This window comes from Talpa occidentalis, unplaced genomic scaffold (genome assembly GCF_014898055.3).
Source record: "Talpa occidentalis isolate TD23 unplaced genomic scaffold, MPIMG_talOcc4v2.1, whole genome shotgun sequence".
Lineage (NCBI taxonomy): Eukaryota > Metazoa > Chordata > Mammalia > Eulipotyphla > Talpidae > Talpa > Talpa occidentalis.
The window spans coordinates 153,768,345-153,908,012 of NW_026555331.1; the positions used below are offsets into that span (position 1 = coordinate 153,768,345).

Below are 139,668 nucleotides of genomic sequence, written 5' to 3' on the forward strand. Positions count from 1 at the left end.
CGAGCGCTTTCTGCATGGCTTCAAAGGCTTTTCGGAGCCACACAGTTACTAAGCCCCGATGCAGCACGTGAAGTCTTTCGGTTCTTGGTTAGTGGCCAATGATTCTGGGCAGCTTAAGGTCAAATCCTTGGTTAAGAGATTTTAAGTAGATTAAACATACATCTCTTTACAGGTCAACAGCAAAACAGGTACAAAGATCAGTTATAAAACAACTGGTGAATAAATTCTGCAAATCTGCAGATTACACACAAATGTTACAAGGAAGATTCTTGAACTAGATTCCCCACGAATATGTGTAGTAATGAAATCAGTTTCACCGATTTTATGAAGATTTACTGTATAATCATAAGATCAAAAATCATATTCAAACACTGTTCTATAAAGGGGACATAATCCTTTTAACTTTATTCGAAGTCACTCTAAGCTCATGTTTCTATGAACTGTTAAATTATAAGCTTGTCGAATAAAATTATTGAGTACGACAACATATATATGTATATATGTGTGTACACACACACACACACACACACACACACAAAACAGCCTCTATAGTTTTGGCACTTGACAAGTTAAACTCAATCAGAAAATCTGGATAGATTGGCCTTGATAGTTTCTCTCACAAATAGAATGCTGTAAGGGGTTTGGTAACAGATTGTTGGAGTGAGTTTACAAATCTAAGGATCTTTCAAAATAAGGAAAAGAAAGAAAAGCCAAAAAATACATCATCTTGGTACCAATTTACTAATTGTATGACAAACAGGTTGAATTTTCAGATTACAGTTATAGTGCTGAAGTGGTAACGAACCGGTACACGGCACTAAAATTACTATGCAAAAAGCAATTTACATCCACAGCAAGACACAGACTCCTGAAACCTGTAAACCCTTTACTAATTCAGCATGAGCTTCCTAATAACAACTGTTGATAAACTACTATTATTGATAAAAAATCCTCACAATCCCTGTATTGTATCTACTATTGCTCCACTGAGTATGCACCTGACCATTTTCACAGCTATAGGATCTCTGATAGTTTTAAGTAAACATTTTTATTAGTGTCTGAATATGCTGTTTTTAAGGTTTTTATAAATGTAATTTTCAAATATAGACCATGTACCACAAACCCAAGTTTTTAATACCAGTTTCATTCCACACAACTTAATACTATCTTTTGTCTACATGTTTAACAGAAATGTATCTTTAATGGATTGCCTGGATATTTCTTGCTAAAAAGATTATGCTCTACAAGAATTACTAAAGGGGGCCTCCCTGGTAGCGCAATGGGTTAAGACGCAACCTATGAAGCTAGCCGCAGCCGCTGCAGCACGAGTTTGATCCCCCGCCAGCCAGGAAGCAACCCACATGGTGCGGCAGACCTCTCCTGACTCGCCCGCTGCTCCCCTCAGCAGTGTATTTCAGTAGATCTGCCTGTTCTGCTCCCCACTCTGTCTCTGGTGAATCCTCTCACCCCACTCCCACACCTCTGGCCTATACCCCAGCTCTTATACGCATAAATAAATAAATCTTCATAATAATATAAAAAAAGAATTACTAAAGGGAGTTCTCTAGGCTGAATAAAAGGACAGAAGACAGTAATTAATCCAACTGAGTCAATACAGGACACAGTAAATGTAAATACTCAGGTCAATATAAAAGACAGTATCCAAGTGTTTTATATTTGTGACTCTTCACCTCCATAAGTAGCACTTAGGTTATTTAGTAATTTATTTAATAATTTCAGATGTGCTTATGGGCAAACATTGTACGACGATGTGATTTGAAATAGCACAAAGGAATCAAGAGGGAATGGAGCTTTCTAGTAGCAAACTTTCTATGAAATATTGAAATTAAGATATTAATCCAAACTAGACTGTTAATTAATATGTTAACAACAATCCTTGGAGCAACCATTAAGAAAATAATTTTAAAAAAATAAAGGAAAAACAATGACAGGAAATTAAAATGGTATACTAGCAAACACCTACCTAACAGAAAAGACAATAAGAGTAATAAAAGACATAAAACACATATTAAACAGCAAAAGAGAAGTCATAAATCCTATCTTATTGGTAATTCACTAACTATAAATGGATCAAATCACCCAAACAAAAACGGAGACTAGCAGAATGGACTAAGAATGCTCCAGCTACAGGCTGTCTGCCAGGGACACACTGTACATTCAAGTCACATGTGGGCTGATAATGAAGGACAGAAGTATGCAAACAGTAACCAAAGAGAGCTGGAGTGGCTACACACCTGAAAACAAACATTGTGATTAGAGAAAAGAACATCTTGGGTTATGTTGTGGTAAAAGATATATAATACAAAATTCACCATCTTAACCATGAGTGCACTGGGGCTAAGAATATTTGCATTCTGCAGAACACCTGTCCAGAGCTTTTCACTCTGCAAAACTGAAACTCTGCACCCATTAAGACAACGCCCCTTCTCATCTCTCCCCACGATTCCTCCTAACCACCATTCTACTTTCTGTTTCTATGAATTTGACTACTTTAGATAATTCATATAAGATATTCATTGAGTATCTCTCTCTGGGCGACTGGCTTATCTCATTTAGCATGTTCTCAAGGTTCAGCCACACTGTAGCATATAACGGAATTTCCTTTTTAAGGAATATACACTCCTAATAATAATAATAATGAACAATATCCCATGTTATGTGTAGACCATCTATTCATCCATTCAACTGTAGATAAACATCAGATTTGCTTCCATCTTAGTTATGATTAATAGTGCAACTGTGAACAAAAACAGGTTTGCAAATATTTCTATACCCTGCTTTTAATTCTTCTGAACATATATCAATAACAGAATTATTGGATTAGATGGTAGTTCTAGCTTTAATTTTTTTGAGAAACTTTCACACTGTTTTCCATAGTGCCTGCACATTTTATAATCCCATCATTAGTGTACAAGGATTCCAAGCTCTCCACATCCTCACCAGTACCTGCTATTTTGTACCCCAACCCCCATAGGAAACAATCCTAATGGCTGGGAGGTGACAGAAAGGGTATTTTATAATGAAATTTGGATCAACCCATCAAGATATAATAATAAACTCATATGTGGCCAAAAGTACATGAAGCCCCAAAATACACAAAGCAAAAACTAACAGAACTAAAGGGAGAAATAGATAACTCAACAATTCAGTATCAATAGTGCAATAGTGTACAGAACAACCAGCAGGTAAGCCAGGAAATAAAGGACTTGAATAACACCAGACCCAACTAGAACTAAAAGCTCAGTAAGAGATCAGTGACCCAACTATAGAGGAACATACATTCTCCTCAAGTGTACAGGGAACATTTTCCAGGATACATTGTAGTTCAGCCATCAAATAAGTCCCGATAAATTAAAAAATATGTAAACAACACAAGTATATCTTTTGATCAGGACAGAATGAAAATGAAAATCAATAACTAAAAAAGTCATAAATCTTGACCTTTGATTAGCTGATAGCTTCTTAGACCTGAAAGCAAAAGCATGAGCAATGACAGAACAGTAGATAAATCGAACTTCACCAAAATTAATAATTTTGTGCTGCAATGGACACCAGCAAGATCATGAAAAGACAACCCAAAGACTTGGAGAAACTATCTGGAAATGACCTATTTGATAAAGACTTGTATGAAGAATATATAAAGGACTCTTACAATGCAGTAATAAAATAAACCATTTAAAAGAGTGCAAAAGATCTGACATTTCTCCAAATAGCATATACCTGTTGCTAATAAACACATGCAAAGATGCTTAGCCTCATCAGTCATCAAGGAATTTAAATCCAAACCACAATGAGTGTCACACTTAGTAGGAGCTATCATAAAAAAGACAGGTAATAACAACTATTTGCAGGATGTGGAAAAATCAGTACCGTCACCCTTCACTGCTGGTGCCAAGAAAAATGTACAGGTGCTTTGGAAGACAGCCTGGCAGTTCTCCCAAAGGTTAACATAGTTACTTAGAAGCTGGCAATTCCTTTCTTGGTTATTACCCCAAAGAACTAAAAACATATATGCGAGCAAAACTGTACACAAATAATTAATAGAAACATTATTTGTAACAGTCAAAAGGTAGGAATAACCCTGATTCCGTCAACTGATCAATGGACAAAAACATACAGTAGACCAGACAAGAGAACATTCTTCACTGTGAAGAAGACGTGAACCCGGGCCACACCCACAATGTGACGTCCCCGAAGACCTACCAGCTAGACCAGCCAGCCACGCCAGGCCTCATCCCTCAGGACTCTGACCGTGTGATGTGTCAGAAGAGGCAAATCCAGTCAGAAAGCAGCTCTGCGGTCACTTAGGGCTGCGGGTGGGTATCTTTGGGGGGGAAAGGGGGGTGGATGAAAATGCTCTAAGATGGGCTGTGGTGATGGTTACACAGCTGCATCAAACTGAACTAAACCGTACACTTGGAGTGTTGGATTACTTCTCTATAAAGCTGCTGCATTAAAAAAGAAAGACCCACCAAGTCACACAATCTTCTCTGTAAGCCTCCTTAGTGGAATGGCTGCCAGACCAAGCGGGTGTGCCCCGCTGCGGAAACAGTAACACGAGGGGTACCTAAGGGCTTCCCCGTCATTCCCACGCTTCTATCGAGAAAAGAGAAAATAAGCTCTAAGAACAAAACTCCCACAAATATCATGTGTTCGGATAAGAGATTGTTTTAAAATCCAGAATCTACCACAGATAGGCCAAACTTCACCTTATCCGACAGACAAGGAAGGCTTACGAGTTGTCAGGAACTGTTTCTCATTTTTAAATTTTGCAGACTAAGCGACAGGCGTCTGCGTGTGCACGAACACATGTGAAAAGCCCTGTTATTAAAACCTAATTCATGGCACGACATTTTGGTGTGAGGTTGTGTTTTTACCATGCATAGGTGAATCTTCATCAGCAAACAGATACGGTTCTATTTCTTTCAAGGACCTTCTTCCTCCAAGTCGGGCAAGGAGCTGGAAGAGGAATAATACAGCAATCATACACATATCCGCCGGCAGACATTTCAGGCAACTCAGATGTGTTCCAGGAACTGAACAGAGCCGGGAACATACAGCTGTGGCAGTTCTGTCTCAACGAAGGTTAAAAAAATTACAATAAAGCATTGCGGATGCTATCATAGAAATACACATGGGGTGTTGTAAAGACACTCAAAAAGAGGGTCAGGGCCTCCCCGGTGGCGCAAGTGCTGTGAAGCTGCCCGCAGCCTCCGCAACACAGGTTCGATCCTGATGACCGGGGAGAAACCCACATGGCACAGCAGACCTCTCCTGTCTCCCCGCTGCTCCCCTCAGCAGAGTGTTTCAGTCAGTCTGCCTGTTCTGTTCCCCACTCTGTCTCTGGTGAATCCTCTCACCCTCCCGTATCTCTGACCTGTACCCCGGTTCTTGTATGCATGAATAAATAAACCTTTAAAAAGGGGGGAAAAAGAGCAGTCAACTCTAATGTGAAAAGCAGGGACCTTTAATTCCAAAGAAGAGGGTGGCTCGAGGGCTCGAGGGCTGCCAGGTACCTGCAGACCACAATGGTGATGCAACGCTTGCTTCGCCTGCGAAGCCCTTCCCCATGTCCTCAGTGAAGTGCCCCAAGGCCTAGACCACTGAACAAATGAAACTCTACACACTCCTCGAGCCCAGCTCCCGCCACGAGACCGTTCTACTCAGGAGCATTACTTCCGGCCTGCCTCCCTTACATGGATGCAAAAGCGCAAAAGGACGGGGGTCTACCTTAGCTCACCGCCGATCCCAAAATGCTCTCTGCTCGGCAGGGACTTGGCTGCCGTTAAGCTGAAGCTAAACAGGGCATGACAGGCAGAACTGAGGGGAAGGGTAGAAAGAGCCTCCGGCCTCAGGCTGTCATGCCTGGACAGTCTACCAGACTTGCCCTCCACCACCGCTGTGGCCATTCTCCTGCTCTCTTCAGAGCTGCTGACATCCACTGCCGGCGTCTGCTCTGGGGCAGGCCTTCTGGGCCTGTCAGGTACAGTAACGGCAACGGCTGTTGTAAACGTCATCCAGCTACGGGAGAGCTCGTGCTGGAGCAGGAAGGAGAGTTTAAAGCTCATGCTCAGCAGAATGAAGGACACGAAGGCCGCTCTGTGCCCGCTGGGCTCGTCCCCGCCGAGCTCGGGGGAGCCGCGCGTCTGCAGATGGAGCCCAGCAGCGAGGGCGCGACCGAGTCGTGCAAAAGGCTACCCCGGAAGCCGGGGCAGGCCTGGACACACACCCTCAAAGGGATGCCACTACTGACACATGTTAGAAGCTCCCTGCGGGCAGACGGCGCGGTTACAGCGCAGGGGGAGGCGCGCGCTGGACACGCAGGAAGGCAGAGTTGCTGTGAATATGTGCCACAGCGCGAAATGCGGCCCTTATCGTGGTAGTCCCCCGGGTTACAGGCCTAACTCTTTCTCACGTCTGAAATCTGCCTGCTCTGCCACTGCGGCAAGGGTCTAGCTCTCAATAAAGCTTTCGTCTCAGTTATGTGGAAACAACCACTACCACCCACGACCACGCCGTTACAAGCCGTGCCTCTGAGGGGATTCCCCGAAGGGCTGCTGCTTTTATAGTTAATGTTTTTAAAGTAAATCATCCCATGCAAAGAAAAATATATAAAAAGTCAAGCAGAAATTACTACGCATATCTGACCGCTTAAACATGAATTTCTAGCAGACTTTGCAAGGACTGAGTTTTAAGCTTATGACATTATAAATTGGTAACTCCACTAAATGCACTCGAGACTTCATCAGCCAGTGACATCAGACTGTGCTTCAGAATGTCATTTAGACAGAAAATCAACTACATGCAAAATCCCAGAATCAAAAGGCAGGAGCCCAGTGTCCCCCTCCTGGGCGGGGCGCACTCTGCCAGAGAAGCACTTCCGGTGTCCCCCCCCGCACCCCCAGGGGAGGGAGGGATTTCCAGTGGCCAATCTGGAGGGAGGAACTGGACTTGTGCTACTCAGCCGGTCTCCAGACGGCCTGCTGGCAGGAGGCACACGCGGCTGTCTGCTGTTTTCATCAGGCCCCGCCTTAGAACGGGCCCCAGAGAGGCCTGAAGGGAGAAAACGCATTCAGGAGACACGTGACTCCTGCAGGCCGCAAGCCGCACTCGGCTGCCACCTGACGGGGCACCAGCTGAGGCGCAGAAGGCGGGTCCCAGGGCCCCAAGGAGCGGTGGGCAACAGCAGGCAGCTGCAAGGGTGTGGGGACGGGGCTGGGGACGGGATGTGATAGCTAGGAAGGGGCTTTGCATTTTGATTTCATTGTCTTGTGTCCAAATACCGATGCAAAGACTGTCAGGTAAGAATAAGACTAAAGGTGCAGAACACAGAGCAAAATGAGGTCAGGGTGGGAACAGCTACAGGGTGGACTCCTGCCCTTTCTGAGGAGTGCAGACGCTTACTGTATTCCACAGGAAGGCACGCACAAAGCAGCACCACACGAGGACTGGCAGTATATACTGGAGGGGAAAGCAGGACTTGCTGTATTGACAGTCACAGGAGCTTCAGAACAAAGGAACTTACTGGAGACAGAGAGGGATGTGACAGGATAAGAGGCTCAGCCCACCAGGAGACACCAGTGCCCTGCGGGGCCACGCCCCACACCTGATGCACCTAAGGCGGCCCAGAGCAGAAAGCAGCGCAACCAGGAGGGCCTTCAACACCCACTCCTCAGCCAGGACGGCGCCCCGGACAGAAGGGCGCCGGAGGCAAGGCAGAGCTGGCAGCGCAACCAGGGACTGGGTCCACACCTGGAGAACAGTCCTCCCAACGGCTGGTGGCCGGACATGCTTTTCGAGTGCCCGTGAACCCTCAAGGCAGATCACACTCGGGCCATGAGACAAACCTCAACACACGTAGAGCTGACACCCCCCCAGAGCACATTCCTGACTAGGAGCCAACCAGGAGCCAACCAGGAGTGGGGGAACGTCAGGAACAAGGCCAAATCTCTGGTTTCCCGGCGACACCTGGGGCAAGGTAGGAGCAGGGGAGGGCAGAGGAGGCAGCCCCGAAACTCACCCGCCAGTGTGAGCGTCTACTGGGCTAATGTTCCAGATGTGAGGCCGAAGGAGAAACCTCAACTGACAACACCCTGTTCCCTGAGCACAAAGAGGCGGTGGGGAGACAGCGCAGGCTGGAAATGCCTGGGCGGCAGAAAGGGAGACCCCCGAAAGGGATCAAGGCTGAGGAGGGAGCGCCTGGGTCCCTCCAGACTAAACGCTGAGGAGGACTAAGGGCTGAGAACGGGTGGATGAGGGGCAGCTCCTCCTCGTGTTGGTGCGTGAGCAGCACCTGAGCGAGGGGGTGATGCAGAGTCCCTGGGGACAGCAGCCAGGCAGCGTGGGCAGGAGGGGCGAGGCTCTGAGGTGGAAGCATACTTGGCACATGCAGGGAGCAGCACGGAAGACCGAGGCAGAAGGGGAAGGGACCAGGTCAGGGTGGGGCTGCGGCACTCCAGGTGGGTGGGGCCCAGAGCCCGCTCGGTGCGGGGAATGAGCTTCCACGCTGCACTATAAACGAGGCAGGGGCTTCTCGAATCCGGCCCAGCCTGGACACGACACATGAACTCTGCCCCGGGGAGGAAAGTGCAGACAGACGAGGAGTGGAGGGGTGACCGGGAGGAGGGGTGGCTGCCGGAAAGGTGGAAAGTGGCTGGATTCGGGGCTCGCAGGCAGGCGCTGCAGACAGAACTTGCCAGTGAATGGAATGTGGGCTGATATGAAAGGAGAGTGAAGGAGCATCCAGAGCGAGCCCAGGTTTGGCCTGAAGAGTGGAGCTGCTACCTGCCACGCGGGGAAGGCTGTGGCAGCCAGCAGGTGGGCTGTGGGTACAGAGGTGTGGCGGGAAACTTTGGGACACATTAAAGTTTCCCCCAATTTTTTTTTTTTAATTTTTTTTTAGAGGCATTTTTTTTTTAATTTATTTGTTTGTTTGTTTGTTTTGTTTATACAAGCACTGGGTACAGTCAGAAGCGCGGGAGGGTGAGAGAACCCACCAGAGCCAGAGCGGGGAGCAGAGCAGGCAGAAGGACCGAAGGACACTGCTGAGGGGAGCAGCGGGCGGCAGGAGAGGTCTGCGCACCATGGGGGACCCTCCTCTGGTGGCCGGGGAGCAGCCGGGGATCGAACTGGCACCGCAGAGGCCGCGGGCAGCTTCGCAGCCCAGCGCTCAACCGCTGTGCCACCGGGGAGGCCCCCAATTTTTTAATTTAAAAAAATGTCAAACCTACAGGGAAACGTAACATTTGGCCAAATGTGCTTTAGCTTTTTTCTTTGGTGAAAGCACTTCGCCTCAAATACTTTCCATACCTCCTGAGAAGTAAAGGACATCGGCGCAGGCGCACTGGAGCGCGGGCACCAACCAACTCCGCGCCGACACCCACGACAGCCCTTCCCCTCGTGTCCCCGGCCTGCTCCCCTGGGGCCAGGACGCAGTCGAGGAGGAGCTGCGGGACCCACGCAGCCTCCACCTGCCTTGTCAGTAACAGAACAGGTGTGGGGTCTGGGGTGAGGCTGGAATGGAGGACCGAGGTCTTCTACAGTGAGAGTGGACCAATTACCAGGGAACCTCCTTTTGAGGCCGGCAGTTACAAACTGAAAATGAAATCCGTCTACTTGTGATTTTCTCCAGTAATGTTCAGTTGAGGGGTAGAGACACAGCCCAAGCAGCCAGCTGGGTTAGCTATGGCCGGGAAAGCAGGTCGGAGGCTGAGCAAGGCAGAGAAGTGGACGTATTAGCAAGGCAGCACCGTGAGGCTTCTGGGGAGAAGCAGCCAGCACTGTGACCACGCAAAGCCAAGCCATTTAATAACCCTCAGTCTCATGTAACACTTGCTTCTGCTAGAAAGGCCACCTTGTACTTTTTCCCTAGGGAAAGAAAACCTGCCGTGATCAACACAAAGTACTGACCAAGTGCTTGCCACGCGGAGAACACCGTGCTCAGTGAAAGGGGACAAAGAACCCAGGCCCAGGGGTGGGGGCTACAAGGGACCCCAGGAAGCCCATCCTCCATCCTCGCTGTGGTTCCTGTTTCTGAGCTCACAAAGCTGGTCCTTGGGGGAGCCAAGAGCCGGACAAGAGCTTGGAACTCCCAGTCTAGCTTCCTCCACCTCAGCTTCCAGAATGACATTAGAAAATCTCTCAAAGAACGTAGGGGGAAAAAAATGACCTTGGGACCTGTTTATAGGAATGGGGAAATGTCCTCCTTATTTCAGCACTAGCAGAATTTCCTATCATGAGATGTTATTATTTTAATAAGTAGGATAAATTAAAGAAAAACATTATGTTGCGTCTGGCAACTCAGAGTGGGCACTTCCAACTTTTTCCCATCGATTATTTTTATTTTTTTATGCATACAAGAACTGGGGTACAGGCTAGAGGTGTGGGGGTGAGAGGACTCACCAGAGACAGAGCGGGGAGCAGAACAGGCAGACTGACTGAAAAACACAGATGAGGGGAGCAGTGGGGAGACAGGAGAGGTCTGCTGAGCCATGTGGGTCACCTCCCTGGCTGGGGAATGGAACTCAGGGCACAGTGGCTGGTGACAGCTTGATAGCGTGAGACTTTAACCCCTGGAGGGAGACCCTCCATCGATTATTTTTAAATTCAAGTCAAATTAGCCTTTCGAGAATGTGTACAACCCACCAATTATCTAACTGTGCCATGGAGCTACCTGGTGGATGACACTAAACATGGGCCAAATCACTGCGACTCCAACCGGCTGAGAAGGAAAGACTGGACACGTGGCTCGTGTGCAGAGGCAAGCGTGGGGGGCTGGGGGCTTCAAAGGCCTCCTCCGCACAAAGCCCCCAGGAGAATCCATGAAGCAAACTAAGGTGCAGAGGAAGAAACTGCTTCCAAACCACTGCAGCGCTGGCCAGAGAGCGCCCAAAGCACTTAAGGGAAGAGGCTCGCTCGGCTGCTTCTGCCAACAAGGAGAAAGGATGAAAGGGCATGGTCGGCTCCCAGTTCTTCCCCTTCACCCCACTCTCCACAGCAACACAAGCTAAGCCATCCGGCTGAGGCTCGCCAGGCAGATGGGGCAGGCACAGGGGATGGTGGTGAATCCTTGGCTCAGTGATCTGACCGTGTGGGCTCTCATTTGGGGGATGCTAAGCTTATGCTGACGTGGGAGTCATAGGAGTTCAACCTGCGTTCTGAATGATGTCCGAGTGTTATTCCACTGAAATGCAGTTGTCGTCACACTCACAGGAGCAGGGGCTAGCGGACTGCGGCCAGGGGCCAAATCCAAGTGTAAAAACAAGGGCCGCTGGAACACGGGAAGGCACCTGCTTGCTCGCCTGTGGCTGCAGCAGAGTCTGACAGACACCGCGAGGCCTGCACGGCCTAGAGATGTACTGCCTGGCCCCCCGGAAAAAGCCTGCTGGCCATCCTGGGGGGCCGCTCCGGCCTCTGAGACGGCCTAGGTAACAGGAACGGGCAGGACGGGGTGTCCGGAGTCCTGTGTGCGCAGGTGGACTCGATCGTGGACTGGCGAGTCCTGTGCTGGCAGCTTGGCCCCCACACCGCCCATGGGGCGCCACGACGGACACCAGCCTCAGATCCTGCCTCGAGATTATCCCACAATCTCCTGCAGGGAGGAGGCCAGGGGCTCCGGCCGGCGGCTGCTCCCCGCCTCCCTGCCCGGCGGACCTGCCCCTCAAACGTCTCCTCCCTGCTCCCCCTCCCTCTGCCCGGCGCTCGGGGCGGCGGTGACTGGGGGGCCCCGCAGGAGCAGAGTCCGCTCAACCCAGAGGCGGCGGGGCGCCGGGACCGGCTGCTCGCCCGCGCGGCCCGAGGTCACCTCAGGAAGGAAACGAAAAGGGGGAAATAAGCAGCACACCAGGTTGTTCTTTTCCCAAACCCCACTTCAGTCGGGGGGCGCCCTCCTCCCGCCCAGCCCGCGGGGAGCCCGGGGCGAGGGGGCGGCGGGCGCCGGGGTCGCGGCTCCGGGGAGCTCCAGGCCGGGCACGACCGGGACGGGGGCACCGCAGCCGGGCGCGGGGGGCGGCGGGGCGCGGGGGGCGCGGCGGGGCGCGGGGGGCGGCGCCCAGGCCCTGTCCGAGTGCATTTCAACAACTGCATTTCAGTGGAATAACACTCGGACAGCGGGGAGCCCCGGCCCTGCCCACAGACAGCGCCCCGCGGACCGCCGGCCCCGCGACCCCCCAGCTCCTGGACTCTCAGTCCGCGAGCCGGCCCCGAGGAGCCCGGCCCTGGGGACCCCGGGTCGCGCAGTCGCGGTCGGGGAACCCTGCGGCTGGCACCCCGCGCCCCGCGCCCCCCAACACCGCCAAGCCCCGGCGCGCGAACTCGCGGCCCGCGAACCCCGACTCGAGCAGCCCCGCCCCGCCCGCGGCGGCCGCGCCTCGAGCCCCGGCTCCAGCGCGCGGCCCTCACCTCCGTGCCGGACTCCGCGCGGTGCGAGTCACTGCACATCGCGCTCCCGCGCCGCCGCGCGCCTCGACTTTCCCGCCACCGGCGCCATTCGCCGCCCCGGCGTGCGCACGCGCAGTGCGCGCCCCGCCCCGGCCGGCCCCGGCGGCGGGCATGCGCAGTGGGGCTGCGGCGCCCCTCGGTGACGTCGGGCGCCGTCTCCTAGGAGACCGCGGGCGCGCGGCGCTTTCCTCCGCGCCACTTCCGGCTCTTCTCCCGGGAAGCCGGGCGCGCGCGCCGTTCCCCTAGCTGGCCCCGAACGTTCACTCAGCGGACGGCCTGTCTGCCGGTTCTCGGGTGGAAGCCCCTGCCCGTGCGGCCGTTGCTGCTCCACACCGAAAAAAAGAAAGTTATGCGCTGAACGGAAGAGAACGTTGAGCAGCTCCGAGCCCGCGGGCGCCCGGCGGCGTTTGGGGCGTCGACGCCCCGCCCTCGCCCGCAAACGGTGGGCCGCGGGCAGGCCGCCCGCAGAGAACGCGGGGCGCTCTGGCGGGGCCCCCCACGCCCCCTGCGGCGTCCCTGGAGCGATTATTTTTTTGAAAACTCACTTTCCAACAGCTGTGTCTTTACTTGGCAAAATGGGGAGGCTGGGGCTCCCTTGTCCTTCTCCTTGCGCTGGCAGCTGTGAAATGAAGAGATAATGAGCCGGTTCCTCGGCGCCGCCCGGGGTGCTTTAGTCTCACATCTGCTCCTCAGTCCCGAGAGGTGCTGCTCGCCCATTTTGCAGGTGAGGGAACTGAGGCCCGGGTTGGGCCCACATGACCTTATTGACCCAACTGCAGTGTGTTGACACATTCATGGAAATAGGAAGCAGAGGCCGTGAAGACAGACAGTCCTTCAAAGAAACCTGACTGCCAAGGACGAGTTAGTATGTAGAGGTGTGTGGGACTGAGGAAGTCCTATAAGCCGGCAAAGCCTGGGGCGTGCGTAAATGCTGGTGGGAAAGAGCTGGAGAGAGGATACTCGGTGGATCAGAACCTGAAGAGAAAGTGTGACCAGAAGACCGGAGTTTGGGCCACTTGTCACCACCCAATGCCAATGAAGCAGAGACGGGAATTGAACCTTTAAAGTGTGCTTTAATCAGACATCTGGTAATATGGAAAATGGGGGTTAACACCCTAAAGAAACTGCCTTAACCTTTCATTTCTAGCTGCCTTTTTGTAGTGAGTTGAACAAAGAGTTCAGCAGTGAGCAGGCCTTCACTGCTGCCAGGAGATTGTGATGTCCCGCCCCCAAGCTCCTTATCGCCCTCCTGGACACCTGGCCTCAGGCTGGTCCCAGCGTGCCGAGGCCGGTCTTCAGATAGCACTGGCGCCCCACACTCCTCCAGATGTGTCCTTGGGCTGGAATATTAACTCAGAGCAGAGAGCCCATAAACAGTATGTGTGTGCAGAGTCCCTACTACACCGGTTTAGTGTCTCACCTGCTCTCCTCACCCACCCTAGTCCCTAGCACAAGGAGGGAATCATAAGAATCTACTTAGGAGGGATGGTGGGGTGTCTGCATTGTGAGCAGAGTGGAGGAGTCTGGTGTGGTACAGAGGTGCATAAATGTGCGGGTGGGGGAAGTTCCATTATGAGGGCTTGTGTTTTTCCCCCAAAGTAGTAAGCAATGTGGTAGAGGCCTCCCTGGTGGTGCAAGGGGTTAAAACGCAGCACTATGAGCTACCCACAGTCACTGCAGCACAAGTTTGACCCCCAGCCAGGGAGCTACCCACATGGCGCAGCAGACCTCTCCTGACTTGCCCGCTGCTCCCCTCCACGGTGGATTACAGTCCATCTGCCTGTTCTGCTCCCCACCCTGTCTCTGGTGAATTCTCTCACCACCCACACCGCTGGCCTGTACCCCAGTTCTTGTATGCATAAGTAAATAAATCTTTAAAAAAAATTCTCTGATCACACTTAATATGCAACATATATTAGTACTGTTCTTTCATAGCACACAGCTTATCTCCCTGACTTATGATTTTCTTGAATTCCAACATGAATCACCATGGATTTTGATGTCAGGAACTCCTAGAATTTTAAATCTTATTAAACGTCCGTTACTACCAGGATACAAGCTGCTCTGGTGTTGTGACTGATGGCTAAATGGAACACTACTTCAAACAGCCAGCACCACCCTCCAGTCCTTGTTAGAGCATCACTTAACTTCATACCAGAGATGGTAAATGCCCTGTGTCTCCTGCCCACCAGGCCGACACTCACCAGGCCCAGGAGAGAGATGATGTTGTCTGTGGTCATTCAGGTGGTCCTAGAAAGAGTGTGAGATTGTCTCTCCCCAGGGAAATAGCACAGAAATATGACATGGACAAAAGTTGTTATTGCAACTCTTGTCAAGGAGCATACCCCATGGGTTTGGTTAGAAAACACCCCTGGAAAGAGGATGACAGTCCCAGAGAAGAAGGGTGAGCGCCACAGTGGACAGCGTGCCCTGTGGGGGGTTGGTGGGCTGGGAATGAGGGCAAGGGAGTCGTCACCACCAACACGCCACTCCTCTGCCTTTTCCACCCACTCCTGCACATAGAAGCAGGATTCTGGGTCTAGAAGTGGAGGAACTTTTTAAATGTATCCTTCAGAAGATGTGCCTGTTATTTGCTCTTGCAGGTCAGTTCTCAAATGTTGAGCTCATTCTGGTGGGAATGCTGACGATGATGATTTGAGCTAATAGAACACTTTTTGACCTGTGGTCCTGGATTTCCTGTTTTTTGTTTTTATTTTTTAATTTTTATTTATTTTAAAAAGATTTATTTATTTATGCGTACAAGAACTGGGGTACAGGCCAGAGGTGCAGGGGTGTGTGTGTGAGAGAGAAAGAGAGAGAGAGAGGATTCCCCAGAGACAGAGCGGGGAGAAGAACAGGCAGACTGACTGAAATACACTGCTGAGGGGAGCAGCGGGGAGACAGGAGGGGTCTGCTGTGCCCTATGGGTAGCTCCCTGGCCGGTGACCAGACTCAGCTGGGAAGCTGCGGATAGCTTCATGGAGCTGTGCTTAACCCTTTGTGCCACCAGGGAGGCCCTGGTTTTGTTTTGGTTTTTTTTTAAATGAAATCTATTTTTTTTTTTTAAATTCTATAAGCAGAACCTCCCTGGTGGCATAGAGGTTAAGTTTCAGCGCTCTCATCTCAAGGGCCTGAGTTTGATCCCCACCCAGGAAGCTGACCCACAGGGTGCAGCAGACCTCTCCTGTGTCCCGGCTGCTCCCCTCAGCAGTGGATTTCAGTAGATCCGCCTGTTCTGCTCCCCACTCTGCTTCTGGTGAATCTTCTCACCCCCCCTACCTCTGGCCTACACCCCAGTTCTTGTATGCATAAATAAATCTTTACAAAAAAACTATAAACTATATATAAGACATTTGTATAGTGAACAGCCAGGGGAGGGAGCAAAGTCATGCTGACTGCCCTTCCCAAAGCTGGAGTCCCTCTCCTCACTGACCCCACATAACCCACATTCTCTTGTCCCATGGCCCTGCAGTCACTGGGGCTCTGGCATCTGGCTGCTGCAGTTGCTATGAGGAATAAATTCCGTCTTCTGTGACTGGGGTGCTTCTGTCTCCTATCAGCACCCATAAACTTTGTGGGTCAACTCATTAGCTTACAGAAAGAATAAAATCTCAGTGAGCAAAGCGGCACAGAGAAGCTGGCACGTCATCACAATGGTCATCATTGCAGTGTGTGGTGCAGGGCATGCAGGGCAGGCGCAATGGATTAACTTGCCTTTCATTCTGACCTAAAGACATCTTCTGCCTTGTTAAACCTCTGTGATGGAGTATTGGACCTAATGTTTGGGAACTAGAGGAACTAGAATTCAAGACTTGGAAACAGTGATCCTTATTTTGGGATTGTAGACGGTAGCACCAACCATTAAGATCAAGGGGTGAATTAGTTTTCTGAGATGAAGAAAGCTTCATGGAAAGATATTTTTCTTGCATCTATTCTTTTAAAAACCTCGAGAATAACATGTGTTTGTGAAATATTTTTGTAGTTAATACTGAACTTGCTCATTGCATAAATTGAGTTTTTGCCTGCAAGTCACAGAAACACCCAGTATCTACTGATTTAAATAATAAATGGGATTTATTGGGTCACGCAGCTGGAAGTCCAGAGACAAGACAGGCTTCAAGGTCAGCTCAATTAAGAGGCTCCTTCAGGCAGACAAGTGCCCACTTTCTCCTTTCCATTGTCAGATGCATGTGCTTTACCTTGGGGTGCTGTGCCCACACCTGAGACATTCACACCGTCAGAGAATCAGATGACGCCAGTTAGGTGAGGTCCAGCCCGCGCTTCACCCTGAGATCCAGAGGACAGGTGGATTCTTTCAAAGTACACAGCTCTGTGAAGGGGGAAGAGTGACAAGAGGATGTATAGGCACTGGAGCACGTGCAGAGGGGCCAGGGCGAGGCTTCCCTTCACTGACTATCGACCTGTAGTTCTACTAGGCGGACTCTGGCACACGCCTCTAGGACACTTGTTCTGACCCATATTTTTCCTTTTTTTAAAAAAAAAGATTTATTTATGCATACAAGAACTGGGGTGCAGGCTAGTAGTGCAGAGAGGTGAGAGACCGAGTGGGGAGCAGAACAGGTGGATCCACTGAAATCCACGGCTGAGGGGAACAGCAAGGAGACAGGAGAGGTCTGCTGTGCCCTGTGGGTCAGCTTCCTGGCCGGGGAGCAAACTCAAGCCTTCATGGTGGCACTGAGACTTTAACCCCTTGGCCACCAGGGAGGCCCCTAGAGCCCATTTCTGGGTGAGGATGCTGAGACCCAGGAAGCCTTGGCCCGGGTCTGTTCCAGCTGGGAGGAAGCCAGGTCTGCCTGACTGTAACACAGTACGTTGCTTCCAGAAGATTCAAAGGATCTAAGGCCTTTTACAACTCTCTGATTCTGTAGAAGAAGGAAGAGGGTGGGTGGAGGGGAAATTGGCCATCTGCCAAGCACTAATCAGTCCTAACCTAAAGGAACATTCTCTGTTCCTGTGGGAATTAAACAGTGGCTACATGAGTATCCCATTCCCTGACCCTGAAGTCATTCTCACTCCAACCTTGTCACATTTTCCTGTCCCTCGGGTTAGCTGATGGTGCCTCTCGGTTCGTCATCATCTGTCTTCTGAGAGTCCCTGCTCTGGTTTCATTTGTTTACTCCCCTTTATTCCCATTTTTTTAAAAAAGATTCATTTATTCAAGCGTACAAGAACTGGGGTACAGGCCAGAGGTGGGGAGGGTGAGAGGATTCAGCAGAGACAGAGTGGGGAACAGAACAGGCGGACTGACTGAAACACACTGCTGAGGGGAGCAGCGGGGAGACAGGAGAGGTCTGCTGTGCCATGTGGGTTTCTCCCTGGCTGGGGATGGAACTCGTGCCATGGTGGCTATGGATAGCTTCATAGGTTGTGCCTTAACCCCTTGCACCATCATGGAGGCCCCCCCTAGTCCCAATTCTTATGTGACCTTCATGCCTGCAAGGAAATCACCCTCAGGTATTTTCTGTATAGACCTGAGCATGTGGCTCCTCATGAAATAAGCAGTTGTGTGTTGAATGTGGGTGCGTCTGAATTTACAAGGGTAACCCGTTCATTCTGTGTGTGTCGACTTACAGATCCACATTTTATTCTGCTCTCCTTTGTATCACAGGGAACTTTGGGCACAGTGGGGTGGGGTGGACTTTGCAAACTGCATTTCCAGGATCCCTGGTCAGCTTCTGAATGCATTTAGCCTGTGAGAGGCACCCTTGGGAGACTGGAGGACAGAAGGAGGGAGGGAGAAGCCGGGCTCCCTCCTCTGTTTATGATCTCCTGCGGCAGCTATATCTTCTCTCAGGTCCAGCCTCCACTGTAGGGGTGCAGGGGGAAATCCACTCCCCCTCCAGATTCTTCTCTGGCTGGGCGAGTCATCAAAAGCAGCATTAGAAGGATTAACGGGAAATAACCCCAGTTGAAGGAGCTATGATTTAAGTCATCGTCAGCCGCGATGACTATGCACACCTTGTCACCTGCTAGGGAGAAAGGGGGTGTGGACATAGAGCCCAGAGACCCCAGGTGCCTGGAGAGGGCAGGGGAGGATTTCATCTCGACACATGATAAGGAAGGAAACTGACTTCATCTTTCTTTGGAGAGTGAAGATGGCATTCTCGGAGCAGACATGCTTTAGAGATTAACCTATGCTGGATTCTTCTAGGTCATAAAAAGGGAGCAGCGATTGCTTCTCTGATTAAGAAAAGGGCAGAGGCTTAGGACGTGACGATCTCTTCTTGATTAGGGAAGGGTGAAGGCCTTATGCAAGGACGGGACCTTCTCCTCAGCCCCAAGGGACTTCATTGCTCTTTGCTCCAAATCCTCTGCATGCCAGAGCAGGCCTTCTTGCGGAGACCAGTTCTGAGAGTCTGGGGGTGTTCTGACGTGGACACTGGCACCACTCAACAGCCCAGCCAGAGTTCCAGCTCTGCCGGCTCACCTCAGTCCGTGGAGGAGGTCACAGCGCCTCCTTCCTGTCCCTCCAGCCCAGAGGTGGGGATGATGACCACCTGCTACAGGTGCCACCAGGCTGCACTGCCGGTGTTTGGTTTCTCAGATGTTTCACCTGTGCAACCAATTCCCCGTGTTAAATTCCCTCTGTTTAAAACACTTGAAGTGTTTTCTGTTTTCCTGGTCCTCCCCAGGATTCCCCCAGCCTTTAATGTAACCCTGTATTTTTAAGGTCTATAGCTGTTTTTTTTTAACTCCTTGCTGCTGCATAGTCATCCACACTGTGTGGCCACCACATTTTACTGGCCTGTGTCCTCTACAATAGACTGTCTCCAACTCCCCCACCACCAGCTTGATGAACATTTTCATAATTATCCACTCACAGATCTTTGGTGAGAATTTTTTTTTAAAGATTTATTTATTTTTACACAAGAACTGGGGTACAGCTCAGAGGCTTGGGAGAGTAAAAGAATTCACCAGAGACAGAGCAGGGAATAGAACAGGCAGATGGAATGAAATATACTGCTGAGGGGAACAGCAGGTGCGACAGGAGAGGTGCTATGCAGGAATTTCCCTGCCAGCCGGGAATTGAACTGGCACTGCAGAGGCTGCGGACAGCTTCACAGAGCTGTGCTGAATCTGCTGCGCCACAGGGGAGGCCCCTTTTTGGTGAGAATTTTGTGCAATATTTGTCTGGAATGGAAGGCTGGGTCATGAGGTGAACGTACTTACCTAAGGCCTGACAGGTGGCAGTCCAGGCACAAAGTGTCCTCTTGCCTACACCTCCAGTTGTGGCTTCCTCCAACTTTCCATTTTTGCTTTCTTTAATTTTACAGTAATACTACGAGATAACAGGACTAAGTAGCGATTATTGAATGCTTTATGATATATGGCTTCATCCTTTACTCTCAGCTGAGTGGTTACCAGCTGAAAGAACAAAGGCTCAAAGTGGTTAAGCAACTTGCCCAAGGCCACACAGCTAAGAAGATGGAGCTGGGTTACAAAGCCAGGCAGATCAGTTCCAGAGTCCCTGACTGATACAGCAGACTGCATTTAGGGGGCGAATAAGAGTTGGTAGAACAAAAACCTATGAAGGGATGGAATGAGGGGACAGGCTCTCTCACCTTTGCAAGGTAAAGAGAAACTTCAAAGGAAGATCTAAGAAAACTACCCAGACAAATCTGAATAACCATTTTAGGGCAGTGACCCTCAGATATTTTGGGCCCAGGAATCCCTTATATTCTTAAAACCTGTCAAGGAGCCCAGAGAGCTGCTGTGTAGAGGGGTTACAGCCATTTTTACTGGGTTGCAATTTAAATTTGGAACATTTTGAGATCTATGCATTCACATAGCTAACCCCTCACACTTCAACATACATAATATTTTATTTGAAAACTGTTTTCTGCAGTGCACCAGGGGAGCAGTGACGGTTCGCATTCTGCAAAACTCTGCAGTGGCCACGATGACCACCTGGGATCTCAGGTCTGCTCCTGAATTCAATCTGATGTGATGTCAGCAGAGCACAAATTCAACATGGCGAAAAAGGAAAAGGACATCTTTGTATTTTAGTAGCATGGTCTTAGGCTCATGAATCCCCTAAATGATCTTGGGAATCCCCTGAGTCTCAGATTACACGGAGAAGCCCTGTTTTGGTGCTGCTTCAAATTCCTGGTCACATCCCTGGGACTAGATTTCCCTTTCATTGCATAGAATCGTTATTTAACAACTGCATTTCAAAACGTGTGCACAGATGTCCAGGTACAGGTAGAAAGGTTGAGTAATAAAAACCTGTGCTTTGGGCCTCCCCTGGTGGCGCAGGCGGTTGAGCACAGCGCTGTGAACCTGTCCGCAGCCTCTGCAGTGTGGGTTCAATCCCGGCCAGCTGGGCAGAAACCCACATGGCGCGGCAGACCTCTCCTGTCTCGCCCACTGCTCCCCTCAGCAGTGTCTTCGATCCATCTACCTTTTCTGATCCCCGCTCTATCTCTGGTGAATTCTCTCACCCGCCTGTGTCTCTGGCCTGTACCCCAATTCTGTATAAATAACGAAATCTTTTTTCTTTTTTATAAGGAAACTCTTACGTGAGATTCAGCAAACTAATTTAAAAAATATATAAGGTGTGCGCAGAGGGTCTGAGCTGTAACTTCAGCAGCTCGTGACCACAGCGCGGAGTAGGGGGCAGTCAGGGCAGCCCAGCACCACCAGAGGCACCAGCAGAGGCAGCACCACCAGAGAGAGGAAAAGGGTGGGTCCCCACTGAACCACTGGAGTAAGCTTGCCTGGCTCTAGACCTCACCTTGCTTTGCTTTACTCTAAGCCCAAAATCTTTACACACACACACACACACACACCACTGTCCTTGACCCTGTTATTTGCTGAAATATTTTAGCCTGGTGGGAAGGTAAAGTAAGGGTGAGTACTCAGGTGCTTCCTGTGTTTTAGTTTCATGTTTAGTTCATTCACAGGAGGCCCCAGGGACTGTGATTTCTCTGAAGCTCAGCAGCGCACACCTGGAATCCGAATTCTGCTCTTCTAGCAGATGGTCACTCTGCACTGTTCATGCTTAAGGATCTGAGTAATGAAAACGTGGGGGTAATTTAGGTCTAAAAAATGCCTGCGTGACTTCCAGTGTCAGCTTTGACGTCTCAAGCTCTTGGAGGCCAGTCCTGTCCTTACAACAACAACGGAGACTGAACAGATGGAAAATTAATAACTTTTCCTAGACCCATGAGAGGCTACAGTATCAGGGGAAATCACTGAAATCTGGAGAAACAGGTGGATCCAGAGTCACAACTGAGACCCGCTGGCCTGGAACAGAAGCTGCTGGAGGCATGACCTGCAGAAACACTTACCCGGTCGCTGTGATGAACTGCTGGAGGCTGAGCGTGGACGAGGGGCGTTTGAGGCACCGCAGGGGCTGTGGGCTTAGAGGGTTTCCACACTGCGGTGGATTTTAACCCCAGGAATTCTACTTGGTTCTCACAGCAAAGAGCCAGGAAAACTCTCCTGGGGGTTCTGGCAGGGGCAGGGGAAACCGGGTCAGAACATCCTCATCACAAAGTCCCACCATCCAGGGCAGAAGTCCTCATTTCACCAGCCTCGGGGAGGGCATCTCCCGGCTGCCGGCTGAGCTAGTCTTGCTGTCTCTCTAGGCCGGGCGATGCTGAGGAAGGCTGGTGAATGCCACAGTGCAGGCCAAGGCTAGTATTTAACCCTAAAAACTGCAGTTTTTCCCCTCCCCACACCTTACCACATATCAGTAGGCTTCCGTGCAACAGTGGAAATGGCTGAAAGAGCTGCAAGGAATAGACTTAAGAAGGAGTCTCCAGGGAAAGCCAGAGGCGGTAAGACAGAGAGACCAAAGACAGTTGAGGAAACTGAAGACTCAGTCACCTGCAACAATGGCAAGCACTGAACAGTCGCTTCTTAGTTAGATGAAGATAAAACCTCACACTGGAGGTTAATTTTCCTCAGTTCCTATTACCCAATGCATCATCTTTAGCTTTCAAGGAAAAGTTACAAGGCGTCCTAAAAGGCAAGAACAAACCCACGAGGCTGAAAGACCCGGGGAATGAATATAGACGGTTAGAAGAGCTTTGGGCTGAATTCCAAATGCATAAAACAGCCTCAGCGAAGGGGGCGGGGAGAGGGGCTGTGTGCCAAGTAAATGGTGGCGGGTGGCGGCAGCCAAGTCTCTTATGGCTGGCGGGATGGCTGCAGGAAGGGGTCAGAGTGGGAGGCATCAATGAAAACTCATGTTTGGCATAATATAGGTACAGGCGCTAACACAGAGAAATATTCAGAGACACGTAGGTCGATCTTCATATGTACTAGGAGGACAGCACGGAACGCTGAAGAAAGTAGAGATTTTAGTTCTATACCATACATACGCACGGGTGTATCTGATTTCCTCATACTGCTGCTCTCCTTTAACAGGAACCAGAGATCCCGGGAGAAGTGGCTGGTCGTGGGGCCACAGCAAGAAATATATAAAATGAGCTGAAGCAACTAGTAGCGCCCCAAGTAAGGAAGTGCTCTAAACACCACCCTCACATTGACAGGGACATGTGGATGGTGCGGGAGAACCAACCAGAAGAGCTCCCAGTGGCCCAGACTGGAACAATTTGAGCGATCACATAAATTACTATCGATGGATCCTAACCCAAAGTATAAAATCAATATTCACAATTCCATAGTGGTGTTAATAGGTGATTGACTAAATTAATAATTGGGAGATGACACAAATCTCCTGGACAGGATTCCCAATAATTTATGTAGACATCTGCTGTCAAGGTGGAGCGCCACTCCCTACTCCTTCAGTGTGGTCTATGCAAAGTGACTTCAGCGCACAGGGGACAGCATTTCCAGTGAAGATGCCTGGCAAACACTCCCTCCGCCAGGTGATCAAAGTCAACATTGACATTGTGACATCGACATCAGGCTGCAGATATGATGTCACAAGATGGACACCCTCCCTTGTGGTCATCCTACCCCAACCAATGACTCCAGTCTCATCATAAGAACAACATGTGACAAGTTCCAGGGGCCGTTGCTGCCAAGTGCCTAACCAGCACCCCTCAAAACTCAAAGTCACCAGAAACAAGAAATGTCTGTGAAACTTTCTAGCCTAAGGAGCCGTGACTCCTACACATAAAACATGGTTTCCTGGGCTTCCCTGGTGGCGCAAGGGGTTAAGACGCAAGCAGCCTGTGAAGCTGTCCACAGCCTCTGTAGCATGAGTTCTATCCCCTGGTCTGGCAGGGAGCAACCCACATGGCACGCAGACCTCTCCTGCCTCGCCCGCTGCTCCCCTCAGCAGTGTGCTTCGGTCCTTCTGCCTGCTCTGCTCCCCGCACTGGCTCTGGTGAATTCTCTCACCCTCCCGTGCCTCCTACTGTACCCAGTGCTTGTATAAATAAATAAAAATAAATCTTTAAAAAAAAAAAAAACTGCAGTGCACACACCAAGCCAAAGCAATGTGTTAGCAACACTGACCCGCTGATTCCCTGGACTGGGGGGTGGGTCTATGAAAGATTGGCAGCTCTACTTGTGGTAGATTCTACCACATTCTAAGGGTGGGACTTCAGGTGAACAAAAATCTACCCTCCAAATATGTCCTTTTGCTACTAGCTTTAGCTCATAGGAGAGGCTCAGAAGGCCGGGAGGAGGCGGCTCTTGGATGGAGACATTTACAGGAGTGAAAGGGCCTGCTGTCAGGGTCTCCCCCGCCACTGGGCTGAGCTGGAGTCCTCCGCTCTGTTCAATGGAGAAGGCAGAACGGGGTCTTGGCTCGGGGTCCTTCCTTTGCTGTGCCTTCCCCGTGACCCCCGTCCCACTTGGCTGTGTCCTTTGCCCTAGGTCAGGTGAGCCGCGCGGGCGAGGACGCAGTCCCCCGGGTCTGCGCTGTGCACAGGCAGCCTGCATGTTATAATGAAACTTACTCTTGGCTTTTTCCTCTTATACATGAAAAGTAACAATTTAGTGTATTTGATCACCTTTTTGAAAAATGAGAGGTGAAGTATGATGAATATCACAATACGTTTACTAGTTATAGTAGAAAATCCCAACAGCTCTCATGTTAAAAGACTACGTAGCATTCCACGTAAACTTTAAGTCCCTCAAAATTTATAAATCTGTTTTAACTACTGGTGACCAAGGGGGCATCTTCATCCCACGTGGACAGAGGGGAGCTGAATTGGGAAGTTGTTTGTCACCCACTTTAGATTCAGAAGTATTTTGTGTCTGCTGGTCTCCCCAACCTCCTGTCAAGCTAAAATACATAATTTTTTTTTTCATTTTTGAACACAGCATTTGTAAGGGATGAATAATTGATTAGCACAGGAATTCTGGGAATATATTCAGCCTATGCTCAGCACTAAACTGGTTTTAAATGTCCTCAGGCATCAACCCAAAATGTACATCAAAAAGATGTCAATTGGAATTGGGATGTGAAGTGACATTATGGATTAGAATGATGAAATGTGAAATGCACCAGGAGGAACAGCAGTTGTCAGTACCACAGCTAGTTAAGTAGTAAGTGTATCTTTTTGTTTATAATAATTCCTTAAACGTCTCTCAGGTAAGACTGTAACCTCTTGGAGGGAAGAATCTTCCCTTCTAATTTCAAGTAAATCTGGTTGAGAGCAATAACTTGAATGTGAATTAGAGAAAAAGGATAATTTTTAGAACTTTTAATTTTATGATTGTAACTCTTTTTATTTATTTATTTATTTTAAGATTTATTTATTTATGCATACAAGCGCTGGGGTACAGGCCAGAGATGCAGGGGGATGAAAGGATTCATCAGAGACAAAGCGGGGAACAGAACAGGCAGACTGACTGAAGTACACCGCTGAGAGGAGCAGAGGGCGAGTCAGGAGAGGTCTGCTTCGCCATGTGAGCTTCTCTCTGGCCTGATGGGGATCGAACTCGTGCTGCGGAGGCTGACGGATTGCTTCATAGTGCCGTACTTAACCCCTTGAGCCACCAGGGAGGCCCTATGATTGTAACTCTTAATATAAGATCTACTCCCTTTACAAATGTTTACATGTACAATGCAGTGTTTTTTTTTTTTTTTTTTTTTTAAATTTTTTTTTTTTTTTTTAATAGAGGCATGCTTTATTTATTTATTTATTTGTTTGTTTGTTTTGTTTATGCATGCACTGGGTACAGTCAGAAGCGCGGGAGGGTGAGAGAATTCACCAGAGCCAGAGCGGGGAGCAGAGCAGGCAGAAGGGCCGAAGTACACTGCTGAGGGGAGCAGCGGGCGGCAGGAGAGGTCTGCGCGCCATGTGGGACCCTCCTCCGGTGGCCGGGGAGCAGCCGGGGATCGAACCGGCGCCACAGAGGCTGCGGGCAGCTTCGCAACCCAGTGCTCAACCGCTGCGCCACCGGGGAGGCCCTACAATGCAGTGTTATTGCTTGTAAGGACAACGTGGTAGACCAGAGTTCTGGAGTTTATTCATCTTGCAAAATTGACATTAACGACCATTGATTGAGCAGCCCCCCACTTCCCTGTCTCTGCAGCCTCTGCCATGCACCATTCCACTCTCTTTATGATCTATCATATACGAATGAGACCATCAGTATTTGTCCTTCTATGATGGGCTTATTTTACTTAGCATAATGTCCCAAGATTCACCCATGTTGTCACACATTCAGAATTTCCTCCTTTTTAAAGGCTGAGTAATATTCTTTGGTTGTATACATACGCCACTTTCTTCATCCATTTGCCCATTAGTTGACATTTGCGTTGTTTCTGCATCTTGACTACGGAGGGTGCTGCTGTGACTGACACTCGAGAGGTGAGATGTTCTGAGATCCTGATATCAATTCTTTTGGATAAATAGTCAGAAGTAGGATTGATGGATTAGTTGGTAGCTCTACTTTGAATTTTTTGAGCAATCTCCATAGTGGCCACACTGTTTTCTCTCCCCTTTCTGCACATGTTCATCAGTGCTTGTGTTTTGTTTTTCTGATAATCGCCACCCTACAGGGGTGAGTGGTGTCTCACTGTGGTTCTGACCTGCAGTCCCCCGATGATGGATGATGTTGAGTGTCTTTTCATAGATATGGTGACCATCTGTATATCTTTTCTGGAGAAGTGTATTCAAGTCTTTAGCTTATTTTTTCAAGCTGCCTGACGTTGGACTTGGCAATGATTTCTTGGAGATGGCACCAGAAGCGAAAATAGACAAGTGGGATTACATCAAACTAAAGAGCTTCCGCACAGCAAAGAAAACATTCAGTAAAAGGAAAAGTCAGCCTGTAGAACAGGAGAAAATGTTTCCCAACTGTATATCACATGGGAGGTAAATTTCCAAAAATATATAAGGAATACCTATAGCTCAAAAACAAACAAAAAACCCACAACAAAAAACTACCTAGTAACCTAATTAAAAATATAATTTTTAAAACTTGAATTCCTTTACATTTATGAAAGTAATCTGTCTGAAATTATTTCATTCATAATTAACCCGTTTTATTCAGTGTCAAAGGTCCAGATTCGGGAACTTCTCAGTGGGTAAGGGAACACTGTAAAGGCCTAAGTCAGATGAGCTGCAGTTCCCATGAGTTCATGAAATCCTCAGCCTCCTCCCCCACCCACGGCGTTCTGGGGTCCATCAAAGTTCTCAGGAGGCCTTGCACAGGTTCCTCTGCCCTGCCATCTTGTTTCATTACCGCGCCCTGGCCTGGCCTACTTGGTGAGCCCACCACTCGCCCTGGTCCAGCCATCCTCTGCAGGGGGCTCCATGTTGCCTTTGCAGGACCCAAGGTGCACACCATACAGGGTGCATCACTCACCAAAGTTGCGTTGCAGTCTGTCCCCTGAGCATGAGGCCACATAGCTCTTAGCACGCAAGCTTGAGCTTACCTGGGCTCTGGGCTGTACTTCCAAAGCGAAGTCTTATTCTCTAGTTATTCTGGAAGGAGGCTAGGCAAGTTCCTATCACTGTCTACACTAGTCAGTCACTATGTGTCATTACCACCTGGAACATTTCATGGAAGGCACAGGGAGGAATCTGAAGAGGGCGCTAACTTGGCTCTTGTCTGTGGGTGTCTTGGGGAACAAAGAAGTGGCACATGTACGAAGAACAATTGTGATGTATGGATCCAGGAGGACTTGGGGTGGGGGTCTCTATCCTGCCCCCCCAGGTGCACCCTAGCATGCTGGGACCCACAGGGCCATATCACCTCCTGAGAAACAGGCTCACCAGGCTCTTCTGCCCAGCATTTTCCTCACTTGTGGTGAAAGCCCAGATACTGGGCTACCCTCCATCTCTGAAATTGCCCCCATAATTCACAACATCGATTCCCTGCCAATCAAGTTTATGTTTCCTGACTTCACCTCTTGTCCCTAAATAATCACACCAGAACTAGCCCAAGCAGGAATTTTAGAATTGGCATCTGTAAGGTAGTCCCTCCATTTGTGTGAACCACGGGCCATAAATTCGGGAGCTAGGGAGTGGCCTCTAGAACAGAGAAATTCAGTCTTCACTGGGATAGAAGAATGAATGAGGAATGAAGGGAGAAAAAGACAGAGGCAGAGCTTTGTCACTTCCAAATGATTTTTTTTTTCATTCTGTTTGGAATCTTTTCTGTGGCTTAGTACTAGTAGAGTTCCTTGACCAATGGCCATGTTTTTATAAAACTCTTACTTTTTGCTTGATTTCCATAAAGTTGGTTGCTGACATTTGTAATCAAACAGCCAATATTTATTAAGCAATTACTTAATTGCTTAATAAAAACACTGCGTGGGACTAATTGTTTTCAATATATTCACTTACTCTTCACAGTGAAACTGTGACTCATAGTCTGATTTCAGAGATTGTGCTCTTACTGTCTTGCCTCCCAAAAAATATGAAATGATAAACACTGTGTTGTAATTAATGATTTCTCTTGACTGTCTCCCACTGACTGTAAACATCTTGAGAACAGGCTCTAGGACTTATCTTTGATTCATGGCACAATGTTAAATGAGTGGGTGAATTAACTGATTATGCTTTATTATACCAGAGTGCAAATGCTTGTGCCTTTGCTTCCAAAACGTCAATAATTCTCAAATTCTTTGATGATGAGTCGAGAATATCACATCATTTGGGAGACACTTTCCAAACTACACATGCCTTCAAGTTCTGACATGTGTTCTCAATTCCCACCTTCTTCAGGGTGCTCCCTGAGAAAACCCCTCTGAGTGACTGGGGTGTGTATATCATGCAAGTGGAGTAAGGCTGTTGACGTAAAGCTTGAGTACCACTGTTGAACACTGAGGAATCTGTTCATTGCCATGTGCCCAAGGCCTAGCAGAGTGCCTGGCACACAGTAGGTGCATAGTATGTACTGACTGAATGAAAGAATGCAGTTTGCTTTTTAATTTGCTGTTAATTTCTAATTCACTCTTTTTACCACTTTAGAGATATGTCTTTTTTTTTTTTTTTTTAAAAGATTTATTTATTTATTTATTTTTACAAGCACTGGGTACAGTCAGAAGCATGGGAAGTTGAGAGAATTCACCAGAGCCAGAGGGGAGAGCAGAGCAGGCAGACTGACGAAGTACACTGCTGAGAGGAGCAGCGGGTGCTGCAGGAGAGGTCTGCGCGCCATGTGGGACCCTCGCCTGGTGGCCAGGGATTGAACCGGGGCTGCAGAGGCTGCAGGCAGCTTGCAACCCAGCGCTCAACCGCTGCGCCACCGGGGAGGCCCTAGAGATATGTCTTATATTCTGGACTCTGTTATGTCTATTGAGGTGTCTGCTGTCAGTTTTTTTATTGTTCTTTTAAAAGTCTTTTTCCTCTGGCTGCTGTTAATATTTTTCTCCTTAGCTTTGGTTTTCAGAAGTTCTACTGTGATGTGTGTAAGTAGGATTTTTTTTTTTCTTACCTGGGGCTCATGGCTGCTTGTTTCTGTATCTTGATATTTCCTGTCAGTTTTAGCAAATTCTCAACCATTAGCTCTTCAAATATTGCTTCATCCCCATTCTCTCTTTCTTCTCCTTTGGTACTCCAGTTACAGACATTACTTTCTCTTCTATAGTTCCCATCCTTTCATCTATGTTTCATACTGGATATTTTTTCCTGGCCAGTCTTCTGATTTACTAAATCTCTCTTCAGCTGTGTCTAATTTGATGCTACCTATATATTGAGTTCTAAATTGTGGTTATTATTTTTAAATCCTATTGTTTTCATTTAGCTCAACTGGATATTTTCTAATTCTCTGATGAGTTCTCAAGTTTGTCTGTAAAATCTTGGAAAATATTTATCATAGTATTTTTAACAGCTTTGAGTAAGAACTCCATTATTTTGATTCCTTATGTTTCTACTTCTCTTGTCTGTTGTTTCTCAGGATTTCAACTGACTTAACTCTTCATAACCTTATTGATTGTTTATTGTGTGCATGGCATTGTATATTATCCGTTGTAGAAATCGAATCTGGGAAGAGGTTATTTTTTGCTAAAGAAGATAATTAGGGACACTAGCAATTCCAGATCATGTTACTCTAATGTAGATCTTGATGAATGGAAACTGGGTTTCTGGTCATCCTTATTCTGAGAATCTAGCCATTGAGATTCCCAACCTACAGTGTGGATTTTCCCCCAGGGCTCCCTGTCCACTGCAGATCCCTCACACACAATTCTCAAAATATCTGCTCATCTTCTCGGTCTTTGTTACTCTTTTATGAGTTGGCAGATGCTGTGGGAGAACAGTAGATCTAAAGATGGATGCACTTCCTTGGGTTAAATCCTCTAGATGTCAGTCCTGTAATTCTTTACTGTGCCCTCATTTCCTCCCAATGCTTTTAAACAAGTTGTTCTTATATTTTGTCAGCTTTTCTAAAATGTTCTTAGTGAAAGGGTTGTTCCCCATTATCTAGTCTGCTGTTTTCAGAAGAGAACTAATTCAGTCCTTATTAAATTTTTTTTCTTACCAGGTAAGTTAATAGTAAAACACAAAAACTTTTTTTTTAATTTTTTAAAAGATTTTTTTATTTATTCATACAAGAGCTGGGGCACAAGCCAGAGATGGGGGGGCAGTGAGAGGATTCATCAGAGACAGAGTGGGAAACAGAACAGGCAGACTGACGGAAACACACTGCTGAGGGGAGCAGTGGGTGAGACAGGAGAGGTCTGCCTCGCCATGTGCGTTTCTCCCTGGCTGGCCAGGGATCGAACTCATGCTACAGAGACTGTGGTTTGCTTCATGGTGTGGTGCTTAACTCCTTGTGCCACCAGGAAGGCCCCCAAAACTTTTTTTTTTAATGTCATTTTCTGTTTCTTCACTTATTGGTGAAGTTGCTATTTGGCACTTTCTAAACAACTGAGAAACAAGGCAGATGGCCATCAAGATAAAGGAAGATATCTGGCTAATTCACAAACTTTATGGTTAGCCTAAACAATGAGATAAAAGAAGCATTCCCCAAATGAGGTTGAGCAGACATTTTCCCTTTTCAAAGGCAATTCCATTTTCAATGTTTATATGTTATTGGTCCCCTGAAGCAAATTTCTTTTCACACAAAGCATAAAGATATCAGGTATTTCATCAAATAGGACAGAACTTCTCAGTGGTGGGGGTTGTATACACCATATGTCACGTTAGGGACTGAGGCAACACCAGGGTGAAGGTGCAAGCAGGAGAGGTCACTGAATACACAGGTCAGGGCCCGATCCAGGGCTGTTGTTAGAGTGGACTCAAGCTAAGGAGGAGAGAGGGCACTGGCAGTGAGCAGCCCAAGGTGCCCGGGGAGGTCAGCAGACCTGGACTAAGGCAGTGCAGCTGGCAGGCTCTGGGGAGACCTCGTAACTGGGGCAGTCTGCTATCAGTTCCTTCTTGTCCAAGGGCAGCCTCATCCCATGGGGCCAGCCTGGAGGAATGTGAGGGAAGAGAATTTCACACTGGTTTCTGTGGGCAGAGAGGGAAGTGGAATCTTATACGTCTCCAGACAGAGGCAATTACAGCCCCAGAAGCAAAGCCCGGGCAGTATTTCCCCAGAGTCGATCCTATTTCTCTCCCCGGGCTGACAGCTACCTCAGGGATGATGCTTGTTGATGGTATCTGCCAGGGAGCTGATTTGAAACTCAAAGAGGGAGTCAATGTGTAGGCAGAATAGCCAAGGGAAAAATCCAAGGCAGCCATGCAGGCTTCTCTCTGCTTCTAGTAACCACTGACTCCGGTGTGACGAGCCTGATCCCCCTTCTCTCTTGGAGCCTGGAGAAAAGGGGGCAGAACAAGACCTCCCCACTTTCCCTGGCTCTCCCCTTGTCTACCTCCACCTGCCTAACTCAGTCAGAGCATCTCCAAATGGAAAGGGGTTGTGGGGGGAGGGGATCGGTCAGACCAAAGGGGTCCATTGTCTGGTCATGGACAGTGGTGAATCGCTTTAGTAAATAGGGATGTTGATTTATAACAACGCACACCTGGCCTCACCTAAGGCTTTAATGCAATGTCAGGTCAATAAAAAATTACTAAAAGTGGGCCTCCCTGGTGGTGCAAGGGGTTAAGACCCAGCCCATGAAGCTATCTGCAGCCACTGCAGCACGAGTTCTGTCCCCAGCCAGGGAGCTACCCACATGGCACAGCAGACCTCGCCTGTCTTGCCCGCTGTTCCCCTCAGCAGAGTATTTCAGTAGATCCGCCTGTTCTTTTTTTTCTTCTTTCTTTTTTCAGATCCGCCTGTTCTGCTTCCCACTCTGTCTCTGGTGAATCCTCTCACCGCCCACACCTCTGACCTTTACCACAGTTCTTGTATGCAATAAATAAATACATCTTTTTAAAAATTACTAAAAGTAAAGAATTAAAGCATCACTGACAAAATAAAACCAAATCTTAGGTTCTATCAAGCAAAGGGTCACAAAGCTTTCTACAATCCTGTATCTCAAGATGACACTGTGGGCATGAAAGGCCACCCAGGTTGTTTGCAGAGGGTGAGATGAGGTGGAGATGTGGGGATGCAGCCACTCCAACCCCCGAAGTGCATTCTGGGGATGCTCACAATCCTGCCAAAGGACCACCGACGGCACATTCTACACCGTATCTGAGAGAATTGTGTGGACCAGGAATATTGTCTTGAGAAAGCCATTATATGAATAAAAAAACTCCAAAGCCAAACCAACCAACAAAAAACTACATAGTAAGGGCCTCCCAGTGGCACAGTGGGGTTGAGCGCTGCCCTGTGAAGCTGTCTGCAGCCTCTGCAGCGTGGGTTCAACTTCTGGCTGGCCAGGGAGCTACCCACATGGCGCGGCAGACCTCTCCTGTCTCTCCCGCTGCTCCCCTCAGCAGTGTCTTCGGTCCATCTGCCTATTCTGCTCCCTGCTCTGTCTCTGGTGCCTCCTCTCACCCTCCCACGCCTCTGACCTGTACCCCGGTTCTTGTATAAATAAATAAATCTTAAAAAAACAAAACCAAAACCCCCCAAAAAGCTACATAGTGATCCCGTCAGAACCACTTCCTTAGCAAAGCAGGAATTCCTTTTAAGCCCTCACCTCAGCTGGCTGATGAACCTCTAAGGTGGTCAGAACCGCTGTTAGGGATGATGTTCCTTTCCATTCTATTATATATGTCAAAACCCGGGCAGAACAAAGGGGCACGCTGAGCAGGGCAATGTCCAACCTACTGCATTGACCTTCCTCCCTGCCCCTGCCTGCGGTGAGTCTCTACATGGTGACTCAGGAGGGTCTCGTCCACATTTTCGCATATGTATGTGGCCCCCACCCTTCCGACAGGGTCCATTTTTAATACAAATAACAGAATTTTATATTAAATTCCATCCCGAACATTCTAATTGACAGAAAAGTGGACTGTGGACTCCATGGGTTTCAAACAATTAAGTCCCCATTTTGGCTTCTAGATCTTCACAGAACAAATTGATCTCAGAGTTTGTTGATTCTGCAAGAACTTGAAGGCAGCTGTCTCCTCCAACTTATCTTCTCCCTGATCTCCTCTTTATCATGCGCTTCATTCTCACCAAAATATCTCTGGTTCCTTCCACCCTCCTGTGGCTTTGAGTTTAAAAAAACAAGAGAATAGCTCTTGGGGAAAGGTTAGCCTCACAGCTTTCTGCGTGAGATACAGCCTACAGCACACTCGGGGGCACTGGGCTATTGTTGTTCTTTTCTGAAGACTGTATCTGAATGATCTGAATTCCACGTTCATAAATAAGATAATCAGATATTCAAGTGCCTCATTTGCAGTTGCAAAGACAAACTTTAAAAACCAGGGCGGGGCCTCCCTGGGGTAGCAAAGAGTTAAGTGTCAGCAGTAGGAAGCGATCAGCAGCCACCGCAGCAGGAGCTCAGTAGGGGAGAGGGGGTGGCTCAGGAGCTGACCCGCAGGGCACAGCAGACCTGTCCTGTCTCCCCGCTGCTCCCCTGACAGTGTGTTTCAGTAATCCCCCCGTGCTGCTCCCCGCTCTGTCTCTGGGGAATCCTGTCACCCCTCCCCTTGTGCTTCGGGCCTGTACCCCAGTTCTTGTATGCATAATAAATAAATCTTAAAAAAGAAAAATGGAAACTTTTAAAAAATATGTAGATTCCTCCTATAGTGGGGGGAAAAGTTAAAATGTATTTTATTGGGTCTCATATTTATAGACATTTTCAAATTTACTTATTGAAACAAAAATAAACGACCGTTTAAATCCCCAGTTACATGAAATCTATTAGCTGGAAGTCGGTTAATGAGAATAATTAATCGGGCTGTCTTCCTCAGAGGGATGAAGAGTGTGCTTTGACATAAAAATCAAAACACAAGATTGCAGAGGTATTTTAGGATGGGAGGAATTTCCCAGACTCTTAAAACGCACTTGCAAGGATGAGAGGCCTTGGCTGGGAGCCGGAAGTCGTCAGTTTCTGTCCCAGACTGGCCTCTGGTGCCTGGCCTGCCGGGGGGATGGTGTCCCCGCGAGGCCGCGGCCTTCATCACCCTCCTCCCCACACAGCGGGCGCCTGCCGTCTGGCCCCCGCACTCACCAAGAGCCTGGGCGAGGCGCGGGGTGTCCCGGAGGCTCGTGCTGGCCCTTGGAGCAGGGCTCAGAGGGGTTAAGCGGCCAGCCCAAGGTCACCCCCAGCCCAAGGTCACCCCAGCCCAAGGTCACCCCAGCCCAAGGTCACCCCAGCCCAAGCCAGGGGGCCCGAAGTCACCCGCGCGGGCCGAGCTCCCCCGCTGCCGGGGCTGAGTGTCGGGGTTACACTTGTCAGCGCTTCTCGGCGCGCTCGTCCCGGCCAGGCCCGGCCCGCGGGCTCCTCCGCGCCGCTGCCCCGCGGGCTCCTCCCGGTGTTAGGGGGAAAAGGCAGTCCCAAAGCAAATTCCATACAGGCTTTGTGGACTCCACCCCCACCCCAGGTCAAAGCCAAAGACACTGGGAACTCCAAATCCCAGCCACCTTCCCTTTGGTGGTGATGGGATTTGGAGTTCCCAGTGTCTTTGGCTTTGACCTGGGGTGGGGGTGGAGTCCACAAAGCCTGTATGGAATTTGCTTTGGGACTGCCTTTTCCCCCTAACACCGGGAACACTGGCTGGTTCCGAGGCGCACGGGCGACCCCGCGCTTTCTCCCCCGCACCCCAAAGCCTTGCACCCCGTGCTCCAGTCCATCCTTCCAGATGCCGCTCCCCGAGCTCGCGCCCCTCTCCGTGCCCGGACCGGGTCGGGCTTCCCGGCTCGGATTCCGTTTCCTCTGACGTGCCCATGACGTCAGGTCACCCCTGGCTGCGGGCGCTCCCCCAGCCCACCTGGCCCCCCGCCCCCCGTCCTAACTGCACCCGGGAACCGTCTCCTGTAACGTCTTATCAGACAGAAAACATCGGGGAGCCCCTCCCACGGCCACCCCAGCCTGCTCGCCGCCCCTGCGGGGCACGGTGGGGGCGCTTTCCCGAGGGGATCCCGGGTTCCGGCGCGCGGGCTCGGGGGCTGGGGGGGCCGGGGCGCCTTCGCGGCCGGGCTGCAGGGCGCGTCTTTCGGGGTCGCCGCCGCTGCGCTCGGCCCACACGGGGCGCTGCCCGCCCAGGCCCTCGGGTCACGCCGCGCCCGGGCGCCCTCGGGGCTCCGGCCCTGCAGGTCCACCTGGGGGAGCACCCGGGCCGTCGGCGCCTGGACGGTCCCGCGCGAGACTGTCCCCCGCGAAGCCAGAGCCGCCCCTGTGCTTCCCGCGGACGGCCCGCGACGAGCCGAGGCTGCCCCGGCGGGCGAGGTTGTCCGGCGGGCGAGGTTGTCCCGGCAGGCGAGGTTGTCCCGGCGGGCGAGGCGCCTCGCGTTGTCCTCGGCAGCGCCCGCCGAGGCGGGTGTAGTTAAGGGCGCTGACGAGGGTTCCGAGGCCCCTGGCAAGAGGAGCTGACGGAGGAAAAAAAAGTTTCTGGAAATGCGGCCGCGGACGGACCGCGAGACGACACTGCCCCCCGGCGGCCGCCGCGCGCTCGGGCCGGGGCCGGGCCCGCGGAGGGCGGGGTTCGGGGTGCGGGTTCGGGGTGGGCGCCCCCGTGTACCCGCCGCTCCGGCCGCAGGACGGACATTTTAATCACCCAGTGGACCCGCCCAGGAAAGCTTGGCTTGTCGTGACGAAGGGCCAAACCGCCCACGCGTGTCCTCGCCCCCTCCGATGCCCCAGCCCGGGGGCCGCGGGACCCGCAGCGCCCCGCCGCGGGAAGGCTCTGCCCACCCGGTGGGTGAAGTGGCCCCGGAGCCCAGAATCACTTGCGAGGACCACAGCGACCCCAAGCCGCCGGCCCGCGTGGAAAGCATCCGGATCCTTCTCAGTCTTGAGGTTTCCTTTTTATTCTAGGAGGTTGCCGGGCCACCGGGCCAGGAGAAGCAGAATCAAATAAACAAACCACAAGCTGGAAACTGAATCAGCGATTAAAAAAGCTCCCCCAGGGTTTGACAAATGCTATCACCCCTAAAGAAGAATTTAGCGCATCTCGCTCGGGTGGTCCGCACGATGGGTGTCTAGTCAGCCAGAAGGAAATGCTTCCCTTGCCAGCTACGTGCAGGGAGCCGGAGGGAGTAGATGCCCCAAACCACGTCAGAACCACAAACAAACGCCCGGCGCTTACATGGCGGGGTTGGGACCAAGCAAGACAGTCACAAGCAGCAGGGGCTGCTCCCCTCCCAAGGCCGCCCGCCTGGGACTTTGCAGGCCTCTCCTTCAGCAAACCTGTCCCTTCTGGGGGCAGGGAGGCCCCAGTGGGCCTGGGCAAGCCCTCCTGACCCTCCCCTCCCTTTGTAGCTACCAGCTCCGTCTCTCGGGGACACACACTGAAAGGTGCCGCGTGGTAAAGAAAAGAAGAGCCAGGCCAAGTTTCTCAGAGGTGGGGAAATTTATTGGGCCCCTGGTGGGATTCACAGACCCAAGGTGGGGGTCGGTGAAGTCACCCACGTTGCCAGGGGGAGGCAGACTTTTATAGGGTGAGGAGAGGTCCGGTGGGAAACTGGGTTTGCATGGGGGGGTGTTTGTAGGGCACGAAAAGATTTGTGGGGCAGGGAGAGGCTTATTGTCTGAATTTTCTAGGTGGGCTTCCGCATTCCTGCCCCCAGGTGGGCTTCCTGGTGGTCTTTTGCCTTCCGGCCTCCTGCACAGACCTTTCACATACCTCGGATACGGATACTCGCCCTTGTGGCTGAAAGGCGAGCTCCGGGGAAATTTTTCCCAGAGTTAACCCAAGGACCCTGTTCTCTGAACCCGACACTTCTCCAAATGGGCTTCATCACGATCTCAAAAGTGGGGTAGGGGACCTCCCCGGTGGCGCAGGGGTTGACGTCTCAGTGCTATCAAGCTATGGGCAGCCACTGCAGCAGAGTTCGATCCCCGGCCAGGGAGCTACCCACGCGGCGCAGCGACCTCTCCTGTCTCCCCGCTGCTCCCCTCAGCATTGTATCTCAGTAGATCCACCTGTTCTGCTCCCCACTCTGTCTCTGGTGAATCCTCTCACCCCCCTCACCACTGGCCTACACCCCAGTTCTTGTATGCATAAATAAAAATAATTTTTTTAAAAAAGGTGGGGGAGGGGAGGGAGGCAGGTCAAAGGTGGTGGTGAGGAAAACAATTCTCATGACAAGAAAAAAAGCTGTAACTGTCTGGTGATGGATGTTAACTGGACTTGTGGGAACTATTTCACAACATACACAAATACATAATCTCTGTGTTGTCACCTGAAACTGTGGTTACCCGAGCTAGTGCTGTCCCCACCCCGGGTCAGAGAACGCCCCTGTCCTGCACTCGGGGTTGCCCCCTTGCCGCTGAACCCTCAACACTGCCCGCGCTGTCTTCAGGTTCTTAACACTTTCTTTTTTTTTTTTTTTTTTTTTTTTTATAGAGGCATGTTTTATTTATTTATTTTGTTTGTTTGTTTGTTTTGTTTATACATGCACTGGGTACAGTCAGAAGCGCGGGAGGGTGAGAGAATTCACCAGAGCCAGAGCGGGGAGCAGAACAGGCAGAAGGACCAAAGTACACTGCTGAGGGGAGCAGCGGGCGGCAGGAGAGGTCTGCGCGACATGTGGGATCCTCCGCCGGCGGCCGGGAAGCAGCCGGGGATCGAACCGGCGCCGCAGAGGCCGCGGGCAGCTTCGCAACCCAGCGCTCAACCGCTGCGCCACCGGGGAGGCCCTCTTAACACTTTCTTGAACCAACTCCCCACTCCCTCTGCCCACCACCCCGTCTCCATTTTGCACTGGAGCAGCAAATGACACTGGTCCTGCATTTCAGGGAAATTGCTAGCTTTGCCTCTCCCACTGTAACAGGGAGTGCCCCCGGAAAAGGGGAGGCTCCAGGTTCCCTGCCCCACCCATGTGAGGGTGGAGCTGCGCAGGGAGGAGAAGCAGCAGGAGAGGAGACTGGGGAAGGACGGAGGAAGATGGAGAGCAAGAAGGAGGCCTGGAGGAGCCACGTGGAGCAGAGACACGTGAAGAAGCCTGGGCCGGTAGAGACAGACGCGGGTGAGAGACTGTGGGGAGGGGACAGAGGCAGCTTTTGTCTTGGTTTTGATTTTGCTCTTTTTTTTTTTTTAAAGATTTATTTATTTATTTATACCAGCACTGGGTGCAGTCAGAAGCGCGGGAGGGTGAGAGAATTCACCAGAGCCAGAGCGGGGAGCAGAGCAGGCAGAAGGACCGAAGGACACTGCTGAGGGGAGCAGCGGGCGGCAGGAGAGGTCTGCGCGCCATGGGGACCCTCCTCCGGTGGCCGGGGAGCAGCCGGGGATCGAACCGGCGCCGCAGAGGCCGCGGGCAGCTTCACAACCCAGTGCTCAACCGCTGCGCCACCGGGGAGGCCCTATTTTGCTCTTTTCTTCCCAGACTTGTCTGTTTCTGACCCTTTTCTATAGGTCCCTGCCGGAAGGTGCTTTAGACTGTGACAGGCTTTCGGGCCTTGCTTTGGGCCAACCCTGTCTGGCTGGACGTTTACCCACGAGGGGACGGGTAACTTCAGGTGCAGGGCTTGGAAACGATATTCATTGTCTTGTCTTCGTTGCACACTAATTGTATTAAAGTTCTTCCGCACTAAGACTATGCTTTGTCTTGATGCGGCAGATGGCGGAACCTATGTAGAGCAGGCCGGTTTGGGGGTTCTGGGGTGCCCCCTCCCTGTCCTGTAGCAACTGTTAGAAAAATCTTTCTAAAGAGAAATTCCTGAGTCCACCAGCCAGATTAAAAAAAAAAAAGAAGTCAGCCCTTGGGTCTCCCTTCATGCAGCCCTTTACACTTCTTTTATGGCACCTTCCGTGATTGGTAATAATTTGTGTTCTTGTCGGATGTGATGACCCAGAAGAGAACGAGACAGCTTTCCAGAAACCATTCAATATAATCAGCTTCAGCTCTTTTAATACAGTCACATCACTGGCGGGTTAGCCTCCTGCCGTTGGAAGGGAATTCGAGGGGCTTTACCGACACTTTTGCAGACCAATAGCGAACATTCTCAGTGACCCAGAACAAACTCTGGGCAACCAGAAATCACTTTTCAGGGACTGCAATAAGAAAAGCTCTACGGTTGAAAGCAGAAAGCCTCTCAATGACCATAGAACCACCTTTGGAGAAGCTGCCTTCGGGCCAGTGTGGGAAGTAGACAGTCTCCTAGGAGGGCCTGAATGAGACAATGACCACCACCCTCCAGATTTAGAGGGGCTCATTAACCCGGTTCCACTAACAGGTCCAGGGCTTTTGTGGCCAGTTGAGGTAATAAAGAGTGAATGACACCTTTCTCCAGCCACCCGTTTGATTAGTTTAAAATGACCTCATGCTAGTTTGTAAAACTCACATGACTCAGACTGACGTCATCAAGCCCTGCTAAGTGATCATTGATCCTCCCTGACAATCAACACCTCCCCAAAAGCATCCACAGAGAAGATTCTTAAAAGCCTTTTGTTCTAACTTTTTTGGGGGAGGGCAGTTTGTACAAACAGGCTTAAGCCTTGAGTTAATTGCCTCTTGACATTTAAGTCTTTCATTTTTAGTGTCTTGCATGCAAATAACTGGTTTGGAATGAGTCACTTCTGCATTTTCCATTTTTTAGTAAAAGTCATTTCTAACAAGAATAATTCTAAATAGAACAAAAAGGATAATTCTAAATAGAATAAAACCCTTAGAATTCAAGAACCAACTTACTCTAGTTAGAGAGTGTTAGTCAGGGTTTCAGTTCATGAATTATTAACAATCACACCTGACTCTTCCCATTTCATGAAAGCACTTTCACATTTATTATCTCACCTGACCTTCCTGTCTCTCTTTCAGGCAAACAGGGAGGTGCCGTGTGTTCCCCTGTCGACAGCAGGGAGGAGCGGGCACTCGGGGCCCATCAGCTGGCAAGTGGTGAAAGAAGGGTGCCCGGGCCTCCCCGGTGGCGCAGCGGTTGAGCGCTGGGTTGAGAAGCTCCCCGCAGCCTCTGCGGTGCCGGTTCGATCCCCGGCTGCTCCCTGGCCACCGGCGGAGGGTCCCACATGGCGCGCAGACCTCTCCTGCCGCCCGCTGCTCCCCTCAGCAGTGTCCTTCGGTCCTTCTGCCTGCTCTGCTCCCCGCTCTGGCTCTGGTGAATTCTCTCACCCTCCCGCGCTTCTGACTGCACCCAGTGCATGTATAAACAAACAAACAAACAAACAAATAAATAAATAAATAAAAATACATGCCTCTTTAAAAAAAAAAAAGAAGAAGGGTGCCCGTCTCATGTCCACTGAAGGAAGCGGCGGGCCCCGAGCAGTCTTGCTAGCTCACAGTACCTTCTGGTTCCCAAAAGTAGGCTGGAGAGCCCAGGAAACAGGACAGAAGAAAAGGATGAGGAGGAAAGGAATAGAAAGAGAGGAAATGGTTTTCTACTACAGTGGCTTTCTGCTAAAGGACAGTAATTCTGCAAACCTAAAGAGAAATATATTTGGTAGCTTTACAAAATGAATGGGCAGGAGTACTTTAAAATGTATAGCCTCCCCTTTCTAAAGAAAACTTCTGGATTTTTTTTTTTTTATTGAGGTAATACTGGTTCGTAACATTGTGTGTGGTTTAGAGGTATAGACTCTCCCTTCAGGTGTTGTTCCACATGTTATCTGTCCCCCAGAGTCCCCCACGATCCACCTGACAAGGGCCTGATGGCCAATATCTACCAGGAACCTGTTCTCTCTCCTCCCCTCCCCTCTGGCACTTCCGTCCTGCGGTCAGATGCCAGGGTTTGTTGTTGGCCTGGCTGGATCTGGTCCGTTGTCTTGTTTCTCTGTGTTCTGCACGTGACGCCACCTGGTGTTTGTCTTTCTCCTTCTGACTTACTTCACTTAGCGCCATCCCCTTCAGCTCCATCCACGCTGCCACCCAGCTATCCTTTACAGCTGAGTGGTATTCCACTGTGTATACGGACCCTGTCTCCCCATCTACTCATCTGTCCGTGGGCAGAGGTCATCTCCATGGCGAAGCTGTTGTCAACAGTGCTGCCCGAACAGGGTGCAGATAGGCCTTGGAATCAGTGTTCCTGTAGCCTTCAGGTAGACTCCTAGGGGTGGAACTGCTGGATCGTATGGCAGATCCTTTTTTAATATTTGAGGAACTTTCCATCTTGTTTTCCACTGGGGCTGGACCCGTCTACACTCCATGGGCCCTTCTCACAGGTGTGAGGTGCGATCTCAGGTGGTTTTGATTTGCGTTGCCCTGATGATAAGTGACGATGAGCATTTTCCTCGTGCATGTGTCGGTTGTCTGCGTGTCTTTGGAGAAATGCCTGTTGAGCTCTTCTGCCTGCCTTTCGATTGGGTTATTTGCTTTCTTTTCGTTGAGTTCTTTGTAGACCTTGGCTATCAGCCCCGTGTCAGTTGTGTGATGCACAAATATTTTCTCCCATTCATTAGGGTGTCTTTTTGTTTTAGGATAAAAACTTCTGAATGTTTAACCCTAGAGAACAGCTAGAATTAAACGGGTGGAGATATTTGAAAAGTTACAAACCGTGAAATCAGAGAGACGAAAGCACCTGGGAAGAGCGTCCGGTCAACAGAGTCAGGCCAACCAGGGAGTGTCCTCGGCTCTCAGGGTTGAATCCGTGGACTTTGTGACCCCTGGAGAGTCCTGCTGCTCCCAGACGGCCCTGGGACCACCTTCTCTGCTGGAGTTAACCTGCTCTCAGGTGTGAGGATAGCCTCTGCCCGTGCTCTAGCTCTGGCCTCTCTCTCCGGCTCCGTCATCGTCCTGTTCATCGCCCTGTGAAAAGATGGACCCTCTGCTTGACTCGCATGTAGATAAAGCGATTTGTACGCTTGACTTGGAGATGTAACAAAATGACAATTTGGTACCTGTGTTGACAATGAAATGTTTCAAAAGAATTTGTACAGAAGGGCCTCCCCTGGTGGCGCAGTGGTTGAGTGCTGGGTTGCGAGGCCTCTGCAGTGCCAGTTCAATCCCTGGCCACCGGTGAGGGTCCCACCGAAAAAAAAAAAGAAAAAAAGAAAAAAAGAAAAAAAAAAAAAGAATTTGTACTGAATATATATATACACACTCTGGCCTATACCCCGGCTCTTGCATGCATAAACCCTAAAAAGACATATATATGTAAATATATAAAGACTTGCATATCCCTATGTCTCTCTCTATATAGAGAGATGTCTTTTTAGGGTTTCCTCCCTCGGTGCCTGAGAGTAACCACTGACTGTTGTGCAAGGAGTCATTATTTTGTGCTCTGCACAATAATAGGCACCGGGACTACAAGCATACTTTTCACAAGTGCACCGTTGGTTTCCAAAGCACGTTCATAATTGCTTCCCCGCTTGAGCTCTCAGACGAGGTGGCAGCCGAGGGGTTCGGAAGAGGCACCCGGGAAAGGGACTGGATAAAGCATCACCTGCTCGCTCCTGACCAAGATACGGCCCTGCTTTGACTCCCGCGGCCTGGGCTTTCACTGGGAAGTTGTTTTGGGTTTTCGTTTATTAGTCATGGAATCTTCACACCTAAGGTGGGGAGGAGAGTGGAGGCTGTTTCAGAGTAAAAGACAAATTGTAACAGAGTTTAAAGTCAATTTGTAGATGATTTGATTATGAAATAATACATAAGAATATAGTAACTATTAAAGATTGGAAGTAGTGTGATATTACATTTAAGTTTATTGTATTTTTAAAACTATACTATTTTATTACTGTTGGTAAGGCTGTACCATCTTTTAATGAGGCAGCATTGTTTCATAACACAGGATATAATTTAAGGGTGTAGGTTCACCCCACCATCTTGGCTCTACATCCGGGAATAAATTGTTGAGTAACAGGGAGGACATATGTTCAACTTTAATCAATACCATGAAATAGTTTTCCAGAATGGCTGGGCCGGTTGACACTCACAGCCACAGGTGTGCCATCTGCCGCTGCTGTACGGTCTCTCAACACTGGATGCTGATCTGGAAGCTTGAGCTGCCGGAGGTGGAGCCCGAGCCACAGGTGACATGTTCTTTCATCAGGACACACACCGCCTGCTCTTCGCTCTTGTGAGCAGCCATCGATGCACAATGCCTCGGTCCTTTCACACACGAGGGGCTGCACAGAGGTCACGTTCCCATGACAGCGTTCATGTTAAGTTGTAAGTTGCAGTAATCTTAGAGGAAGAAGCTACCACACATCTATGAAGGAACCCACTTATAACAATCCTATAGGGGAGTCAGGATACAAGCTTGATTGTGTCATTTTATTTTCTAACTTTTCAAATAATGAGTTGGTGTCCTATCACCTGCAGAAGGTAATCAATACACTTTTCAAATATTGTTACGAGGGCCTCCCTGGTAGCTCAAGGGGTTAAGTCTCAGCACTATCAGCTATTGGCAGCCTCTGCAGCACAAGTTTGATCCCTGGCCAGGGAGATTCCCACATGGAACAGCAGACCTCTCCTGTCTCCCTGCTGCTCCCCTCAGTAGTGCATTTCAGTAGATCTGCCTGTTCTGCTCCCCACTCTGTCTCTGGTGAGTCCTCTCAACCCCCATACCTCTGGCCTGTACCCCAGTTCTTGTAAGCTTAAATAAATAAATCTTCAAAAAAAAAAAAAAAAAAGAAAGAATCTTCAGATGTTATTTGTGATCACCAGGTAGGGAGGTTATTTTAAAAATCATCTAAAACTTAGAAATAGTCTTCTCAAAGCCACGAAGGGATGGGGGCCTACCTGGGTTTATCCAGAAGGCTCTTTGATTCAGTCTTCATTGTTGATTACACTTGCATTTTGCAGGACGAGGCACTTGAAATTTTTCTTCAATTAAAAGCCATCATTTTTTCATGGGTTACATTTTCTAATCACTATTTAAAGCACTTTCCTCCCTCAAATTGTTTTCTTACCTTGTGATTAAGAAAACATGGCACTATTGTAGTGAGGAATTTTATCACTTGAAAGTATTCATATTAACTAATCAAATCTGGCTTTCCTATTTAGCCCCTTGAGAAACTGACCGACATGAGAGTGGTAGCGATGGCTGACAGCCATCAATCAATCAGTTACAAAGCAGTTACGAGAACAAAGCTTGTCAGGCTTTTAAGTTTTCTTCTCTGAAAGAATGACTGATTTGATTGCTAGATACAGTGAAGAAAAGTCATGAAATATTTTGATTTTAGTGGTGTATTTATGTTTCAAATGTTAAATACCACAGGCAGCTGCAAATTAAAGGAAATATATATATATATCAAATACCTCCGGGGATATGTCATTCTTCCAGATGTTACAGCCCCAGGATGGAAGTGGGTAAACAGGCCTGGAGCTCTTGCTTTAAGCCAGGTAGGCTTTTGAAGTAAAACATGAGCACCTAGAGCATCCTTAACCCTCTCGCCCCTGTCCCAGGAGCCGGCTCCCAAGAGGGGCCCTTCCTGACTTGTTTTCACGTGACTCATGCTCACCTGGAGGTCCCACGCCAAGCATCCACTGCTTGCTCACCTTCACCTCACTGGAGTGTAGCACAGGTGTGTGTGGGAACAGAGGAGGGAGGAGGAAATCTGCTGGCTGACCATTTACTCCCCCAAGTCTGTAAAGAGGGCATTTTGAGACCCCCAAATCGAAGGTGAGGAAACTAAAACTGGAGGTTAAGCAACTGGCCCAAGGCTGCACAGCTTGTGGGTGGCAGACCCGGGCTGGTGGCAGAATCATTTAACTGGTCCAGGAGGCTGGAGGGAAACGTGGAAAGATTTCTTGTGTATTGTTCTTTGGGGTTAAAATCAGTTTGTAGAATATCTTATGCTCTTCTCCTTAGGTTCCAGCACCTTCTATCCCCTGCACGAAGTAGCAAAGTCTAATAAAAGGGGTGGTTGTTTTACCAGCCCTGGATCCCATCAACAAAATCCAATTCAGCTTGAGAACGCACCCTGTTTTTCTCTCTTATGAACTGCAGGTAACCCCACGGGTGGCGAGAAGTGGAGGTGACTATGAGAAGGCCACAGGTGTGGGGTGATGGTGATGGTCTGCTGGCCTGTCCACTGACTGGGGGTTCCTATGTAACACCTGATGATGACATGCCCAAGAATTGAGAGAGGGAATAGAAGCACTGTTGGACACTGCTCGGTGTGGTTTCTCTTCTGTAGAGTAAGGAAAAATGTCAGGCTTTTCTGCCCTCCCGCCATCAGGATAGATGATGAATCCCTGCGGTCCTGAACGCATGCCTGATGGCGGCACCTGGAGTGGGGTGTGGGCATAGGGAGATGGGATTCACCTGGGCTGAGATTGGGCTTTTAAGGGCGGCGTCACGGGGACGCCAGCAGAAGCCGAGCAGAAGCTGAGGAGAAGCTGAGCAGAAGCCGAGAGAAGTCCGGAGAGCCCAGATAGTGAGGATTTGCTGGGGGCTGGGAGGACTGACAGCCTCCCGGCCCCCCAGCACCCCTGCCTGCCATATGCCTGGTGAACCCCAATAAAAAACCTGCAAAACCACTGAGGACTCTGACTCCTCCTTTACCCGGTCTGCATGGGATCAGAAAACCTGCCCTGTGTCCTGTCCTGACTCTACATCTTCACTGACGCTTTCAAGCTTCCCAGAGCAGCTGTCTGTCAGCCAGGGGGCCAGGCCACTGCCTGGATGCTTGTTAAGTGCCAGGCACCCACGTCCACCTTTTAAAACATTTGCACCATTTCTATACAGTGGACACGACTTCCCTTTTTATGTGTGCGTGCAGGAAGTTTCTGAGAATGTGAAACTTGTTTAGGGCAACTCAGCTTGTGAGTGACAGTCGGAATGTGACCCCACATCACTCTGTTCAAGGTCCAGCCCTAAATCACCACTCACACCCCCTCCTGTGAAGACAGTAACTCTCCTGGTGACTGACAGACTGTCAATCAAGAGATTGTCACCCAACAGCCTGGCCTGAGGGGGGGTTTTGGAATCTGATCACTGTGTTTGAACCCCGGATCCACCATTTCATTTCATTTCCTTTTTTTTTTAATGGAGGTATAGTCGACATGATAAGTTTCGGGTGCACAACATAAAGATCAAATATTTGTACATGTCATCGCTTGCTTTCTAAACCTGCTTCCCCAACCATACAATGAGTGTAGTAACACCAGTACCAAACTCCCAAAGCTAGTGGGGGGATTAATGAAATTGTCCATGGAGAGCTCAGCGTAGTGATTAGGAAGGATTTTCAAACGTTAGCTATGTTTCTTAACAGACAGCTCCCAATTTAAACACGACTAGGTTCCAAAAGCTCATTTTCTGTGTGGTTGTTTGTGCTCAGGATAGACATATTAACCCATATAAGGAAAACAAGATGTTCTATGTGATCACCTGTAAGTACCACTTCAGTGCAGGGGCCTGGATTTGCATCCCTGAAGCTGCTATTTTGGGTGGGGGTGGGAGGAGCCCAAGCTCCTGTACCCCAGGGTCATCCTCCTTAGGGTGCTCAGTTTAAGACACTGTAGGGTAAGGTAAAAAGTATCAGGCTTTTTGGCCCTCCCGCCATCAGGATGGATGATGGATCCCTGCGGTCCTGAGCGCATGCCTGATGGCGGCACCTGGAGCGGGGTGTGGGCCTAGGGAGATGGGATTCCCCTGGGCTGAGACTGGGCTTTTAAGGGCGGCGTCACGGGGACGCCAGAGAGAAGCAGCAGCAGAAGCCGAGAGAGAAGCAGAGAAGGCCAGAGAGCCCAGATAGAGTGAAGACTTGCTGGGGGCTGGGAGGCCTGCCCGCATCCCTGCCTGCTGTGACCCGGGTAAATCCCATTAAAAGCCTGCAAAAAACCACTGAGGGCTCCAGGACTCTCTCCTCCTTTACCCAGTCTGCCGGATCAGAAAACCTGCTCTGTGCCCTGTTCCTGGCCCCTACAGACCCTCAAACTGCCTTTAGCCCCTGTTCTAGGGGAGGTTTTCTGCGCCAGTGTTATCCTCCCCCTGCGGCAGGAGCTCAATATTCAGTGCCTCTGACAGTGGCCCAAGTCTTAAAAAAATAAGCAACCCTTTCCTCCTTGCTACCCTTGTCCTCTGCGCCCTGCATCAAATATCCGTTCCCTCAGCAGCTGGCCCAAGGAAGCAACCACTAATTTATTATGATAATGTGAATGCCAGGAATCCCTTCACCTTCCCAGAATTGTTTTCATTTTATAGACGTGGAATCTAGAATTTCAGGTGGGGTGCAGGCCAGAAATGTGAGGGGTGAGAGGATTCAGAGACAGAGTGGGGAACAGAATAGGCAGATTGACTGAAACACACTGCTGAGGGGAGCAGCGGGGAGACGGGAGAGGTCTGCTGTGCCGTGTGGGAGTCTCGCCGGCTGGCCGGGATCGAACCCACGCTGCAGAGGCTGCTGACAGCTTCACAGGGCTGCGCTCAAATGCCTGCGCCAGCAGGGGAGGCCCACACATGGTCATTTTGTGACCAATTTTCAGATACATTGTTGCAACCAGAGTTTCAACTCCAGTTAAGGACCGGCCCTGCAGCCTGGCGCTGTCCTCCAGCAGCTACCAGTAGGCCATCCCTTCCCTGGGGCTTCTCCAGAGTTCCCGCACACACAAGTCCTGTCACAATGAACCACAGCGATGTCTGCGGAAGGTATTTTGAAATGGTACAGCCTTGCTTCTCTCCTTCTACTATATTTACATAAGGGTTCCCACTGGGCTGCTTCTAAAACATGTTCTAGAATGAACACCCCCACGAAAGGAGAGGCCCCTGGAAGCGACTCCTCCAAGACCTGGTTCTGGTGAGATTGCACAATGGCAAGCAGCTTTTGGACTTGGCTTCTGGCAGCACGCTCTGTCCAGATTGCTGGCGCCCCATGACATGACTCAGCACTTTCATTTTTATTGGCAGAAAAATGAGATTTTACTGCATTCTACTCAGTCTCGAGAACATACAGTGATGGCCTAATGGGAGTTCATGGGCTCTTCTTACTGGAGTTAGAAAACATCGAGGTGAAGGGATCCAAACATTTTAGGTCTATTTGAAATGATCAGAGTGTGACAGGGCAGGGTGAAGAAGCACCCCAGGACCCCTAAACCCGCCTGCTCTAGATGCCATCCATCGCATCAAGAGAAAACACTCTCATGCATAAGACCGGTCATAGGAAGGAACTTTAATGCAATTAGTGTGCAATAAAGAGAAGGGAAAGGAGAGATAAAATAGTTGCCACATGGAACACCCAATGTTACCCGTCCCCTCGTGGGTAGATGCCCAGCCAGGCGGGGTTGGCCCAAAACGGCCACTGAGGCGCGAAAACCTGCCACACGTCTAAGACACTTTCTGGGGGGACCCGTGGGAAGGGGGCAGACAGGGCCAGGCAAGTCTGGAAGGAAAAGAGCAAAATCCAAATCAGGACAAAGTCTGCCGCTGTCAACTTCCCTGGGGGGCCCTTGTCAGTTTCGAGTGTCTCCTTCCGAGTCCCAGCCCGAGCTCAAGCGCAGCTTCTTCACGTGTCTCTGCTCCCTGCGCCTCCTGCAGGTCTCCTGCCTCTCCTTCCTCGCTTCCTTCCCCCAGGCTCCTGTCTAGCTTCTCCTCCCTACTCAGCTCCACCCTCCCTTGCGTGGGGGCGGGGAACCTGGAACCTCCCCTCCCCCTGGGGATTACCCTGCACCAGAGGACCGACCCCCCGCTGGTCCCTCTGGCTCTCACACATTCTACCTTTGCCGGCCACGTGCTCGTTTTCCAACACTTTAGCATTTTCCCTTTCTCTTAAGATTTACTAAAGCGGATGTCAAAATTAAATTGTAGGATATCCTCATTTGGAAAGTCTGCACCTCAGCTTTCTTCTTTGGTCAGAGAGGCATTCATAGTGTCTACTTTGTGGACGTATCCTGAAGAGTAAATGCGATGCTATCTTGAAACGCTTTGTTGAGTAAGGCAGCGCTGTGACTCAGTTCTCCGTGAGAACCGGGAAGGGGCCTCCCTGGGGGCGCAGGGGTTAAAGACCGCGCTACCAAGCTATCGACAGCCTCTGCAGCACAAGTTCCATCCCTGGCCAAGGAGCTGACCCATATGGTGCAGCAGACCTCTCCTGTCTCACCCGTGGCTCCTCCCAGCAGTGGATTTCAGTAGATCTGCCTGTTCTGCTCCCCACTCTCGGGTGAATCCTCTCACCCCCTGCACCTGTGGCCGACACCCCATTTCTTTAAGGCTTGACCCTCAGGTCAGTGCTCTGGGTGATTCCCGCCCAGCCTGTGACCTGGGGGCTGTTGTCAGCACACGTCGCCAGCTGGCAACAAAAAAGGACCGTTTTCTCCAGCTACTGCCCAGACCTCTGGGAGACCCACTGTGGGCAGTGACTGGCCCTTCCCCCCAAAGAATGCCAGCTACTCTGCAAGGAAGGGGAGCTAATTTGGGGGAATCCTTTCTCTAGGTGCAATCTCATTGCAACAGAGAACACACAGATCGCCCTGCCTGCAGCTCTGAGTCAAATTTCACCGCAGCTGGGGGGGCAGTTTTTAAGTCTTTTTTTTTTTTTTTTTTTTTTTAATAGAGGCATGCTTTTTATTTATTTGTTTGCTGGTTTGTTTTTGTTTGTTTTGTTTATACATGCACTGGGTACAGTCAGAAGCGCAGGAGGGTGAGAGAATTCACCAGAGCCAGAGCGGGGAGCAGAGCAGGCAGAAGGACCGAAGTACACTGCTGAGGGGAGCAGCGGGCGGCAGGAGAGGTCTGCGCGCCATGCGGGACCCTCCTCCGGTGTCCGGGGAGCAGCTGGGGATCGAACCGGCGCCACAGAGGCCGCGCGCAGCTTCGCAACCCAGCGCTCAACCGCTGCGCCACCGGGGAGGCCCCAGTTTTTAAGTCTTTTTAAAAATTTTTCCCCCTTCTTAGCCCAGCATGAGTTAAATGCGGGAATTAAGAACACTTTGTCCAAGGCCTCGGGGACCAAATCCCATTAGATTGACAATGTCCAAGTCCTGATTTTTTTTTGCTTTTAAAATCATCTTTCTGGGCCTCCCCTGGTGGCGCAGCGGTTGAGCGCTGGGTTGCGAAGCTGCCCGCAGCCTCTGCAGCGCCGGTTCTATCCCCGGCCACCGGTGAGGGTCCCCCCCCCAAAAAAAAAAATCATCTTTCTATGCATCATAAATATACATCATCACCAACATCAAGTGTGCTTACTAACAGTTGATTTGGGAGTGATGCCACTCGGGATGACAGAAAACAGTTAGGAAGGTCCCAGTTTCCACGCTTCTGTCTGTTGGGCGGGGTTGCCTTGGGAGGCCATTATTGAGAAGAAAATGATGAAAAAGAGATTCCTCTCCCTGCTAAAGAGCCCAAGACACTCCACTCAGCACGAAAGTGGAGTTTTGCAGAGTATGTTGGAAGGAAGAAGGCCCCTTAGCAGTATCACCGCACGGATGTACACGGTGTGCTTCTTCCGGACCGTGGCTTATGTCTCTGTCCTGTCCAAAGCTGTCAAAAGTGATGCTGTCAGGCTCTGAGTGATGGGAGTTATGACTAAAGAGTATGTTGAGAGTACGTGGGGACAACGGTAGAAATACTGATGGAAGTTACATAGAGCATTGTAAATTTTTTAAATAACACAAAAAGCAAATGTCCTGTGTAATCAAGCCCAGTGGCTTCCATCCATTCACTAACCACTTGCTGAGCACCCTTGCCCGGGCAGTGTCCCTGGCCTGGAGGAAGGGAAGCCTGCGGGTTAGGGGCAGGGGTGCCTGGAGTCCTGCCACTGCCAAGCTGCCCCACCAGGGCCCATGTGGAGGGAGGCACCAGGTTCTGTGGGAGCACAGGCGAGAAACAATCCTTTTCTGAAGCTGAGGGAAGCTTCAAGGAGGTGGCTGACTTGCGCTGGGTCAAGCAGGACAAATTCGAAGCAGACGTTGAGTGAGAAGGCAGGCGTAGGTGAGGCTCTCTGATGGAAGCAGAAAATGGCTGGGGAGCCGGACACCACTGTTGTCATTTCCTTCTAGCTGATCCAATCTGATTCCAGCCAGGCACTGGCGGTCACATGCTTTGAGGGCACGAGGCCCCCTCGCAGCCCGAAGACGCCTTTACAGCCTAAACCAGTCCTGACATGTCAGATCCCCTTGCCAGTGACTGCTTTGGCCTAGGCTGGTGTGTAATTGTGCTCTGTCCCCTACAAAGACATGTCACACGTCAGGGTCTGAACTCTGGGTGCCTGTGAAGATGGTCTTGTTTGGGAACAGGGTCTTCACAAGTGATCAAGTCAAGATGAGGCACTAAGGGTGGGGTCTGCATCTGATAGGGCTGGAGGAGGCCAGGCACGGATAATTCCAGGAAATGCTTTCACACACACAGAAGACACCGGGACCCGGAGGTCAGGGCTGGAGTGATTCATCTGTAAGCTAAGGAGCACTGATGATTCTGGCAATACCAAAAAGTGAGACAAAGGCCTAGGAGTCCCCACTAGCATTGTCAGAGGCACCTTGCCCCACCTTGCTCTTGGCTCTCTCCAGAAATGCGGGCGGAGACATGACTTGTTCTAAGTCCTCATGTCTGTAGTACTTTGTTCCAGCAGGTCCAGGAAACAAATAGCCGCTTAATGAAATCGGGGGAAGTAGTCATTTGCTCTGAGGACTTTTGGGGAAGTGTTTCCTCCTTCTCTCTCCTTGGAAAGGAATCTGGACGGGCACAGCCCCCTGTCTTTGTCCACTCCAGTTCTGTGCTTGGAGCGGGAGACGTCATCTTACAATTGCGGGAGACGTCTTCTTACAATTGCAGGGGATGAGCCTGATGACAAAGAGCAGGCAAGACACCCAGGGCCTGGGTACAGCATGCTGGGCCCACAATGATGCCCTCCAGTGGTTAAATGATCCCGGAACTTCTGGATTTTCTAGCATATAAAATACTAAAACCAGCTCATTCTCTGTGCTACCTTAGTTAGGTTTTCTGTGACCTGCATATCTTTTTTTTTTTTTTTTAATAGAGGCATGTTATTTATTTATTTATTTATTTTTTGTTTATACATGCACTGGGTACAGTCAGAAGTGTGGGAGGGTGAGAGAATTCACCAGAGCCAGAGCGGGGAGCAGAGCATAACCTGCATATCTTAATCAACACATCCAGGTTCAGTGATGTCTAGAAAGAAAAACTAAAGTCAGGAAATCCTTTATTTTCTACCAGCTATTGACTTGGCCTTCATTCCCAGTAAGTCCTATAGAGAAGGAATGCTCCTGGAAAAGATAAGCCCTTCTTACTGGCCAGCTCAAGTTCCTATAAGAGCTAGAAGAGGACATGGCCATCAGTGAATCTTGAGGTCCCATCCTGGAAACTCTCCCACCCTGCAACCTCTACGGTCTAGCGAAACAGCCCCTGGGGTTCAGCTTAGATGGTGGGCTTTGCAGGGTCTGACTCCCCGCAAAGTGTCGGTTGTGTCGGCTGTCTGGTAGTGGCTTTGACCAGGGCACCCTGGACTGGCCTCTGTCAGTGTTCACCACTCTATACTGTGATGACCTATTGATTCTCTCACTAGGCTCTAAAGCCTTGGAGGCACAGACTGAGCTCCCACTCACAGCCTCATGAAATTCCTGCCTTGTGTTTGGCACCTGGTAACCATTCAGGGGATGAAAGGAAAAAATATGGCAGTGGGGGCAGTTTGCGAGCTGCGGTTTATGTATTTCCTTCCTTCCTTCCATTTATTTATGCATACAAGAGCTGGGGTACAGGCCAGCGGTGGGGGAAGCCAGGGAGGCCCACAGGTGTAACTTTCTGACTAAAGTCCCCAACGGGGGAGTGGAGCAGGACCCTTACAAAACACACAACACAGCCACCGGCGGTCTCGGTCCTGGGCCTTGAGGCTCCAGACTGGGCCTCCACCTCTCACCTGGGAACTCACCTTTCACCTGCTCCTACTGCTATCTTCAGGTGCCTTGAACACTTTCTAGGCTGGGCCTCTTTGACTCTATAAAGACAAAATGACAACGGGTTACGTGGAGGGACAAACTGAGACGGCTTCTAGGGACAAAAATCCCAACAGGCCTGAAACCCCAGTTACGCCGCAGGGAGGCCCCGTCTCCGGCCCCCGGCTCCGGAGCGCCGCTGCAGGCCCAAGCCGAGGCTTCCGACTGGCGGGGGCGGCCGCGTGTGGAGCCCCGGAGCCCCGGGCGCCTCCCCACAGCAGGCCCGGGTGTTATAGGGCAGCCCCGATACAAAACCGGGTGCCTAACACGGGGAGCCTCGGGGCGAGCGTCCTGACCTCGCCGCCCGGGGCGTCCCCTCAGCTCGCGGCGGACCCCGTCCGTCCGTCCGTCCACCGCCGGGGCGGGCGGGCGTCCGTGGGGCAGGATTTTGCTCTGAGGACGACACCGCGCGGCCGCCGCTCGGGCTGACACGGAGTCGCTCACGAGCGGACGCTGAGCGGCCGGGCCGGGTGACCCCCGCGCGCCTCGCGGCGACCCGCGACGCAGGCCCGGACGCCCCGCCCGCGCCCGGGGGTGGGGGCGGCCGCGGGGCGGGGGCGACGAGGCACGTCAGGGGCCGCGTTCCCGTGAAGGTGACGCGCGAGCGGAGCCTGAGGCCGAGGAGCCCGTCACGGAAAACGGGTCACGCGCTCCCGAGCCGGTGAAACGCCCGTCCCCGCGCGGCCGGGTCGGAGGCCGGGCAGGGAGGCCGGCGCCAGCACTAAAGATGGCGCGGGGGCGGGGCGGGCGCGCGCCGTGATTGGCCGGCCGCGGTGGCGTCACGGGGCGGCGCCGCGCATCCGGGCCCTGGGGCGGCGCTGCGGAGGCCGGAGCAGGCGGCGCGGCGCGCGGACGGCGGCGGGGCCTCGGGGCCGCCGGGGGCCCGATCGGCGCGGCCGAGCATGGCGGGCTCCCTGCCTCCCTGCGTGGTGGACTGCGGCACCGGGTAAGAGCCGCGCGCCCGCCCCGCTCCCGCCAGGCCCGCGGCCCGCCCGCGCCGCCCCTCTCACCTGCAGGGCGAGGCGCGCCCCGCTGTCCGCCGGCCGCCCCCGGCCCCCCGGCCCCCCCCCACCCCGGGCCCCCCGGTGTCCCCCCCCAGCCCCGGCCCGCGAGGACCCGGCGCCGGCCGCCCGCCCGACGGGGCTGGGGCGAGGGCTCCCCGCCCCGCCGCTCCTCTCGGCGCCGGGGGCCCCGGCCCGCGCGGGACCTCGCCCCCGGCGCGCTGCGGGCTGCGGGTCCTGCCGGCCGCCCCCTGCCCCCCGAGGGGCCGCACCGGCCAGCGCTCCGACAGGCCCGGCCCCTCCGCGCGGGCCGCCCTCGACCCCGCCGTGGGGAGCCGGACCCCATCTTCCAGCGTGACTCCGTGGGCGCAGCCCCTCGCCCCCGGCCGGGGGTGCACGCGCGCCTCGCGCGGCCCAGCTCTTGCTTTCGTTCGCGTGGACTTGCCCTTCGCTTAAAACAGGTTAAAAAGATGCCGTTCTGAAAAACAGAAAGTCTAAATTTGGGAAAGCCTGTGGAGAGGCATTCTCTCCCCCTCCCCCTCTGAGCCTGTGGCATATGATCGCCTCTTGATGGCAAGTGGGCGGGACGGACCTCGGGACCCTCCTTTCCTCTGGGCGCCCCGAGCTCGGCTGATTTCGGGACCGGCGCTGGAAGTTTGGAGGGGCCGCTTGCCTGCTTGGGTGCGCGAGGGACTGGAGCTGGGGCATCAGTGCAGCTTCCAAAAAGATTATTTTCAGGATTGGGATTTTCATCATTTTTGCCACAAAATATTCTGCCCTGTTCGTCTTAGCCTTGATTCTGTTCTGTAGGAAAAAAATGCACTTGGTTTGGTTTCCTTGGCAACCTTGTGGGGGTGTCTTCATTCGCTACAGCCCTTCTCCTACTGATGTTCTTTCCTTTTGCTGAAGCCGCCGGAACTGCTTGCAAGCTGGAAACACGGCCTCTTGGCTCGTGCTGATCCACGAAACACAGATTGTATCAGAAATTTTGTGGCGCCTTATTTTCTTCCCAAAAAACAAACCAAAATCAGTATTGATCTTAAAACTATCTCCCCCCCCCCCATGGTTAGCTTCCTTTGTGCCTCCTCACAGCCTCAGTGTACACCTGAGGTCTGGTTGTATCAGGAGGGAAGGCAACAGGAAAAGGTATTTTTCATTCCCACGTGTGCAAGTGAAAACCATTACAGTACAATGCAGTTCTTGGAAACAGCAATCCAGGAATAACTGCAGTTGGTCAGACCTTTAATCTTAGCAAGCTGGGTATCCTAGTCAGCATCCTTGGCTCAGTTTGACCTTTAGAGGTAAGTGAACATTGTGACTTTGCTCACCAGGAGTAGAACGTCAGCACGGTTTTCTGGCCAAGAGGCGTGTCATTGTGTTCAGGCTGTCACGGGCTTTGGCATCAAGACTTAGGAACAGTGACAGGGAATCTTCTGGGTGGGTTTCACGGGGACATATTCTGTCATGGAAATGACATGGGTAACCACAATTCCCTGTGTCCAGTATGGAGCCAGAAGCAGCCACCTGGGAGAGGCTAAATTGACTTAAGCATCAGTTAAGAATCTAAGTGATTCTTAGATTTCCCAGAGGGCAGAAATTGGTTTTAGATTGGTTTTGAGCATGTCCGTGGCTGCCAGAGTCAGGCTTCCCACGTGCCTTGGTCCTCCTGTCCCAGAGTTGGAACACGGTCAGTACTGCAGGAAGAGCGGTACCTAGTTCTCAGGTGAAGAAACTTTTTTGAGTACTAAATTCTAAAAGAAAAGGTCATGTTGAACTATAGCTAGTGGGCTTCAGTGATTTAAGAGACATCCTACTAAACGGTGTTTTAAAATAACAAGTAAATTTCCTCCTGGTCGACGAGCACCTCCTAATAAACCTGAGGCCCACACGGTCAGCACAGGGTGTGGGGGCTCAGGCTTCCATGGACCCCACTTGGTCTTCGTGATCCAAGGAGAAAGGTATTTATTTAAAGGAATTACCAGGCAGCATAGCCTGCAGAGATAGTCCACAAATACTAGCATCACTTCTCTTACCAGAACATTTTTAATACAGATTTTTACATTTTTAAACTTATTTTGAAAAAACGTCAAGTCTACTGAGAAGCTGCAAGAAGAGTGCCGAAAATAAAACTACTCAGATCTTCCAGTTTCACCAGCTATCAACGTCTGCTTTATCATTCTCTGTGTATCTGTACGTTTTCTTGTTGTTTTTTTTCCCCCAGCTTTTTAAGAGCAAGTTGCAGACATGATGCCTTTTTACACCCACAGGCTTCATTGTGTACTTCTGAGAATAAGGACTCTCTTAAATTATCACAGCCCAAAGAGCAAGATCAGAAGCTTCCACGTTTGCAATGTATTAGCTACTATGCAGCCTGGCTTGCCGCAAGGGGTCTCAAAGACCCCTCCGCTGGCAGCCTGCGTCTTGCCTGGTTGGCATCCTTTCACCTCGCGTTTAACTGCCCAGCTTCTTAGTGTTTTTCTGTCTTTCCAGACAGGACGTTCTCAGCAGGCAGGTAGTATGATGATGTCTCAGCTGTGTGTTTTTGCCAGGAGTGCCCCAGAAGTGATGAGGTCTTAGCACTTCCCCTTAGACCTCCCCCCCAACTCCCCGTAGTTGATAGCACACTGGCAGTCTCAGGCCTGCAGATGCTGAGTATACACTTGTAATATATTGCAAAGTGGTGCTCACTGGGGTGGTAGCTGGCGCCTCGGCCAGGTCACATGATCACCGTGTGTGTGTGTGTGTGTGTGTGTGTGTGCGTGTGTTACCGAACGCCGGCCTCAGTTTCCTCAGCCAATAAAAGGAAACTGAGTTTGAGGAAAAGGAAAGCAGTTTTATTTGTTGACAAATGAGGAGGGAGGCAGACTCATGTCCGAAAAACCACCGTCCCCCTCTTTGGCAGTGGGCAGGGGTATTTATACAGGGGGAGATGGGTAGGCATCCGCGAAGGGGAAGGGGGAAGGGGTCCGCACAGAGACAAGTGGGCGCCAGCTCAACAGGGAGATGGATGGGTGTCAGCTCATTCATCTTAAGGGAAGGGGAAGGTGTCAAGGCACAGAGACGGGTGATCAGGTGATCACCAACTTGTTTTCCTTAGGGCGAGGGGGAAGGGTCTACAGGGAAACCAGTGGGCGCCAGCTTTTTTTTTTCTTCCAAGGGGAGGGGAAGCTGCAACAAATGGGAAAGACAAGTCATCAATCCTGTTAATGCTAGATAAGGGGAATTGCAAAAAATGGGGGAAAGACAAACTTGTTAACTGTATCACGTGTGCGTGCGCGTGTGTACTTCAGATCTACATCATAACTGCTTTCAAGTCTATGATACAGTCTTACTGACTACGATCCCCTTGTTGTAAATTAGATCTCCAGCCCTGATTCATCTTTTCAGAAGGTTTAAGAAGGAAATTCAGTGAAATTATTTGGGTCGGGGATGCCCCTAGATTTCTCCACTGACTTTGTCATTTATGTCATTTGGGGAGAGAGATTTTGATGTTAAGTACGTATCCTTCCTTAAACTTTCAACCATCAGCTTTACTCTCAAAGGGTCAAATGTAAGGGAAATGTAAATTCACCCTTTGGGGCAAGGGTAGGGGTAAGGGTAAACTTTGCTGGACAGTGTCACACCCCCTCGCCCTGCGGCATGTGGCTGATGTCTTCAGACAAGCAGGCCGACAGAGTGTGTTGCCAAGAGTTTTGATTTTTTACTAACCTGGAAGGTAAGAAATGATAATCTTGTTGCAGTTTTGATCTGAATTTCTTATATTCTGTGGGAAGATGAGCAGCTTTTCATATGGTTAAGAGGCGTTTGCGTTTCCTTTTTCTGTTTCATTTCTCTAGCCCATTTTTACCCTGTGGGGGTTTGGCCTCCTACTCCTTTATTTTCAGACGCTCTTCATACATTCGGGTGTGTTTCATAGACCAGCCCCCGCTTCAGTGAATTGCCAGGAACCATCACAGGATGACAGCGAAAGGTCTAGAGCAACTCCTGTCAGGGCAGGTGGCGCGTGAGGCAGAGTCTGGAGGTTTCCAGGGTCATCTCTGAGAAACACAGGCGTCCTCAATCAGTGCCAGGTCCAATAGCTCACTGGAAGGGATGCCCCAGGGAGGCCCAGGGCCCAATATGTTCCCTGGTCAAGGCACCTTTGCCCAGCGCATCTCAAGACCCAAGATCGCAGAGCCCCAGAGAGGCAGCAGGTGTCCAGCACCAGCTGTACAGTGTACACGGTTAGACGCCGCAGCCACTTCTCTGATTCAGGGCAGGGCAGAACCCCCAAATCGATGAGCCATTGCAGGTTTTCCTTAGGCCTGCAGACTTAGGCCTGCCAGAGGTGTTTAACCCTTTGTGATATAAATTGCAAATGCGTCTTCCCTATGTATAATTTTTTTGTTTAAATTTTTATGCATACCAAAACTGGGGTGCAGGCCAGAGGTGCAGGGGGTGAGAGTGTTCACCAGAGACAGAGTGGGGAGCAGAACAGGCAGATCTACTGAAATACACTGCTGAGGGGAGCAGCAGGGAGACAGGAGAGGTCTGCCCGCACCCTGTGGGCAGCTCCGTGGCGGGGGATCTGACTCGTCCTACAGTGGCTCCGGATCGTTCATAGTGCTGAGACTTTAACCCCTGCGCCAGCAGGGAGGCCCGCCTAGCATTTCTCAAAGCAGCCAATTTATTTTTTCCTTGTTTTGGGATTTTGAGCCATAGTTAAGAGAGCGCCCCTTCCCCCGCTTCTCAAATCATACGGCTTTTTTTGAATGGCTTAATTTTTTCCCCATTTAATTCATTTGGGATTTATTCAGAGTTACGGTGTGAGGAAAGGACCCAGGTGGACCTAATTTTCTTTTCCTTTTATTCTCCTGTTCATGTCAGCATCTTTGATGAAACCCCCAGTGCCTGGAGAGGCTGCCGTGCTCATGTACTAAATTTGTCTCCGCAATGGTGTTTACTTCTGGATGTTGTTGTGTGTTGCATTAATCTGTCTTTTCAAAACCAGCAACGCAGGGTGCAATTGCCGAGGCTTTAGGATGATCCAACATCTCACAAGTCTGGCCTCCCCTCCCCCCCCATTCTATAGTATTTTTTTAATCTTATTTTTTAAAGATTTATTTATTTATTTAACAGATTTATGTATTTATGCATACGAGAACTGGGGTACAGGTCAGAGGTGCAGGGGGGTGAGAGGATTCACCAGAGACAGAGTGGGGAGCAGAACAGGCAGACTGACCGAAGTACACTGCAGAGCAGCGGGCGAGTCAGGAGAGGTCTGCTGTGCCATGTGGGTTGCTCGCTGGCTGGCCGGGGCTGCAGATTGCTTCATAGTGTGGTGCTTAACCTCTTGTGCCACCGGGTGGCCCCTAAAGATTTATTTTTCTTATGCATACAAGAACTGAGGTGCAGGCCAGAGGTGGGGGAGAGTGAGAGGATTCACTAGAGACAGTGGGGAGAGACCAAGCGGATCCACTGAAATCCACTGCTGAGGGGTACAGCGGGGAGACAGGAGATGTCCACTGTGCCATGTGGGTGAGCTCCCTGGCTGCGTATGGAACTTAGGTGTAGCATTGACAACACTGAAACTTAACCCCTAGGCCACCCAGGGAGGCCCCCCCCACCATTCTTTTTAAAGAGGGCTTTCTCATCTCTTCTTACTATTTGTTCCACCAAATAAACTTTGTAATCACCTTCTCTAGCAGGAAAGTTGTTCCATGGCATTTTCATTTGTGTTGTGTTAAATTTGCAAGTTAGTCCAGTGAGGACCTTCCCTACGAAGTTGCGTCTTCCCACCAGAGAACACGCTCACGCTCCTTAATTCACTGTCTTGTAGGACAAGTGTGTGTTTTACCTTAGGTGGATTTCTTGTTATGTTTACACCTTTGTTTGTGATTTTCTATTTTGCTATTGTAAGTCATGTCTTTTATTGTATTTTGTTTTTTTGAAATCTATGAAGGCTATTAGGTAGGGCTTGCCAGTTACCAAATCTTGTCATTGGCAACTAGAGATAGGTTTTCCTCTTCCCTTCCATTTTTTGGGGCCTCTGGTTGACACAGTGCCTGTCACTTCTGAAATACTGTTGAGTAGGAGGGGAGTCAGTGGGTGTTATTCTTTTGTTCCTTACTTTAGTGCAGTGGCTTCTGGTGTTGCTAACATAATTATGCTGGCTTTGGCCTTTTGTGTGTGTGTTACACATGCATGTGTGTACACGAACATATGTATGTATACACATGCATGGATTTATCATGTTAGGAAGTGTCATTTTCTATTTATTGGAATGTTTATAGCATGAGTTGGGGTTGGATGTTGACAGGTGTCTCTCATAAATGGAACTTGGGGGTTTCTTCCTTAGCTAGTGAATGTGATGAAATAATGATACTTAATGGATTTAGTAATTAATGGCTTGATTTATGGATTAATGAATTCCTGATGTTGAACCACTCTTGCATTCTGGAATAATCCACACTGCATTGTGATGCATTATTTTTTTTTTTTTTATTTTTTTTAGAGGCATGGTATTTATTTATTTATTTGTTTGTTTGTTTTTGTTTATATAAGCACTGGGTACAGTCAGAAGCGCGGGAGGGTGAGAGAATTCACCAGAGCCAGAGCGGGGAGCAGAGCAGGCAGAAGGACCGAAGGACACTGCTGAGGGGAGCAGCGGGCGGCAGGAGAGGTCTGCGCGCCATGCGGGACCCTCCTCCGGTGGCCGGGGAGCAGCCGGGGTTGAACCGGCACCGCAGAGGCTGCGGGCAGCTTCGCAACCCAGCGCTCAACCGCTGCGCCACCGGGGAGGCCCGTGATGCATTATTTTTTGATGTGCAGGTGGATTCTGTTTGTTACTAGATTTTTGCATCTACATAAGTGTGACTGATTTAGAGCTTGTTTTTTGGTGCAATTTTTGTCAAGTGTTGGGATCAGAGTTATACTTCCTTCAGATAACAGATTAGGCAGTTTTCCTTTCTTTTCTGCCTTTGGAGAAGTTAAGTCACATGGGGCTGGCTTGGTGCCTGCCCCGTGCAACCACTGGGCTCCTGGCTTCCTTGTCCTGTTCTGCTCCTCTCCTTATTTCTTTTAGATCCATTTCCACGTCCAGTCTGTGGAATCAATTTTGGTGGGCTGCGTTTGTCTAAAAAGGCCCATTACCTCTAGATATTGTATGTATGACTCATGACTGAAAAAAGTCTGTTTTGATGGTTATTTTTTCCTCTTTCACTCAAATGTATGCGTTTTTTTGTCTGCTTCCTTTTTTTCTTGATGGTTTAGCGAGTGACTTGTCTGCTACATCCACTGTTTTTCAAAGGGCAAGTCTTGTTAGTTCTGTTATTTTTTGGCTTGCTTATTTCTGCTTTATTTCTCTTAGTTTCTTTCTGCTTTTCTTTTTTTGGTTTTTGATTGGGATGTTAAATTCATATATATTTTCCCTTATGTCGAAGAGGCATTTATTACTAGGAGATTTTTTGGCTGATACATCTTTAGCCGTACGTATCCCCTTGATTTGGATCTAGCCTTTCATTATCATTTTCAAAAAATTTCTCTGTTTATGTTTTGAATTTCCCTCTTAACTCGGTCCTTCCATTCCAGCATGTTTTAGAGTTTGCGGGTAGAAGGGACTCTGTGCTGCTGATCACACCGTGGCCGGGGAAGGCTGCCTGAGCTGCTGTTCTGTGCTGTCACTGAGGCTAAGGTACCCTCAGTTCTGTGAGCATCCTGAAGGTCGTTAAAAAGGGGTATGTTCTTGGGCCTCCCTGGTGGCGCGGCGGGTTGAATGCTGTGTTGTGAAGCTGTCCGCAGCTTCTGCAGTGCTGGTTCGATTCCAGACTGGCCAGGGAGATACCCACAGGGCGCGGCAGACCTCTCCTGTCTCCCCGCTGCTCCCCTCAGCAGTGTGTTTCAGTCAGTCTGCCTGTTCTGTTCCCCACTCCGTCTCTGGTGAATCCTCTCACCCTCCCGTGCCACTGGCCTGTACCCCAGCTCTTGTGTAAATAAAAATAAATGTTAAAAAAAATTACAGAACTTAAAAAAAAAGGGGGTACGCTCTCTGCTCGTGTCCTCAGAGCTGGACATACGTCTCCATGAACGGCCTCATTGGGTGTCATCTAGATCCTCCGCTGTCTCTCTCGCCGTCCGGGACGGAGATGGTGTATTAAGTCTTCGCACTTCAACTGGCTCCTGTTTATGCTCCTTGAGGAAAGTCGCTGCCGCCGTGTTGAGTCCCTGCGCACTGTGTTTCTGCTTCCACAGTGTTCTGTGTTAGGGTGGCGTTGGCTTGTAGCCCTGTGTACGGGTCAGAAATAATAGCATCCCACTCTTCAGGTGTCTGTCACCACCCTGCACCCCCCAGCGAGGCACCCACAGACCTCCCAATGGGCCACTGTGCCCCCGCTTTGCTCTCCTGCCGGCCCCTCCCCCCTCTTCCCCCCCCCCCACCTCAGGTCTACAGTCAGCTTCCTGGGGTTTGGTGGTGTCTGACTCTGTTCTCTGCGCTGCACGTATGAGCGGCACCCTCCTGTGTTCGTCCTCCTCCTCCCGTCCTGGTCCTCAGCGCCAGGCACGGGCGTGAGTCCCAGGCACGGGCGTGAGCGTGCCCCTTTCCCTTTGTGGAAGCTGAGGGGGGCCTCCCTGGACGCACTGCCTCTCCCCAGGCCCCCTGGCCGCGGGCTCGGCGCTCCCATACCTGCCTGTTGGGACGCGGGTGCGGACGGCCTCTCGACGCAGCGTCTCCTTGTGCTCTGGGTCAGTGCTCCGGGGCAGAATTGCGGGTCACCTGGCAGATTGTTTTAATGTTTGGAGGCACCCTGGACTGTTCCCCCAGGGGCTGGCCATTCCGCTGGCAGTGGTGAGGTTCCTTTAGTGTCCTGACTGCTTGGTAGGGGCCACTCATGTGGGAAACAGTTTCTCGTTGTGGTTTGATTTGTGTTTCCCTGAGAATAAGTGAGGAGTGTCTTCACGTGCCCGCGGGCACAGCAGTCTCCCTGGGAGAGGCGCCCCTTGGGGAGTGCCTGCATATTAATAGCTCCTGTCTGCCCCGAGTGGCTGTTTTAGCTTTAGCAAGTGTCCCCCTCAGTGGTTTTTAGTCTAAATTCAACTTTGTCAAAAGTAAAAGGCTGGTGAAAAATATGCCAAACATATGGTGGTGGGAGGAACAAAACCCCCCACAAAAATGCCAAACAAATGTGAACTGGGAGAAAGCGGGAGTGTGGCGGGGCGCGGCCCAGCGCTTCCGAGGAGGCAAGTGGCTATTTAATGACTGGCTTTTCAATGAAAAGTTTTCATTCTGTTAAACTAACGTGCCTGCCAATGAGAAGAGTCCAGGGGTGCCCAGAGGCTGACGGGAGGACACACCGGGGCTGTTCTGCCCCCTTCCCCGTCCTTTTCCAGAAGCAGCTGCTGATGCCGTCCACTCGAGCGGGCGGGGCCTGGCATGTCCTGCTTCCCACCCCCGCGCCCTGCGCGCGCTGGCTGTCTTCTGGCTCTTCTCACCTTCCCTGGCGCGCCGTGGCTGGAGGAGGGTTTGTGTCCCCTCCTGCCTGGTGCTGTCCTCCCCGTGGGCGCCAGTGTCGCCCCCCGTGTGCACATCACGCCTGGCGCGTCCTTGCTTTTCTCTCACGTTTGGATTTTACCGAAGTCAGCGATGACCTTGTTTGCTCATTTGCTTTGTTTTCTTTGTGTCTGTCGTTAGTTATTTTCCCAGTTTCCACGCCGCCACCCTCCGTGCGCTGGCCCGCGGCCACTCCCCTCCAGGCGGCGGCGGAGCGGGTGCCCCTGCAGCTCCGTGGGCAGACCCGGGCCCTCCTACCTGGGCCGCCGCTCCGCCGGGGTCTGTGGTTTTCCTGGGGTCCGTCCCGTCTCCCGGAGCTGTTTGGAGAATCACGTTCCTTCCTGCTGCCCGCTGGCGGCCTCCGCGAGCAGTGTTGCTGGGAGAGACGGGGCCCGGGGTGCAGGGGGCCCCTCTCTCCCCTCTTGTCTGGCGTGGGGTCTCCCACCCCATCGTTTTGGGGTTCGCAGGCCTCTCTCCCGGTCTTTTCTAGTCCGTGTTTTTCCTCTGGCTCTGGTAGCAGGCGTTCTCCGGGGACGCTGGCGAGGGCGTGCGGGGCTCCTGGGTGCAGTCTTCGCGGGGGTCCTCCCTGCCCCTGCCTGTGACGCGGGCGTCATTTCCCGCGCAGTCCAGACACGCTGATTCTTTGTTTTCTCGCTCCGGGTTTTGCTGCTGAGGAGCCTGGAGCCTTTGTGAGTGGCTGGGCTCCCCCGGCCCCCTCCTGGAAGCCCTGGCTCTTTCTCTTTGTCCCGCTTCCGTCTGCGCTTTCTTCCTGCGGCCTGGGCGTTTTGTCAGCTCCTTCACTCTGGAGAGGCTGGCTCTCTGGGTTTTGTGCGGTACTTTTTTTTTTTTTAAGATTTATTTATTTATGCATGCAAGAGCTGGGGTACAGGCCAGAGGCGTGGGGGGTGAGAGGATTCACCAGAGAAAGAGTGGAGAGCAGAACAGATAGACTGATGGAAAACACTGCTGAGGGGAGCAGCGGGCAAGCCAGGAGAGGTCTGCCGCGCCATGTGGGTAGCTCCCTGGCCGGCCGGGGATGGAACTCGTGCTGCAGAGGCTGTGGACAGCTTCGCAGGTTGCGTCTTAACCCCTTGAGCCAGCAGGGAGGCTCTGCGCAGTACTTTTGAGTTATTTTTCTTCCTTTTCTTTCTCTTCTTTTCCCCGACTTTCTCGTGTTTTCCATAGTTCTGTTTTTCTTCTAGGTTTCCTCACTTTAGTTCCAGCCTGTAGGGTAAGGTAAAAGGTATCAGGCTTTTCTGCCCTCCCGCCATCAGGAGAGATGATGGATCCCTGCGGTCCTGAACGCATGGCTGATGGCGGCACCTGGACTAGGGTGTGGGCCTAGGCAGATGGGATTCCCCTGGGCTGAGACTGGGCTTTTAAGGGCGGCGTCACTGGGACGCCAGCAGAAGCCGAAAGAGAAGCCGAGAGAGAGAGAGAGAGAGAGAGAGAGAGAGAGAGAGAGAGAGAGAGAGAGAGAGAGAGAGAGAGAGAGAGAGATCACCGGAGAGCCCAGATAGAGTGAAGACCTGCTGGGGGCTGGGGGCCTGCCAGCCTCCTGGCCCCCCAGCACCCCTGCCTGCCATGTGCCTGGTGAACCCCAATAAAAGACCTGCAAAAACCACTGAGGACCCTGACTCCTCCTTTACCCGGTCTGCTGGATCAGAAAACCTGCTCCGTGTCCTCCCTGTCCCGACACAGCCCCTTTCTTCAGGTTTTTTTTTTTTCATTTTTGCTGTGGAAAGTTGAATTTCTGACATTCAATTTAATTAAGTTTTCCTCTTCTGTGTGTTCTTTAAAAAATAGCCCATGTGCGTGCTCCTCGGCTGCCCGGCCCCTCGCAGGCGCGCTGAAGGGGTGTGGGCCTTGCCAGTGTCAGTGCTTCTGCCCCCCTTTCTCTTTCTCCCCCACTTTCTCTTTCTCCCCCACTTTCTCTTTCTCCCCCGCTTTCTCTTTCTCCCCCTTTCTTTCTCCCCTTTCTCTTTCTCCCCCTTTCTCTTTCTCCCCCACTTTCTCTTTCTCCCCCTTTCTCCCCCCTTTCTCCCCCTTTCTCTTTCTCCCCCCTTTCTCTTTCTCCCCCACTTCCTCTTTCTCCCCACTTTCTCTTCCCCTTTCTCTTTCTCCCCCACTTTCTCTTTCTTCCCCTTTCTCTTTCACCCTGCTTTCTCCCCCTTTCTCTTTCTCCCCTTTTCTCTTTCTCCCCCACTTTCTCTTTCTCCCCCACTTTCTCTTTCTCCCCCACTTTCTCTTTCACCCTGCTTTCTCCCCCTTTCTCTTTCTCCCCTTTTCTCTTTCTCCCCCACTTTCTCTTTCTCCCCCACTTTCTCTTTCACCCTGCTTTCTCCCCCTTTCTCTTTCACCCCGCTTTCTCCCCCTTTCTCTTTCACCCCGCTTTCTCCCCCTTTCTCTTTCACCCTGCTTTCTCTTTCTCCCCCCCTTTCTCTTTCTCCCCCACTTTCTCTCCCGCCCCTTTCTCTTTCTCCCCCACTTTCTCTTTCTCCCCCACTTTCTCTTTCTCCCTACTTTCTCTTTCTTCCAGGCTGGTGGAGCGCTGCTGCTCTCTGTTCTGTAGGCGGGTGCCCCTGCGATGAGGGCGGGTCGGTCCGTCTGTGACTAAGTCAGAGAGTTGAAGGGGTGGTTGGACTCACCGCATGATTTCTGGCTTCCCTGGGGCTGAGAGGCAGGTTGTTTGTTGGGGCATCATCTGGTTTGGGGTCTCTTTCCTCTTGGAGGAGTCGGTCTCCCCAGGGACCGGCTCTGATGTCCCACTGGGTGGCTGGGGTGTGGGCACTCTCTGGAGAGCTGGCTGGGAGAGGGCTGCGCGAGGGAGCCTTGGCCCCAGCTTTCACCGTGGATTCAGTCCATACCCTTCTCTTTAGAACGTGCCTGTGCCCACCGAGGCCACCTGACTTTGAGCTGAAGACCCTTGGTTAGGCCTCCAGGGAATGCTGGACTTGGGAGGGACAGTCTCCCATTGAGTGCCTCCCCCCAGCCCCACAAACCCCAGCCCCCCAACCCCCGGGCCTGTGGGGATCCTGGTGGGTGGGGCAGGTTCTTGGCTTTTGCCTCAGCTGCTCTCCCTGTGTTTCCAAAGCCGCTTACCGCCGGTCCTCAGCTCCCACGGCCAGTTAGTTGCAATTGCTGTGGTTTCATATTTTTTTTTTTAAGATTTATTTATTCATTTATACAAGAACTGGGGTACAGACCAGAGGTGAGGGACGGTGAGAGGAGTCACCAGAGACAGAGCAGGGAACAGAACAGGTAGACCGACGAAGGACACTGCTGAGGGGAGCAGTGGGCGGCAGGAGAGGTCTGTGCGCCATGTGGGACCCTCGCCGGCGGCCGGGGATCGAACCGGTGCTGCAGAGGCTGCGGGCAGCTTCACAGCCCAGCGCTCGACCACTGCGCCACCAGGGGAGGCCTGGTTTCATATATTTTTTTAAGAAATCATTTTGCTTTGGTTTTGGGGGGCTTTGGGAGAGTGAAAGATTGTGTGTTTGGTCCACTGTCTTAGCCGGAAGTCAGAGGCCACAACGTAAAGCCTGGCATCTGCGGAGAGCCCGCCTCCCCATCTTCTGCTTGCGAGCGTCATCGGGCTGAGTGTGGTGGAGAGCTGCCTGGCCTGCGGGCGTGCCAGGTGAGGGCTCAGGTAGACAAAAAAGGATGTTGGACTCAGATAAAACCGTGGATTTGCATGTCCAGCTCTGCAGCCTTTAAGCAGAGACCCTTTTCTCCACCACAGCCAGGGCACGCGTGGAGAACGCGATGGCGTGCTCGTGGTGAGCGTGAGGTGTGCGGCGTGTGGAGTGTGTCTCAGTGACTCCATGAGGATCTGGGAGCACTGACAGTTTTATCCAAACCATCTTCTAAGGCAGTTGTAGCCACTTTTTAAAACCCCAAAGGGCAGGTTTATCATAAAAGGCAGCGAGAACGAAGGGCGCTGTGCAGACCCAGCTGGCAGGAGAGAAACACCTGCAGAGTCACAAGCGCCTCACGCGCTGCTGCCCACTTTTTTTTTTTTTTTTTGACTGAGAAACCTTGGCGGGGAGCAGAGCTCTTCTGGCTGAAGTTCGGGGTTGGAGACTGGGGCTCGTCAGGGCTCTCCAGTAGAAGAACCGCCCTGTCGCTGCCATTTGAGAGACACTGTGCTAAGAAGTGACATTTCCACACTCAAACATAATTGCGCTCACACCGTCGCCTTCTGCTCCTGACATGTGGCTGCAGGAGTTTCAGCTCTGTGTAAATATGGAAAGTTGACAGCAGCTAGATGGAGTCTTCTGCCTACAGATTTGAAAATTCTGCCTGTGGCTGCTTGTTGAGAGAGCGGCGTTCAACAGGGAGGGTGGAAACCTTTGCACAGGGCTGTCTAGACGTCGGGTGCAGAAGGAGACTTGGGAAGGGCACACCCGGGGCCAGGATGGGCAGCATGGGCAGCGGGCTCCAGCGGGAGTCAGCCTTCACGGCGCCTTTTCGCAGTCCTTCGTCGGAGCGCGCATTTGCGCACAGGCGGGACTGCGACGTTGGTGTCTCTTTACGCAGCGCTGGATTCTGTTTCCATAGCTCTTTTCTGCCCTGACTTCCCTATGAGTTCAGGCCAGGGGATGCACAGGGAGGTTGGGGGTCAGGGGGGTCGAGTTTCCCAATGTGCCTGGTACTCGTGAGCATTTTTTTTTTAAGATTTATTTACTTGTGTGTAGAAGAACTGGGGTGTAGGTCAGGTGTGGGGTGAGAGGACTCGCCAAAGACAGAGTGGGGAGCAGAACAGGAACAGAAACACACTGAGGGGAGCAGCAGGGAGACAGGAGAGGTCTGCTGCGCCGTGTTGGTCAGCTTCCTGATTGGGGCTCGAACTCAGGCTGCGGCTATGATCGCGCTGAGACGCAACCCCTAGGCCACCAGGGAGGCCCCTCCGTGAGCATCGTTGATGCATTTTTGGGGAATGATGCCCGCCTCTGCCACACCGGCTGACCTTTGGGCGCAAGTCTGGAAGTTGCTGGTCCTGCTTCCTCAGCACACCTGCTTGGGGAGGCCTGACTGATGTGACAAGGGATCCATGGACTGGAGGGAACCACGAGAAATGTTAGTGCAGCGGGGATTTTAGGGTAGAAGCAGTGAGGGAGGTCGCACCCTGGAACGAGGTTGGTAGCTTTGCCCCCTGGGGCTGCTGAGACGGTCGTCTGTCAGGACAGCTGCAGCTGCGGTCACACGCTGGGAAGGGGTAATGTGTGTGACAGGCGTCCGCGTCCTCAGAGCGTCAGCGTCCATGCGCAGTAAGATGCGAAACTGGAAGAAAAATCACCTGAGGACAGTTCATGGGAGAAATACAGATTTCCAGCGGCCGTCAGATAACACTCGGCAATGACGTGAAAGAGGTACCGAATGACGATGTTCTTTACTCGAACGGGGAAGTCTCGTCCGGCCTGGTGACGGGGAGCCTTCTCGCTCGCCTGCAGAGCTGAAGGGGCTGTGCTGAGGCGATGCCGGTGACGCCGGAAGCTCCCGGCTCTCGGGCCGCCTGGCCCCTCAGGCCCTCACGGCATGGAAGCTGCTTGGCCGCCACTTTCCAGCTGTGTCATGTGTCTGTAATGGTCGTCACGGTCAGCCGTCCGCTGGATGGTTGCGTGGCCTTTTACTGAATGGCCCTAGGTGGTGTGACGGGTTTCAGGTTCCCTCTGTCTGAGCGTTCCCAGTCTTCTTTAAATAACAAATATTTTTCCTTGGAGGTAGCACTGACTTATCACTCTCTTCCACGCCTCTTCCATGTCTGCGGCCGCACCCACCCAGCACCCAAGCCCGGTATCTTCCCCTGCCGCCCCTGGGCCGCCTCCCCGCGGGTGCCCCTGCCCCTCCCCCACCCCATCTCTGCAGTTGTTTCTCAGGCTTGTTCTGGGTCAGTGCTGCCTCTCTGTCATCCTCTGTGCGGCTGCTGTGCCTTTTTTGTGCCCATCTTTGCGTGCGTGTGGGCTGCTGTGTGTGGCCAGCCCCGCAGACATGCCGCTCGGCTGTGCTGTCTGCGGCGGTCACCTCTGGCAGATGACGCGAGGCTCCTCAGGCCCTTGCTGCCCTGTGTGGGGCCTGCTGCGCCTTGTTCAGGGTCGTTAGGTCTTGAAGGTCTGCGTTCGATTGGCAGGTAGCTGCAGCGACAGTGGATGTTTCTTTTACGACGACGGGCCCTCCCTTGGAGACTGAGAGCGGTGCCTTCGCTGCCTGCCCGCGTGTGCACACGCCCTGTGCCCTGTTCTTTTCTGTTAAAAAAAGTAGGTTTACCGAGGCAGTGCTGGTTCAGTGTGTTTTAGGGGTCCAGGTTCGCACCTCTGCAAATGCACGTTATCCCACTGCGCCCACCAAGGCCCCGCTATGCTCCACACAGTCCATTTCCATGTTACCCCAGCGTGAACGGGTCCTATGTCAGTGCGTGGCCTTGGATTTGGGCAGGAAAGTTACTTATGCCTATTTGTTTAGCGAGTGGCTATCTTCCTGGATTTTCTCTTGCTTTTACCTTATTGCTTGACACTCCTGGGCTGAGTTGTCACCTGCAGACATGTTCGTCTTGTCCTTCCCTGTGCTTCCCCTCTGCCTTGTAGCTTGTGTTGTGTGGTTCTTCCAGAACAAGCAAGACGTGAGTCTTCTTGATTGACCACAGACTTTAGTGGGGCCCCTGGTGCTCCTCTGTCTTTTGGTTTCAGGGGTTCCCCACTCCCCAGTCATCTCACCCTAGGAATTAAAATGTTCTGTTTTGAACCTGGGTTTCCCACTACTAGACACACATGCCCACCGTATCCTAATTGTATAAATAGTTCAAATTAAAAAGCAGCTTCTACATTTTTTTCATAGAATGCCTAAACACACAAATATTAAACAGTGAGATCACATTGGTCCACGTGTTTTTATGTCTGAATTTCTGAGCAGTGTTTACCTTCACCGTTGTAGGTCCATCTTATTTGACATGGTGGGAGGCGAATGGTCTTGCTAGGGTGGCAGCCTGGGCTGAGAGAGCGCACTGTGTATGGAGCGTCAAGGAGCTGTTCAGGCTCTGACTTTGGAGATTCCCTTAGTGGTCGTGGGACAGGCTCTGAGAATCCGAATTCAGAAATTTCCCAGAATGTGATCAGCCAGGTTAGGAACGTTCTTTCTGGAAGCCCGCCCGGGCGATCTGAAGCTTGCCTGCCCGGTGAAGTAGGCCGTGCTGTAACACAAACTTCAGCTGGAAACCCCATTTCTACAGGTGAGCCCCTGCGGCTCCCCTCAGCTTTCCCCGCGTGCGGCCCCGGGCCAGGGTCGAGGGCAGAGCTGCCGATTTGCTCTTGGTTCTGTCGGCACTTCCGGATTTCAGAGCTGGGTTTTGCTTGTTGGGTCTTTCCCCATTGGTTCTGCTCCTTCTGAAGCTGAGCTGCTGTACGAGCATCTCTCCTGCGGTGTCCAGGCCAGTCCTGGTTGTCCTGCCTGGGACAGTTGGGGTGAGCACCTGTTCGGGTGCAGAGTTGTGCTGCACAGCTCCTGGTGGCAGTTTGGATGAGCCTGTGTCGGTCAGCTTGGACACCTGGTGTCCTTGCAGTGTCATGTGCTGACGGTAAGAGCGCGCTCACCTCGGGTGTACAGGCTCGGGGAGGACTGGCGCTGGCAAGGTGAGGGTTGTTCTTAGAGGGCCCGCAAGTGGCCTGTGCGGTTTGTGCCTTGAGGTGGTTTCCGTTTTGATCGGAGGGCAGATCTCATGGTAGTTGTCACGCACACGAATGTGGGTGAGTCTGTTGCCTCCTTCACAGAAGTCATCGTTTGCTTCGCGTTGTGATGCTCAGGTGCCCACCTGATGGGGCAGTGGCCTTGTCAGCATTTAGTTGACCCCATTTCGGCCAGGACCCCTCTGCTGCTGGGGACAGGGTGTAAGGTTTCAGGGCACACATCTTGGGTGTGAGACACAGTCGTTGGAGGGGTGTCAGATGCCTCCCGGGCTTACCCGCTGTGGGTTTTGTTTCCACCCTGCACAGATCCGGGCTCTGGGGTGTGCAGAGAGAAGGCAGACACCCAGCAGTGTGCCTGGGACACAGCGCCTACTGGGTTTTTAATTTTGTTGCACTTTTCAGGGTTTAAATTGGGAACTCTTTCAGACATACAGAAAGAGATGGCAGTAAAACCCAGTAAACTAACTTGGAGAGCTGGTCCCAGTGTGTTTATATGAATTTATATATATCATATGTTTATAGACAGATGTGTCCTATGCAGGTTTATTTATAGATTTATATGTACGTAACTCACCTGGGAGGAACGTGGACTCTTGTCCCCACCCTGCAGGTGGACAGACTGAGACTCAGCCCGGCCGGTCACTTGCCCAGGGCTCGGCAGCGTGGCCTTCTGGAGCCACACGGGGGAGCGTAGCGGGCTTGAGTGGGATGCAGCACCTAATTTATAAGTGTTAAAATTTCCTACTTTTTTCCAGGTTTTCTTTCTGGAAATAAGTCCTGTCACACAGACACGAGCGTTTTTTCCTGTCAGCGAGAGGTTGTCCTCGGCAATCTCTTTGGCTTTTCTGATTCTATCAAATCATCCTTCTGACTTTCCACCACCCACTCTCCAGCACCGGGGCCCATCTGTGGAGGTCACTCAGGGGACGCCCACATGGGTGACCCATGGGCCAGGCTTCGTGCCGAGGAGAAGAGAAACGATCTAGGCAACGGGTTTTTTGGGGGGATGTGGGTGATGTGAGAGGGCTGTGATAAGCACATAGATCTGATGGCTCTAGCGGTCCCTGGGCTGCCTGTCAGTCCGCGGACACTCTGGGCGGGGGCAGTGCTTCCCTTTCTTCACACGTGCTGTCGGGAATTGGGAGGATCTGGGGTTTTTTAAAGTTCAGTGTTGGGCTCTGAAACCTCCTGTGGGTGTGGAGTGGGGACTTGGGGATCCACTTGGCTTGTGGATCTGACAGTTTGGGGAACATTCAGAAACCCTCACACGTCCCACTCCCCCACAGGCCTGACAGGCCTCAGGACCTGCTCACCAAGCCCCCCAGAGACCCGGCGGTGAGGCCTGAGTTAAGAGATGCTGACTTGTGCTATTTTTTTTTTTGTCTTCTCAAACTTAATTCCTTCACCATGTGCTCAAAAATCATAACATTAGCATATGGTAAGATACATTTAAAACTTTAAAATCACAGGACTAATTGATTAGAATTTGGAATGTGTTACCATATCAAACGTATTTAGTATCAAGCATCTTGAAATTATTTGCAAAATAGAATGAATGAATTCATTTACTTGCAACACTGTTAGGAAGTATTTTATTCATTCAAGTGTGATTCAGACTGCGGTCCAGGATTTACGCTTCACGGCAGCCGTCCTGGCGGGAGAGGCAGGGCCGGAGTCTTTGCAGTTTACTTATTGCCTCTCAAGTTTGCACTTCCAGCAGATGGTTCTGAGCTGGGCCCCCTCCCACCTCCTGTTTTTTGGTTTTTTTTTTTTTAAATCTTCAGGCGATTAGCAAATGCTTCTGGAATAGATAGTAGTATTTTGGCATTTGTTTTAATTCAGACTTTTGGAATCCATCATACAGAGTGTCTTGACAGAAAATGGGCTTGTTCTGAAGCGAGATGCTGAGAAGCTGCTCCTGGCAGATGATTTCGGGAGGTGGCTGTTTCTAGACACACGCGGTGACATTTCCAGCAAATTATGTAATCATTTTTAATACCCCCTTCCCCCCAAGTTCATGAAGTTTATGATGTAAGTTCACTTCTTTGAGAGCCAGCTCTGGCACTTGAGTTTGCATATTTAGACTTGGGTTTCCCCACCTGTTCACTAGCTGTTTGGCTTTGGGCAGCTTTATTAGCTTCTCAGTGCCCCGGTTTTCTCATCTGTAAGACAGATTTCTTAGATTTGCTTCATAGGGATTTTGATAAAAAAGCGTGTACAAGCACTTTTAGGGTTATGAGGGCCCACAAATACAATTTATGTGTTAATATATGTATGTAAGAATTTTTCCTGTAGAAACTAGTGTAATACTTTGTTTCTGTAATTGCTTGCTTATCTGAAATTAGTGCTTGATTCTCAGCCCCTCCATGTTTTTTAAAAATTTAATTTCAAGGGAATATTCTGAGGCTTGATGTATTAGGACATGGAGAGCTCATAATAAAAGACATTAATGGTGCATCGAGGAGATATTACTGTCTAAACATGTGTTGATGACTTTGTGCTTTTAGGTATACCAAGCTTGGCTACGCAGGCAACACTGAGCCCCAGTTCATTATCCCTTCATGTAAGTAAAGCTCCACCTCGGGTTTATAAAGGATTGTGTTTCTCAAAATTGTTCTAAGTGTTCTGATTCTGTGTTTCAAGGTGTATTAATTTCCTTGCCATCTTCCTTTAGAAGATTGTGCTGGAGCTGGGAGAGTTGTTTATTTTGGCACCGGGTTCCTGGACAGTGCGGTCAACTGTCGCTGTGACCTCAGGAGCCCCCGCTTTTCCAGTCCTTGGACTCTCTTGTGACACGGCTCCTGTCACGGTCGTGGGAGGGTCGGCGTGGGTGGTTGGCGGGGCCTTTCACTCGGTCATAAATGTCTGCACCATTTAGAAGACTCGTGACCTCATTAACCGTCATCACCTCCTTCCAGGCTTATCTCCATGGTCAGCGGGGAGCTCAGGTGTCAGCGGCTCTGCCCATGGCGGCTGGCGCTCTGGGTCACTCGGTCTCCTGTGGTTCTTCTTGTGCGTGCCCGGCTGACCTGACCCGTTGGGCTTCCTGGCGGTTCAGAGCTGATGAGATGGTAACCCTGTTACGTGCAACAGCTCTCCTGGCCGACCTCGCATCTTCTGCTGGAATGCTTTGCATTTGGAGCTGTCAGTAGCGTCCAGTGGCCGTGCCAGGAGCCCGCCATTGCAGGCAGGGCCCACTCGCTGGCAGACGCCAGGCACCGCTCATGTCCCTGCTGTCAGGCCTCAGCAGGGGCTGGAGCTAGAAAGAAAGGGAGAGCACAGTTATGTTTTTGGCCGAATTTGTTGAAGTGCTAGTGAGGCTCCGGAGGGGGGAGGCTTGGGAAGGTGGTGGGTGTTGGGAAGGGTCGGGGCCCCGGGGACCTGGCCTGTTTCAGTGCCAGGGCTGGCCTGTCTCTGCTTGTGGGGACTCCGTTCACATTTTATTAGCAGTTTTCTTTTTCAAAGATTTTTATTTATTTGTGTATACAAGAACTGGGGTGCAGGCCAGAGGTGCGGGGGGTGAGAGGATTCACCAGAGACAGAGTGGGGAGCAGAATAAGCGGATCCAGTGCAATCCACTGCTGAGGGGAGCGCCAGGGAGACAGGAGAGGTCTGCTGCGCCCTGTGGGTCAGCTCCCTCTCTGGGAATGGACTTAGGCCGCAGCAGTGACAGCCTGAGACTAACCCCTGTGCCACGAGGGAAGCCCAAGAGTTTCCGCCCAGCCGCCCAGCACCTGTTCCTTTCCTCCTCTCTCTGAGGAGCTGTCCCTGTCCTGTCGGGTGGCGCAGCCCCTGGCGGCCGGTGTGGTTTCTGTGGTGATCAGGGACCGCCTTTCGTGTGCCTGCGCCCGGGTCGTCTGGGTGTCTCCTTTGGAGAAACATCTGTTCAGATCGTCTGCCTGCTTTTCCACTGAATTGTTCTTTTGCTATTGAGTTATGATCTATCACTTTTAAATTATTGTTTTAAACTGAAATTGAAAATTTTGATATAGTCACATTTTTTAGACTCCCATTATAATTTGTTTTGCTTTTGAAAGAAAGTATTTCTACTCTGAAGTGATAAAGACTTTCTATATGCTCTTCTAAGAGAAGTTTAGTGTTTGAACATGATCACCTGGAGGGACCGCGTGTGCTGTGGGGACCTTGTTCCACTCACGCGTGCCCTCACCTCTGCCCCAGCTCCACACGGGCTCTTAAATACTGTCACCTGGCGATCATCTTTATTTGGTCTGGTTCCTCTTGTTTTTCTTGATCAGAATAGCTCTGGTCAGTTTTAGACCCTTACTCTTTACTATAAATTTTAGAATCAATTTAATGTCCATGAAAAATCCTACTGGAGTACGGGGTATTGATTAAAGATGCATTCAGTTTATAGATGAATTTGGTGAAATTTGACATCTTCACGAACAGAGCGCCCCTACCTGAATGTGGGATGCATGTTTTATAGTGTATCCATGTTTCCTTTTCTCAGCCATGCTTTATGGTGTTCTTCACAAAGCTCATGCACACTGTGAGGCAGGTTTTTATGTTAGGAATGGGGTTTCCTGCCTAGCTCTTGCAGCCTCTGGGCCTGACCCCGAGTCTTTGATACTTCCTGTGAGGACAGCTGTGCTTCGCTGCAAGTAATGATTATTTTGTTTCTTCCAATCCCACTGCTTCACCTGCTGTCATGGTCCTGCTGCACGGCTAGAGTTTCCACTACTGCAGTGACCAGAGGTGAGGTAGCAGGTGCTCTTGTCTTTGTGACTTTAAAGAGAGACTTTGGGTCTCCCCAGGGGTCGCAGCAGGCTTTTGAGGAAATGCTTTTCTCCCCTAGGTCCATGCTCCTCTGCTCCTGGCTTACTGGGAGGCTGTATTATTATTTTTTTGAATCATAAATGCATACTGACTTTTTTTTTTTAAAAAAGATTTATTTATTTTTATACAAGAGCCGGGGTACAGGCCAGAGTCCCGGGAGGGTGAGAGGACTCACCAGAGACAGAACGGGGAACAGAACAGGCAGACTGATGAAATACACTGCTGAGGGGAGCAGCGGGCGTGACAGGAGAGGTCTGATGCACCATGTGGGATTCTCGCCGGCCGACTGGGATCGAACCAGCACTGCAGAGGCTGCGGACAGTTTCACAGTGCGGCGCTCAACCCGCTGTGCCACCAGGGAGGCCCCATACTGACATTTAAGGCTTTTTGTGCATCTGTTGAGTTGATTATATGATTTTGGACATCTTTAGCTCCTGATATGATGAATTGCATTAGTATGTTTTCAAATATTGAGCAGTTGGTTATTTCATTCTTCAGGTAAATCTTCCTTGGCTTTGAAATTCTAAGTGTGTGCTGAATTATACCTCCAGATACGTGCGATTTTTGCATGATTGTTTAAAAGTGAGACTGGGCTGTAATTTTGCTTTCTTACACTGTTTTTGTTTGGTTTGCATAGCACCTTTATACTGGTTTTACAAAATGAGCTTGTTAACTCCCTTTTTTGATTTTAAATGAGCTTGTTAACTCCCTTTTTTTATTTTCTGAGCATAAATAAGGGGGTGTCTGGATTGTCCACTCTCCTCTGCTGGCCTGAGCGGTGAGGCAGTGCGGTTTTTGTTCTGTTGGAGTCACGAGGTTGCTGTCCAGGTCTCCAATCATTTCAGGCTGCCCTTGCTGTCTGCGGTGGCCGAGCTAGCTGTCTCCTTGGGGGCCTTTTTTGTTTCCTTCCGTGGTTGTTTCTGCATTGCCCACCTCTCCAGCACCAGGATGGGGTACAGGAGGCAAAAAGGAAACTCCCCACCGTGTCGTCCTGGGGTCCTGAGGCCCCTAACCACCCTACCTTCTCTTCATCTTTCAGTATCTTTTTATGTTTATCCCCAATAGGAAGTCCAGGGATTTTAGTTGTGCTTTTTAGTTGTATGTTTGCTCTGTCTTCCCAGAAGTGGAAGTCCTACTCTTGAATTTTGCACAGGACAGAAAAGCTAAATGGCATAGGATGTACAGGGAAAAGTGACTCTTTCCTCTGCGAGGTGCCCTGCCGTCACTGCTCCTGGTGTCTCCCCGAGACAGGCTCAGTCAGAGGTTTACTTGGTGGTGGACACCACATGCCCTGCCTTGCGCCTTGCTTTTTTTCCTCATGCCTCCTCCAGCGAACCTTCTAGCTTATTTAGTACATGGAGAACGGCCTCACTCTCGTCCTGGCTTCACGGCACACGTTGCCCGGAGTTGGGGCTGGAGAGTGGGAATGTCGGGTCCATGCTGTGTTGCGTTTATTGTCCTTCCATCTTAATGGCCTCCGCACATTTCTTGCCTTCTGGTCGCGCCTAAGTTAGGGTGCCGGAGGTGGCTGTGGGGAGAGCTCGGGTTCTGGGATGAGTCTAGACCCTGCGGGTGTCGCGGGTGGCTGCAGCGGCTTCTCCGTCACGTTCACGAGGCCATTTGAGCACATCTTGCTTTTCATAGAAAAAATGTAAGATTCTGAACGTAAACTCTTTTACGCTCAGTTGTTTTCAGTTAAAAGGGTGTACTTTATGGTTTTGTTTTTGCTGTTCTGGCGGTAGCTATAGGTCTGCTCTGATCTGGGGGCAGTTCACTGTGATGGACGTTTTCGGGAGGCATAAGATTAACCTTGTGGTCATTTAAGCTCCGAGTCAGGTCGTTTCTCTCGTTCTTACCAAGGTTAGCTATTTTTCTTGAAGGTGGTGATTGTGGGTTAAATGTGTTAGACCCCCAAGTGTTTGGCAAACCGGGGCGACTCCCCGGGAGGCAGGGGCTTCTCTTCCGGCGCTCGGGACTGCACAGCAGGTCTGCGCTCTCGGCGCCCGGGCACGGCCTTGTCCCCAGGGCAGCACTCGCCATCGGCTGTCCCCTGCGGGCCTGAGCCTGCTGCCGCCGTCGGGCTGAGCCTTTGGGTCCCGCCTGGGCGGGCGACGCTGCGCGAGGCTGTCGGTGCCTGGTGGGTTTTCGGGGACGGGCTTACTTCTTTCTGCGGCGCCCAGTTAGTGGGGCGCTCCGGCCCCCTGGCCTGGCCCGGCCCATGGGCGCTACCCTGGGTCCCTCCATGGAGCCGCCGCCTCCCCGGCCCGCGATAAATGCCGTCCTGGAAGCTTCGCAACTTCCCGGGTGGAGCCGGCGGGGAGAGAGGAGGCGAGGGGTGGGCAGGGGTTACCGCGAGCTGCCGCCCTGGCCACGGGCCCCGGAGGCTTCTGGAGTCTGTGCTCTCCCTTCAAAATGGGAGCTTTCGGATGATCTACTTTTCAAAATAACTGTGTGCGCTTGCTAATTTGTTTGGCACAAATTTGATGCAGACGAGTTTGTGGAAGCTCAGCGTGTTAGCATTTAGTGGTAAGTGGAATCTTTGTCAAGCTCTCCGCCGGGCACGGCGCGTTGGGGTCTCGAGCGCAGTTTCATGCGATGATTTATGACTGCGTAGATTTCCAGATATCCAAGGCTGAGCTCTTACTAAAACAGTGTGTCATCGAGGCCTGGTGTTTCTTACACGCAACGGTTGTTGGATTATTGTGCTTTTCTTTTTGTGACGGATACTAGCCAGCCACCTCCTCGGTCCTCCTTCTCCTGGAAGTGATTTGTTTTTCTGTCGGAGGCTGAAACACGTGACATCTGAGGCCGAGTTTTATTAAAATCGCTTCAGAGCACACGAGGGTGTTGTTTTTTAGTTTACTCTGTTCTGCATTTTATTTAAGATTTTGTCTCCTACATTGTGCTTTGAAACGTAGAGCCTGGCGGTGTATGGCCTGCGGGCGTCTCCCTGTCTCCAGGGGTTTTTCCAGATGAAACACATTTAGTAGCTTCTGTCAGCAGTGAGAGTGGCAGCTGCGCCCACTGGCGCCTGCTAGAAACGATGCGGGGGGATGCTGCTGGAATGTGCAGTGCCTGCCTCTGCACCCTGGTGCGCCTGCCTCTGCTCCCCAGTGTGCCCGTCTCTGCACCCATGTGCCCACCTCTGTGCCCAGTGTGCCCATCTCTGTGCCCGCCTCTGCACCCCTGTGTGCCCACCTCTGCACCCCGGTGTGCCCTGTCTCTGCGCCCTGGTGTGCCCATCTCTGCGTCCTGGTGTGCCCACCTCACGCCTCTCCCGTGAGCGCTGCGGGCTCTGTTGCTCTCCTGCCCTCAGGTAAATGTGGAGACTGACGGGGCCTCTGTGCTGTGCTTTCAGGTATCGCCATCAGGGAGTCAGCAAAGGTGGTGGACCAAGCGCAGAGGCGAGTGCTGCGGGGGGTCGACGACCTGGACTTCTTCATCGGGGATGAGGCCGTTGACAAGCCCACCTACGCCACCAAGGTGCGCCGGAACAGGAGGCCGTGCTGGGAGCTGGGAGTTGTGCCTGTGGGTTGTGGGAGTTTTGTTCTCTGCACGGGGGTTTGTTGTTGTTTTGGGGTGGGAGTGTTTTTGATGAGGGAGCCGAGTGAATCCCCAGGCTCCAGAGTACAGGAGTGGCTCAGCCCCAGCCCCCCAGCTGCACCTGCTCCCTCCTGCCGCGGAATGCCGCAGGCCGGCAGAGGAGCCTGGCAGGCGTGAGAGGTGCAGGCTGATTAATTAAAAAGAAACTGGATTATTTAATTAGACATTTCCTCTAAAGAAAGGACAAAAGCTGCACCTGGAGTGATGCAGTTGATGAGCTGCTTCCACGAGACCCACCTTTAAGGTGATGGTTTTTAGAAATGGGGTGGGTTGGGGCATGTGGACATGCAAGGATAGACTTAGCCCCCGGGGAGGCTGTCCCCTTCCTGAGCCTCTGGCCGGGAGCCTGCGCCCCAACACCTCTCACTGTCGCTCCACCTGCCGCAGTGGCCGATTCGACATGGGATCATCGAAGACTGGGACCTCATGGAGAGGTTCATGGAACAAGTGATCTTCAAATACCTTCGAGCAGAGCCTGAGGATCATTATTTTTTAATGGTGAGTAACTGGGGACTAGGCGGAATATGTGCCTGTACATTCCAAGTGACTTCAGTTTGAAGCTCAAGATACTCGCTCTGGGGAGTTCTTGATTCCTGCTGCAGATAATTGTATGAGTTGGGGTGCTTTTTGGGCAAAAGTCTCACCCCAAAATGGCTCATTCATTATCTCACAAAACAAAAGGCCAGAGTCAGGCAGGCCCAGCAGCTCAGTGGTGAGCCAGCGTGGCCTCTGCGTTCCCTGCAGCCCCAGCGTGGCTGGCAGAATGCCTGTATCACCTCTCGGTGTATTTGCTTTCAGAGGCAGAAGTGCTTCCTCCACCACCCTGGCCCCTACCCCAGCGTGCATGCCTGACCTGGTCACTAGCTGGGGGAGAGGAATTGCCTTGTTGGTCTCGACTAATCAAGGTCCACTCTCTGGGGCTGGGCAGGGGCCGTCTCTGATCACCTGGCCTAGCTGGGTAAGTACCTGACGAAGCTTCCAGCAAGAAAGGCGAAGGGACAGTGGATTTGGGGAGGAAACCAACCCCGTGCTTCGATCTCCTTGTGAGGTAGTTGGACAACTATAATTTTTGCTTCTGTTATTTTCCAGCGCTTAGATCTTGTAAAATAAAATTGAGCTGACTTAGGGGTCCTCACTGTGGTACTTAATTGATCTTGCTCCAACAAAATCAAACTGCGGAGAAATGAGAAGAAGCATCTCTTGACTATGGCGTCTGTTCCGATGGCGCCACTGCTGCTTTCTCCCCCTGTGGAGGGTCCTTTGTGAGGCGAGATTAGTTACACGCACCATGTGCTTCCTTTATCAAGAGCAGCGTCATGCAACGTAAGCTGTTATGTTAAAACCTACATTGGCTGAGGATCTTTTTCCATGAAGAACCTTGTCATGTGGTCCCAGGTCCAATTTTATAATTCCTTCTTATGTTAACATTGGAGTATTGCTTAGAATTATCTGGCATAACCTATGCTAACTGCAGCTGCTGTTGTAGTAGTGGGATGTCCAGACAACACCTATGAAAGCAAGTGCTTGAAAGTGCCCAGCCTCCCCCTCCATCTTCACAGCCAGGAGCTGCCCCATGCCTGGCTGTGCTGGACCTGCCTCTGGGCCTTTCTCCCTGAGCTGCTGCTGTGGTTTGTGTAGAGTTGGGGGGGCTGAAACTGACAGTGTGTCTGACTGTCTTTGTCTTATAGCAAAGCAAGTTACAGATTCCACCTGTCGCGTTGGCCTTTTTCCTCGTCCTCACATCCCATCACTACCTGTTGGACAGGGGCATGGGGCCAGGCACCGTGCCCAGGTGCATCCTTCCGTCTGCTGCAGTCACCATGCCAGGCCTTGTCCCAGGCCTCAGAGCGGCGTGCAGTGCTGGCACACAGGACATTTTCCCTAAAAGATGTTTCTTTCTCTGATTAGCTTATGCAGCTAGTAAAATAACCTCACTTGCTAGGAAGGAATTGGAGGTGTGGGGGGTGAATGTGAAAAAACTAAAGTTCACTGCAGAATATCCAAAAAAGAATCACATTTAGCAAAGAAATGATTTATATATACACATACACAAATACTGTGCTTTGAATCCTGCTGTGCTTGAGCAAGTGATGACAGTGGTAAATTTCCTTCAGGTTTATGCAGTTAATTACCAGTTAATGAAATGGTTAAAGAGAAAAAAGTAGGCACGGAGATTTATGGCCAAGTTGGAGACGTCAGTTGAAGACATTTACTCAGCTTCTTCGCTGGCTCAGTGTAGGCACTGAGTTGTAAGGCTACTTAATGCCAGTCTCTTCCAGAGACACCCTCTCACACCCAAGACGATGTTTTCCTAGCTAACTGGGCGTCCCTCTAGGAAAAAGGAAGTGAATCAAGTCTTTTTTTTTTTTTTTTCAAAGATTTATTTATTGGGCCTCTCCGGTGGCGCAGCGGTTGAATGCTGGGCTGTGAGGCTGTCTGCAGCCTCTGCAGCGCTGGTTCGATCCCCAGCCGCCGGCGAGGGTCCCACATGGCGAGGCAGACCTCTCCTGCCGCCCGCTGCTCCCCTCAGCAGTGTATTTCAGTCAATCTGCCTGTTCTGCTCCCCACTCTGTCTCTGGTGAATCCTGTCACCCTCCCACGCTTCTGACTGTACCCAGTGCTTGTACAAATAAATAAAACAAGAAAAAGAAAAAAAGAGAAAGATTTATTTATTTATGCATACAAGAGCTGGGGTACAGGCCAGAGGTGTGGGAAGAGGGGTAAGAGGATTCACCAGAGACAGTGTGGGGAGCAGAACAGGCAGACTGACTGAAACACACTGCTGAGGGGAGCAGCGGGGAGACAGGAGAGGTCTGTGCCATGTGGGTAGTTCACTGGCTGGCCGGGGAACGAACTGGTGCTGCAGAGGCTGCGGATTGCTTCATAGTGCTGTGCTTAACCCCTTGTGCCACCAGGGAGGCCCCGAATCAGGCTTTTTTATCCGCTCCCACCCCGGGTTGCGGCAAGGACACAGGGATCTCTCAGGAGAGAAAGGGCCGTGTCACTGAGGCGAGAGGCAGATGACAGGAGACCGAGAGGGAGAACACAGATAGGATGCCAGAGATTGCTGGCTCCCCTGGCTGGCCTGTCCTCTGATTCAGTGTTAAAGGCCTATAAAAACCCACTGAGGGCGCCGGGATTCCTTTGCCTGAACCCACGGTGAACCCGTCCACCCTGTGCCTGGTTGCCCTGCAGTCTCTTAGACAGACCCAGGGGGTGACCTGCCCTGCAGTGTCTTCCCGTGAGGTCCCTGGACCTCGAGGCCCGTTCAGACCTGCTGCGGCCCCCAGTCGGCAGAGGCAGCTTCCTCGGCCGCTCGGTGCTGAGTCAGTCACTGCAGCACGTGCGTCCCGCTCCTTGCGTCGCCACCTCCTCTCCCGGCCTCCCTTTCTGGAGGACCTACGTTTTCAAAAAGGTTTCCTTATTGCCATGTTAGAGGGGCATGCGGGTGGAGCGATATTAGGCACTTGTGTTCATTTTGCCATCTTTATCCAGAAATATGGATTGGTTTTATGGTGTGGATTAATTTTCATTTAAAAATCAATACCAGATGATGTTTACCAGTGTCATGAATAAAAATGTTTATGTAGCTTGTATTCATGCAATGTTTTAACCATATGCCTCAGTGTTAAAAATAAGACTCAATACCTCCAATTTAGATCTTACAAATAATGTTTTGAGCAGGTCATTTCCATTGGTCTCCGAAAGGAACAAGGACTGGACGTAAGTATAGGAGAAATGGGCTTATTACGGTCGTGGTTCCTGGAGCCCATGAGGACGCAGCCTTACTGGTGCTGAATCTGGTTCAGGAACCAGGAGAAACTAGTTCTATTGCAAATGTTTCCTTAAATGGAAGGACATAGATTTTAATGTAAATTCTTCACAGATGACGAGTTGTTTGGCAGCAAGTAATAAAAGTATAAAAATCAGCAGTGAAGAAGCTAGAGATTTCATCTTCTCCCGGTAAAGTTGTGGTGGAGACGCGTGCCTGCGGGCCCGGCCTGAGCAGGGCTCTGTGCTCGGTCTCGGCCTGGTTCCATGCCGAGGCTGCTCTGCGCGCGTGCCGGCCCCTGTGGCTCCAGTCACCAGCTCTGCGTCCCGGGAAACAAGGGGCCGGGGCGGCGGGAGCCTCCTGCTCAGTCTGCTTCAGTTTTGTGAGCCACCTTCCCCAAAGCCACCCTCGTCGGCTTTTGCTTCCGACTGGCCAGGCTGCGCCCAGACATCCCTGTCCACGTGCAACCCTGTCCACCTCCGAGATTGCCCGGGGTCTGTCGGAAGAGAGTGGGCGCCAGAGGGAGGCTCGCAGGGCCACAGGACATGGCCACCAGACGGCGGTGTGACTGGGATCCAGCTGTTTGGCAGTGGCGCCTGCAGTCGGCCCTGGGGACCGTGTCATCCCTGACAGGGAACCTCGGGTCCGGACGAGCCATGCCCAGAGGAGCCGCTTTGCCCTGCATCGTGGCCATCTGGCTGTGCCCAGCGTCTTGTCGGGGGCGAATAAGCAGGAAGAGCAGCCAGGCATCTCTGGGCTGCTCACAGCCCCAGCCAGGGCTCCCCGGTGCCGTGAGGCATCCCTTCCCTTGTTAGAGCAAAGCTGCAAGTGCGAGCTGGAGGTTGGGTCTGACTCCCGCAGCCCGGTCCCACCCCCGCAGCCCTGTCATCTAGCTGCCGCTGGCCCGGTGCACTGCCACAGGAGCGAGCCCCGATTTTACCAAGATCGGATCCTCCACGACCATTTTCTCACAGGGTTTTCCTGACCCTCACTTAATGGCTGTGCCGTGACTTACCTGGGGGGTCCTTCCTAATGGTTCAGCACTTCCACAGCTTTTAGCATTTACTTTTGTTCCCAATTTCTTGTTTGTATAAGAAAGATTATAATCCTTGTACATCATTTTCCTACATTTAGAACATTTTTATTTATTTTTTTTATTTAAAAAAAATTTATTTCTTTATACAAGCACTGGGTACAGTCAGAAGCACGGGAGGGTGAGAGGATTCACCAGAGCCAGAGCGGGGAACAGAGCAGGCAGAAGGACCGAAGTACACTGCTGAGGGGAGCAGCAGGTGGCAGAAGAGGTCTGCGTGCCATGTGGGACCCTCGCTGGGGCCAGGGATCAAACCTGTGCTACAGAGGCTGTGGGCAGCTTTGCAGCCCTACACTCAACCGCTGCACCAGCGGGGAGGTCCTAGAACATTTTTAAATTTAAGGGCATTATTTTATTTAAAAGAAAATTGATTATGGGGCCCAGACACATGATCTGAGTCTTAGCACCCTCTGTCTCCAGAACTTGTTCATCCTCCCAAACCGAAATCCTGTCCCTTTTCAACATTTGCTCCCTATTTCTTCTGCTCCCAGCCCTCGACACTCACGATCTACATTCCGTTTCTGTCAGTGTGACTCCAGTACCTCATATAAGTGGAATCAAACTGAATTTGTCCTTTAGTGACTGACTTCAATTAACAGAAGTCTTCAAGGTTCAACCATATTGTAACGTTTTAGTTGAGGCCAGGTGTGTCTGTCGATGAGGCTCGAAGAGCAGAGCACAGTGGGTACAGACTCCTGGGCCAGCTGCCCCCCTCCTACCCCTAGCTGCCCTCCTCAGCCCCTGCCTGAGGGAAGCCACCTTCGCCAGTTCCTCACCAGTCGTGTCTTCCAGAGATGGTCGTGTGCAGCCACACGGATCATACATAAACTTGTTTCATACAAACAGCTACAAAATGTACCTGTCGCCGTGCCAGCAGGCCACAGGGCAGGCTCACTATGGTTTTGGGCAGACGGGTCAAGAGAGTCCTGGAGCTCTCAGTGGGTTTTTCAGGGAACCAAGTACACAGGCACACCAGGCAGGGAGTGCAACTGAGCCCCTAGCCCCCAGGGGTCTTTACACTCTTTCTCTGGGCGCTCCCTGGTGTGCTCGCATGGTCTCACCCCTTCTGAATTCATGCTGCTCGTCCTCTCACCGCTGCCGCTGCTTTTAGCCCCCCTCCAGGCCCAGGTGTGCACACTCACGCATGCGCACTCTGGGGCTTAGAGGTCCACAATCTGGCTCGCGTGCCTTGCCCGTGCCCACGCCCCCAGCACCCTCTGCATCAACACCGTCAAGGCCGCGGGTGATGGCCACAGAGGCCGGTGGCATGGAGAGCCAGAGTGGCTCACTCACCCTGCAGTTAGTCACTCTGCGGCCGCAGGGTTCTTATTTAAAGGCCTGCGCTCAAAGCCATGGTGTGGAGCTGACCCTCCTGCCTGTTCTGAAGAGTGCGGCTGCCGGTGGTCGTCTTTCATGGTGGAGGGAAGGCTGTGGGCAGAGGCTGTGGGCAGCTTTGCAGCCCTGCGCTCAACTGCTGCACCACCGGGAAGGCCCTAGAACATTTTTAAATTTAAGGGCATTATTTTATTTAAAAGAAAATTGATTATTGGGCCCAGACACATGATCTGAGTCTTCAGCACCCTCTGTCTCCAGAACTTGAACAGCCTCTTCCCAAACTCAAACTCTGCCGTTGACGGACAACTCCCAGCTCCCCCACCACGCCTTGTTTTTGTAAAGGAAGTTTCCATTACAGATTGTCAATAAAGACGTTTCAGAGTGTGCGCAGCACCGAGACACGTTTCCTCCTCCAGATACAGTCACTTTGGGGCTTGGGGCTTCAACATATGAATTTTGGGGACAAGCTCAATCTATAACAGGGTAATGTGGACTGATCTGTCTTTCATCTCTTGCTCTAGCATCTATCTGTCTGTCTGTCTATCTATCTATCTATCTATCTATCTATCTATCTATCTATCTATCTATCTACTTTTAGCCAAAAACCCAGATAATTTTTATTCTTTTTTCCCAGCCGTAAGTATGTGATGTACATCCATATTTGTTGACATGCAAAAGTGTTCCCAACCTATTGGTGAATGAGAGAAGCAGGTGGATTTCTCTGATCCTGTCCTTTCCTCCTGTTTGATGGTGGTTATTCTAGCAGAGGTATTTGAGCTTCTGGAAGTGTCTTTCATCTAGTGTTTTTATACTTTGATGGTGTGTGTTTCTGTCCGCTGTTTTCCTGTTTCTCTCCCCCTCTCTGGCGTTGAGGTGGTCTCTGGCGGCTTCCTCATGCTCTCCTGTGTGCGAGGGGAGCTCTTTGTCTAGCTGTTGGCAGGAGTTTGGGGGGTGGGCTCGCCAGGGCAGCTCTTGTGTGAATCTGCTGCACGGGATTTCTTGGCTGATGGCCAAGCTGGCCTCTGCTCTCATGGCAGGTGGGCCTTGGGGGCTCCTGCAGCCGCCCTGCTCCCACTCAGCTGTTCCCGGCCAGGGCCACGGCTCCTCTGGGGCAGCGGCTGTGTACTGAGAGGTAGTCCCCGGCTCTGTCCTCCGGCTGAGGCCTTGCGCCCCGGCTACTTGCTTCAGGGCTCTGGTTTCAGGGTGTGTGTGGGTGTTAGCCCTCAGAGCTAGCTCTCCTTTCTCTAACTTGTTCTCGTTTCGGGGTGGCTAAGGGGAGCAGGTGTGTCTAGAGAGGGCCTCACGCGGCCATCTTAGCGTGTGGGAGACCAGCGCCAGCACCAGCTGTCTCGCAGGGATCTCCGGAGGCTCTCTCGGGCCAGCTCCTCGGCCCAGCGGGGGAATAGGGGGGTGGGTGTGGGGGGTGTACAGGCCCTGGCCTATGGGTTGGCGACCCTTATTTCTGGTGCAATTACATGAAATTTGGGTAAACACTAAATCTAGTGAATGTTTTCTTACAGACAGAACCTCCACTGAATACCCCAGAAAATAGAGAATATCTGGCAGAAATCATGTTCGAATCATTTAATGTACCGGGACTCTACATAGCAGTGCAGGTAAAAACAGTTATTTTTATGAGTCCCCAAGGACTCTGGCTTCCGGGGTGAGTCTAAAGGTTCTCTGCAGTAAGACCGTGCTGCGTGTTCTTCCTCTGCCTCAGCACATGTGCGTGCACGCACACGCACATGGACACACACGTGGGACATGAGCACAGCACACACATGTCCATGCACACAGATGCGTGCACACAAGGACATGCGCGCACACACGTGCACACGTGTGCACACACACCCCCCCCTTCAGGTTCCACCTCATACTGTAGAGGGCGTGTCTTGTGATTCTGTTTCTATACGTGTGCCCTCGGCAGAGCGTCTGCCATCTCTGCATCACCAGAAGCCAATGCATCTCCTCCTGGTGACAAGATCAAGGTGTGGGCATGGTTCTTGTTTTTTTAAAATTTCATTTCTGATCAGAAAAAGGAGCTAGAGAATTTGCTGAGAAACAAACAGCAGCAGCAGCTCGCACCCGCTCCTGCACCTGCTGCCCTGGGTCCCCGGATCTGTTGCTTCCGAGAGGCCCCGGCCCCAAGATGCCCCAGCCCTGAGACTGGCAGAGCCTCCTTTGCCGCCACGTGTTCTAGGGGTGGGGCTTTGTGGGGTTTGGTGCCCACCGCGCCTCCGCCCTGTGGCAGGGAATGGACTGAACTCTTCAGGGATGGATGAGCTAGTGTTTCTCCAAGTGTTCGCTGCACACTGGTCCCGCACCACTGCGAGGACGGAGGAGGTGTGCAGGAAAGGAACCCTGGGGTGGCAGGGGCTGCAGCCTGGCCAGGCTGGGAGCGGGAGCCTCTGAGAGCCCCCGCAGCAGAGGACCGGTTTGTTCCAGCCCTTCCACAGTCTCCCCTCCCCTGGGGGATTTGTGGTCAGGAAATCCCCTTAGCACAGCCTGTGCCTTCCCAGGGCCTGGAGGGTGGTGGGTAAAAGTGTAGCTTCTAAGGCTGCATCTCAGGCCGGGGCTGTGGACCCTGTGGTTCTTGTGGGGGGCCGCCTTGTCGCAGTCCCTCTGCCCCCACCCCCTAGAGTTACGAGCGCCCCACAGCCCCCCACGCCCAGAAGTGACAGAGTGGCCTGGGAGACACCCGCCCTAGACCTGCAGGGAGGCCCAGTCCCACCTTTAGAAACCCCCACGGAGCTTCCTGCAGGGTGCCTGCAACCCTCGCCCCCACCCGGGTCAGAAGTGCAGGCAGGTTCTTTGACCGACAGTAGAATTGCTTTTTCCACTTGAAGGATCCTCAGTTTGCACGTTCATCCAGCTGGGAGCTGGTGTTTGGGGAGAAGGTGGGAGGAGAGACCTAAGTGAGAATCGCCGGCCCGGGCTGCGGCATCTGGGGAGCCGCCTCCTGTGCTCACGGCCTCTGCTCCTGTCCAGGCAGTGCTGGCCTTGGCTGCGTCCTGGACGTCCCGGCAAGTCGGCGAACGTACGTTGACGGGGATTGTCATTGACAGCGGGGATGGGGTGACCCACGCCATCCCAGTGGTAAGCGGTGCTCACCCTTGCGCTGGGGGCTCACACCTGAATTGAGGTAAGGGAAGCCATGCAGGCGCCGTCACGGTTAAGATGCCGCCCTTAAGGCACAGCCAGGCTTAGAAAAGGTAGCGAGAGCTTTTTAGACCCAGATGTGTGAGGACGGGGTGGCCACTAGACACCCCCCCACCCAGCATCACCGGAGGGTCCTGCTTCTGTGCAGAGCTGCTGGACGTTGGCTGTGGGGGCTGCGGGGCCCCCAAAGTGGCCTCATGGGGAGATAAGTGTGGCTTCATCCAGCTCATGCTTCATGCAGCTCAAACTGAAGCTTGTTTTTTTTTTTTTTTTTTTTTTTTTTAATAGAGGCATGGCTTTTATTTATTTATTTGTTTGTTTGTTTTGTTTATACATGCACTGGGTACAGTCAGAAGCGCGGGAGGGTGGGAGAATTCACCAGAGCCAGAGCGGGGAGCAGAGCAGGCAGAAGGACCGAAGTACACTGCTGAGGGGAGCAGCGGGCGGCAGGAGAGGTCTGCGCGCCATGTGGGACCCTCCTCCGGTGGCCGGGGAGCAACCGGGGATCGAACCGGTGCTGCAGAGGCCGCGGGCAGCTTCGCAACCCAGCGCTCAACCGCTGCGCCACCGGGGAGGCCCAAACTGAAGCTTGTTTTTAAAATTTGCTTACCAAGAAAGAGATTATTGCACATTCTAACTCACAGGAGACTCTGTGATGTCACTTTCTGGATTTTGTCTTCAAAATGTTAGAGATGTGATTCCTAATTTGGGCTTTAAGAGACACGTGTGTTTTCCGTGGGGCCCAAAGGAGTGCTCGGTGACCCGCTTAAGGTCTCTTCTGAAAATCAGCTGAAGGTGTCCCGGGGAGGGCGCGGGGAGGCCTCCGAGCTCTGGGCTCCTGCGTCCCGCGCCTGCAGCGCTGCTGCGTGTGGCTCCCATTAAAAATGCAAACCAGGGTTGTTGGAAAACAGTTCGTTTACTTTAACTGAAAAAGTCGTCGGCAGGAAGCTGAAGCAGCGGCCTGCTGATACAGATGCTTTCAGTCCTTCAAGGGCGAGGCCAGCACCTGCTGAGCCTCAGGTGACCAGAGCCAGGGTCCCCGGCCTGGGCCGCCCTGCTGGGCCTGGGCAAGGCCGGCGCCCGCGGCCACCTGGGTCCCTGGGCAGTGTTGGGGGAAGGTTCTGGCGTCCGGCTGTTTCTGTCTCCAGGGCAGCACCCTCCGAGCGAGGTGTCAGGCCTGTGAGCCAGGGAGAGGGCTTGGGCCCGGGCATCTGCTTCGGGGAGGAGTGAGCGCACAGGCAGCCACGCCCAGGGAGTGCTCATTACATTTTTATCTGTACCTTAGTTCAGTTTTTTTCCTGATTATAAAAATTTCATTTGTTGTATAAAATTTGGGTAAAGTAGAAAAAGGTGAAGCAGAAAACTGCCCGCGAACCGCTCAGAGAGCCACGTCATGCGTGCGCGGCCTGTGCGCGACCCCACACGCACACATTTCAGGCCGACTTGGAACCCCTGTTTTTTATTCTTTTTTAAGATTTCTTTTTTTAATTTATATTATGCATACAAGAACTGGGGTACAGGCCAGAGGGGCAGGGGTGAGAGGATTCACCAGAGACAGAGTGGGGAGCAGAACAGGAGGATCCACTGAAATCCACTGCTGCGGGGAGCAGCAGGGAGACGGGAGAGGTCTGCTGTGTCATGTGGGTAGCTCGCTGGCCGGGATGGAACTCGCGGGGCAGGGGCTGCGGACAGCTTCACAGTGCTGACTTAACCCCTGCACCCCCAGGCAGGCCCCCGACTGTTGACTTTTAAATAGAAGTAGATTTATAGTCGCCTTAGCAATGTGTAGGTCACACTTTTTCCTTTTGCTTAGAGCAGCCAGAAAACATTTGGGGTCCCCGCTGTAACAGGCAGCCTTCCTGTTTCGGAAGTGAAGGCCCGCATGGTTTCCTTGTCTGCTCTGCGGGGGCTCCCGGGGGAGGGGGCCCTTTGTAGAGCCCCCTCCCAGATGACCAGGGGCTCCTGTGAATGCTGGCTGGGGGCGCTGCGCGTGAGGGCTCACGGGCTTGCTCTGCTCCTCTCCCCTAGGCCGAAGGCTATGTAATTGGAAGCTGCATCAAACACATCCCGATTGCAGGTAGAGATATTACGTATTTCATTCAACAGCTGCTAAGGGAGAGGGAGGTGGGAATCCCTCCTGAGCAGTCACTGGAGACCGCAAAAGCCATCAAGGTAAAAACAGTCGGGAAATGGGCCGGTTTGGGGGTGAGCGAGAAATGCTGTCTGGACACTTCCCCTCCCTGCCCCTGTCTCCCCTCTCCCGTCCTCTCCTCTCCTCTCCCCTCCGCTCCCCTCTCCTCCCTCCCAGTGTGGGGCCCCGCCTGTTTACCTGGAGGGAGGGGCTCACAGTCTTGGCTTCTGCTCTGGGCCCACAGCCCTCCCTCGGGCACACCAGCCTGGGCCCTGCGTCCTCTCCTGGCGCTTAAGCAGCTTGAGCGCCCTTGACCCAAATGTGTCCCAGCAGCAGTGACTGTTGGGTCTCCCGAGAAGCGGGCCAGCCTCCCGGAGGTCCCCTGTGCCTGCCATGCGGGCCCTGTGCCCTGAGGAGGGCAGTTCTGAGCTAGCCCAGGCCCCCGAGTCGTGACATCCCCCCATGACTCAAGACCCAGAGTCATGACCCCCCACCCCCGAATTTTCTAGATTCTACTCACCAAGCTGGAAACGTTACCAGAAACTTTAAAACTTGATAACAATAGGAGAATGGCCTCTGGGCCTGACTGAGGGCCGCTGGGCCTGGCCCTCCGGTTGTCCTGTCCATAGCTGTTGACAGACCCTCTTTAAAGAATTTTTCCTTTTCGTGTTGTAAAGTCAGGACAATTTATTTTTTTGCTTGAAATGTAAGCGAGTCCTAGGAACGCCAGGATAATTGTATAGGTGAAGAGGGGACGGTTTGGTTTTTCTTGAGATAAGAATTTAAGCGTGGGGTGTGACGTGAACTGGCAGCTTTTGAGAAGACTTTGGGGGAGGCGGGTCTGACACCCCCTGTCTTCCTCCCACTTCAGCACCTGTCGCTGAGGCTGACACTGCCTGCAAGGGCTTAGTTTGGGGCGGGATGCAGCCCGGGGAAGGGCTGGCAGCCCCGGGAAGGGTTGGCAGCCCCAAGCGGAGGAGGCGCTTCCCCAGGCAGGTCCGCAGACACTTGTGCTGCTCAGCCCCCCCCCTTCAATGGGGGAAGTTTGGAATCTGACCCAGGCTCTGGGCACCCCAGGTCTGTCAGGATGTGAGTCAGGAGGCACCCTCTTGTGGCTGGGGGCTCCCTCTGGGGAGTGAGTGTCCCTCCTCGGGGAGATCTGGCTGGTGGCCCTCAGCTCCCAGCTCCCAGCCAGCCCTCGTGTGGCCCACACGCTTGGGCTCGCTGAGCTCCGGGGCTGACCCTCAAGTTAGATTCAGGTGTGACAGCATAGCGCGGGGGTCAGGAGTCAGGATGCCCCTTGGGTCCTCTGGATTAGCTGTGCTCACCTGGGGGCTGAGCCCTGGGGTGCCCCCCCTTCCATACAGTAGGCGTCTGGAAGGTTGTTCTGGGTCCCCTGGGTCCTTGTCTCCTGGCCCTGGCCACTTGGCCCCTGCAGCCTGAGTCCAAAGCGGCAGAGGAGGCTGCACCCCGCCCCCCGCCTTCCTGGGGCAGCTCATCCTCTGGTTTGGGGCTGCCTGAGGTGCCTTGAGTCTCCGTGGACACCTGGCCATTTGCCTGGGGATGAGAGTCCTATGGACCTCGGCCCCCACATCAGGCCGAGGGCCAGGGAGCAGGTCTGATTCTACTGGAGGCCCTTGGGGCTCAGGGATTCTCAGAAACTTTAAATATAAGGTCCTGGAGCATCTCACGCTTCTGCCCCCTCTTCGCCCCCAAAGCTCACTTTCCGAGCTGGACCCCGGTGCCTTGGGGAGGTGGAGCTGACAGGTGGCGGTGCCAGGGAGAAAGCCAGGGCACCATGGCACCTCTAGCCCCCTCCCAGCGCTTCCCCTCCCTAGGGGCCTGCCCTCCCTCTCAGGCCACGCCTTTCTCTAGCCCTTGCTGGTCACATGGAGCTCAGCTGGAGCATGTGTTCCAGCGGGCAGGGTGTGGGCATGTCCTCTGCTCACACTCATCACTCCACCCCCTCCCAGGGGCAGATGACTGTGCCCAGGAGGATGCCCAACCCTTGCAGTGGCCATGCCTCGCTTCGCCCATGCTGGTGCCCAGATGGCACTGGCTGCCTCGGCTGTGCCTGCAGCCAGGTCTGCTGTGGGGCAGAGGGCGCCAGGGAGGGCCTTGGGGGAACAGGGGCGGAGGAGATGGAGACAGGCCTCCTGGTGACATCATTCAGATAAGGTGGCATGAAGGTGATAGGGTGAGGCCAGATCGAGGGCGGAGCCGCAGAGCAGCCTCCCCCACGCCACGCGGTGCACCTGGGCTGAGAGGGTCATGGGTGGGTGTGGCTGCTTGGCGGCGGGCGCGGGTCGGAGGGCAGGCCCGGCCTCTGCTGACGCGGGCCGCGCCTCTGTGTGTGCTCGCAGGAGAAGTACTGCTACATTTGCCCGGACATCGTCAGGGAGTTTGCCAAGTACGACGCGGACCCCCGCAGGTGGATCAGGCAGTACATGGGCATCAACGCTGTCAACCAGAGGCGCTTCGCCGTGGATGTTGGCTACGAGCGCTTCCTGGGGCCCGAGATCTTCTTTCACCCAGAGGTGAAGGGCTGCTGTCCAGCCTCGGGGGTGCTGCGGTGTGGCGCTGCCACCTCGTGTGCAGGCAGGGCGGGTCTGGGGGTGCGCCGAACCCTCCCGCAGGTGCACCCCGAGCCCTGCCCACTCACCGCTGCCTGCCTGCTTGCGGGTTTGGCTCGGCCTCCCCGCCTCATGTCAGCCCAGGCACCTGGGGATCCCCAGGGGCCCCGGGGTCAGGGCAGAGAGGCTGAGTCAGGAGGACTGGGGGCTGAAAAGGGTCCTGCGCTAGCAGGGGAGCCTCCTGATGCCAGGGGTCATGCAGGTGGCTCCTCCCAGAAGCGGAGCGCCGTGGCCCCTGCCCAGGCCTGGCGACCAGCCAGCCCTGCCCCGTCCCCGTCCCAGCGCCTTGGTGGAGCCGCCCCTCACGCGGGCTTGGGTGTGGTGGCGCCCCAAGAGTGACTTGTGCTTCTGCCAGACGCAGCATTTTAAATAAGATAAATTTTATTTGGTATTTTGGTCTATTCTCCTGCTATTTCAGTTTATAGCGAGTAGGTAGGCCCTCAGCACAGCCTGTCTCAGCCTGTGCGGGCGGGTCTACGCCAGGACACGCCCAGAAGGTGGCCCAGGAGCCGGGCACTCGTGCCCGAGCTGCTGGCTTGAGCAGGTGCAGCCGCTGGGCAGACACTCACCACCCCAGCCCGCTGGAGACTCCCCTGGTCACCCCCCATCCCAGGGCGCATCAGGGCTCCCCTGGTTTTCAGCTGACCCTCGGCTGTGTCCCGAGTGGGCCTCGCTGGCCTTTCCTCTCCCTTCTGTTCTGGCCTCATTGCTCACATGGTCTCCAGCGACTCGTGTGTGGCTCCCGCCCCTGCGGGTCTCTTGCCCCGTGTGCTCTCTGCGTCTGGTCTCGGGGCTGGTCTGTGTTTGTGACCAGCCGACGACTGTCCCTCCTGAGCCGGCACGTTTCACCTCTGGGGACACAGGCCGTCCTCTCAGGCTCATGTCTTCCCCGGGAGTCAGCTCACCTTTTTAAAAAAGATTTATTTATTTATGCATACAAGAGCTGGGGTGCAGGCCAGAGGTGCGGGGTGAGGATTCATCAGAGACCGAGTGGGGAGCACAACAGGCAGCTCATGCTTTTAGAGGCATTGCAAGCCCAGTATTTGTTAAAGTGGCTTTTGAAAAGTGTTGTGCCGTAACGTCTGATATGTCTTCGTGAAATTCAGTTTGCCAACCCAGATTTCATGGAGTCCATCTCCGACGTCGTCGATGAAGTCATCCAGAACTGCCCCATCGACGTGCGGCGCCCGCTGTACAAGGTATGGCTGTCCGGTCCCGTCCTCCCCGAGGCAGGCCCGGCGCCCTGCTTGGAGGATTCGCACTGTCCACCACGTGGGGAGGCGGTGGGGCGGGCTGGGCCGGCCGGAAGTGCTGGTGTGAGGCTGTGGGGTCCCGTGTTCTTGCGACGCTCAGCTGTGCCTGTTGCTGAGGGGAACATGGCCGCCCCTGGCTCCGGGGGCCTCCCCTCAGGCACGTTTGTGCTCGGGGCCAGGGGCGGCCAGCCCAATAGCAGTCAGAGCCGACAGGAAACCGTGGAATGGGAGTGTGTGGTTGTATTTTCAGAATTCTTTGATTGCAGGGAATTTTGAAACTTGGAGTGAGAAAAAGCGCTTCCACTCACTGATGGTGTAAAGGGTGCAGCCAGCCTGCGAGCAGGCCCTGGCGGTCAGCCAGCCGCCCTCTGTCCTCCACCCCGAGGGAACTGGTGCTCCCGGCAGGGCTCAGCCCTCCCCGGCGACCTCAAGGAGTGTTTTTACTACTGGAAAAAATCTTCCTTTGTAGGCAGTTGTTACTGGTGAAGACAAATTACCGTTCTGTTTTCACCTGGGCCCCGCGGTGGAGCCCGTCTGCTGCGGCGTGCGGGGGAGAGCCCGCCTTCTCCGTCCAGCCGCGGGCAGCGACGGTGCGTCCTGGGCGGGGGGAGCACGGCCCGGGCACTGTCTTCGCTTCACCCCGGGGGCCCGACACGTGTGGGCGCTCCCGCGGGCAGTTCAGGTCACTGGCAGCAGGTTTCCCGGGTTCTTGACATAGCCGTGACCTTGGCGACCCGTCCATGCTAGCTGGATGACGACCCCGGCCCCCCCACTCCCCAGTGGGGAAGGCGGCACAACTCGGGGGCTGTGAGACGTGGCACACGGGGCTTGGACTGTTACTTTGTGCGGGAGCGGACCTCGTGTTTCTCCTTTGTCAGCAGCAAATGCTACGCCCCATGGGGAGAGTAGGGACCCCACCGAGACTGCCTGGGCACCGTCCTCAGACAGCAGCGTGCACTGGAGCTCGCTCTGAGGCCTCTGTGCCAATGGCGCAGAGTGCTTGGTGTGCTCAGGGCCACATCTGGGCCCTCGGGCGTCTGTCTTGCCGGTCCCTCCGCAGCGCGCCTCCACTCTCCTGGGCCCCGACTGGTGCCCTGACTGCCGGGCCCAGGCTCCAGAGCCGACCTTCCTCTGCCTTGGCCGCTGCGGAGGGGCTTGTTCTCGAAGCCCGGCCTGGGAGTGGGGTGCAGGCCTGTTTCCTGTCCGCTAACCCGCCGGAGATGCTGTCGTCGTCCTGCCCACCGTGATTGTGGATCAGGGCTCGGCCAGCTTTTCTGCAAAGAGCCAGAGGGGAGATATTTTTGGTTCACGGCCACACGATCCGCTTGTGTTTACTCAGTTGTGCCAGAGCTGCCGCAGGCCAGGCACCTGACCCGGAGGGGCTGCCATCTAGAAGCTTCCTTCAGAAAGCCCCTCCCCTCTCCAAATCCACGCCTTCGGGCTGTGTGAGGCGAGGCTGAGCCCCAGGAGGCTCCAGCGCTGCTTTGTCACAGGCCTGCCCTCCGAGGGCCGGTCCGAGGCAGTGGGGCCAGTCTCTGCTACTGGGTTTCTGGGCCTGTCGCCCCATCCCCAGCTGTGCACAGCCTTGTGGGGGGTCCTGGTTCTGCTCCCGTCCCCTCCTCCTCCTCCCAAGTGTGGGAGAGGCGTGGTGGAGAGAACCTCCCACCTTGCTCATACAGTGCGCACAAGCGCGGTGGGCGGCCATAGGCTCGGCCTGGCCTGCGGCTCGGCCCGCGGCTCAGCCCCCTTCTCTCCAGCCCAGCTGCCCCTCCTCTGCACTCCCCCTGCTCAGTCCTTCCCTTCCCTGTGGCAGGTGTTTCCTGCCTGCTGGGTTTCTCTTGCTGATGGCCCCATCCTTGCCAGGGGCTTGGGAAGTTCTCAGCAGAGCAGGACAGTGGGCATGGGCCTCCCCTGGGGAGACACAGAGGAAAAGGGCCCTGCCCGTGCCTCTGCCCATGCCCCGCAGGAGCCGGTGGGTTCCAGACAGTGAGGCGCCTCCAGGTGTGTCTCCGGAAGTGCGCCTGACCCCTACCAAGAGTGTGAGGCCACCCCAGAAGGCCTGGACTCCCCCAGAGACCACGTCGTCTACGGAGATGTGCTGCTGGAGCAACAGTTTCAGCTCCAGGGATCCCCATGACTGGGCTGAGCGTCCAGATGCTAGAGACTTCCCAGGGCACCCTGGCTGTGGCTCAGTGGGGTCCCCGCTGTGGTGCTGGGGCTGGGCCGGCGTGGCAGGGGCTTTGTAAGCAGCTGGGCGCCTTTTCCCCGATTCTGTGTGGGATAGCTGGGTGCCGTCTAAACACAGGCCACTGTCATTGCTAAATGAGAGGCCTGTGTGTTGTGAGAGACTGCGCCGTGAACAGCCTGAAGTCGGAGCGAGAGGGCCGGAGGGGCCGGCTGAAGCGACACGACATTCCCGAGGCACCTGCCCTTGACGGCGACGGGGAGGGTAGCTTGTGTCCAGCTGTGGGGCAGGAGGAGGCCTCCGAGAAGGTGGCCTTGGCCCTGAGCCTGCAGAGAGGAGGGGGGAGAATGATGGTGGCTGGACGAAGGGCCCGGGTGAGGGTCCCCGCACCCCTGACTGGAGAGTGGGACGGCAGGGCCGGGCCCCACAGTCTAACAAGGCCCTGGGGAGGTGGTGGAACAGCCCCGGCAGGAGGGTGGCCGCATGTCTGCGCCTCTCTGGTGATGGCGTGGGCGGGGACCCTCGCTGTGCTGCCCAGCAGGAGCTGGTGCATTCGCTGCCGACCAGGGCTAGGTGTTCTGTGACACACCACTTCAGAAAAAAGGCACGGAGGTGTCTTTTTTTTTAAAGATTTATTTATTTATGCATACAGGAGGTGGGGTGCAGGCCAGAAATGTGAGGGGTGAGAGGACTCCCCAGAGACAGAGTGGGGAGCAGAACAGGCAGATCCACTGAAACCCACTGCTGAGGGGAGCAGCGGGGAGACAGGAGAGGTCTGCTGCGCCGTGTGGGGAGCTCCCTGGCCGGGGATTGAGCTTGTGCTACAGAGGCAGCGGACAGCTCCTCAGTGCTGAGACTTATCCCCTGCTCCCCAGGGCGGCACAAGTGTCTGTTAACTCTGAAATCAGAAGCCAGTGGAGAGGTACGTGCCTTACAGGTGCGATTTTTTACTCTTACTTTTGGAAAAGTGCAAATGTCCTAGTGTTTGAGAGGGAGTCCGTGTATTTTAAGCTCGTCCTTCCGGCCCTTTCAGAGTGGCCTGTTACTCAGACGGAGCCTGATGGAAGCCTGACCCGGGACAGAGAAGCTGGTGACGCTGGCGGTGGGCGGAGAGTTTCCAGAACTCCACCCTTTCTGCCCCGCTGCACACTTACCCCCGAAGTTTAGGTGCCTGCTGTGGGGGTACCCAGAGTGGCCGGCTGTTGTTTCTGGGGTGGGCAGGCTGCGGCTGGCCAGCGGGAGAGCGAGGAGGGCAGTGGGAGGCGTCACTTGTTGAAAAGCCTCCTCCTTCCGCCTGAGGCAGCTTGACAGGCCTGTCTGCAATCATGAGGCCCCACGCGGCGGGTTCTCAGGCCGCGTCAGGGCGTGGAAGAAGGAGCCTCATACATCAGGCCTTTGAAGGCCACTCAAGATGTTGCAAATCTTCTGAAGTATTGTAATGAACATTTATTTTCATTCTCTGGTGAATTATTTTTTAATTAAAAATTCCATTACGGAGGAATGACCGGCAGTTGTAGTCACTGCCCCTGTGCTGGATCCTGGGCTGGAGAGAAAATGCTGGATTAATAACGGGGATAATAAAAAAGAATATTAATCGACCAAGTGTCAAAGTCGGAGAAGGAGTAGCGGCTCAGCCAGCAGCTCTGCGTGGGCACGTGGGGAGCAGCCGGCCGCGCGGGGCGGCGGGAGCTGCCCGGGCCCGAAGGTCCCTCGCGGAGTCTGAAAAGGTGCGCGCGTGTGCGCGCGCGCGTGTGTGTGTGTGTGTGTGTGTGTGCGCGCGCGAGTGCGCGTGTGCATGTGTGCGCATGTGCGCGCATGAGCGCGCGCGTGTGTGCACATGTGTGCGCACCGGCGCGCGCAGAGCGGACATGCGGCGCGTGAGGGCGGGTGACGCGGCCCGGCCCGGGGGCCCTGGGGGCGGCCCCCACCGGCCCCTGCGCCCCACGACCCCGGCTCTGCCTGCGGGCGGCTCCGCGGGGCGCCTGGGCCGCTGTGGACACGGACCCGCCTCTGCCCGAGGCTCGAGGTCCGGGAGCGCCCGTCGGGCCGCCGCGCTCTCGCCGCGCCGGGCTTGGGGCCCTGGGGGCGCGGAGGACCCCACTTCCCGCGCTCTTGGTCGTGGTCGAGGGACGGCCCGGGCGGGGGGGTCTGCGGCTCCGCAGCAAACACCTCGGCTCTTTGGGGCGCACTAGCTGCACCTGCACTAAGACGCCCGCTTCCTGCGCCGGGGGGCGCGGCGCGCGGGGGGGGGGGGGTGGGGGGCTGGGGTGGGGGGGCTGGGGTGGGGCGGGGGGGGGGGGTGGTGGGGGCCGCGCGGGGGCGGGGCGCGCGGGGGGTCGGGGGCGCCCCGCGAGCCGCTGCCGTGTCGCCCAGAACGTCGTCCTGTCCGGGGGCTCCACGATGTTCCGGGACTTCGGCCGGCGCCTCCAGAGGGATCTGAAGCGGGTGGTGGACGCCAGGCTCCGGCTCAGCGAGGAGCTCAGCGGCGGCCGCATCAAGGTGGGCGCGGGCGCGGGGGGCTCCCTGCTCTGCGCGAGCCGGGAGGGGCGCGGGGCCCAGGGGACCGTTCGCGCGTGGGGGACCCGCGCGCCTTGGAGCGCCCCCCCAGCGCAGGGCCGGGGTCTGGCGGGCGGGTCCTTCCTCCCCCGCTGACCCGTCCATCCCCGCCTTTGGGGGGACACCTAAGTGTTATTTGGAATTATTCCTGCGATGCTGAAAGTCTTTGTTTAGTAAAAAAAATTGATTGGCTTACTGGCTTGATTTTTTTTTTTAATGCCTTTTGTTGTGGAAGATCCGGGCTCCCGGCTTGGGGTTGGGGGAGGGGCTGGTGCAGGGGATTGGGGATCTGGGTCTTGGGGCTGGGGTTGGGGTCTGGGGTTGGGGTCTGGGGGTTGGGGTCGGGGTTGAGGTCTGGGGGCCGGGGCAGCGGCTGGGGCTGGGTGGGGGGATTTGGCGGCAGCAGCACGGCCTGGAACCTTCCTGTCAGGGTCAGCATGTGGCAGGTGCCGCCACAGGAGGACATGAACGGGGGGGCTGTGCCACCTAAAGGGGGGACCCCGGGCCTGGGGCGGCGCCCCCCACTTCTGCGGACAGCGCTGGGGGCCCTGGCCACTCTGGTGAGCAGCCGCGCCTTCCTTCGCAGCCCAAGCCCGTGGAGGTCCAGGTGATCACGCACCACATGCAGCGCTACGCCGTGTGGTTCGGCGGCTCCATGCTCGCCTCGACGGTGAGTGCTCCGCGGAGTCCGAGCAGACGGCCCTGCAGGGGCCCAGCGCGTGGGGTCTGGCCGCGTGGGGTCTGGATGCTCCAGTGGTTCTGGGGGGCCTGAGGATATTTTCACAGTCACGTCAGTTACACAGCTAATTCGGAGTGTAGCTGACGCCGGCCAGTGAAATCCAGAAGTGGCCGCCTGGTTAGTCGAGACTTTGCCAGTGCTGGTTCCTTCCCCCTCAGACGTGGGAGGAGAGCGCGAGTGGGCAGCGAGGCCCAGGCCCTGCAGGGTCGGGAGCAGGCGGGGCGGGGAGTCCCCCTCGGGCCGGCGGCCGTTGACAGTCCCCTCTCCGCGCCCCGTCCCAGCCCGAGTTCTTCCAGGTCTGCCACACCAAGAAGGACTACGAGGAGTACGGCCCCAGCATCTGCCGCCACAACCCGGTCTTTGGCGTCATGTCCTAGTGTGGGCGCCGCGGGGCGCGGGCGGCCCCGAACCCCTCGTCGCCAGTGCATGAGGCGCGGCTGGAGTCCGCCCGGCGGGGCCGTCCAGCAGGGCCACCGCGTGGAGTGTGCGCGCCCCTGCCCCTCCGCCTCCTCCCGGCTTCCAGTGACCCCCGGCTCCGAGGGCGTTCAGCCTGGCCAGAAAGCCCAGAGCTGGCGCAGTAGCCCCCCGGGACAGAGTCAGGGCGACCTCCCGCCCCTCCCAGCCTATTTTTGTAAATAAAATGTTATAAACTTGCAATACAAATGGATGTTTATATTTCCTATCATTTTGTATTATGGTCTTTGGTACAACTGGCCGATCTGAGCACGAGAGACGCTGGTGTCCGGGTGCTGTGGTCCGTCCGTCGTCGTGCGGCGTGTCCTGGTGTGTGCAGAGGCGAACAGGCCGGCCTGGGAGCTGCCCCACGAGCCCGCTGGCCACGGCCGCCCCTAATGGGAGTGCTGGGCGCCGAAGGCCGCTGCAGGGGACCGTCTCTTTGTTCCCTGTGTGACCTTTCTGGAACTGTTCTGCAGGAGACGCCGGTTTGCTGTTGGTGATGTTGGATGAAGCACGACCTTGCACTGTTGTAATAAAGCGTAGACTCTTTGTAAAGATTTCCCGTGCGGCGTCGTGGTCATTTGGTTCCCCCGCCCCACTCTTTTCTTCCCTAAAGATTTATTTTATTTATTTATGCAAAAATAAATGGGTGCAGGCCAGAGATGCAGGGGGGAGAGGACTCCCCAGAAACAGAGTGGGGAGCAGAGCAGGCGGATCCACTGAAATCCACTGCTGAGGGGAGCGGCGGGGAGACGGGAGCGGTCTGCTGCGCCCTGTGGGTCAGCTCTTGGCCGGGCATGGAACTTAGGCCACGGTGGCTAAGGAGAGCGTGGCAGTGCTGAGGCTGTAACCCCCGCGCCACCAGGATGCCCCAGCCCCTCCCCACACTTCTTAAAAGAATATTGACATGTACCTCCAGCATGTGGGCGTCCCCCACAACAGCCCCGTGCTGTGGGCCTTGGCGCCCTGCCACATGGGGACACGGGAGAAGGCCCTGTCGCTGGCCTTCCAGGCGTGGGCGCCCTGCCCTGGGGAGAGTCCGTGTGCGGTGCCCGCAGACGAAGGCTGGTGCTGAGGGCCTGGGAGGGTACCCAGTGCCACACGAAGGTGTCTCATGATGCCATAGTCTAGCTTCGTGGCTGCGCCCAGCAGGTGTGTCTCGGACCTGACCACACAGGTGCGTGCTGACGCTGTGGCGCGTCCGGTGTGCGCTGGCGTCCCTCCTCTGGTCACCTGTCCCTGGCAGCCGCGAGAGAGAGAGCCCGGCCGAGGACTGACCTGCAGAAACCTTGAAGATGTGCATTCATGGTAGAAAGATCCAGCCCGTTCTCCAGCTTAACCAACGTGAATAATGAGCTCCTGCGTGACTGCAGTCCCGATCGCTTGTGATTAATTCCTACTTTACGATCCCTCCATTCCGTCTCATTTGTAAAAATTACGACTGCCAAACAAACTCCAAGGTTCATCAAGCACACGGCTTCCTCAGAGCCCCAGGAGAGCCCCGCGGAGAATATTTATCTGTTAAGTAATTCCTTACTTAATTGAAGAATATTTCATAACGTTTCTTTTAAAAATAACTGTCAGGCTCATTAAAGAGAAATATACATTGGTTGGTAAAATAATTGCGTGGGGCACTAATTGGCAAGCATGTTCATTCCATTTGGTCAGATGGAAATAAATTCTTTTAAAAAGGAGCAAAGAAGCTAGAGCTTGACGTCGGCGTCATGGAGACATCTTTCTGCTGTTAAACGCGAGTTCTTTCTACCCTGTACCGGGTCTCAAAAGCAGGCAGCTGTCTGGTCCCTGTGGCTGACCTTCAGTTCTTCAGTTCGTATTCGCCACTAGGAATTTCAAAATTGTGTGATTCATAAGAGAAACTGTGGCTTTAAATTATTAAAAATTAATAATCACAAACCCAAGGATTTCTGATGTCAAAGTCAAAATGACGCGGCACTGGCTGTCGCCGTCAGGCCAGCCTTGCTGTAATAATCCAGCCTCCGGCGGCCGCCCTGGGCGGGCACCCCTCCTCCGGGCACCGCGGTCTGGCCCTGGAGTAACCGGGTCCCACCGCCCCGGGGTCTCTGTGCCGGTGTGTGCTCCGCGGGCGACTGGATGGCCTGGTTCTTGGATGAGGCCTGCAGAGAGCCCCCTCCCCGGGCGCTGCGGTGGGGCCTCGGGGTCTGCACGGAGCTGATGCCCTGGGACCCGCCCGCCTGCCCTCTGTGGGGAGTCATGAGTGGGGCCGTGTGTGGGGCGGGCGGAGGGCTGCAGAGCCGGGCGCAGGGGAAGGGTCCAGCGCGGGGGTTGCAGGTGCAACGCGCAGCGCTCTGGCTGTGGCTGCCGAGCGGCCACATTTTTTCTTTTTTTTGACTCTAAAGCAGCAACTCATGAAAAGGTCCCTGTTCACCTCAGTGTGGCCAGACAGGCCCTGGGTGCACTGGTCCAGGGTCCTGGTCTCTGGCAGCCCCAGGCCTGCGGACCCGGCTCTCCGCAAACCACGTCCACGCTCCCCACCCCGAGCCGGCACGCTTGGGGCGCCTGCGTCTCTAACCCGCGTCCCTGCCCTGCACTGTCTGCGCGACTCCCCCGTCTGGGGATGCCTGGCTGGTTGGGTCACCTGCTCCCTTCTGCGCAAAGCCCAGTGACAGCGCCCTGTGGTGCCGGGTGCCCCAACGGACCTGAGGGTTCTGCCCAATCCCGGAGCAGAGGGAAGCTGAGTGATATCTAAGGATGGAAGGGCAGAGCGGGGTCTGGAGGCTGGTGAGGATGACCAAGGCTCCCTGGGGGGCTGGAGGTGTTCCCCCTCAAGCCTCTCCCCCCGCCAGCCCCCACAGTACAGGAAGGAGCGGGGACAGTCGACGGCTCCAGAAAGGGGCCTGCTTGCTGGGGTTCGTATGCCCAGCAGAGGGAAGACTCGCTGCTCCATGCCTGTTTGCAGATCTCACGCACAACCTCCCACTCCCTCATCTCCTTATTCCACCCACCTCTCCCCACTTCCTGCCGAGGATTTACTTTGTTCCACTTATTTTGCTTCCACCTCGGTGTCAGCACCTGCTGGGGCGTACTTGCATATCTCCCGGAGAATTGCCCAGAGCTGGCCCTGCCTTACTGCTTTGCTGTCCCGAGCCATGGCTTCGGGGAGTTGGAGGTATGACCCTCAGCGCCGCTTACTCTCGATGTGTCAGTCAGGAAGCAGGACGGTTCGGTGGCCCTGTTTACATGGCCAGGCTGCGGAGCGGCCCAATGCCCACCCGGAGGTGAGTAGCTAAGGTGGGTGTCCGCCTTCCACAGAATTCCCCGTGAACCTTCTCCCTGAACCGACCGGCGATCCCAGGGTGGAACCTTCTGGATATTTGCCTAGGCAGCTTGGCAAAGTGGGGGCGACTTGAACTCTGTTTAGACTTAAACCCACTGTCTCTCCCTGGACACCCCTGGGGGCCCTGGTGGTGAGGACGGCGGTGGCCCTGCTGGTCGGGCCCCTGCTGTGCCAGGCAGGCCCGGGAGGCTCAGGCCCTGGACCCCTCGGTCGCGCCGTTTCTACAGGAGAGGAAACTGAGGCACAGAGAGGCCACTCCCCAGCACACAACAAACAACGTCCTCTTCATTTTTTTTGTATCTGAAAAGTCAACAGATTCACATTTTGATTAAAAATTTCCTTTTCACTCTTGCAATAAAATAATTCTGGTCCTCATCTCCAGTACTGTGGGATGGCCAGCTTCTCGGGGATACCTGGATGACTTTGGGGGGAGGGGGGATGCACGCTTACGTTCTTCCAGGCATGGATGTTGAAAGATCTTATTATTTTAAAGTTAGGAGCGGTGGCAGGGAGGAGGCGCCTGGGGATGAATCGATGGAGGCCCTGAAAGCCGCTTGAGTCACCAGCTGGTCAGGGCTGGGGCGTGCTGGGCACCTGGGTCGGGACTGGGGCTTGCTGGGCAGCCGTCCGCGCGCTGACCTCCAACCTGCAGACAGTATTTGAAGAGCCCAGAAACACAGGGCCCGCCTCCCCCCGTCCCGTCGCGAGGAGTGAAATGTAAGTTCCTGGCCCGTCACGCACAAGTTGCTCCCTAACAAGCCGGCCACTGTCAGCAACAGCAGCACAAATGTTAATTTATGCTTCAGACATTTGAGGGATGTCCTTTTGGACTAGAGACATATAATGCTTGCGAGAGCGCAGCCGTGTCCTCCCGCCTCGCGTGACGCAAACCGGTTATATATTGAGGGGATTGCCCCGGGCACCTGTTACCAGTTTTCCTGACGTTACCGGCTTTGCGTCCGGCTCCTGGGGATGCACTTCCTGAAGCTCCTGCTGACTTTCTCTCTGCGCATTCCGGGGTCCCGGCTCTACTCTTCACACACCCCAAATCCTCAAGAGGTCCCGGAGGCCCTGAAGATTGCCCAGTCAGCTTTCAAATAGGGTTGCCAGAGAAAACGCAGGTACCGGCTACCTTTCCATTTCTAACAAACAAGTGAATACTTTTTTATCGTACGAGTATCCCACGCAGTATTTACGGCATTTTCCAAATGTTGCCAGGGACACGTTCACTCTAAGAATTACTCATTTTTAAGATTTGTTTTATTTACTCATACAAGAACTAGGGTGTAGGTCAGAGGTGCAGGTGGTGAGAAGAATCACCAGAGACAGAGTGGGGAGTAGCGGGGAGACAGGCGAGGTCTGCTTCGCCCCGTGGGTAGCCCCCTGGCTAGGGATGGAACTTTTGCTGCAGTGGCTGGTCATAGCTGGATAGTGCTGAGACTTTAACGCCTGCGTCCCCAGAGAGGCCCAGGATGACTCATTTTTATCTGAAACCCACATCTGCCTGGAGCCCTGGACTTTTCTTGGTAAATCCAGTGCCCCTTGCTGCAGAGGCCGCGTCCGTGGTCCCGAGGCTCTAGCTGGCGGGCGCAGGAGCGTATGAGCGATGGTGGATGGGGCTGGCCTGTGGCCATCGCTCAGGAGTAGGCTGCTGTTTCCCGAGTGAGAACAGAAGCAGGAAAGGCGGCTCAGGGCACAGCTGCCTCCGCACCAGCCTCTCCTGCGCCCCGCCCCCCTTAACCAGAGTGCAGGAGGCGCAGGCCTGCAGGACCAACCCAACAGGCTGTGACCGGGACCCAGGGCGTCGCAGGGGCCTGGGCCTTGGGTTTCTGGGGCGCCTGTGGTCAGTGTCTGTGCGGTCAGGTCACCCTTGAGTGCCTTCCGGGCCGCCTGTCCCTCCGGCGGACACCAGAGGGCGCGCCGCCACCGCCGGCCGCCGGGGCTACAGGTTCCGGGGCCTCCAGGAGGGCTGGGGAGGGCAGCGCCGAGCTCAGGGCCCGCGGGGCTTAGTTCTGAGCTGACATCTGACGGACAGGCCAGTCGTTGCGGGAACGGCCGGGCTGTTTAAGGAGCCTGGCCTGGGCGGGCCTGGGGTGATGCTCGGTGAAAGGAGGCAGGGAAGGGCACACAGCTGGGCGCGCGGTGGAGGGGGCAGCTCCATGAAGCTGACACAAACTCCTAGGCTGTGAGGCCAGCAGGGGTGACCAGCTGGAAGGGAGGGGCAGCGGTGTGGCGGGGAGAGAACTGGGGCTCCCGCGGTGATTGACGTGCACGCAGATGTTAGTTCTCAGCAGCGAATCTGGAACGTGCAGAGGTGAGCAAGCCGTGTTGTCTCATAAAAAAGTAAAAATTGCTCCCATTGCATGGCGCCGTACTGAGTCCACGGGGTTTGGGGGCTACAGAGCGAACCGCCAGGCTGTGATTTTACCTTCAGAGTGAACACACCCGTGACGCCCTCCCTGGAACCGGGAGAGCAGCCACCAGCGCAGCCGGTGCCCAGTGCCGGCCTCTGCCCGGTGCGCAGGCAGCTGGGGTCACCTGGAAGGACGCGCTGACCCTGAGGGGCTGCCCGAAGCCACTCCTGCTGGGGGGCAGGGTGCTGGGCTTGGTGAGGTGCAAGGGACCTGGGGGCTCTGGGGGCGCTGGGGTGCAGGGGTCACTGGGGTGCTGGGTTTGGGGCCCTCTGTCAGAGCCGTGCTTCTCACACACGCTCTCCTGGACCCCAGTGCTTGGTGGACTGCCCTCTCAGTTCTGTGTCGGCTTCAGCTTGTGCTTGACCAGCTCTGGGAGGATAACCCCTGACCCTTGTCAGCTGCCCAGAGCATTCCAGGGCCCAGGCCTCGCTGACCAGAGGTGCCAGGGTCAGCCCCTGACGCAGTCCCGGAGCCTCCGCAGCTCCAGGGTCTATTGCCTTCTGGACCCTCAGCCCCCCTCGACCCCCGTGACAGCCCCGTCTGCTCCCCCTGGGCCCTGGCCACGGTCTGTCTAGAGACAGCTTATAAACGTGCGCAGAGGCCTTCTCTCCGGGCACGCGCCGGGCCTCTGCTCTCCCAGTCACGGCAGCGTCACGTGTGTTCCCAAACGCACGCATAGTCGATACGATCAATATTTATTCAGTCGATGCTTGTTTTCCACGCGGATCTGTGGACCCCCTGGGGTTCTTTCTCAGCTCCCAGCAAGGACTCAGAGCCCTGACCCGTCATAGGTCACTGGAAATCAGGGTCATCAATCACCGTTGCCGCGAGCCCTCTGTGACTTACGCTGTGGTCCCCACAATTGCCTGAGCCTGGAACATGCTGACCCCAGCTCCAGCCCACACTCTCTGAGGTCACCCCGGCGCTCAGCTGGTCACCCCCGCGCTTGCTCACACACCATGACCGAGGTGACAGGGAGGGGATTCACTAAAGGCATTTGCCAGCGGAGCCCCACCCTGTCCTGACGACCAGGAGCGGGTCCAGCGCGGCCAGTGGTGGGGACCAGTCCCCGTGTCCCACGTGACAGGGCGTCAGGGCTCCAGGGCTCCTTCCCCTCCTGGGGGTTTGCAAAGTGCCATCCCCAGCCGGGAGCGGCTGGCTCTGCTCACGCCACGGGGCCAGGACAGCTGCCGTGGGGTCTCCACGTGCTCACCCTCCACGTCACACTAGGGGCTCCCGGGTACACTTGGGAGGGGCCTTAGTAAGCCACTCGGGGGGCAGCTGCCTGGACAACCTCCAGATCCACAGTGGGCTTTGAGTGGGCACCAAAGAAACAAGGATGGTTTGCAATGCTCTGTCCCCACAGGAAACCGAGCCTGACCCGGCTCATTTCTCGTGGAGACACTGGCCAGGCACATGCGTCCAAGATGACGCAGCATCATGGGAAAATGCTTCCTGCCAGGTTGCGTGAGGACTCAGCCTCCGAGGGTGCGTGTAGCTGACCTCCCAGACCTTCCTGGGCGGGGGGAGGGCAGGACTTGTGGTGAGGGTGTGCCCTCACTCCCCCTGCCCTCTCCAGCTCCACCCCCGCACAGCCTGGCCAGGCCCCTGCGGCCGCGTGCCAGCCTCGGTGCCTGTGGCTGGGGGTGGGGGTGCCCATGAGAGTCCATCCTGATGCTTAGGTTGATGGGTTCTGCTCCTGGTATTTCCTGCAATGACAACGTCTGCCCTGCACCACGGGGGCTCAACCAGGGCCACTCGTGCCCCTGGGGACTCTGTGCTCGGAGCGACACCCCAGGGTGGGGAGGGGAGCTGCGTCAGGACGCCCAGCTGGAGGGGGGCAGCGCCAGGCGCCAAGCCCAGGCCACCACCACGTGGACAGACGCGGGCACAGGCATGGCCGCCGCGGGCCCCTTCTCGAGTCTCCGGCGACCTGCTCCGAGTGCTGGCGGCAGGAGCCGGGGTCACAGCTTGTCTTTCCTGCCGCCCTCGGGGTCCTCTTGAGGGACAGCCTGAGCCACAGCGGCTGCTGCACAGGCGTGTCACCTCCAGTTTACGCAGAACGCCAGCGGGTGGGCGCGGCGTCGCCTCTGCCTGGGGAAACGCCGAGCCCCGTGCGAAGGAACGGCTGCGTCGTTAACGGTGATTTGTGTCTGGTTTTGCCTGATTGTGGGTTGGCTGGCCCGTCATGTGTTCACGAGTAATTAATTTCATTAAACTAGGTCAAGCGAGCACGGTGCCCTCGCCCTCGTGTTAGCTGTTAGCAAGCGCAGTTCTTTTATATTTAGTTTTTTCTTTTATATGTATTTACACTAAAAGCTTTCGGAAAACTCAGACCTACATTTTATAGTTAACCTTCGAGTTGAACAGTGTTCCGGCGGCCCAGGCCGCGAGTCCGTGGAGCCGCACCCGGGAAGGCCGGGGAGGGGAGCTGGCGCCGGGCTCTGGGTTAGCGAAGCCCGGCCTCTGAGCCAGGGCCCTCCTCTGAGCCAGGGTCCTCCTCTGAGCCAGGGCCCTCCTCTGAGCCAGGGTCCTCCTCTGAGCCAGGGCCCTCCTCTGAGCCAGGGTCCTCCTCTGAGCCAGGGCCCTCCTCTGAGCCAGGGTCCCTCCTCTGAGCCAGGGTCCTCCTCTGAGCCAGGGTCCTCTGAGCCAGGGTCCTCCTCTGAGGGGCCCTCCTCTGAGCCAGGGTCCTCCTCTAAGCCAGCCTTTGGGTCCGGGGGGTGCAGGGCGAGGCCCAGGGGCCATGCAGGAGCAGAGCCCGCGGGTGGCCCTGGCGTCACCCATCAGCTGGCCCCGGCTCGGTCCGCGGCGTGGCCGTCTGCGCTTGCAGTGTCCGCTGCGGCCCACCCGGGAAAAGTGACGTGAGTGTTTTAACAAAACCCTTCACTTGCTCTCCCTGGTCTGCTCTGGGGTCCTGGGAGATGCCCGAGGCGCCGCAGCCCCCGTGCTGTTCTCACGCCGAGAGCGCCCCTGGGTGCCTGAGTGCCTGGAGGCGGGGGCCGGGCTGACCAGCGACCCCGTGAGTCCTCCGCACACTGCAGCCCTCCTGCCCTGCCTGCCCCCCAGACCCCCGCCCCTCCTGCCTCCCCCCTCGGCTCCCCCCATCAAGGGCGCTTGAGGCCGAGAGGAAAGAGCCATTCAACAATAAAGAGGAATTGGTGGCGCTTGGGGGGGCGTCTGGGTGTTGGCCGGCGCCCTGCAGGATAAACGGGCATCCTCTGACTTACCTGGGTTATATTTCACCCCTAACTAAGGCTCCCCGGGGGAGCTCCCCGAAAGGGAGAGCCCGGCTCGGGTGCAGCTGGACACAGGCTCTGCCTCTGGGGGGCCTGCGCCGGGGGGACGAGCTTGGGCCCTATGACACAGCCCCCCCTTTCTCCGTGGGGCCCATGGGGTCACGACCGACCCTGCCCCCAGCTCCGCGGCCCCCCGAGCCCTCCCATTGGCTTCAACGCCGCTTGGTTCAAGGCTCGCGCTGAGAGCCGCTGCGCGGGGCTGCGCGTCCCACTGTGGAGCTCGTGGGTGAGGTGAAGGTTTTATTTCAAAGATTTATTTATTTATGCACACAGGAACTGGGGTGCAGGCCAGAGGTGCGGGGGTAGGAGGGTGAGAGGATTCACCAGAGACAGGCGGGGAGCAGAACAGACTGACGGAAAACACTGCTGAGGGGAGCAGCGGGGAGACAGGAGGGGTCTGCTGCGCCCTGTGGGCATCTCCCTGGCCTGGAATCGAACTCGTGCTGCAGAGGCTGCAGATTGCGTCACAGTGCGGTGCCCAACCCCTTGTGCCACCAGGGAGGCCCGAGATGAAGGTTTTAAAGGCAAAGCTGGGGCCTCCCCGGTGGCGCAGCGGTTGAGCGCTGGGTTGCAAAGCTGCCTGCGGCCTCTGCGGCGCCGGGGGATCCCCGGCTGCTCCCCGGCCACCGGAGGAGGGTCCCACATGGTGCGCAGACCTCTCCTGCCACCCGCTGCTCCCCTCAGCAGTGTACTTCGGTCCTTCTGCCTGCTCTGCTCCCCGCTCTGGCTCTGGTGAATTCTCTCACCCTCCTGCGCTTCTGACTGTACCCAGTGCTTGTATAAATAAATAAAAAAAAAAAAAAATAAATCTTTAAAAAAAAAAAAAAAAAAAAACGTGTAATCGTTATAAAAACCATTATACTGGGCCTCCCCAGTGGCGCAGCGGTTGAGCGCTGGGTTGCGAAGCTGCCCGCGGCCTCTGCGGCGCTGATTCGATCCCCGGCTGCTCCCCGGCCACCAGAGGAGGGTCCCCCATGGCGCGCAGACCTCTCCTGCCGCCCGCTGCTCCCCTCAGCAGTGTCCTTCGGTCCTTCTGCCTGCTCTGCTCCCCGCTCTGGCTCTGGTGAATTCTCTCACCCTCCCACGCTTCTGACTGTACCCAGTGCATGTATAAACAAAACAAACAAACAAACAAATAAATAAAACATGCCTCTATAAAAGAAAGAAAAAAAAAAAAATAAAGGCAAAGCTGGACGCGGCATCGGCCATTTCCCACAGAATCCACAGGGAAAATGCTCTGAGAGCGGCGTCCTCTACAGGCTCGCGCCGAGGCTGTGGTCCTCCCCCGCGGCCGCTGACCGGTGTCCTCGCTGGGGTCCAGCCTCGGGCAGACGTGGCCCCTGCGTGAGTCAGCTGCGCCGGGTCGTGCGCCCGCACCCTCCGCAGGGGCGTCTCCCAGCAGGTGGCTTTCCCGTTGCTCCGGCCTGCGGCCTTCAGCTCACCTGTTCGCACAGGCACCCCAGGTGCCACCCCAGGAGGCAGAATGTGGGCCCTCCCGGCCCCCTCCCAACCCCTCCCCTGCCCGGCCTTGCTCCCTCTCTGGGGCTCCCTCGGGGCTGACCCTGGCACTCCCGCTGGCTCCAGCCACCCTCTGCCATCGCCTTGTCCTCAGGCACCGTCTGTCCCCCAACCCCACATTGTGGGGACGGCAGCTGTATCCCGACCCGCCGCGTGGACACTGGCACCTCTGCCCGGCGGCCGGCCAGGTCCCCATCGGGTGCCCAGCTGGCTGGGCTGGTGCTGCTGCTGGGGGTGGGTCTCCCCTGGGTGTGGTGCGTCCTGCTCCCAGAGGCCTGGGGGGCTCACACCCGTGCAGGGGTGCAGACCCGCCTGGACCTGGCGGAGGCTCCCCGTCCCTGCGCACCCTCCTCCCTCCCCTGTCCTTGCTGGACTGTGTGTGCCCCGCACCCTGGCCCTGGCCCCCCACGTTGTCCCCCTGGGGAACGCTCTCACAGCTTCTGTGTGTGAGTGTGTGTCTGGAGGCCCCGGGGGCTGGGGTGCTCGGGGAGGGGGCGCTCCCTGGAAATCTTGAGGTGGAGGTGCCCTCGCTCTGTCCAGCTGTGCGGCTTCACAACGGCGAGACATTGGAGACGATTTTCCGTCTAGGTTTTTGGTTTGTTTTGGGCTGAACAGACCGAAAAATAAAGGGACGCGAGAGGACGCTCCCCAGTCAGCGCCGGCGGCGGGTCGGGCTCATCCCTCGCAGTCAGCGTCAGCCGCGGCGGCTCTTTTCAGCTGGAGGCTTCCCGGGCCAGGTGGGATTCTGGGCAGTCAAACATTTAAATGCTTTTGTTGTTTCCCGTCCTTCCCGGAGTTTCTTTTTGTTATTTTCTGACTGGTTGGAGGCGCAAACAGACGGAGAGTTTGCGAACGGTCTGGCCCGGGCCTGAGGAGACCAAGCGCCTTCCCCTCCCCGGGGTCGTCAGCACCAGGCCCAGCGTCTGGATGTGCCGGGCAGGGGGCAGCCTGGCCTGGCCGGCGGGGTGAGAACAGCCCCGGCAGGCGCCGCTTCAGCCCCTGCCCCTGAGCCGCGAGGCTGGCGGGTGAGTCCAGGCTCCCCTCGGGCGGCAGAGGCTCGGCCCGGCCGCTGTGAAGATAAAGACAGTAAGGGCAAGTCACTTGGGACGTGCCCGGGGTGTTGTGCACAGAATAATCACTATTTTGAGCATCTTATTTTCCGGGAAATACTGGAATCATCTGGAGGAAGAGTTGAACCCTCTTGTGCGAAAACCCGGATTCCGGGAGGCACGTGGGAGAGCGGGCGGCTCCCAGCACCCCAGGGGCCCCGCGCCAGGGGGGAGCTCCTGAGCCTGCGCCTGCTCACTCACTCCTCACGCACATTCTCACTCACACACGCACGCGCTCACGCACTCACACACTCACGCACGCACACGCTCACTCACACACTCACTCACACGTTTGGGAGTTGATGCCGGATCCCGCTGAAACCCCGAATGGAACGCTTGGCTAGAGCCTCCCTGGGGCCTCTACTGGGGCTTGGGCTTCCTAAGAAACAGGCGCCAGGGTTCCCAGGGCAGGGGAGGGGCGGGAGAGGGCGGGGCCCTGGCAGGCCTTGTCTTGAGGGGCCAGCGGGGTTCTGCGAGAGCGTGGCCGTGGCCGGGAGGTGTGGCCGTGGGCGGTCTGGAGCTCCGCCTGCCCAAGCCCCGGCCCCATGACGCCCCGGTCCCGCTGCCGCCCTCCCGCCCCCTCTCCAGCTCCAGCCGCTCCCCTGCGCGTGTCCTGGCCGCGCCGCGCTCAGGGGCGGATGGGCCGAAGTTGTGCTTTTTCACGTCCTTGCATCCAAGCAGACGAAGGCATCAGGGTGACGGCGTGAACCTGACAGAGCCGTGGGGACGGCAGCGCGAGGCCGACGTCTGTGTCTTCTCTTGTCAGGAAACCGATAGATTTAGGGACTCGCAGTCAGCAGTGAGATTTAAGACGTTTGGTCGCACAAATCAAAAAGCACAGGTCTTCCGGGTTAACTGCACACTTTTATGATGACGAAATTACGTCTCGAAAAGCCACGCGACGGCTCTGCCCACGGGACACTCGGTCCTTCTGAGATTTCGAATTGCTCATCAAGGTGAACGGGAGGTGGAAGACCTTGTTTACGACGGGAGAGCAACGTATCTGCAGAGCGGGCTCCTCCCTGGGAGCTGCCTGTCCCTGGCGGAGGCGGGGCTGCTGTGATTGATCCGCAGACGACTCTCCCCGGGCAGAAGGATGACGAAGGGGCCAGCACCCGAAGTGCAAGCAGGGCGGGCAGTCCAGACGGCCAAGCCACTGGCCAGGCAGATCCTCTCCACCAGCACCTGGAGGCCCTGGGCCAGGTGTTTTGAGAATGTTTGTGGGATGAACAGAAAAGCAAAGACGGTTGATGGAACTGGAAAAACAAATCCCCTCTTCGAAACTCTGGCGTCAACATGGAAGCCTCCCCAGCACTTCGCAGAGCCAGGGCTCCAGACACGGCTCGAGCAAGCGGGATGTTTGCTTAAAGGATGACCAGGTGCTCCCGGCCGGCGCCCAGCAGCGGTGTGTGGCCGGGGAGGCCGGGGAGCGCGTGTGACGTCCTGAGAGGCAGCCTGGGCCGCAGGCGTGCGCAGCCTGGCGGGGCGTGTGGCCAGCTGGTCACGGCCTCCAAGGATGTCCTGACCCAGCGTGACCTTCCCCTGCAAGAGACACTTCTCAGATGTGATCGGGCTGAGAGCCCCGAGCGGGGAGGCGGCCCTGGGCGGCCCTGGCTGTAAGCACAGGGTCCTCATGCCGGGGAGGCAAAGGGGTTTGGCCAGAGAAGGTGCGGCAGATCCCACGGGAGGCAGGTGCTGTGCCGCCGGCTGCGACGGGGAGAAGGGCCCCGGCCCCCGAAGCCAGAGGGAGTGGCCTGGCTGGCTCGCTGGCTTTGGTCCCGAGACCCCGCGTAGGCTGCCGTCCAGGCGGCGAGAGAGAAGTGCGTGTGCTGGGGGAGCCGCGGCTGTGGCGGCCTGTTCCGCAGCTGCAGGAAGGGCTGGGGGTGCCATGTGGTAGGGACGGACAGGACGGGGTGCTAGGGGGTGTCCTCTCGCCTCCAGGGGATGCCCATCACTTCCTGTGCGTCCCTGAGGGCCCTGCGCCGTCTCTTTGGCTCTGTCAGCGTCCGTCCAGCAGCCGCCGCCCCTGCGGCCAGGGGAGCCTGTGGGCCGGACAGCCGGCCGTGGAGAGAGGGTGCCTGGCCGGAGGGCCGGGGGAGATGGCGTCGGGTGGCGAAACAGACAGCAAATGGGCCCGACAGGCGGGTGCTCACGTGTCCAAACTCAGGTGTGCCCGTCCGGTCCCCGTGTGGCTCCCTGTGGCCACTGCCTGTGCCGCCCCCCGGGGACCAGGTCAGGGTCCCAGCCTCCGTCCGCAGAGGCGGCGATGCCGGCGTCCAGTGAGGGGCGGCAGCTGCAGGCCGTGTCTGGGCCCCCGGGTAGGGGCGGAGCTTCTGTGAGTTCTGGGGGACAGCTGGCCCCTGGCCGCTGCCACCTCGTCACCACACACCGCGGGGGGCCAGGCCAGTTGCCCTTAGCAGCGACTGCTCTTTTTCAGAAATTTTATTTTCTGTATTGGACTTATTTTATATGTTGGCAATGGATTGAAGAACACACTTTAGCCTGACGGGGAGCGCTTTGCCCCGGGGCACGTGCTGCGCGCCTGCAGAGGGAGTCTCCGGACGCTGCGGGGACTGTCCTGAAAGCTCCCCTCAGCCCGGGGCACGCGGTGCGTCCTCTGGCTCGGGAAGAGCAGGCGAGGCACCTTCTGGGAGGCGCCCTCCCGCGTCCCCGGGCCTCCCGGGGCCTCTCGCCCCCCCCCAACCCCGCGGTTTCTGCGGCGGGTCACCCTTCCTCGGACAGAGCATCTGCGCCTGGGCGTTCTCCTCCAGGCCTCTCTGGCTCCCTAACGACATTCTGTGCTAATGCAAAGTCAGAATGTCCTCGTTTAAAAAATGTAGCCTTTTAAAAATCAGCAGGCTTTGTGAAAGCCGAGCTTTAGGTTCACGGAGAAATGGAGCAGAACACACAGCGCAGCGCTGAGGGGCCCTTGCCGCTTCCTTGACAGCTGTTTGGAGACATTTTATTTTTTTTTAATTTTTAATTTTTTTAAATTTTTTTTCTTTTTTTTTTTAATAGAGGCATGTTTTTATTTATTTGTTTGTTTGTTTGTTTGTTTATACAAGCACTGGGCACAGTCAGAAGCGCGGGAGGGTGAGAGAATTCACCAGAGCCAGAGCGGGGAGCAGAGCAGGCAGAAGGACGGAAGTACACTGCTGAGGGGAGCAGCGGGCGGCAGGAGAGGTCTGCGCGCCATGAGGGACCCTCCTCCAGTGGCCGGGGAGCAGCCGGGGATCGAACCGGCGCCCCAAAGGCCGCGGGCAGCTTCGCAACCCAGCGCTCAACCGCTGTGCCACCGGGGAGGCCCTGTTTGGAGACATTTTAATGAGCGACTGGGCTTGGGGTGGGCCGGACGCCCCCTTCTCCGTGAAGGGACAGGTGTGGCGGCTGCGGCCACCTCCCTTGGGGTCACCCTGTCCAGAGGCGGGCTGTCCTCTGGCCACACCGAGACACCGGCTTCTGCTTGGCTTGTCCAGCTGCAAGTCCACATGGTGCCTGTGTCCGCCGCTGGCCGCTTGGGTGAGCAGGTCCATATTGTGAATAAGCAACAGTTTAGATAGCTAAGGGGTTGGCTCAAGGTCAGATGCATCCAAGGGCGCTGTTCCCTGGCCCTGGACAGTGGGGCAACCCCGCTGTTTATTTCTGGGCAGATGGGACTCTGCAGCCTGCGCCTCACAACAATTTTTGAGGAACAGAAACCTGTGCATATTTATTATTAAGGTTTATTTATTTATGCATAGAACTGGGGTGTAGGTCAGAGGTGTGTGTGGTGGGGGTGAGAGGATTCCCCAGAGACAGAGTGGGGAGCAGAACAGCCGGATCCACTGAAATCCACTGCTGAGGGGAGCAGCGGGGAGACAGAAGAGGTCTGCTGGGTAGCTCCCTGGCCGGGGATCGAACTCGTGCTGCAGCGGCTGGAGACAGCTTCACAGGCTGAGACTTAACCCTGCGCCACCAGGGAGGCCCTTGTGCGTGTTTATTATAAGACAGAAAATCTCGCCCTCGAGCTGGTCCCTGTGCAGATGGAGATACCGCGGAGAAGGCGCTTATGCTACTGCAGGCATTAGTGGGATGGAAAAGGGCCTTCTAGATCCCCTTTGGCGTTTTCAAATGGTAATTGACTTTTTAGACAACTGAAGACGTTCTGCTTCCTTCCTTTACTCTCTCCTGCTTGCTAATTTATCCTCAAATGCTATCCCCAAAAGGAATGAATCCTAGTTTTTTTTTTTAAAAGTCTTTAAAACACTTTCATTTAAAAACCTAATTTGCAAGGACTATTGATTTAATTAGCCCGAGGTCATTTGTTGGATTACCGACGTCTCCGTGTTCTCTCCTGGAAGTGGAGACGTGGGAATTGTGGTGGTGGGAGAGCTCACGAGCTCAGCTCCTGCGAACCCGTCTCCGCGACGTCCGCCCTGCTCCCTCTCCTGCCTCTGCTGCGCTGGCCTCTCCCGACTCCTGTGGATGACACGTAACCGGGGGCGACTCTGACGTCTACACGGGGCAGGACGCTGTTCGGGGGACAGTTGAGCCAGAGTCCACCTGGGCCTCACGGCTAGAACAGAGCGCTCGAGAGATGTGACTTTCCCGATGCGGCTTGTCACGGCAGGAAGGACCAGAGCAGGATCTCCGTGACCCGAGACGGGGTGAAGGAGGAGAGAGTCCTGGAGCCCTCAGGGTGGCTTTTCAGGCTTTCATTGGGATTTACCAGATACACGGCTGGCAAGGGGTGCCAGCAAGTCTTCACTCTGTCTGGGCTCTCCTGTGTTCTCTGCTTCTCTCGTGGTTCTGCTGGCGTCCCCGTGACGCCGCCCTTAAAAGCCCAGCCTTAGCCCAGGTGTACCCCCCTACGCACGCCCACACCCGCTCCAGGTGCCACCCCAGGCATGCGTGCAGGACCGCCGGATCCATCAACCATCCCAATGGCGGGAGGGCAGAAAAGCCTGACAGCGTTTTCACTTACCCTACAGGGGCTCTGTAAAGGCAGGAACAGACACGGGGCAGGTTTTCTAGGATCCAGCAGACCGGGTAAAGGAGGAGTCAGGGTCCTCAGTGGCTTTTGCAGGTCTTTTATTGGGGTTACCAGGTACACGGCAGGCAGGGGTGTGGAAGGTGGGAGGCTGGCAGGCCTCCCAGCCCCCAGCAAGTCTTCACTCTATCTGGGCTCTCTGCTTCTCTCTCGCCTTCTGCTACTTCTTCCTGGGCTTCTCTTTCGGCTTCTGCTGGCGTCCCCGTGACGCCGCCCTTAAGAGCCCAGTCTCAGCCCAGGTGAATCCCATCTGCCTAGGCCCACACCCCACTCCAGGTGCCGCCATCAGCCATGCGTTCAGGACCGCAAGGATCCATCATCCATCCTGATGGCGGGAGGGCAGAAAAGCCTGACATTTTCCTTACCCTCCAGGCTCTTCGGGGATCCTTCCGTATTTCACGCAAGCGTTTTTAGAGTGTGAATCTGATCGCTGGTGGGATTGGGGTGACAGTGATGACGGCCACAGGGTCCTGCTCTTGGCTTCTCAGCCACTAGCGGCAGAGGCAGACCCGACGGCGGTCACGTTAGTCCTGGCGTCCGTCACTCGGGGCACCGGGGTGGCCAGTCACCTTCCATCCAATGAGGGCGTCTCTTGGCGGGGCCACCGGAGAGCGCTGTGAAAGGGGGAGCCTTGGTAGAGGGGACTTTCCTCAGGACCCCAGTGGATGTCCCCTCCCGAGTGCATTCACCGCGTCTCCGCCTCTTCCTCTCTGTCCAGTGATTAATTTTAATATTTGGTTCATTGTGTTTTCTCTGTTGCTGGAGGTGTCCCTCATTTTTTATCCTTCCCCCTTGGATTATTCCCACCTGCAGCGCGCTGCGGGCGACGAAGCCGGGAGGCTTCAGAGGAGGCCCAGAGGCCCTGGGCTGGGAACACAGGCTGGGCAGTCCCCCCCGGGGGCGGGTGGGTGACTGGCACAGCAGCAGAACCAGTTGTCTTTTGACAACAGAACCGGCTCACTGCGAGGCCCCCGGCAGGTGGGGGCGAGGCCCCGGCCAGGCCCGGGTGGGGCTTGGGCAGCGTCAGCAGGGCTGAGAACAGAGAAAGTGCATGCGGGGGAGCCTGAGGGGGCTTTTCTGCTAAACCAGCCACTGTGTGACTCAAAATTGGAGCCAGAGCCGCAACAGTGCACCCCGGCTTCCGAATGTGACCCCGCGGGGGTCAGCAACGTGGCTCCCCACACCCCATCCGTCGCCTTTGTGGGGACGCTGGGCACACCCCAGAACTCGCCAACTCAGGAGAGACCTTTCCTTCCCTGTCCTTCTTTTTAAAACGGCTGGGGTGTTTCTGTCCTGGGGCAAGCCCGCTCGGCTGCTCTCGCAAGAGGAGCAGAAGCAGGAACGCCCGTCCCAGGCGCCGCGGTTTCAGCTGTGACCCCCCCACGTGGACGGCAGGACCGCGTCACCGCAGCGCTTCCTGCCACTTCACTGCCCGGGAACCCTACGGGGCAGGTGCTGTGAATATTCTCACGACACAGAGGAGGAAACCGAGGCAGGGAGCGGTGACTCGCTGGCTGGGATCGGGATCTCACTGGGTGAGAGTGCTGTGTGATGCCAGGTCTTCAGGCCTCGTCCCCGGCCAGGACAGACCCCTGGCTGCAGTGACAGTGCTGAGCCCCGGCCCGGCCCCCCCGGTGTGTCTCACGAAGCCGCAGCAGGAACTTCACTGGCGCTCAGGCACGCGAGCGAGAAGAGGCAGGTTTGTTTAGGGAGAGAGAAAGTTCACTAAGGAGAGAAGGAACAGAAATAAAGTGGGACCCCAGCCCGTGGACCAGGCCAGGGAACACAGACCTTCTCCCCGACTGTTCCCACGCCCCGTCGCTCTCTCTGGGATTGGCCAGTTCTCGGTGGCCTCGCTCACTCTGCCCTCATGTCTGCGCCCAGAGCTAAGCCTCCGTCCCCGCCCTCAGCATGCTCTTCTTTATCGTCCTCGTTCCGGGGCGTCCTGCTGCCCCTCGTCCTGGGTGTTTGATTCATTCCCTTTGGAGTTTGTTGCCCTTACCTCTGGAGCGTCCTTCACTCTCCCGAAGTCGCTGCCTGCTCTAGAGCTGCCTGGTTACCCCCAACCCGCCTGGTTACCCCCAACCTGCCCTAGGACTCAAGTTCAGCTGCGGAGTCCGTCAGACAAGACGCGTTCCAGGCCCCCGGATGTTTGTGCCCTTGTAGAGGGTGTGTGCAGACGTCCCTGGGGGCCGGGCCCCAAGAGGCAACCCTCAGGCCTGCCCCCAAGGAGTCTAAACCCCGGCGCTGACTTCACTCAGGGCATTGAGGATGATTTGGTTTGCGACACAACAGCCGATTCTCTTGTTATTATTTCTGTCGTTATTTTCTGTTGACAAAAATCCCCCCGCATCGCCCTGGTTTCATGGCGAGGTGGCCGACGCGCAGCTCTGAGTGCAGGGGCCCCCACCGGGCCTGGCCCACAAGCTCTGCTGCGACCACAGGCTTAGGGGACACCCACTTTCTCATATAGTGGCACGAAAATTTTTTCATATCCTACTTGCAGCGCTGATAAATTAGTGGCTTCTAAATGAAGCCCAGCTTTTGGTTTGCATCACAATAACTCATCCTTGCGTTATTATTTTATTATTGTTGTGGTTATTTTCCACCGGCAAGACGTCTCTTTGGGTGTTATTTGCGGTGCTGATAAATCGATAGCTTCTAAATGGAGCCCAGTGCAGCCTGGCTATTAGGAATTCTGCTGCAGCTGCCCATTACGCTTGGCAAGAGCACCGACCGGGGTGAGCCCTGTATTAGCATTTTAATTGCTGGCTGATTGCTTTCCTGTAGCAAGGCTCAGCCCACAAAGGTACAGCAAGCAAGTTTCAATTAGTTCTTACCCTGTGATTTACTGGGCCCATGAAGATCCTCCCCCTGTAGCACTGGAAGTAATACCCTTGATATACTGAAGACAACACAGAACAGTCAAGAAAAATAATTGCCTTCACCAAAGGATGAGCAGCCAGGGACCCGAGGAAAATCCCTGGCTGAAGGGTGGTCACTTTTCCTGGGTGGGGTTTCCCAGAAACACGACGAGGCCAGCCCAGTGCCGCGCTCCCCCACGTTCCTGAGCTGGACCAGGGGCTGGGGCTCGGGCTGCGGCTCCCTGTGGCCGGCTTTGTCCTGTCGGGTGCTGGCTCATCAAATGACAGCTGTTGAACTCAGCCAATTCATGCCCCAGCTTCCCAGCTGCTTGGTTTATTTGATCTGGTTTATTTGTTCATGGAGGTTTGGCCCCTCAGGAATGCCTGGACCGTTTGTTCAAATGCACCTTCCTGGCCCAATCCAGGGGGTCTGGCCTGGTGACACAAGACAGCCTCGCCTTCCCCCTGCTTGACCCAGCTCTTGACCCAACTCTGGACCCAACTGCTTGATCACAACTCTGGGCCCATAGAAAACTTGTAAGGGCCTCCCTGGTGGTGCAAGGGGTTAAGCACAGCACTGTGAAGCTGTCCGCAGCCTCTGCAGCACAAGTTTGAGCCCCTGGCCTGCAGGGAGCTACCCGCATGGCACAGCAGACCTCTCCTGTCTCCCCGCTGCTCCCCTCAGCAGTGTATTTCAGTAGATCCACCTGTTCTGCTCCCACTCTGTCTCTGGTGAACCCTCTCACCCCCTGCACCTCTGGCCTGTACCCCAGCTCTTGGATGCATCAATAAATCTTAAAAAAAAGAAAAGAACTTGTAAGTGTAAATCCTTTCTCTTCCCCATGAGATGTAAACCTTCCTCCAGTCTCTCCCCAGTTTCACAACCTAGGAGTGTCCTTCCGGAGGACCCAGGAGCCGTGCAGAAAGCTCGTGTCCCATCCCTGCCTCTGGCCAGAAGGAACCAGCAGTGACGGCCGATGCCCAAGCACCCACCCCTGCTCCCGTGACCTCCCAGCCCCTCCCACCAGCTCCCCGCAGGGCTTGAAACCACTTGCTTTTTGTTTGAGTTGAATTAAATCTCCTCCCTGTTGCAACAGGCCTGAATAAAACCCTCCTTGACTGAAGCCCATCCGGTGTTCAGCCTCTGGTCCTGCTGCCTGAGCGCCCTGGTGGGGGTGGCCTGCGGGGTGCCCAGACCCCCAGGAGCCCGGAGCCACGGAGCGGCAGGACGAGCCTGACAAAGGCCTGGGTGCACGGGGCCTGCCCTCTGCCCTCGGGGCCTGGGCATAAGGCTTCAGCCACCCTGGCAGGGAGGACGCACCTCTGGGCGGGCGGGTAGGAGGCCATCCTGGAGACAGCACCCCTCTGAGGTCGCGACCCCTCTGAGGTCACAGGGCGCTGCTAAGGGGTCTCACTGGCCAGGTGCCCGGGTCCTGGGTGTCTTACTCTTGTGGGGAGCCCGGAACTGCCCCTCCCACCCCAGCAGCTACAGCTCCTGGTTTTAGTCCGAGACTGCGAGGGGACTGGTGACCGGCTCAGCCCCCAGCCTGGGTGGAGGCCGCTTTTTTTTTTAAATCAATTCTATAAGAGGTTTCTCCCGGGCAAGCCATTCCTTGTATTTAAAAATGTCCTTTGGGAATTAATTCCTGTGCTCTGGCCCTTCACGAATATTAGAAGGTTCCCGTGTCAGGGCACGGAATTGTCTTCACCACGCCGGGGGGTTAGCTCCTAACCCTGCTCCCCAACCTGACCTGTAACAGGTTCGAGCCTGAGAAATGCGGGGGCGAGTGGTTCATTTTCCTTTTTCTTTCACGCCTTTTCCTTGACATGCCCTCTCCTCCCCTCCAAGCTGCCTTGCACCCCACCCCGCCCTGCTGGCCCGCGGAGACCTTTCTCCTTCCATCGGCGTCTGCTCGTCTTCATAAGCCTCGGCTTTGCAGACTGCTCGGTGCGGCGCCCGGCGTCTGTCCTCTGCCCCGCTGTGCGTGGTGACGCCCTGGGCGTCGGCGGCGTGTCTGTCTCTCGGTGGGTGAACAGGGTCGGGGTGTGGATGGGTCACGTCTTCCTGGTCCAGCCTCTGGCCCCGGCGCTCAGTGGGGTCCGTTCCTCGCCGCTGTGGCTGGCGCTGCGCCCCAGGCTGTGGGGAGCATCATTTCTTGAGTTGACGGGTTCATGGTCCCTGGAGACACGCCCAGGATGGGGCCTGTGGTATTTCCATTTTTAGCTTTTTTGACAAGCCGTGCTGGAGACGTGAAGGTTCAGGGGAGTTGTAACCATCTTCCGCCTCTGCACCCCGGTCCTCTTCCACCTCCCTGCTCCAGGGTCGATTCTGCCTCCAGCTCCGGCCTTGGTGGTCTTTGCAACTCCAAGGACTTTCCAAGAATATTTTTTCTTTAAGGAAATATAGTTCCTTTCCCAAAAGCATTTCTGGAGCCAGCTGTTAAAGTAGAGAGCCACGGGATGTGGGTGCTGTGGAAGACCGCGGAGGTGCAAACAAGGGGGTTATTTTCAGGAACTCTCCGTGCAGAGGCTCTGGGTTTGGGAAAAGTTGGTTCCTATAGCGCTGAGGAGGGCAGATCTGGGGCAGATGCCCTGAGAGGCTCGGGTGCTGCTGGTGGGGCCCCTGTGGTGCCCGCAAACCTCTATTGCTCATCAGGCAAGCTCAGCGGGTCCCTCCTTATCCGCCTGCAGAGTGTGGGTGCCCCTCAGGGGGACCGGCCGAGAGGGAGTCTGGGAAACGAGGTTCCCGTACAGGGGATGCTTGGAGCCGGCACGCCCCCCATTAAAGATGACTCCCGCAGGTGCAATGAGGTGCTTGGGGAGAGCGGGTGGCGAGCGGCGCTGGGGATGGGAGGAGCGCTGCCCCGCTGGTCTGGGCGTCCAGGTGTGGGGCCCTGGGGTGCCAGCCTGGGGGCACGGGGAGCCCCTGCACAAGGTCTCTGGATGATTGTGGGGTGGGCTGGGCAGGGTACCTGCTCCCCGACTCCCGCTCCCTCCCCTGACGCGCTTCCAGATTTGTTCCCTGTGCAGCCACAGGGGACGCTGGAAGGAGAGCAGGTCCTGCAAACGGCGTCTCGTGCTGGGCTGCCATGGCCGAGCTTGCACCTGCCAGGCCAGCCGCGTGCCCCCCAAAGCGGAGCCCCTGTGTCCCACCGAGCGGCGGCCTGTGCACCCCTGGGCCCTGCCCGCCCCGGTCGTTGGTCAGCGCATCCCACACAGCCCCCGGTGCAGTGCCCGGCACACAGGACCCGCTCTCCTCCCGGGAGCGAATCCGTTACCCAGAAGGGAAGTTTTGGGGGTCGGGAAGAGGGTCTGGAAGCCGACAAGGCTTTCTGCCCCAGGAAGGCTCCTGGGGCTCAGGCTGACGCGGCCCGCGGAGGTCGCTGCGGTGGGAACTCAGGGAAGGCCCTGAACGTCCAGCCGGGGGTCTCCAGGGAAAACAGCCCGAAGCTTGAGAACCAGCACCGGCGAGGAGCCGCGGCGGAGGCAGCACACCCGAGCGTGCTCTTCTAGAAACTGCATGGAAGCAGCATTCACTGGCGTTTACGATAGTTTCCTCAAGCGTTTTCTGAGGCCCCCCGCGGGGCACCGGGCACCTGGGGGTGGCGTCCTGTCGGACAAACCCCAAGCCTGGCACTGGGAGCTCTGCAGGAGGCCCAGGGGCGCGCGGGTCCTGCCGACGGCGGGCAGGGGCTTCGCAGGTTGGGGTTGCTGACTCGGGGGTCGTTTAAAACAACACAGCTCAGCAGCCTTACGCCCGCCCGGCCGGGCCTGCTGGTGGCACGGCCCTGGCTCCTCACGGCGTCGCTCAGCCTTGCGCTTTGGGCTTTGGTCCTGCCGTCTTCTTCCTCGCTGGCGGGCGAGAGGAAACCCGGACAAGCCGAGGGGCTGTGCTCTCCCGGCCTCTGGCCGTGGGCGCTGTGGGAGGGCGGTTTGGGGGTGGAGGGCTGGTGGAGTCACGTGGAGGGGAGCTGCCCCCCCATCGCCTGGACCTGGAGCTGTCTCTTTCCCCCCTTCCCCCCTTATCTCTTGCGCCCCCTTCCCCACGCTGCCCTCTCTCCCCTCCCGGCCTCCCTGGCCTCTCCACTCCCCTCTGGCCCTGCCTCCCAGACCCGTCCCTTCCCACCAGCAACTCCAAGGCCCCAGCGCCTGCCCGTGGGTCCCTTTCTCATCCCAGGAAACCGGGGTGCATGTGAGTGGGGATATTTAATTCCTCTGAGTGTGACAAAGAGCGGAGGCGCTGCTGCCTGGCGGGGGGACCATCCACATGTCCTCCCAGGGCCGCAGGTCGGGCGGAGGGAGAGCAGGACAGAGAGGCAGAGAGGGAGAGTGACAGCATGAGTGACAATGCGCACAGGCTCTCTGCGATGTTGTCTGACTCCAACGCTGGATTCTAATCAATAGAATGCATTTTTTATTATTAAGTAGCCCATTGTAATATAATGGAGCAATAAATACTGATAAAAGTGTTCCCAGTGACTCATTCCTTTTGGAGTAATGGCGCTTTGATTATGGAATGATTGGGCTTTTAATTTACACCAGCACTTAGTGTGTCCCACTAATGCCCCAGTTCACACGCAGCCTCCCCCAGGCCGAGGACGGTGTCACCCCCATAGCTTCAGCGGGGAGCTGCTCTGGGGGCCCCCAGATATCATCATGGGGGGCTTAGTCCTCGGCATCGGAGAGGGGCCCTGTAGGGACATGCCAAGGTCTTCTCAGCAGGTGGGGGGCCCGTGGTCACAGATCCAGGCCTTGTCTGCTGGGCCCACGGAAGCGCAGGTACCCTCTGCCCTCTACCCTGTGCCCTCTGCCCTTGCCTGCTGCAGGCATTGGAGGGCGATGGTTTTATCACGACGTGATGGAGAGGGGCCCTGCCACCTGGCCCCGCCCCCAGCATCTGCTGCCTGCCCCGAGGGGGAGGAGCTCCCTCCTGCCTGCCTGGCCTCTGTGTGTACCTGGGGACAGCCTCCCCTCCACGCGGCACAGCCATGTCACGCCCCTGGCTCACAAGGTCCATCTTTTTGTAATAACGGAGTTTAAAAATGTTATAAATTTGAGCCTCCCTGGTGGCCTAGAGATTAGTCTCAGGCTGTCACCATGACGGCCTGAGTTCGATCCCCGGCCAGGGAGCTACCCACAGGGTGCAGCAGACTTCTCCTGCCTCCCCGCTGCTCCCCTCAGCCGTGGGTTTCAGTAGATCCCCCTGTTCTGCTCCCCACTCTGTCTCTGGGGAGTCCTCTCACCCACGCACCTCTGGCCTGCACCCCAGCTCCTCTACACAAACATTAAAAAAAGAAGAATTTACATCTGTATCTTTCCTTTATAAAAAATTAAAATTCTATAACTTGTATGACTCTACCCACCTTCGCAGGTGCACGCGGCCTGTTCGTCTGCGGCTCCGCGCGGTGCGTGCCGTGGGCTTTGCTCCGGAGCGCGATGGGGCCGTGTGATTTTTTTTAAACCAAAAGGGCTCAAGGGAACAAATGGTAGACATTTTGAAAAGAGCATTTCTGGAAGTATATAGTTAAATATACTTATTTCTTGAGTTCAACATGGTGCCTTTCTTGCTACACTTCCATTCTGTTTCAATAATTGACTTCAATGCGAGCCCTGGGTCTGGCGGGGGCAGGGTGGGAGCTGGGGGCAGCTGTGGAGAGGGGCTGCTGTCCTCGGGACCACACAGGCGGCCATGCCAGTGTCCCCCGTGGTCCCAGCACCCAGCCCCCACCCCCGTCCTGTGGTGCCAGCTTCCTCCCTGCACGAAGATGTCTGGGTGGGGCTCCTCACAGCCCTGGGCTGGGGAGAGTGACCTGAAGATGGTTTTTCCCCCTGTGGACCCTCCGCCTTGCCCCCCAGACTCATTGTTATGGTAAAATAAGCATAACGTGGCCAGTGGGCACAGCTCTGTGGGCTGAGGCCCCGTCACATTGCTGCCCAGTCATCGCCTTAGAGACCCTGGTGACGCTCGGAGCTCCTTTAACAGGAAGCCCCTCTCCAACCTCACCCCTAAAACCTGAGGGCCCCAGTGGAGGCATCACTGGGCATCTGCCCCCCCGTCTGGCTGGTCACTCTCCTGAACGTCCTCAGGACCTCACGGCCGCTGGCCTCAGGCTCTGCTTCTTTCTCGGGGTCAGGAACGCGCGGGTGTGGACGCCCCGGCTGGAGGGGCCTCTGGGTTACTCGGCCCTTTGCCAGTCACGAGGGACCTGCTCCAGACCTGGCGTGTCTGCTCTGCTCGTGACCAACGAAGGGTGCGCTGGCCGCAGCCAAACCTCGCCAAAGTCTGTCCGGTGGCCACAGCTTCCTCTGCTGACCAGGTGCCCCGCCCCACGGTGCTCCCGCTCCTGCCTCTGCCATCTCCAGCCTTTCCCTGCCGTCTCCAGCTCCTCCCTGCACCGCTGGCTGGTCCAGGCGCCCGGCCCCAGCCCCATCGCTGAGCCCCGCGGCCCGGCCTGCCTGGCGGGACCTTGCGAGCCCACTGCCCTTCCTCGTCCTCCCGGAACCGGCAGCGTCCGGACAAGGAAGGCCGAGCTCACGGAGCAGAGCTCAATATTGATATTAAATAAAACTACAAAGCTAATCGAACATGTAATTAATTACACGCACCGTGGTTATTATGCCGCTTGGTAATTAGGCACGGATAATAAGCAGCTCAGAAGTGATGACCGTTAGTTTTACTTTGATGTGGACTTCAGGAGAGAGAGGGGGAGGGAGAGAGAGGTGGGGCGGGGGTGGGGGAGAGGTGGCCTGGAGGGGTGCCCCAGGAGAGCAGCCCTGTCCTGAGGGCGGGATGGTCCTATTTCTGCTACAGCTTCATTTTCTCTCTCCCCTTCTTGCTGCCTCTCTCTGCCTGCACCCCCTGAAGCAGCGCACCTCGCCTGGAGGGCGGTGGCAGGGTGTAGGTGCAGGCAGGGGGAGCCAAATGTGGGGAGGGAGCTCCCTGCTCCAGCCTGCCCTGATGCCCTCATGCCGACTCAGTGTTACAGGGAGCGCGGGACATGGCACCCTGGACTGACTTAGGGTGTCTTAACGCAGCACCCCAGCTTGCGGGCTGGAGGCTGCGGTGTGGGCTGAGGCCGCCGGCTTCGGGCAGTGGTCTGGCCTGTGTCTGCAGACACGCCTGCGGGGCCGGGCTGGGGAGGCTGGCGACGACTTGAAATGCCGCGAATCTGGATTTCTTTGGTGTCACTCATTCCTTCATCAACAGACACTGAAAGCCAAGGCCTGTCAGGTGAGGCATTTTTGCAGGTAAAAGGGTCTGTCCTTTAAACCTCACATCATTTTATTTCTGTTCCAGGCTCCCCGACACCCCTTCCCTGCACACGTCTGCCCTCTGCGCGTCTTGTAGGTCACACTTTAAATCCTGCTTATACTGACTCGCTGTTTTGTCAGGTGAGCGCCGGCTGTTTCCGGGGTTCTCATCCCCAATCGTCTTCTGGGCTGCCTGCCCCTCCGCGAGTCTGGCGGTTTCGGGGCCCATCTGTCCTCAGCGGCAGGCAGCACGCCCCTCAGCCGCCAGCCTTCATCTTCAGCGTCCAGCGGACCTTGACCGCCCCAGTGATGGTTTTGAGTGGCCCTGGCGGGAAATGCCGCAGAGAGGCGGAGAGGCAGCTGGGCCATGTGAGAGTTTAGCGGAACTATCGGCTAAACAGTCTGTGAATTCCAGGTTCTTCCTCCAAAGCCTCCCTCATCCTCTCAGAGGATTAAACACTTGGTGTTCCAGCCCCACAGACCTCGCCCTCACCGCGAGCCCTCCTCGTTGGTGCCAGAGAGTCAGCAAGGACAGAGAGGCATTTCCCACGTGCGGACAACTGCTTTCCTTTTGCAGTTCTTGGGGGAAAACAGCTCGGGGGGGGGGGGTCCACCAGAAGCCAAGCTCCCGCGGCCACAAAACCCGAGAGTGCAAACGTGTCATGGTTTTTAAAGGAGTAACTTGGGAAGACAAAGGAAGGTTTGAAATGCTGAGCGCACACCCTGATGGGGAACGAGCAGACTGAAAACGAGTCGGAAGGCGCTGCTATTTGGGGGGACACTCGTGACCGGTCACCTTCGGCCCCTGTGAAGCATGTGCCGTCACGCGGGAAGGGAACCGCCGTGTGACCCAGGACGAGTGATTTCCAGGCTCGGAGCCACCGGGCATGAAAGAGGACTTGACCCGTCCCGGTCGGCAAAGGAGGGGGCCAGTGAGGCTGGCAGGAGCGCGGCCCCAGCACCCCATGCTCCGCATGAAGATTCAGTTCACTGAATATCAGCATCGCGGGGGGTTCTGAGATGGCATTAGAGATGAGCTGGGTCTGCATGTGTCCAGTGGAGGGGCGAATTGTACATTTGAGGAAATTTATGTAATTTAAAAAAGCACAGTAAGAAATATTAGGGGGGGAAATGTGAAAGATGCCGAGGAGCATAGACTCGTCCTTGCCCGGGGAGGAAGTGAGAGCAGGACGAGAGAAGGCAAAAGGTAGATTTTACATTTATGCAGTGCTTTTTTTTTTATTTATTGGAATTTTATTTTTTATAGTCCCCATACAATTACAAGGCCCTTATTTTGATCCCAACCCCTCCTTTCCCTGCCCCCACCCCCCTCTGTAGTGCTTTTTTTAGAGAAACAATTCTGATGTGAAAATGAAAAAAAAAAACTAGCTTGATCCTTGCTGTCTGCTCGCTGTCAGCGTGCGGCGCCACCAGTGTAAGGCTTTTACTCCATGAAATTAACTAGGTTTGGCGACAGACTCAGGTCAGCCCCGGGGGGGGGGGGGGGCTGCTGCCCAGAGCCTGGCGGGGAGCGAGGGGGGGGGGCCCTGCGGGAGGCCAGCAAAAGCAGGGCCAGGAGGGGCAGCAGGCAGCGCCCTCTGGGGATGACCGACACCCTCGGCTCCCGCCAGGCTTCTGCAGGGAGGCGAAGGGGGTGGCGACGTGGCCCCTGCTACCTCCCGGGAGCCTTCTCGGCCTTGACTGCACTGGACACCCCAAGGAGCAATTAACACCTGTGGGCCTCTCTTCATTGAGACCAGTTGCCTTGTTCTTAATCCTTTATTACCTTAGAAGTGTAGAAACAACGAGGTAGAGAAAAGGAGGAGGGAGCTGGAGGCCAGCGGAGGCTCAGCAACCCCTTCTAGGGACTCATTATACTTTCATTTTACCCATTTTTTAAATCTGTTCTTTTTGACATTAATTCTCTTAGTCTTCTTAAAGTTGAGGTGGGTTGATGGATAGTTCATCTTCCACAAAGTATTAGACACCATCTTTGAAGAGCTGAGGGGCAAGTTATCAATAATGATATTAATGTTGCATTATGTTCTTCATCCCTCTGACAGCACTTTTATGTATCTTAGTGCAGTTCATGCTTTAAACATTCCTGTTCCACGGGGAAGACTTTCTACAACAAACCCTTAACATTAATGGGTGATTTCTTCCAGAAGCTTCCACAAGTCTTCAAAACCAAGGTGTCATTTTCCCCATAAAATGGAATAAAATATATTTGAGATGTTTGAGGAACAGCCTCAGGCACCACAGGCAGAGAACACGGGGCTGTGTGAGTGAGATGCTGGACTCCCAGGCCCGAGTTTGGGTGAGCTTCCTGCCCCTGAACTCGGCCCACGGGACGCTGCCTTTCCCTGGCGAGTCCGGGGTCATCCGTCAGCTGGGATAGCTGAGGCTGGGGAAGTTAAGTTTTCCAGGGTTTACTGGAAGGATGGGAAATTTATCCACATTTCCCACTCCAGACCCTTTGGCAGAAATACGTCATTATTTATGGACACCTCTCGCACTCATCTCTAGACTTGGCCTCAGATCCCTGTCTGACGGTGTTGGAAGTGCTGCTACCAGTCGATGAGAATTGTGCTAGATGGATCCGTCTCTGCCAGCCTGGCGCTAAGGGTTATTCTGCACTGTGGGGCAGGCGGGTGGCTCCTACCTGAGTCATGCAGGCTTGGGGAGTCGTAGAGCACCAGGATGGAGGTGACCTCAGAGATGGAGCCTCCTTTTACTTAGTCACCCAGACCCTCCAGAACTGACCTGCCCCTCCTTTGCCAAGGGAAATGTGGAACCAGGACCGGAACCCTGATTTCTCTGCCCAGTCACTCATTAACACCTTTAACAGACTTCCCAAAGGGGAGGGCAGAGCCCTGTGTCCCCTGTGTTCTGAGCTGGTGATGAAATTGCAGAATATCTGGGTCAGAAGGCTGCGCAGCCGGGGTCCCGGGAGGGCCGTCCGGCCGCTGCTGGACCACTTTGATGGCGGGAGCTGCTGGTCAGGACCCCATTCCGTTTTGGGTGCCCATTGAATTAAAATCTGCTCCCCTGGGTGTCCCAACAACTGACCCCTAACTGAGCCCTTCGCTAACTGATGTCTGGTCTTTCCACGGGGGACAGAAATTTAACTGCGTCGAATCATCTATTTCCCCCGACTCTTCGCCAGCAGAAGTAACGGCCACGCGCTGGGCGGGGACGCTCTGTGGGTGGGCGGGGGACTCTGTGGGTGGGGGGGGCGCTCTATGGCTGGGGGGCACCCTCTGCGGGTGTAGTGGACCCCTCTGGACAGCTGCCTGGCAGGCCTGGGCTCCTGGGCCAGGGGTGTGGGGGCGCCTGTGGCCCCCCACCACCCCTCTTGGAGGCCTCGTCTCCAGCACAGGAGCAGCTCCAGCACACAGCAGTGGGTGGGAAGCCGGCACTGGAGGGGCTCCCTGCACCCCCCAGCGGAAACTGGGGAGTCTCTGTCTCACCCTCTTGATCCGCAGCTGGGACCTGACTGTCCGTTTGGTGGGAAGCCCCCAGGCACACTCAGGCCTGCCGGCCATGGTGCCCACTGAGAGCAGAATTCAGAAGCAGGAAACAGGCCCGTGACCTCGGAGAGGCCAAGCGCCAGCCGTGGCCAGGCCTCTCCAGAGAGCAGAGCCCGCGGGGCGGCCGGAGGCGGGTGTGCAAACAGGGAGAAGGAACTGGCTCTGGCAGCTGGGGGGCCGGCCAGTCTAGCCCCGGGGCCAGCAAGTGGGGGCCCCTGAGGTCATGGCCGCCACCCACCTGGAGCCCCTGCCCCCTCTGGTGAGCTCTGAGAAGCTAGGGGGTGGGGGGAGATAACATGAACGTTGTGGGTTCCTATTGTTATGGCAGAACTCCCCCCTGGAAGCAGGTGCAGGCTTGGGGGGGAAACTATCACCGCGGCGCCTGAGGAGAGCTCCCTCCACGGCACAGCCTGCTTCCTGACCAGACTAGGGTGCAGTCATCTGGGACGAGTCGGTGAGTGTGGCCTTGAGGGTGCTTAGCAGCTGTTCCCTGAGACTTTCAGTCTGGAGGCTGCGTCCCGACCTCAGCTCATCACCGGGTCAGCCTGACATTTTCCACTTCACTATGAACTGGCCACACGGGGGCCACTGTGACCTGTGTGCTGTCTGCAAGTCCCAGCGCAGCACGCCTTGACCCCTCTGGAGAAGCCGGCATCCCGAGGCAGGCGGGGGCCTGGGCCGCTGCTGACGGGATCACCTGACTCTCTCCCACGGGATCACCTGACTCTCTCCGGGGGTGGGGGGGTGGCCTCGGGGTAACCCTGCCGTGATAACATCAAGCACTTTGCTGACGCAAATGTCTCTTGACATAGGGTGACAACGACCCCTTCTCTGTCCCTCCTAAAGCTGCCCCCCGCCCCCCGGACCTTACTCCTCACGGCGCTGTGGCACGGCCAGCTTTCACCAGCTGTGCGCCGTCACGAGCCACACAAGAACGTCCGCTCCAGTAGCAGAGTCTCGCCTTGCGCACCTGCTCCACGCACGACCGGTGTGTCCCCCTCGCGTCCCCGCCGCGGAGCGGCCGCAACGTTCCTGTCGCAACAGAAATGCACAGCCGAAGCTGGGTGACCCTGCGGGGACCCGCCTCTGCGTCCGGCCTGAGTGTGCCTGCTGTGGCCTCTGAGTGTGCCTGTTGTGGCGCCACCTCCCGCTCCACTGTCCTCCTGCTGCACCCCTGCCTCGGAGGCGGATGTCTCCTGGGCTCTTGACCCCTGGGGGGCTGCACCTCAGTCCCTCCGTCTTTGAGATCAGCCCGGGTCCCAGCAGAGGGGGGACAGCCCCCTTCCCTGGCCTCGCCCTGGCCCCCACGCCCCACTCTGCCCTGCTGGCTTTCTCCATCTCCGCGGCCCGTCGTCCCTGGGGGCGTCACGGGGGCCACACTCGCCACGGAGGCCCCGTGACTCGTCTGGGGGGACAGAGAACACATCAGGTATTTCTCAGCCCCATTCTGCAGCTTAGCGGAGCTTATTAGATGCGATTAAGGATTTTGTGCCAGGCTCGCCGAGGAGGTGGGGGTCAGCAACGGGAGCTTTTCCCTCCCCGGGCCTCCGAGCTCATCTCCAGCTGCGGCAGTGCCCAGGCTGCTGCTCGTACAATGCCGGATCTTCGCCTTCATTTGCAGTAATGAGATCCGTCAGAAATGATCAAGCCTCCTGTGGTTCTGCAGCCCATAAATTATCCAGCACACAAGCAGGACGGGAGACTAGCACCGACCCCTGGCCCGGCACCTCATTTTGTAGCTTGGAGAGCCGGAGAGGCCGATTGACTTGCTTGGGGTCACACAGCGACTTCCAGGAGCGCCCAGCAGCCCTGGGACCTCCGGTCTCCTGACCTCTCCTCCCGCTGCCCCTGAACACGGGGGTGCAGCACTCAGGCAGGTGCTGAGGGGCCAGGAAGGGCCGTCCCTCCCTGTGCAGCTGCCCACTCGGCTCCTGCTCCATCTCACTCACTCTGTATTGGTTCTCTCTGTCTCTGCCAAGCAAGAGACATGGGTCTAAGCAGCGAGCGGCTCTGGCATCTTACTAGAAAATACCAGGGGCCGGCGACGTGCTGGGAGGGTTATGGGGTCACGAAACGGGAGAGCCTGGACTGGCCACTGGAAACACGGCAGAGAAAGTGGCCCTTGGTGGCGGGTGTGCTGGTGTCCTGTGCTCACCACCACCTGGGCTGGAGCTGGGACCGCGAGATGCCCCTGAGGGGGGCGGGGGCCCTGGCCGGCTAGCGGGGGTCCTTCCCAGGGGAGAAGAGACGTGGACTCCCAGGCAGGTGGTCGTCGGGTCACGGCAGGTCTGAGGGCCAGCGGATGGGACGTGGACCCTGACCCCTGCCTGGGCTTTCCCCAGCGCCTCTGCCCAACTAGGACCTGAGGCCCACCTGGCCGAGGCAGGTGTTGGCAGCTGGGCACACAGGACTTAGAGGCCGCAGGTCTGCAAGTCTTGGGCTACTCTCTCTCTCTCTCTCTCTCTCTCTCTCTCTCTTTCTCCCTCCCCAGAGCTGGGGTACAGGCCAGAGGTTTGGGGGTGAGAGGATTCACCAGAGACAGAGTGGGGAGCAGAACAGGCAGGTCTACTGAAATCCACTGCTGAGGGGAGCAGCGGGGAGACAGGAGAGGTCTGCTCTGCCATGTGGGTAGCTCCCTGCCCGGGGATCGAACTCGTGCTGCGGTGGCTGCGAATTGCTTCATAGTGTGGTGCTTAACCCCTTGCGCCACCAAGGAGGCCTTGGCTACTTTCTTAATGAGGTGCTGATTTCCCTCTGTTTCATTGAAATCTATGGCTATGGGGGCGTTGCCCAAGCCGGTACCCCCTGTTTACCTGAACCTGGGTTGACTCTCGGCTGTTGCATGGGGCGCCTGGAAACACACCTGTCTTGACCGGGCCTGGTTTCCTCTAGGTTGCTGGACAAGTGGCCACTCTGAGGGGCGTGGGGAAGAGGCTGCACCTGCAGACCACACCCCCCCCACTCCCGCCACACCCACCCACCCGCACATGGCGTCACATGCGCATCATGGCAGAAGCTCCACAGGGCACTTTGGGTCACGAGTAATAGACACGCAACTCATACTCATTTAAAGGCTTCATTGACTTATTGAGCCACGTAGCTGGGGAAAGTTCCAGAAACTGATTGGATTTTTGGCAGGTCAATGAGATTTCTGTCTTTCCGTGATTGTTTTAACTTTGCCCTCCCTCTCCCCCCCATCAAATTATCTCGTCCTTGGCTCGGATTGCCTCGGGGACGGGAAGGGGACAGGAAGTAGCCTTGGCGAGAGCAGTCGGGCCACGCCCTTCCTTGGCTGCCGTCAGGAGAGAGGGTGCAGCTTTCCAACCAGGCGGCCAGAACCCGGAACTCCACCCCACCTGGATCACGCCTGGCCCGAAGCTGCTGCAGGTGGACACAGAGGATTCTGGGTCTAGTCTCAGAGCTCTGGGTGGGGACACTCTTCACCGATGGAGACCAGTCCAGGTCCTTCCCTGCATGTATCCTAGCTGTGTGGCTGCGAAACAACAGGGGGCTTGGGGTGTGCTGGGGGCCACGGGGCTGCTAGGACAGAAGGGGGGCCCCTGAGCCGGCTCTTGAGGAACGGCCCACGTTTGATGTGGCTGCCACAGCAAGGCCCGGGCCCTCCTGCCTGTCGAGTCAGGACCCGGGAGCAGACGGGTTTCCATCACGTTTATGGCTCCTGAGGGCTGCCAGGAGGTGCTGCGAGCGGAGCCGAGTGAAACAGATGAGGCCGAGCAGCTGGAGGAGGAGCGAGGGGGGCACCCGCTGCAACTCTCTGCGGCCCCAACAGCCCTCGCTGCCCCCCATGCTGGGAACGTTATCTGATTGGCCCGTCACGCGCTGTAAGATCAGACCAGACTCTCCGAAGAAACACTTGGATGGAAATAACGTAGGTAGAGTCATTTTATTAGTGTTCTTAAAGACCTCTGATGAGGAATAATGACGGTAAATCATTAATATATATTTTGGGCTGCTTTAAAAATTAAATCTGTTCCACAATGTGTTCCACAATTTTATAGCCATTATGGAGTCCTCGGGGACAGCCTCAGAAATGGCATCCCATAAATTTCATCTCTCCTTGTATCATATTACATTTTACGGCCATCATCTGGCATTTCAGAAGCTCCAAGGCTCCACGTCTTTCAGAAGCAGCAGGAGGAAAGTGCGGGAGAATGAGAAATAGTGGGTTCTGGGGCGGCACGGCCTGGAGAAAGCCGGGGGCTTGGGGTGTTCTGGAGGGATTTACTCCAGGGGTTCCCGGGGCCTCTTGTTAATCCTGACGGATTATGCTCCTTCCTCAGTCACTGCTGCCCAAGAATTCAGGCTGGGGGTTCCTCTACTCGAGTCACCAGCTGGGTCAGCCTTGCCTAATGGCAGTGGGTGGGGGGTGCAGGGCTGAGCCCAGCCCCCCCCCCCCCCCCCCCCCCCCCGTGGAGACGCCACAGGCCAAGGTTGCTCAGCCGACCCCTCCCCGGCTCTGGGCCGCCAGGCAAGCCTGTGCATGCGTCTGAAAATTCAGGCCCAAGATGTGCAGGTATCAGTGACGCGAAGACAGGGTCCTCCCCATCTGTGGGGAGAGAGTTTTCTCAGCCACCTGGGCGCTGCCTTCTTTGTGGGTTGGCAACCAGGAGGGGAGGGCATTCTGGGTGTGGAGGGCCATGGCTTGGACCACGTGCAGGGCAGCCCCCCAGCGCCCAGGGGACTAGGGGCGGACAGAATGCCACTCACAGTCAGTTGGAGCACATCTGTTCTCGGGGCTGCAGTTGCTGCAGAAGGGACCGGGGCTCTCAGGGAGAGGGGGAAACTTGGGGGGGGGTGCGTCCTGTTCAGGACTCTTAAAGGCTGAGGGGAGACAGGTGGACAATGGCTCTGACCAGAGCTGCTGGGCCGGTCCCTCAGGGGCGCTAAGCCCAGTCCCTCCCCTTGCTCTCACGCATCTCTCAAGGATCTGACCATTGAAGCCCCACGCTGGGCCTGTCTCACTCTGCAAGGCTCTTGTTGCCTCTGAAGTTAATTTTGAACCTTCATGAACTAGCGATGGCATGGAGGTGTAATTCTTTTTCTCGCCTTCATGTCCACTCCCATCTCCCCCTGGACTCTTGCTTCCCTGGAGCAGGGGCCGTGTCTGTTTCATCCCAGCGTGTCCTGCTGCTGCGTCTCTGACCATCTGCCCCCAAGGGGAGGTCGTGGAGGGCGGGCAGGACATACCGGCCAGGCTGATGCTGTCCACAGTGGGTGCGTGGGGGTGGACTTTCTGACAAGTGCCGCTGGCCAGCCCCATCCTCGGGATCCTCGTCCTGAGGTGGCGATGATGTTGCGACTCTCGAGTGGCCTCATTTCGGACAGGGGGCGTCTGCCGTGACCACCCGGTGAGAGTCAGGGTGACGGAGGCTGGTCTGGAGAAGAAGGTTCCGGGCCGGGCAGACTCCCCCCGCCCCACCACGCACGACAGCAGTGACAAACTTCCCTATTTGGGGTTCATTTGAAAGTCCCAAGAATGAAAGTCCCTGCAGGGGCCGGGAAGGCACAGGGCGGTGGGGTTGGTAGAGATCCTGATGGCGCCTGGGGCCGAGGGCGGTGTTCGCCCAGACCCGAGAGTGGTGGGTCTCCCGGAGGACCCTCCGCCCCGGTCACCCACCTCCCGCGCGATGCCCGTGCTCAGCCGCAGGGCCCTGGCATCTGTGCTCTCGGGGAGAGGAGCGCCCCTTGGGCAGAGAGTTCTCTGCTCGTTTTCTCTGTTCCTGGAGGCTGCCCAGCAGGAGCAGGGCGGGCGGAGCTAATCAAGGCATTAAGATGTTTCTCGGCGTCCCAGTGTCTCAGCGGCAAGGTACCGAGTGAGCAGTTTGTCACAAATTCGTGACGTTTGCAAAGTACATAAAACAGAAGGAGAGAGCGGACCGGGCAGGCCCCGCAGGGAGCAGATGGAGCCTTCGCACTAGGAATTGGGGGAGATTTAATGAAGGGATGATGGGGTTCGGGAAACCCAAGGGACAGCTGGGCCCTGGGGCTGGCGGCTGCCCCATTCCAGGCAGCCCCTGCTGGTGACCTCGTGCTCCCAGGGGTGGGGAGTGGGGGCACAGACGGCCTGAGCGCAGCGGGATCACGGAGCTCACTGCTAGATCACGCCCCCCAGACCGCACGGAATCCTTTGAGTCAGCGTCCTCCGGGGGTCACAGAGGAACAACATCGGTCTAGGGAGGGGCTCAGTGAAGCGGGTATGAAGAGAGGGCGCTGACGCGGGGTGGCTCCTGGCTGTGGGCACGAGCATCCAGGGGCTGGCAGTGGCGTGGAGAGAAGCTCCTCGCGACAGCCTGGTAACGGAGACTCGGCCGAGTGTCGGGCCTGCTGCAGGCGGAGGGCGGCGGTTGTTTCGGGCGAGGACCCCAGCACTCAGCAGGGCGGGGGCAATGGATGACCAGCACCGTGAAGCGGCTGGACGCCGTGACGAAGGACTGACAGGCTCAGCCGGCCGCTGTCCGGGGCCTGGGGTGGCTGGCCAGGCCGGATCTGACTACGTATACTTAGTCTCCCCAAATATCCAGGCCCTGGGAGTGGAGGGAGCTCTGAAGTGCTGACTCGGCTCCGGCGGCCAACACAGCCATCACGGCCGAGTCCTGAGGATTAATTCTTCTTAATTATGTTAGTGCCGGGCCATCGTTCAAGTTTATCGATGCTGTCTGGGCCTGTCCGGGAGATTTATAGCCATCTCGATCCCCGCATCGCACAGGCCGCAAACAACCGGCCCTCCTCTCGGCGCCTTTTCCCGGAGCCGGGGTCTGCGGCGATGGCAGCGAGCCCTTTAAGACACGAGCGCTTCCTCCCTGGTTTCCTCTGCGGGGCCCGGGGGTTTGGGGGCGCTTGGGGTTGTTTTTTCAATTCCCGTTCCTTCTCCCCTGTGGCCGAATCAAAAACCTACTCTCTGCAGTCAAAGTGTTTTATGTCTCGTCCCGGGAACATTCTTGAGAATTCTCCACAAGCTCACTAGGCGGAATTTAATCACTTTTATGCATGTGGCCTTTGGCTTGGCATCCCTGCATATGAAACAGGTTTCAGACAGCCAGAAGGGAGAGGAGTGTATCTGGAGACACGCGCCGTGAATCAGCACCGGCCCACGGTTCTGCCTCTGCCTGCTGGCCGCCTTTGTAGAGACTGTGATTCTGAGAGCTGGGGGGTGACGCCCCAGCATTTGTGCAGCTTTAAACCTGACAGGCGAGTCTCATGTCCATCCAGGCATCGAAACCCCAGATGTCAGCCCTTCTTAACCCAGAGAGCGGCAGGACCCCGCAGGTGAAGGGCGTGTCTCCACGGGGAGCAGCAGCCTCCAGGTTTCCATCTGCGGGGATTCAGACCCAAGTCTCAAGAAAGGGTGACAAAGCCAGGGTGCTGGCGTTGGCCAGTCTGGACATTGCACGAGTAGGGCTTGAGTGGACACTGCCCAGGTGCTGTGCTAAGCTCCCAGCTCATGGCCTTTCACACAGCCTATGGCTCTGAAACACGAGCCTCGTTTTGCAGATAAGAAGACTGAGATCCAGAGAGAGCCAAGGACAAGCCCCACAGGGTATAAATGGTGATCAGGGGTCAGGGGCCGAACCCAGACAGACGTCTGATTGAAGGCGACTGTCCCCATCCCCCCCACGAGAGACCAGCCAGGAGACCTGCAGGCGCGCGTCTCTCCTTTGGGGGCGGGTGTATAAGGCATGTGTGCATGGGCCGCCCTAAAATCCTAAGCACGGTGGTTGGTCAGTCTTAGTATACCTCCATTATGCAAGACAAGGAAGCTGTAGGTAATGGCGCGGGGGAGAAAGGAAGACCGGGAGAAAGAAAAGTGGAGGAAATTATCATCACCATCATCGACAGAGAACATCCTTGGGAGCCGACAAAAGCCCACGTCCCAAGCTGCCTGGCCAGGGCGGACGTGACGTCCCCTGCGTCCAGGGCCCGATGGGGCCCGCGGCAGCTGTGCTTGTGGCCGTAGAGAACCCCTGTGCCTGCCAGAAAAACAAACACGATCGCGTGTCTGGCCCCGACTCCCCCCGTGTCAGGAGGTGAGGACGTCCGCTGTGGCCAGCCTGCCTCTCCCTCCGGAGCAGCTCGGGGACAGAGCCAGAGCCGGCTTGGGCCCTCCGCCGGGAGCCCCGGCCCTCCCGGCCCTCCCGTCCCGTGTCCGCGTGTGCGCAGGTGGCCAGGCGGGCACAGCGATCCTGGATTAGAGGGGCTGGCCAGAGGCGCGCACTCCCAACTCCTGCCTGCGCTCGCTGGGCACGTCCCCGCCCCTCCA

General features: G+C 54.9%; 2 protein-coding genes and 1 long non-coding RNA gene across 7 annotated transcripts in view; 1 reads left to right on the top strand and 2 right to left on the bottom strand.

Annotated features, from left to right (window-relative positions):
* The window catches only part of XRCC2 (X-ray repair cross complementing 2), a 21,432-nt gene extending 8,926 nt beyond the window's left edge, over window positions 1-12,506 (bottom strand). The window contains exons 1-2 of the mRNA XM_037516233.2: window positions 12,421-12,506; window positions 4,899-4,980 (exon numbers count right to left, since the gene is read on the bottom strand). Of these exons, the coding sequence (XP_037372130.1) occupies window positions 4,899-4,980; window positions 12,421-12,459 (121 nt within the window). The 5' untranslated portion in view covers window positions 12,460-12,506. The remainder of the gene's footprint in view (window positions 1-4,898; window positions 4,981-12,420) is intronic.
* A 28,277-nt stretch (window positions 12,507-40,783) lies between these two features.
* LOC119249137 (uncharacterized) lies at window positions 40,784-53,515 on the bottom strand. Of its 2 annotated transcripts, XR_008550910.1 has the most exons (6): window positions 53,442-53,515; window positions 53,082-53,147; window positions 43,194-43,385; window positions 42,704-42,809; window positions 42,159-42,266; window positions 40,784-42,066 (listed from the first exon to the last, which is right to left on the bottom strand). It is a non-coding gene; the product is annotated as an uncharacterized LOC119249137 (long non-coding RNA). The 2 variants fall into 2 exon arrangements; XR_008550909.1 differs by lacking the exon at window positions 53,442-53,515 and having other exon boundaries at window positions 40,785-42,066; window positions 53,082-53,306.
* Window positions 53,516-53,937: 422 nt separating this feature from the next.
* Window positions 53,938-101,627, top strand: ACTR3B (actin related protein 3B). 4 transcript variants are annotated; one of them, XM_037516262.2, is made up of 12 exons: window positions 53,938-54,091; window positions 73,859-73,914; window positions 79,507-79,631; window positions 80,139-80,249; window positions 87,472-87,567; window positions 88,940-89,047; window positions 91,139-91,282; window positions 93,605-93,778; window positions 94,981-95,073; window positions 99,686-99,811; window positions 100,455-100,538; window positions 100,889-101,627. In XM_037516262.2, the coding sequence occupies exons 1-12, from the start codon at window positions 54,048-54,050 to the stop codon at window positions 100,982-100,984; spliced, it is 1,257 nt and encodes a 418-aa protein (XP_037372159.1). In that variant the 5' UTR covers window positions 53,938-54,047; the 3' UTR covers window positions 100,985-101,627. The 4 variants fall into 4 exon arrangements, with proteins under 4 accessions (XP_037372159.1, XP_037372167.1, XP_037372185.1 ...); XM_037516270.2 differs by lacking the exon at window positions 73,859-73,914 and having other exon boundaries at window positions 53,964-54,091; XM_037516288.2 differs by lacking the exons at window positions 99,686-99,811; window positions 100,455-100,538; window positions 100,889-101,627 and adding exons at window positions 98,188-98,234; window positions 98,346-98,968 and having other exon boundaries at window positions 54,011-54,091.
* The last annotated feature ends 38,041 nt before the right edge of the window (window positions 101,628-139,668 follow it).

Coding starts and splice junctions, on each gene's coding strand:
- ACTR3B (XM_037516262.2), top strand. CDS start 54,048: ATGGCGGGCTCCCTGCCTCCCTGCGTGGTGGACTGCGGCACCGG. Junction 89,048..91,138: donor TGACCCACGCCATCCCAGTG/GTAAGCGGTGCT, acceptor CCTCTCCCCTAG/GCCGAAGGCTATGTAATTGG. Junction 95,074..99,685: donor TGCGGCGCCCGCTGTACAAG/GTATGGCTGTCC, acceptor CGTGTCGCCCAG/AACGTCGTCCTGTCCGGGGG.